The sequence below is a fragment of the Echeneis naucrates genome, chromosome 4 (genome assembly GCF_900963305.1).
Source record: "Echeneis naucrates chromosome 4, fEcheNa1.1, whole genome shotgun sequence".
Lineage (NCBI taxonomy): Eukaryota > Metazoa > Chordata > Actinopteri > Carangiformes > Echeneidae > Echeneis > Echeneis naucrates.
In genome coordinates, this window is record NC_042514.1 from 1,627,989 (window position 1) to 1,772,167 (window position 144,179).

Sequence of the window (144,179 nt, forward strand, 5' to 3'; positions counted from 1 at the left end):
AAAGATGACATCCACACTACCTGAGGGGGAATTTTTCACCGCAGACACAGTGTACATGTGTGAGCACTGGGAGAAAAAAACCTGATTGTTCTCCCCACTTTGGTTCGTCACTAAAATAGTTGAAAAATACATTTTTTACATTGTTCACACATGTCGGGTTCAGCCTCGGCACAGGTCTTGTCGTGGAGGGTTGTCGGTTTTGTGTTAATATTACTTGCATCAAATTGAAATGACTGCCAGTCGTTTTTTATTGTCGTCTATTATTGCTGCAGGACCAAGTCTGGGCAGGACTCAACGCCTGATCCAGCTCTCTCCGCTGGGTTAGTAGGAATAGATGAGTTTTCAGGCACAGTTTTAAATTTCTATTTCCCGTTTCGTTCTTGCTTAATAAAAAACAAAAAACCTAACAAACCTAAACAAAGATCTGTATTTTTACAGCATTTGGACGTTTTCAGTCTCATCGTGATTCCGTCACGCTTACTGGTTCACATTTATTCCAACGTGAAACTAAGTGGCAGTGTCGCATGTACCTTCGCCTTCTTTCTTTTTTTGTCAGACCTGAGCGTATATCACTCCTGATCCTCATTCATCATATGTAACCCAACGCAACACATTACATTCCTTCTATCTGACGTTATCTAGCGGCTCCCCAGTGAGCGCCAGCGCTCCTCCTTTCCCCTCCGCTCCTGAGACGACTGCATGGAACAATGTGTATTCTCCTCCTGCTATGTAGGCCACCTTTTAACCGGCACTGAGCATTGAGATATCAGGCAGGATTACAAGGTGAGCTGACAATGGCGTACACAAAGCGGGAGACACACACCTAGGTGTCTTGTTGCTAAAACATAAAGGGAGACGTGCTGGCCCAGCCGTGACCTCATTAGGTAACCTCTAGTCAAGAGCCAGATGGCAAGATGTGAAAAAGAAGGCGGCTGGTGAAAAAGAGCGGTCATGTGTAATGGAAGAAAGTGTTTGAAGCTCTTTGGCGTTTGGCAAATTAAACTGGATGGAAAGGACATTCTGATTATAACCAAAACGTCCCGCTGTGCAGCTAATCTGGCTTCAATTGGAACTGAATAGGAGATTCAAGGAGGGCGTTCCATCTGCACAGTTTAATAATATTTTAATGGTTAACCCCGGACTTCAGGATTTCACCATGGTAACCTACAACTTAAATCGACCCACAACAACCATTAAAGATTTACTATAAAATGCAATGAAAACTCAGATTTGACCAAATTCAGTCCATCATAAAAACCCATCCAGGTTCACCTGTTGGTGGAATAAATAACGTCATTGGAAATCAGTCAAAAAAAAAAAAAAAAATCTGTGATAAAGTGACACAAACAACCATTCAGCTCGCCACAATAATCCAACAGTGTCAGGTCATCATGAAAACAGTTACACACAGCGTTCGTTTCCACCTCTGACAGTGAATCATACGTTTATGTCAGTGATGTAATATAGACACTTGACAAGGTAGTGGGGGGGGGGGGGGGCTAATGAGTCGACATGGAGAGCTGTTCACCGAGCAGTGGTGAATGATTTATAGCCGCAGTCAAGATAACAGTGACGCCAGTAAGGTTAAGATGTGCAGCAATTCATGTCAGTCCACCAATTTATCGTTTATTTTTTAATTTTATGTTCACCTTCCGTGTTTGTTCCAATTTTCAGCACAGTATTAATGTGAACTGACACTCAGCCCTGAGCTACGGCACAGTGAAGTAAACAGCATTGAAACACGCACATTATGACAGAAGATAATGAAATAATGACGACACTGAAGGGAAAATACACAGCGTGGATGAAAAAGCCGTCCTGTCCCAGAGGAGATTCCCCTGATTGGGAATTAAAACGACATCAATGCACGATGTGAGCAGAGTAGATTTTCCACCTCAGCTTCAGCCCTTTCAGCTCTGGAGTAAATACTTGAATGAAGTCCCAGAGTTGGTCCAACTGATGCTCAGTGATATGCAAAATGGCACAGATCTACTCTGGAGACAAAAAAAGGAGACAAAGCAAATGTCAAACTGTGTTCCCCTGGACTGGGGCTGTGGGTGTGGGTGCGTGTGCAGGGGTGGGGGCATGTTGTGTTGGTGTCATGGGGAGGTAATGCAGAATTTCTGAATTTGTGTGTGCATGTGTGTTGGCAAGGCAGATGTGCGTAAACACACTCTAGTGTTCTTATATGTGTGTTTGTGTATGCAATTATCAGCTTCATCAGACATTATCTTGTCACAGTCCCCCCCCCCCGCCCCCTCCATTGTCACCCCACCATCCCTGCACACACACAGACACCCACAAAAGTCTCGCAAGGCCTGATACTTAGAGCACGGTGGGGGGGCGGAGGGTGTCTGGTGTTACTGTGGGGCCCTAAGCTGGTTAATGACGTCGGGCACCAGAAGCCCCACAGATGGCTAATCTAAGCATTGTCTTCCCCACCCAGGCCCTCAGAGCAGGCTCTCACCCCCCCATGCAGCGTGCTACTGTTTACCCCCATTCGAGCCAATGCTAATCCTGTTTAGCAACATTCTCAGAACTCTGAATGGCCTTTCCCCTCTCTCCTTTCTCCCTCCCCTCTTCTTTTGTTTCTTCAAATGATAAAACGGGGCGGCTGGGTGGTGGAGAAGAGCCACAGTTATCCTCACTTGTGTAAAAGGATAGATGGGGGGGGGTTGTTGGGGGGTAAAAGCAGAAGGGAGGGTGGGAAGACCTTGGAATGTTCAGGGTTTCTTTCAAGACAAGTTCATGCCCCGGCTAATTAACAATTACGCTTCATAGTTGGTGCGTTCACTGAGATGGAGGGGCGAAGGGTGTGTGTCTGAGAGACTCCCTGTGGCTTTCTGAAGTCCACCGTGTTGATTCAGGCCCCAGTCTGGTGGATTGACACCACCAGGATTCCTGGGTGTCGGCCTGAGAGCAGGGCATTGTATGAGCTCCATATGTAAAAAAAAAAAAGGCCTGAGTCTTAAATCCATTACTCCGAGCTGCACATAAAACTACACTACTACGCACACACACACAGGGCCTATCTGTAACCTCCACCAAAGGGAGAATGTCACAAAGCAGCCTAGAGAGGATCAGTGGATTGGGCCAGTGTGTGCACGTTGCCCTCTCTCCGCTCGTCTTTTCACTTTTGTTTCCACACATATCAAAGCATTTTTCAGTTCTTTCGCTCAGCCTGCTAATATGACACATTGCCGTTTATACTGATTTGAATAAGTGGATAAGGGGCACAAAGGCCCACACAGAATGGGGAATGACTTGAAATGCTTTCATCGCCCGCTGAAAAGGACATTGTTACTGTCCGACCTCGCCGTAGAGTTCCAGAGGCGTTTCAGGGAGATTATGGGCAGCGAAAGAATCCCCTTAACATGTTTTGTTTTGTATTTCTATCTTTTCTTCTCCTCCTATTTGCTTAGCGGTGGTTGCATGAAAAGAAGGAATTATACCCAAATGGGATTGCTGTCTCTCAGTTGCAGCCAGGTATTGACACGCTGCGTCTTCAAAGGCCACTGTGGAGCTTTGAAGACGAGCTCGAAGAGAGACACCTGGTTTTTTTCTTGTTGTTGTTGTTGTAATGAATGTACAGCACACTGATACTTAACACCCCCGAATGACAGGCTTGGATTCTGAGAACATGACGGTCAGTCTGGGTCGCAAAATCCTCATATCCCGTGATGTGGCGGAGGAAAGAAGGGCAGCGACACAGCGAGTGATTCCTGACGGCAGCAGCTGCCCATGCTCGGGTCAAAGTGGAAACACAAACCGCAATTTTAAGAAGTTTCATTCACTTGCATCCACAGAGTGTCGATAAAAGCAAACAGCTAAAGAGCCATTAAACTGCATTCCACACCGAACAGGTCCGATCCACCTTCTCCTCCACGTGTGATTTCTTCTGCTTTAAACCGAGGTGGCTGATGGACAAATTACAAACTGGAGGAGTCGAACCAGCAGTTCACAAATGGACGGGTGACATCGGGGGTGGCCATTTGCTTCAGTTATTTAGTGCGCTAAATGTTGCTGTGTCATCATCCACCCTCCAAGCTATCATTTTGCCCTTTAAAAGCCTCGTAACAAGCAGTTGGTGTAATTAAGAAAATGCACTACGAGCGTATGAGGTTGCTGCCCGTGCATGCACCCTGTCTTCGCTCTTAAATATTAAAGACGCAGCCTTTTGGTGAGCTGGTTGAAGATGATGGGTGTGTGCTTGACAGTTTGGAGGGCCCAGTAGACTGTGTCTGCTTCAGTTAATCTGCAGCTGTACCCCCGACTTCTCAACCTCACCTGTGAAGACGAAAATAAAAGGGTATTATGTTTCTGACCTCGAGCCAAGCATATGCACTCTCCACCCCACCCGTCGCACCCAATCTCTCTCAATTGAAAGCTCTCAAAGCTTCTCTCACATGCCTCCTTCTATCACCTTGCCTCATCTTCTTTTCTGAGTCTTTACTTTTATCCCGAGGATTGAGGGGGTGAATACATTTTTAGTATTTGAGGTTCACGTTCAAATTGAAGCCCTGCAGGAATAAAAACTTCTTCTTCTCATCTTTCCTTTTCAACCCTTCCTTTCTTTTACAGCCGCAGACGAGAGACCGGTTAGCTGATTTACTTCAGCTAAGTAAATCAGCTAACCGTATTCTTACTGTGCATTAGCACATTGTGTTTAAAAAAAAAACCAAATCAAATATTTAACATGGAAAATGTGCTTGCAAACTATTTCCTGATCTCACATCCAAAGTGTTATCATTCCATCTGCGTCATGGTCACCTGCTGCGTGCATCCTTTTTAGCCAGAAGTGTCTGTCTCTGCTGCTGAAGCTCCAACAATCTGTAAATATGGAGAAACAGCCAGTTTATCTGATAATCCTCGGCAGCTCCCTCCCACATCAGCCGTCTCCATCCATTCAGCGTTAATGTGACGCGCTGATTAAGGCTGACTGATCATAAAAGCCTGACGACATTGGATTATAAAGTAAAGTGCACATACTGTAACAAGTCCTCGTATATTTACAGTAAGCTCCTTGAATTTTCTAATGTAGTTTATAATATATAGGCCAGTACTTCGCTGATTGTTTTTCACATTTTTATATATGTTTCACTTATTTCTAGCTTTAAACTGGATGCAGTTGTTTGTCTTGTTTTGTGTTACTCAGAATCATCTCCATTTAATTACGTCTCCCAGATGACAGTCTGCAAAAGACGAGAAGTTCCACACAATGCTAACTCTGCAACTCTACAACATGTCCAGGCATCTATCTGAAATAAAGTTTTTAAAACACATTTGATGAAAACGTCAGTAATGTAACTTAAGAGGGAGCCCTGCTGGTATATGTGTGTGGCAGGAGGGAGCCAGTGGACAATAAAACAAAACCTTATTTTTATCTGATCTGGTCACGAGCGAGTGTCGACCTGAGGCTATATTTTGTTCTGATAAAAACAAACTAACTGTCCTTTGCATAAGCTTGAGTTTTTGTAATCAATGCTGAGTACAGGTGTACAAGTTCGTCCTCTGCACATAGTTGTATCATTTAAAAACATGTTCCCATCTTGTGTTGTGATGTTTCTCATTTTGGAATCCAGGACACATAACGCTTCCATTTTAAGACTCTCCGGCCGTCCTGAAATGTCTCATATCTGCCGTTACATGGGGATCCCATCCTGCAAAGTGTAAAAAAAAATAAAAAATAGAGAGGACAGCATCACCAACAGGAATCTACAATGTGGTTTCCAAGCTGAGCAATAGGAAGTTTCCAGCACAAAGAGAAGCTCTGTTCCCCCACTGATGAGGCAGCACAAACTGCCAGCCCCCTCACTGAATCATTCCTCTAGTAAATGTCCTTCAGCATCGGCTTTTATGCAGCGCAGCTCCCTCACCCAGACTTCAGGCACTGTAAACGGCAAGCAGGGTCAGAGTAATTGAAATCATTAATCGTGTTTTATTCCACTTTGGGGCAAAGTAAGCTTGAATTGGAAAAGAGGTATGTAATGGCTTTGGATAATGTACACGTCTCTGAGGGAAGCGAATGAAACAATATGGAGTTGCATAGACGATTGTGTTTCAAAGGTGGGACAGTTGTAGATCATGCGTTATTATGCCGTTATAATAAAATCATTGAATTATCTTTGGGAATTAATCTGATACTGCGTTGATTTATTGATAGTGCAAAGACATAAAAAGGAAGAGCGCAGCCATCCTCCCATCTTGAAATGTCATTTTATGGAGCCCCACCCCTCCCAATTTAAAATGAAAGAAATAGTTTAATATCTACCGGCTGTTGGCTCAATCAATTACAAAGAAATGAAACGATGTTTTAACTTTTTAAAACTAGAATTCTGACCAGTTGCTCAAACACTGAGGACTAATTAGTACGTCATATAAAAGCAAATAGATGAAATGACATGAATCCTGTCATAAATTGGAGCAAATGTAGCTCCATCGTATTCAAATATATAAGTTTACACATGGACGCTTAGAAATAAGTCAGCAGACATCGATACCCTCTAAACATGGAGCCAAAAGTCTGAGACTGTTTTCCCAAAATGGGAAAAAAAGACAAATTGAAGAAATAATGAGTTTAATAAGATAAACAGCTGAACGTTTGGAATTAAAATGAACACAAGATGGAGACACCATGAATCTCTGTTTTACTTGTTTCCTGTTGAAACTTATAAGCTCCATTATGAGCCGGGTCTCCCCAGGATCAACAAATCATTATCATGGTCTCCTCTCATTTAACCCCGCCTGAGGCCCCAGAAACTGCTGCCGGTCTGCTTCAGGTTCAAAGGTGACCGTCTAGTTGATTGCGTGCTCATATCTGGAGCACCCTGCGGTGCAAGGGGGCACGACCTGTCCTGTACCGTAATGATAGATGAACAGCACGCTGACCTGTGGCGCCATGTTCCCAGTTTGTTATGACCTCATGATGCCCACCCCCCCACCAATTCACACAGGCCAAAGATGTCAGTAGTTTCTGACCCATCTCCACTGCAACCGGCTCGAGTTTCAACATCGACGGGTGTTTAAAAAAAAAAAAAAAAAAAGACAATACACGCTCAACTTCTGAACAAAGAGTCTCTTATTACTTTTATTTATGACGGAATCTGTCATGGTAGATAAAGGACCTTTGGTTCCTGAGCTTTCAAAAATAAAAGTGAAATAAAATACTTTAGAACACAATAACCACGACAATGTGACTGAAGAGTGAAATAGCAGCAAATGACTGCAGTTAGCAGGTTAGCATGTTTCACCATGCTCACTAATCTTAACACAGCCTCAGGCCTTAAGTTACATTATGCAAAGAACAGTGTTGTAATGATGGTCAGCTTAACTCCACACTGCCAGCTGGTTGGGATGAATTATAGAGCAGCAGGTAGCTGTGTGTGTGTGTGTGCGTGCGTGCTGTAACACTCTCATTGCTGCCGGCTCTGCTGTTTCAGCTCCGGTTTTACTTCCCTCTCATCTGATGACAACCAAAGAGGAGCGTTTCATCAGCCTCCTCTGCTGTTGTTGTCCACCAGTTTCTTGCTGGGTTGCTGTTTCTGGATTCATTGTCTTGTTGTGAGAACTCAACATGCCCAGTCCCCTTGTCAGTGTGTTTAGCTGCTCACCTTCTGCTCGTTGCCACACTGGAAAGGCCCAAAGCTGCTGTTATCGGCTCCTGTATGTAATGGGCAGCGAGGGAATGCTGTAACGCTGCTGCTACTGCTACTATTATTACTGAAGAGATTGTATTTTGAAGAAGTGAAATGCTTCCATTCATAACCAATCTGTTGTCCGACTGTGGATTGTATTTTAGTCGTACTAGCAATTTATTGTTCCCTTTGTGGAAATTGGGTTGCACCACATCACACATGATGTTTGCAATGTAATTCATCAGAGAATAAATCATCATGTAGATACTTTTGATTCCATACTCTCACTTGATGCTAAAACTAAAATGTCTAAATGTCAAACGGACATTTGTCACAACTTTGATTGACGTTCGCGTCCAACAATATGTGATTTGTTTTTTGTTGTTGATTTTTTTCATTCCTCTTGTATAGTTTGGACAGCATCGAATCTTATTTCTGTAAACAAGGAGTCATTCTACCATTTATGCCCAACAGGCTGTAACAAGAGAGCATTTTGTACTTCTCATTAACTCAAATCGCTTCTGATTGTGTCCGAGTTGGTTTTAATTGCACGAGACAAACGTGGGAACTGTGCACCAAAGAAATATGTTAATAATATCATTTTTTGTTTAAATGGTGAGACAAAGGTTTGCCATAAATCATTTTTGATCTCAACACTTACAGGTCCTATAATCTTTGATTTAAGTTGTTGCCTGATCCTTGTAAAACTTGTATTTAATAGCTCTGCGGTGAGCTTTGGACGGGTTTTGAATCCTGGCTGGGAGCACAGACAGGATGTGGCTCCACCTTCCTTTCCAAAAACAGCTTGATGGCCCCGGGACAGGGCAAAGCATGCCTGCATACTTCCATTGTGTGGCGTGGCTGGGCAAGCCTTAAACACCAACAGGAGATGGAGCGGGGGGGATCGCTTCCCTCCCATCATGCCAGCTGGCGCACCTGCCTTTACCGAGTTAACTGGCCGAGGACGGTTTAGACTCACATTCAGGGGACAAAAACAGAAAAGGGGGCAGAATGACAGTTTCTCTTGGTGTGCTTTAGTCTTTTTCTTGGTTGGTTTCGCGTTGCTCTTTCATTTCTTTTCATCTACTCAAATCAGTGTAACGCGTGTAAGTGACAACAGTGACAAAGACGGAAGAAGAGCACAACGTTCCTGTCTATCCAGTTTATGTCACCCCCCTCCACTTCGAGAAGTTTAATAAAGCAGGTCGATGTAGAAGCTTTGCCTTAATTCCCCTTTTCCTCTAAATGGGACCATTATCTTATTTAAACTCGTTCGGAAAATATTAACTAAATCAGAGGAGAAGGGATATTTTCCCATAGACTTCAATACAATCTGACTGCTTTTTGACAACCAGTGGAGTCCCCTCCTGATGGTCATTATATATCTATATATATTGATGGTGAGAGGTCAAAGGTGAAGCTCACTAATTGTTGATCCTAATTGTGACAGAATTCAGCACAAATGGGAAAAAAACATTTTACATCCAAACAGTGAAAGTTGGATTTGGTTGTGATGTCATGGCGTCACGTGTACATCCTGCCAGTTTGATCAAAGGTTACGCAGATTACTCTAATTAGAAAATGGTGGCGGTGAGTAATAAAGGATAACATTAATGTAATAAAATAAATGATATATCTTGACTTCAGATGGATTCAATTCCACAGATTGATGTTTCCGACATGTTCCCGTTAGTGAATTCTCATTTAGCAAAGTTCTCACTAACCTCGACAACTTTCACAACTCAAACAAATTAAAATTCAATTTTCACTGATCTTCCATTAAAAAATAAATAAATAAATAAGAGCGTTGAAAAAGGTTTTTCCGTTTTTCACAAGGTTAAGTTTTTTAATGTTTAACACAGATGAACTCCAGCAGAATATAATGAATCTCCTACAAACTAATCCGGATAGCCTTTCTGCAGAACAGCAATTATCCAACTAAACTCCTTTGCGGGAGGTGTGTGAACCCATTTTGTGGTCTGATTGAAAGCTATTCATCACAGCTGGCAGTTTCCTCTGCTCTGCGACGAGCACGCATGTGTGCGCGTCCACATCTCAGAGCAGGCTCGTTACTTACTGCTCAGGGCGAACCTTTTGGCTTTCACATGTGGGACGCTCAGTGCTGAGGGGAATCCATACAAACTGCATGAACTTATCATGTGACAGTGCAGCTTTCTCTTTGTGCTAATTTTTGTTTCACTGTTTTTGTTTTTGTATTACCCCGTCATTAAACAATGGTAAAGAAAACGGAAGAAGAATTGGAGCCGTAAATGTTGACAAGTTGGAAAAATGAAGCCAGCGTTGAAGAGCCTCAAAAACCGCATTCAAAGTCAGTCCATCCTCCTCCCTTGTATTGAAGTCTATGGGACAATGTCCCTTCTCCTCAGTAAACATTTTCCTGATGAGGTTACAACATGTTAATTTTTTTTAATGATTCTCCATTTATAGGGAGGGGAGGAGTTAGGGGGGCGGAGCTACTGTGTGATTGACAGACTCCATCAGGAGTCCAGAGCAGGTCAGATCCAGCTTCGCCTCAAAATCTGGTTTCTTCTGGTTGGAAAACCAGCAGGTGACATCAGGGCCGTGTCGTGTTGCATTGAATCTGCGTGTAGGAGAGATTTTCCAGAGCAGATCAGCCAACGTGGGCAGTGAGCTTCCCGTGTTAATTGCACGCACTCTTAATTTCCTCAGTTGTGCGTTTGTTTGCGATCTGGCTGTGTTAATACAGAACGGCGAAGTTCTGTATTAACCTACAGTGCGCCATTATTTCCTGATTTCCTCACACATGACTGCTGTTGACCCCCAGAGCAAAGGGCAGATGGTGATGGGAATTAATATGAAGGGTCTGTGTATGTGTGTGTCTGAGGGGAGGGGCAGATCAAAGGAGGAGGCAGCAGTAGAGAAGCTTTGTGAGAAAAAAACTGGTATCTGTCGGGAGCTTAACAGTGTATTTTTTTATTTTCTCTATGCCATAACAAAGACGTATTACCATAATCACCACTTCTCCACTATCATCGAATCGATTCAATTCCCCTCCGCTCTTCTCGAAGTCCTCTGGAAGAAACATCAGTATCTCTGTGCTCAAGGTGAACCGTGTGTCCTCCTGTGTGTATGTTTGTTCGTGTGTGTACAGGAGCATGTAAGTTCCCTGGCAGAGGCAATAAAGTCGGGCAATAATCACCGGTCCACTGAGGGTGTCCTCAGGAAAAATGGGCCCAGCCGGAAACCACAGTCGCATTATCTCAACAACACACAGCAGCAGGTTAACACCGAGAGGACTGAGCTTTTGACCAGAGGGGTCGGCAGTTCAGACCAATTTGGAAAGTCTAAACAGGAAGGTGATATCTGTTTGCCTCTCAAACTGTCATTACTGTTTGTCTGCCCTTGAACAAGGAGATGCGACCCCTTAAGCGCATCTCCGGGGAGCAATTTTAGCAGCCAGAGGTGCAAAAATAATGCACAAAGGTCAGCTGTTGGCGAAAAGAGAAATTATGCACTTTATCAAAACAGCATTTGTATGCCGTCGGTGGATTTATCGAATATGTAGGTTGAGAAATTTGAATTAGATCTTCAGGTGGTGGTTGAAAGCTCCGGTTCAGCGTGTTACCACTCTCTCAGTTGGAAGAGGTGTGAAATCCAAATTGTTTTGCATTTGTCCTAAATTCAGTTAATTCATCTTCTGCAAACACGGCTCCAAAAATATGCTAAACTCCAATTTAAGGGTTGAAACTAATGTGTCACATTGAACGTATTTGGTTTTTGAACGCGCCTTGTGAGGAACAGGTGCAGCTTCTTTTCAACTCGCTCCGACACAAACACGGTGTTCCAGGATCTGCCCGTGCAGGTATTCCTGCTGTCTGCCTGTGTGATGGTTTTTATCACGTCACACGAGGCCACTGAAGCATGTGTGGTGGGAGGTGTTCTTGGATTGTTGTTGTTGTCAAGCGTGTCGAGTTATTTTATGTATTTATTTTTTTTACCACCAAACCTGCCGCTAATCCTTTTTTCTGCTCCTGTCAGGCAGGAATGGCGCTCATATGTCAACACGGCAAAACTGCCTCCTCTGATGACATGCAAACATTTGCAGCAGAGTATGAAGACATGAAAGTGAGCGTGAACGAGCAGCCACACACCCTTCTGGGTGACTCACAGCCGTATGAACCATGAGGGCAACTGGGGCTGAGACCTCCAAAGGGGGGCGCGGGGCGATAGCGGGACAAGCTATGTGTTTGTTTCGTGTTTCTCTGGTGAAATTTCTTCACCAGGCATCGGAGAAGCTAACGTGGTGGAAGACCAGCTACCAATAATAATACTACCCACTACCATCTACCATCTGGATGGATTTACTACATATTTTACAATCCAAATTAATTTATTGGCCAGGTACGCACGGTCACACAAGGAATTAGATTATTTGTGCATTAATTAACTCAAAATGGGAATTCAGATTGAAAATGAATAATAGTTACAAATTTTACAATATGCACAACGTTTAAACTTTAAATACAGAAATTGAAATAGGAACGTAGAGACATTTAAAACACTAAACAATGTCTGAAATCTAATTTGAAAGAAAAACTTGCTTGTTAAATTCGGTTTCATTCACCGGCAGTAGCGTCTTAATACCGTGGCTGTTAATTGTGATCGAGCACGTCGGCAGACACCTCGAGGCCCTTCTACTCACTCAGTTGTGTGTGTTTTGTCCCCCGGGGGCCGCCATACATCCCAATGATCATGCTGATTGTTGTAAAAGCTACAACAGCTGAAAAATCTGTGTCTTTGTAATTAAAGCTTTCTCAGTAATTGCACACCGATATACTCCAGCCATCAAGTGCAGTATTAAGAGTGTATGGGTAGAGAAGAAGAGCAGAACAAACAGGACATCACTGCTGTTAAAATGCTCTCACAGCTGAACCCCCCCCCCCTCCTCCTCCTGCTCCTCCACCGCCACCACCACCACCACCGCATCCCTCCCATTCAAGTCTCGAGTTTTCTCTCTCCATCCACACGGAGTGGAGAATCGCCGTTTCACAAATTAGCACATTGTAATGTTGTTACAGAAGCCCAGTTTATGGGCAGCCTTTGATGTGTGGAGCAGAGCTTTTATTTCACATTTTCCACGTGTTTAATATGACGGCTCTAACGATGTAGAATGTAATGAGAGGTAATTGCCAGCGCTAACTAGGCTTCTATCGAAAGCCTTTATTGTTCTTTATTGGACACCATTTACACCCTGATAGCACACTCTGCTAAATTAGGCTTGATGCAAATCTTTGTTAATGAGCAATATGTGAGCTCTGTGTGTTTAGACTTGTTTCAACACAGCGATTAAGCTCAGTGCTCGCTGGTGTAGCATGAGGGCAACAACTTAAAGGGTGAATATCTGATTAGTTGATTTAAATCTGTCCAGTTTAACAGAATGATGTTTTCTCTGTTTGCCAGCTGTCCTACTTTTTTTTTTTTTGCTTTCACAACTGCCCTCCTCCTTCGTGGAAAAAAAAAAAAAAAGGAGGGCACGTTTTTACCCATGAAGCTTCACGATCTGGCCTTTCTATGACCCCTTGTCCGCCATTTTGCGGGGAGTGTTTGGCCGCCGGTGGGGTCACATATCGGTCACCTTCGCCCAATCGGCATCCAGAGCTGCTGCTGCTGCCGAGCTCCCATTGGTGCTGAGCCGGCACGCTCTGATGTGATTGGAGCGTAGTCGCAAATCGAATGCAGCAGACATAACGACGCAGCGCCGTCACACATACAAAAAAAAAAAAAAAAAAACTCAAAAAAGCCAGACATAATAAAGCCAGTCTCTTAATCTGAGAGATCGGCCAATGTCCCACTTTTCAGGATTCTTATTATTTTGCTGGGGAGAAGCATTTCGGCGCCCCCGCTGCGTTTGTCTCACACTCAAATGCTGTCTTTTCTTTTTTAACTCTCCGCCTTTGTCTCATGACAACTCTGAGCGAGTCGCACCGTTAACAGGTCAGCGGTGGCGGCGCAAAGAGGTGAAGCCGAGTTGACACAAAAACACCTCGCCGGCCTTCGAACTCACACAGCTGTGAAGGCCACAAGAATGTTAGCGCATTAGCCGCCGTCCCCCGCCGCCTCAGCTTTGTCCGCCTGCCACCTGACATTAGGCCGCTCCACTTTGGCCTTGTTAGGGGTCTTCGGCAGGGTCAGGGGGTAAGACGGGACACCTGACGCAGTCCGAAGTCTGTGAGTGAACAATAAATTCATTTAATTCGTCTTGGTCCAACTTTTCCGAGTACCAACACATAAAGCCAACTTTTCGTGGTTCATGTGTGCTGATTAGTTTCCCCTCCTGCTGGCTACATGACGACAGTATTTTCTATTGTTTTTGGCTGCACATTTCATCCTCTCTGATCAAAAACCATTTAACTTTTAACTGAATGCAGCGGAAAGACCGAATCTGTCATCGGCTTCAACTCAGCTCTGTAGGTGGTCAGTCAGAAGACGTCCCTGAATAACCACAGTCTCAAAATGTGCATAATTTTTATTATCTGGGTTATAATTTACAAAATGTGTGTTTTCAGTTTAATTTGTCGTCATTCTTTTTTACTATCCTTAGTATTTGAATTGTCACAATATTTCCAAACATTTCTCCTGTTACTGTTTTCACTGCCCTGCAGTGGAAGAAAGCATCTTTGTGTTATTCTCCTCTATTCAATGCATATTTAATATAATTTAATATTACAGAATATAAAATGACATAAACACACATTTTCCAAATCACTTGTGTATGTAGACAAAAAAAACAACATAAATATATCTTGTGATGGTTTTACGATGATCCTTATTTATTCTATTCTTTATTCTTATTTATTCAGGTCTAATGTTGCATATTTGAGATGTAATTTAGTTTCAAAGGGGGCAAACGGCTCGTTTGTAATTATCACAATGGTGCATTTTATCTTAGAGGCAGAAGCTGGGAATACACCGGTCCTACCGAACTTCGTCGACCGTGCCCGATTTTTTTTTTTTTCCCTCCCCACCGTAAATCAAGGACAACAGGGAGGACGAGGTGTGATTGCTTTCACACCCAGGAAGTAATCACACCGGACCTGCCACCGCTCTGATTAAGACTGATAAATATCGACGAGCAGTTAATGAGATGTCAGGCAGGGACAAGGCCCTTCCCTTCATGCCTACTGATGACACCAATGGAGAGGAAAAATGACCTCGACTTGGCAATGTCATGACAATCTTCCAAACGCGTAAAAAGCACGAGCTATTAATTATCCTTAGCCGGTGAGTGAAATTACGGACGGTGCACCTGAATTTTTCACATCACATAAGCGTTGGATAGCAGATGCTTGTTGGGATATTATTCTTCATAATTACACCAACTAAACTGAGAGTGATTGTTGTGCGTTTTCATTCAGAACAATGCAGAACGGGTTCAGACAGGCATGTCGCCGACAAAAGGCTCCTGCAGGCGGGTCAATTAGTTGATTAAAAGATTATCCTAAATGTTTGTCTCCCATCGACTGTGCTGCACATACACGTAGAAGCCAATCACTGAGCTTAAACTCTAAAAAGCTATCAATAAAATTCAAATAGATACAGATTAGCATTTCTCTCCAGACTGCTTTTTTTTTTTTTTCCTGGCATTAATATAATGACACAGCAACTGTTTTCCTAATGCACACATGCCTGGAGCCCTTTGCAAACAGTGCAGTGAATAAAACAGCCACAGAGACACAAACACAACCCTGCTAGACATCAGCCGAACTCGGATGAGGGCACGAGCGCAGCGGGAGCTGGAACAAAGTAAATTCATTATCTCACCAGGCATCATGTATGCACTGCTGTATGTGAGCTGTATTCCCCTGAGCAGCCAGCCTATGTCAGCGCAGTTGCACACGAGCATGTGATTTATGTGTCGCCGTAGTTGTATTACGCTCTGTTTACAGTAAATTAAGGTCCTGTCCTGATAACTGCGGCCGGAGGACATCTTATCTCCCCGCGGCGGCATTTTGATGTGCCTGTTCAGTGGCCCCCGCTGCACCTGAAGGCTGCCATACCTCTCACATGTGACAGATTCCCACCAACTGTCCAGCTTTGTCCGTGAACTCCAGGTCACCCCACGGTCCCCAGGCGAAGTCCTGACAAATATTGTTTCCCTGGCAGACGAGCTCAACTCATCAGAGAGAAAGACCATGCAGCTGCACCCAAACACCCAACAATAGGATGGTTGTTCTGGGGCAGAAAAGGCCGGGTCCCCCCCCCCCATACCCTTTTTTTTTTTTTTGTGGGGAAGGGGGCGATGAGAGCGGGTGGTCAAATATTTCAGGGGTTTTGCAATGAGATAATCCCTCCGTGATAAAAGCGATCGTCTTTAAATTTCCCTTCGACTGTAGACACATTTTCGTTCATCTATTTCTGAAAGGGCACGACTGAAGAGAGGAATATGCAGATTAAGGCAGGACATTATTAACGTATTGTTTGAAAAAAAATGTGGGATGCAATGATCAGTTCAGGTCTGATCTACTCTAATCAAACAGGAAGGTAATTAGCATCGTCATGAAGGACAGCCACATTTTCAAAATCGTGTTTTATTTATCTACATCATCTCCACAAAGAAAAGAAGGAACTAAAGGTGCCGACAAGCCCACAAAGACACACATACCCAGGCATGCACACACAGACACACACACTTCTTTGTTGGAAGTATTTGCCAATTAGCAAGTTGTGAAGTTGGAGTGGTAATTAGGCTTTCCAGTCGGTTGGTGTCTGTGCACAGCTTAGCCGAGACAAGTCCGAAGCTAAACGCCTCACTATTTGTCCAGCAATTATGTCAGGTCCCCATGTCACAGTACAGACGCGACCAATTAGCTGTGCCAAGTCTAAGTGAAAGAGAGGGATTATGGCAGAAGAGACGGGACGGGATGAAAAAGTAGACAGGGGGCGCAGAGAGAGTGAGGGATAGTCTGCTGAGAATAAGAGAATAAAGGGAGACAGAGTCTGGCTTTTGGAAATGAGGGGCAGGAGCAGATTTTCCTATGGCGGCGTGATCATGTTCTGCATTGATCCTCGTCCTGACCGACATGTAGCTGAGACATGCTAATGCACTGCGATACTAATGCTAATGCCGCCTCACTGAAGAGCGGGGATAAGCGATTAATCTTTATTGACGTCTCAATAATTCTCCCTCGAATTATATGACATATTTTGATGAAACAAGTCTGTGTACGATCAATATTCTCCAGCTTGGGGTCATTTGACACGATGTCAATAACCGTAGGAAAGCACACGGAGCTCTAGTTGGTCTATATTTACTCCAACCTGACAGATTATACCACATATCAAGCAGTGAAGGAGCACCAACTATCAGCGCGGATTAAAACGACTCAGAACCGATGATGACTCCCCCCAACCTCAGCCTGTCTCAGGGGGTACATCCTGGAGAGATGGTTCATCTCTTTTGTTTCACATGGGGGTTTTTTAAGCTTCAGTGCAGAAGCCAGATGATGCCAGATGACAGGACAGAAGAAATCGTAGATTATGTGTCTGCTGAAATGCTGCTGGACTTTCAACACTTGTCAAGCGAATCCATCAACAGATAACAACAGCAGAGAACAAGGGGGCTGTAAAAAGTTGGGGAGATTTGAGATCTGAAATGAAATTTATTCTGGCTGCTGCAACACAAAGAGAACCCACATAATCCTCTGTTGAAACTTCACTACATCTTGAGGGGGGAGGGAGGCGATGGTGGTGTTTGGAAAATATCTGCTCTACCCAGACACCGAGACCTCACAATCCGAGCCTCTGAATTTAATTGGACAGGGAAAGGGAGAGGAGGAGAGCCAGGGGACGAGGGGTGGATGAGGTAGAATCTATGATCTGAGCATCCTTTCTCCTTTTCGCTGGAAAACAAGACTGCTGGCTTCGTGCCTGCAGAGATGAGTGGAGCTCATATTAATTAGTGAGCTTGAAAGACAATATGAGGAGCTTCGGTGTTGCGAGTTATTGACACGACTCTGCTGTGGTTTGCAAACTTTTTTTGATTTGATTGCGGCGGCGTGCCTTGCAAAGTTGTAACCCTTAGAGCAAAATGACCCAGTTACCACGGCAACTTTAGGAAAACTACATCTTATTTGATTTGCAACTATGCCACAGCATTTTTTTTTTTTTTTTTTTTGAGAGAGAGAGAGAGAGACATGTCTTTTAAGTCGGCTAAATTTGGCAAAACTGCTCAAGGATGGTGGACTTTTAACTCGCAGTAATACGGCCAATATTGGCAGGGAACTTAGCAGCGAAAGGAGCATTAGGAATAGATGAACTGTTGGTAACTTCTTCCAAGGATCAATATCCATTCATCAGATGCCTGTAGCTAGAAAGATGAAATGGAGCATTCCAAAATAAATATTTTTACAGACAGTGTTACACCAAACGTCCTTGGGCTTCTCCAAAGCAAAGGGAATAATGTTGCCTAAATCTGGACACACATCCCCCCCAACAAAAAACACATTGAATCAAAGATTTTAATCAAAAGTGAACAAACGCTTTTACATATCGACAGAAATGTATAGAGTTGCATCCGAGCTCGCGGTGTTTTTATCTAGAGCTAATGTTTATCTGAGTTCAGCCTTTGGTGCCATTTTTATCGATAAAATGTTACTGTGCTAGCTGCTGAAAAACGACACCAGACCCTGGTAATGATTACAGGGATGAGAGACAGCCATAAATGATAAGCAGAGAAATTAAATGTTTGTCTTGGGCGGTTATTCAACTGGGCAACATGTTTGCAATTAAGAGTTGGCACGTTCCCTCTTGCAGTGGAACAGCTTATTTCTAAATACACGATCGATTCAAAAGAAAACACAAAGAGATCAGGTCACATTTCTTAAATAATTTAATTGCAAAAAGGATCTTTTTAAAAATATTTCTACAAGAATGCATCATCATTTTTAGTAATTTGTGGTGTATGTCTGCATCATTAAATACATCTCAATGCTTTTCAAAGAAGAACTAACAATTGCATTACTCTGCACCTCCTCCAGATCTCTGTACATGTTGACCGAGACAGATTACTGTGAGCTTGTTAGAAGGACAAAAGAAAGGACAGGAGTGTATAGTTGTTTAAAACAGACAACTGAAGAAAACAAGAAATTTTGAAAGAGTTTCAGGGTCTGTGTGTGTGTGTGTGTTTGTTTGGGAGTTCAGGATGTAAAATAAGGGGAAGATGGAAGGAATGTTGGGATAGTTTGAATTCTACTGGCATACAAACAGATAACCACATCTGGCAAAGCCCATTCTCTGCTGATCAAAAAATGTTTCTGTATAAATTGTCGACCCTTTTCTTGCACACACATGCACACACACACACACACACACACACACACACACACACACAAACATAACAGTCCGTCTTCATTTCAGCAACTCAGAGTCAAGAAGCTGAACCAAAAAAAAAAAAAAAAACAAAAAAAAAAAACCCACACATGGGAACCAGTTCTCTTTTCCTTACTGTGGATGTAAAATATTAAACGCTCCCAAGAAAGTGTGAAAAATCCACTCAATGATTAATTGTTTGCAGCTGATGTGGTGGCACTTTAATCATTTTCAGACGTGCAACAGTGCCAGTTGAGCTCATCTCTCATGGCTGGTTGACGACTCCGGATCCCTGGCGCTCCATGTGCACCTCATCAATACTTTATGCAAACTCCAAAAGCGCTGCCATTTTTCATGAGTGGGTTTTTCTGCCATCTGATTGTGTTTAGTCCCCCCCTCCCCCCCCCCGCCCCCCATCCGCCCACCAACACCACCTCACACACTCCCCGATCATCTTATCCACTGTGTGTTGTTTGTTGCCACATGTCAGTTTTGCAACAATGGGTCTTCTGCTGATTGAATGATTGAGCTGAGAGGAGGAAGAGGGAGCCAATGTTGTGTATTCCTGAGAGACTTGGCGGGAAAGTGAGATTCTTGATTGCATTAATTCTGCTCCTCTTGCAAACGTCTACAAATGTGTCTTTTTCAGTTCTCTCCTTCGACTGAAATATTGTTTCGCTTCGGAGAAAAGCTAAATCATTCCTTTTGAAATGATAGAAGAAGAAAAAAGACGTTTTGAGCTGCAGCCTCCTAGCCATCGAAATCAGAAGTGACAGCTGAGATCTACTTCCTGTAAAGTGTAGAGTACACAACTGTTGTACAACTTGATTGTGTACTGACGACTGTTTCAAGTTATTTTTTTTTTATTTTATTTTATTTTTTTACGAGTGCACTAAAAACATCTGCATGTGGAATTAGATGAAACAATAGAAAACAGGGAACACGTTGCTGCTTTGCATAATATTCTCGTCTCAAGCGTGGCTGAAAAAAGTTGCATGGCAAGACACACTGCAACGTCAGACAATATCGTTACACACCTAACTAAGAACAGTCACATTACATTGATCAGCTAAAACAACACAATAACTGGAAGTTGCAGCTCCGTCCCTTAAATCTGCTACCTTCAAACTCTAACAGAAAAAGTCTCCATGATGCAGCTGCTATCATTTAGGATGGAAGCTGGGGGGGTGCAGTTTTTGGCTGTTGATCCTGCACTGTACTAATCATGCAGCAGCCTGAGACAGGATGATTGTGAGCCAGACAGGAAATGAAGAGAGATAATGATAGGTCAGCTCGCCGTGTGTCTGCGTGGTTCACGCGCTCGTGTGCTCGTATCCCCTCAACAGCAGATTGGCTGCTGCATTAATCGACCTGACTGACAAAGACCGATAGGTTTCTTCCCCCTCAGACGCCTGATGAGGAGAAACTGCAGGTCTCCTGATGGCGCTCCGCCTCTGGGATGATTGAAATGATTGGCAGGTAGGCTGCATCGTTAACAGTCCTACTTCAGATGAGTTGGGAGGATCTCATCTTCGGAGGCGACAGCGAATATTTAAAATTAAACCTCAGAGGTCCGAGGGAGTATTTCAATTTAAAAAAAAAAAGTGCCTGGAAGACAATCAGCAACAGCCCAGCGTCACAAATGCTTTTTATAACGAGAATGAGAAGATTTGGGGGAAGCTGAACAAACCGACAGAGACACTCATACTGCTGCGGTGGACGGAGATGGACGCCCGTCTCTGAATCAGTTCACAAAGACACTTCCATTTTGTCAAAACACCATTTTTCTTTTGTTATTTATCGTATTTTTGTTACAAAACATGTACAGGCTGTTTAGAACAACAACAAAAATACAATATCCAATTTATATGCAATTTCTTTGTTTAATAGTCATCAATTCCTTAAGTGAATCCTCCCGGAGTTTCTCTTCTTTCTGATTGTTCCAAGTCCTCGGTCCCAAATGGCCTACAGTCCATCTGAGTGTTGGTAGGTGGGAATGGGGTGGGGGTAAAAGGTAGGAGGGGCGGTGGGTACAAATAAATACATAGGGCAAGATGTCAAGAAATTAAAACAAGATTTTGATTATTCCTAAATCCAGATAATAGTAAGTAGAAAGTAAGGTGTCCGTCATGTTTCTCTCTGCTTTGTCTGCATGATGCATATATATATATAAATTTATATATATATATATATATATTTATATATGTGTGTGTGTGTGTGTGTGTGTGTGTGTGTGCGTGTGTGTGTTGGGGGGGTGTCTATCTGTGTGTGTGTGTGTGTGTGTGTCCAGAGTTCATTGTTTTGGATTCAATAAAAAAGAATGTTTAACAGTTGTCCACAGAATATAGCGTAATTTCAGATATATTTGCTCCTTGTCACGGTTCAGTTCATGCGTTAATTCTCCACAGTGGCAAATAGCAGAAGCCAAACTGTACAGTATACTTGTGTTCAACCCGACACATCCACGCATCCGCACACACTTAATCACACACACGCACACACATACAAAAACGCACACAAAAAAAGGCCAAGTGGTCTTTCTATAGTGTCGCCACAGTCCGCGTCTCCCCTCCGTCACAGCGAGTGTCCAAGTTGGGGGGAACTTAGGATTGGCCGGCCATTTTTTTTTTTTTTTCCCAAAACCTCAGATCTTCCCAAAAAATGTGTAAGAAAGCCACAAAAAAAACTATAAAGGAGGGGAAATAAAAACTAAAGGAGCGTGGACAAACGAAAATAAAACGTTGGCATGTGTGAGAACACACTCGGTGAGCAGGTGAATTCAGGTCAAAGCGTGGAGGTCGTCTGGTGACCCCTCAGGGATCCAGCAGCCAAAAACAAGAGTCCAAAAAATGCGGCTGCACTCCTTCGACCTTCGGGACCTTTGCTGTGCTCGTGACCTCTGACCTCAGCCTGTCATGTCCCATCCTCTACCACCTCACCCTCCTTCAGAAACTGCCCTCAGGAATTTTTTTTTTTTTTTTTTTTTTGCATTTTTGTTTTTTTGCTTTTCGCTTCGATAACCCACCTTCAATATGAAGATGGAGAACAACACGCGTGCACAGTCAAACAACTTCTATCAGGGAAAATAATCACCCTCGATCTCCTGAACACCTCGGATTTCTTTTTTTTTCTTCAGTTTTTTAGTCCTGTGAACAACATCTCTGGTTCATGTTTTACTATCATCATCATCATTATTATTGTTATTATTATTATTATTATTCCAGGGTGTTCGTATTTTTCACTACATATTGTGTCCGTCAGAACTGGGCTGAGGCGTCAGAGGGAGGGAGTGTGTGTGAGGACCAGAGTGAGGCAAAGGCCGCCCTCACAACAACACACATGCATGCAAACGTCAACCCACACCAGAGCTGGTGAGGCACGCTTGGGATATGGGGCGGCGCAGGGGGTGTACCTTCAAAAACACACTCATTCGGATTGGATGGAAAAATAAACTACGACAAATAACAGCAACAAAAAAAAAAAAAAAAGCAGGGACAGGAAATGGAAGTGGTAAAGAAATAAAGAAAAAAAATCAGAGGCACCACAAGCCAGTTTCATCGCGTCCAAGTGGCAGAGATGGGTCAGGCAGCAAGGGTTTCCCAATGGCTCTCTCTGGCACAGTTCCTCCCCCCTTCTTCCTGTCTGGCTGTCCTCAGACCGCATCGGTCCGCGTGTCCTCCGTCGCTCACACCTGAACAGGAAGCGTTTGGTTCATCTGTAGTCTCATGTCCTGAATGCTACCGAGAATCTTCTTCTGATGGCCGGCCAACGTCACACCTATCCGCAGCAGGTCCCTGTGGAGGCAAGAGGAGGTGGTAAGAACAGATGGCTCGGCTGTAAAACAAACATCACACGCCTGAAGATGAAGTGCAAATTTTACTTTTCACCCACAAGTGAACAGACACTCAACCGGGTGGGGGTGGGCGGCTGCAAACGCCGGCTTCCTTACGGTCTGTCAACAGAATGGGCGCGCTCATCTCGCAATGGTGAATGCTAACCTTAATGCAACATGCTTCTGTTGCCTGGCAGGTGGGTGAATGAGAAGTGGGGGGGTTCAAAGCCATAATGTGATGGTTAATGATTAAAGAGTGAACTCAACTACTGTTGGACAGCTGGCAGACTTCACAGAGTCCACAGCAGCTTTAGAAACAGAGAAGTGGAAGTTTGTTTTCTTTTTCTCAGAATCAAACGTGTCAGTAAATCAGATTTAACTTGACCTCTGATGTGCAACGTTCTTAAGTCGGTGCTTTAAAATTGAAAACTGCAAAACAAGAGGACCGGATGGAGCAGATCAGCGATTTCACAACTAGAAGAAAAAGGTTGTTAGCGGTGAAAATCTCACAGTGCTGACGTACAGTTGACATTACGGCGCTCTTAGAGAGGGCGGGCGGAAGGCGTGTACCTGCTCTGGCCGCCATTAATCAAACGTAACATAATGTAATCATGGTGGTCATGTTGGTTTAACACAATGATATCACTAGAACCTTCTCTCTTCCGCTCGCTTGTTTGATTTCCCTGGTCGATAGACGAGGACGGCGTCTGGGACGGCGATTAGCTGACTGTTGGGGCTGCGCCACAGTCTGCGTCCTCTCCGTTCAGTCACACACACACACACAGAGGATAATCTAATATTACACGCAGACACCATACACTCTGCTTGTCTCATTGACTTTGTGGCCTTATCTATTTGAATACAAAACCATGCACGGGAACCCGTGCACACGCAGACACACACACACCTCGCTGTTGCCAAATGAGGGTGAATCGCCACAATCTCGCACAAACAAATGGTGTTTTTTATGCACCCCCCCTTTTTTTTCGCCTCAAATTTCACCATCTCCATCAGCACAGCGACGGAGGATGAAATGATAATAAATGGGCGCCATTAGAAGAATTACTGGCCATTAAGGGCAACAGAGATCCACAGTACACCACACCTGTCAGCCCGGGCAAATTGAAACAAATTACCCCCACCTCCATTGCCTATTATGCAGCTAATGAGGATGATTTATTTATCATTAGAATTTTAATTCATTTATTTCATCATCACTGGCCTGCAATTTCCATGACTTCCATTACATCATTTCCTGTTTGTAAATACGCAGGAGGGCGAGTCTCAAGGTCAGCTGGATATCGAAGTAAAAGAAGCGCTCACCGAAAAAACCCTCTACGTTTGTCTGGCTGCCTATCAGATTATCTGTTTGCTTTTGCCACGGCGGATTGATTTTACAAACCCCCCCTCCATCCTAATTACATAATCCCTATTCTGCAGAACACCTATACTTATTATACAATCACGCACCAAATCACAGGAGAAGCATTTGTGTTTCCGTGTTTTGTATTCATGCACAAACTCTCATTCTGATGCCAGGAAATCGTATTGATGCTGAAACTAGTATTACAGTCGCTGAGGAATACATAACATTAACGGCTTAATACTCTGTGTCTGTAAGGCATGATTTATCTAACACAGCATCTCTGAAATGTCTAATTCTAATGTTAAATGCACCAGTCGGGTGAAAATGTACTTTATTTTTCTCAGTTTCATGCTTGAGCCTACTCAGAGCCCACTTTTCACATCTTATCATGTTTAATTTAGCCATGAGACTATTTTTATTCCCTCAAGATCAATCCATCTAACACTAATTTGACTCTCAAACTCAGCCCAGTCAATCATTTTAGGCCTGATTAGCAGGATCCTCTCTCTCTCTCTGCACTCACTCTGCTGTCATCTGGGCCACCAGGTCAAAGGAAGCGAATCCGGCGTTGACGAAGTTGTCACGGTAGCGGCTCATCTTGATGGCGTCCAGCCAGTCCCCCACAGTGGTGAAAGTGGTATAGTCTGGCACACAGCGGTCAAGCAAGGGCTGGGAGACCCTACATGGAGGAGAGGGAGGAGAGGGAGAGAGAGAAACAGAGCGAGAGAGAGGGTTAAGGTCGTCACTCTGGCTGCCTCTACCGGCCAACCTCACGCCAAAAACGCCCCCCGCCGAGCGCCGCCTCCACCTCTCCTCCTCTCCTCTCCCCTCTCATCTCCTCTCCTCCACATTTAGGGAGCTGTGTGCACATGTAAGGAGCTGGATGGGGGGGTGGGCAGGGCTGGGATGGGGGGGTGGAGTGTTTTATGACTCTGGAGAGACTACTGGCTGGAGGCTTGGGTGGTAGATGCTGGCACGCTGCAGCTGGTGAGGCAGGCTGGTGTATGTTAATAGAGCAAATGTGAAATCTTGTTGAACGACGAAAGCACACATCGCAATTTACAAGGAACCAGATTTATGTCAGGACAACTATAATCATTCGCAATTATTACAGCAGCAGTTGTTGTTGTGTTGTTGTGTGGCGACGGAAAAGTGCACCTGGTGAAAACTTCCTGTTTGTCACTTCCTGCTCTTCTTGTTCTTGCGTCGTGTCACCGTGGGGTGACATTTCATGGGGACTAACTGGGCAAGAAAAAATAAACCTGAAATCCAATCCAGTGGTTGCACTTTCAAACTGTGGTTAAAATCTGATCTGGGGAGATTGGATTCCGTGCGGTTTAGCTGGTCACCTCAAATCAGATTCCAGTTGAGGCTACGAGCTTGCTACGCTGCAAAGTGCATCATTATTGTACTCCGTGCACATTCCCCCCCACGGAGACAAAGGGACGCATGCAAGACGGTTCCAACAGCAGTGGAGGGACGTTTTCGGGAAAATGGTTCGTGACAGCAAAGAAATATCAGTGGAATGTAAACACAGATGCAGCTCATGTGAGTGTGGTTGCATTGCGACTGACTCATGAACTTGTGAACACTGACAAAACATGGAAGGAGTGACTCACTAACCTGCATGGCTGACCGTGCAGCTTCATGGGTATGAAAACATTTAGCTATGCGCTCGCTGCTTTGGTCCAAACTGTGCGCGCACACCTGTTGACAATCTAAAAAGGCCCTTCCAGAGAAAAGGCTAACCCGCTGCGCTGATCAATGCTGCAGATAGAGGCCACCTTGGGAGTTTTAATAAAACTTGTGCTTCTCCGACTCGGAGCCGAGCGGAGCGAATAAACAGGAGAGGGGTGTGGAGAGGATGGAGGAGGAGAAACAGAGCGAGGGATCGGGCGGAGAGAAAGAGCACCACTGTCTCCTCCTCTCTGCTCTGCTGATCCCTGTCATCCTTCTTGATGGCATTAGATTCATTAACAATTAAAAGAGGAATGGGAGGGGGGCGGCAGAGAGAAAAGGCATGGAGGGGGAGTTAATAACAGTGATACAGAGGCTCCATTGAGTAGTGTAGATGGAGTGATTTTTAATAAGGCCTGTGCTTCGGAGCCCAAGGCCTCGGGCCGTCGTTAACGCCAGCCTCTACCTCTTCTCTTAATGGGGTATTGTTAGTCCTCCTTCTAATGTTGCCTTCAAAAGGCTCCAGCCACATGTGAGCCACAAGCAGAAACACAGCAGGAGAGCTGGCTAATACCGTGAGAAGGCCACAGGCCACAGCTACACCCGGGCTCAATCGCTGCCACTTCTGATGTGACAAAAGTTGACTTTATTACTCTGCCAAACACACACAGTGGAACACAACCAGAGGGCCGTGATGTCACAGAGTTAGCTCACCTCCAGCCACCCTTCAGCGCCGAGCAGGACGACAGTATCATCTCTCACTCCTCCCTTGCTAGGTTTGTCGGCAGGAGGCCACCTCTCCACTGGCCCGTTTAAAATCTCGTTAGTGGCTAATTAAAAGGCGCTCCCATCTCTTTTTTGCATCGCCTTAATCGAGCTAATTAACCGCAAGCTTAATCTTCTAAGAACGTCACTCCAGCGGCCAACCGAGACCCCGCTTTCCCCCATGAGCCCGTACCAAGGATTGTCTGCAGTCCTCCCTCAAGACAGAAAGACCCTGATGAAGGGACTGATAGGTAGGTCAACCCCTCCCTCCATCCCTCCTCACTGCTGCCTCCTTCTTCTGCACTCCAACTCTGCCACCTTCTCTCCTCCAAATTCTTTCCAGGAAAAAGGTTGTAGGAGAAACGCGGTGCGGCTGAATGTATATGTGACTTCACTGATTGAGCTGTGGGTCAGAGGGGGAGTTGCTTTAAGGGCCCATATTGACCGATGGTAATTTGCATCACAGCTCTGGCTGCGTTTGTGAGAACCTGTGTGGTATACGGGAAGAAATCTGCTCTTTACAGGACTTTAGAGATTGTTAGAGCTGAGTCAGCGTGACTTACACACACTGTATCAACTTGGATAAGGAATATTTGCTCAGTGGAAATCATTATCGCGGTTGTGCTGGCTCAAGTACAAATGAAACGGCTTGGCCAGCACTCTCATGGCTGAAAAGTCAAGTGACTTCATTCAATAAACTAATGACCTTTCACTGTAATCTATCATGAGTCCAGCTGGTCTCCAAAATTCAGCTGAGGAAAACCAGAGACGCACTAATGTCCATTAATCAGTGATCATAATCTGACATTATTTCCCTTTATGAAAATTACTAATCCGCCTAATAAAACTCAACAAGCACTTCGGGAGACAGCAAGAAAAGCACAATCGCAAATTAAAGTCAGTTTCTGTGATAACCACCTGAACTGGGCTCTGACTCACCCGGTGGACTGTGTGCTGTTGGTGACCACCTTGAGGCTGGCGGCGTTGCGGATGAGTTTATCCAGCGTGGCCACGATCTGGGTGAACTTGGGCCGCAGGTTCCTCTCTTTTACCCAGCAGTCCAACATGAGCTGGTGCAGCGCTGTGGGGCAGTCCATGGGTGGGGGCAGTCGATAGTCCTGCTCCACGGCATTTATCACCTGAGGAAGGATGAGAGAGAAATCACAATCACTTCTAATCAGCAAACGTTGCGTTGAAGGAGCACCAAAAACCAAATGAGAGAGAGAGGTCAATGCAAAGAAGGAGCGAGGGAGGACAGAAGAGGATGAATGATCGAGGAGGGAGAGATAAGCAGAAAAAAAGCACCTCAGGTGATACAAAGGAATAACCGAGAAAGCTGAGCGAGAATGGCTCTTAGAAATCTGCCCTTATATCAAATCTGTGACATCATTGTACCAACCAGACCTCAGCTCATCACATGACCTCGGCTTTAAATGGCAAAACAAAGGCTCTGCCCCCATTTACATGTCTGAATTTCTTCCCTTTAAATCACAAAAGTGTTGTTTCAATAAAACTATTCTTATTATGATCACACAGCTGCTTACATCTTGATTGCTCATGTCCCAGTACGGCCGCTCGCCGTACGACATCACTTCCCACATGACGATGCCGTAGCTCCACACGTCGCTGGCCGAGGTGAACTTCCTGTAGGCGATGGCCTCGGGGGCCGTCCAGCGGATGGGGATCTTGCCTCCCTGTGGATATGCGAATGAGTAGGTGAGCATGAAATACTGGAGGGATGGAGCACAAACACACAGAGTCGCACACATACGAGAGGGAGAGAGAGGGTGAGGTAAAAAAACACGTAGTCTGAGGGAAACGTTAATACACAACACGTGGGCGCATGCTGCAGGACCCCAAACACCACGGACACACATGGCCAGCAGCACAGTTCGAGAAAATGATGTGCACAAACACGTGAATGTTTTATGTGCTACAAGCTGTATTTTAACATCAGTATATCACTGTGATTTCAGACCCTTAACTGGCACACAAACTGAATTGGAGCCGAATCGATTCCCTGACTGTTACCGACACTGTTGTTGGTGCTTTTGCTTCTTTCTTTTTTTTTTTTTGTTCTATTTTGTTTTGCCTTTAATCAAAAAGGACCTAAGTGCTGGAAGTGTCTTTTCAATCAGCCTGAATCAGTTGTTTGCTGATCTGTCACTGCAGCACATTCAGAGGGCTTTAGCTGAGCTTCACAGGAATAAAAAATAAAAGAGGAATGCAGAGGCACCTGCATACAGGCTGCCTGTCTTTGTGTCAAGGCTGCTCATTTTCTACGACTATACTGACTCCCAGAAGCCTTCGTGTGCTCTGTCACTTTTACACAGCGTGTTGAGTCAGAATCCATATTTCATTTCAGTAATTTGTTAGCAAATGTTCTTCTTCAAAAGCTTTTGGAAATCTGCAAAAGTATCATCAGAAACACGGAGCAGCACGTGTCCAAATACAAAACCAAACCAAAGACACACAAGTGTCCACAATTTGGCCCTTTTGGAAATGCGTTAGTGAGCGCAGATTCAGCTCAAATCCACTGTTTTAGGCTTTTCCCTGCTGCTGTGAGCAAAAAAAAGTCCTTCTGCTCATAATGGTCATGTCATGTGGGACCAGACTTGACACAGATCTATTTTTTGAATACACTCGCACTTTCCAGTGTTTCATCTCATTCGTGAAAGGGGTCAAAATTTGCAGTAACAGTGATGTGTTGATGTTAAAACATTACACATAGCGTCTTTAAACATCATTTTTGAAACACGAACACGTCCATGCTCCGACTCACCAGCGAGCTGGTGTAGGTGGGGTCCGACGGGTCGTCCTCCAGGAAACGAGACAGGCCGAAGTCAGACACCTTACACACCAGATTACTGTTGACCAGGATATTGCGGGCAGCCAAGTCTCTGTGAACGTAGTTCATGTCTGACAGGTACTTCATGCCTGCTGCGATGCCGCGCAGCATGCCAACCAGCTGGATCACTGTGAACTGCCCATCATTGAGCTGGCAAAGGAAGACACAGAGCGACAAGGATAAATTGGATTGTAGATCAAGGTTGCACCTTCAAAGGAATATATGCTTTTCTCCCTATTATTTTTTTAGTCCTGTGTCTCTCCTACTGTCTGTGCATATGTTTTCTTAGCTGCATAATTCATCTCCCATCACTTCACTCCATGATGCTGTTGTCTTGTCTTCCAACCTATCCTCTCTATATTCCCCCGCAACACTCCCCTCTCTCTGGCAGACAATGTATGATGTGACTTTGAGGCAGGGATTCATCGGAGACTGAGCTCTTTGTAAATGTCATCAATTGCCTGAATGCAGCATTTGTTTGATACCCGTCATGAGCACTGCAGCAGAGCTTAAGAAGACCTTTTATGGCTCCAAGGCAAGATCAAAGAGATTTGGGTGGGCTTATTTGCCACGAATAAGATCCATGTTTGTTAAGGAGTGACTCATCTTGGAGCTCCTCCCGTGTTTGATGTTTTTTTTTTCTGTCTTTCTCACCCTCAGGAAAGAGTCCAGCGCCCCGTTCTCCATGAACTCGGTCACAATCATGACTGGCCGACTCTTGGTGACGACGCCTTCCAGACGGATGATATTGGGGTGGTCGAACTGGCCCATAATGGACGCCTCGGACAGGAAGTCTCGCCTCTGGCGGTCGGTGTAGCCCACCTTGAGGGTCTTGATGGCCACGATGATCTCCCGGCGCCCGGGAAGCTTGAGGCGGCCACGGCACACTTCACCAAACTCTCCTGCCGGAGCCAAGGTGAGACGGCCACAGAAACAAAGAGGAAGAGGAGAGGTGGAAGGAGAGAGAGAGAGAGAGAGAGAGAAATAGGGAGGGGAGAGAGGCATGACGGAAGAGTGGAGGAGAGTGGGGGGAAAGAGGGGAGAGGGTACAGTTAACTGGTTAGAACCAAGGAGCCAGGGAAGGGTAGCGGGAGGGGGTGGGACGGGGGGGCAACTGCAAGAGAAGGCAGGACTCTAGGCCAGTGTGAAGGGATGGAGCATTCAGTGACTTAATGCCGTTAAAGTACGGATTAAAAGAAACAGCATGAGTGCGAGCTGTGGTGATGTGAGATGTAGAGTTGATTAAAAAAAATTGGGGAAATGGTAAGGTGGAGGGGGGGGCAGAAAGAGGAGAGTGAGGGCAAAGGATCGGGGGGAGGGAGGGGGCAGTGCTAAGCTTCGAAGGAGCTGGAGACGTGGGCACAGGAGGAGGAGATCGGTGGAGACAGAAGCTTAGGCGTTCTGGGGGTTCTGGACGCTTTATGTTTAGATTCTACACCAAGCGTGTGCAAGAAAAATTAAGCAATGACAGCGATGTGTGTGGGGATGGGTGCAAATGCATTAGAGTGGGGGTTGGGTTTGTGGGTTGGGGGTGGGGGTCAGGGGGAGAAGGGATGGAGTGATGGAGGAATGGATCGTGGAAGGGGTAGAGGAAAGTAGGGGGACAGGGAAGACAGGGGATGAGGGTTCGTCACTTTTAAGGCGAACGTTGGGAAGCGACGGGTTTCAAGTAGCCTCAGCAGTAGAAGAGCTGTCGTAGTAGTAGTAGTAGTAGTAGTAGTAGTAGCAGTAGTAATGGTAGTAGCAGAAGCAGCAGTAGGGGAGTCCCATCTCTGCCATCACAACGTCCTCCTTTTTGGCTCAGATACAATGCTAAGAAAACTCAAACTCATTTGGCACAGTCCTGCAGCTTTTGAGCAGAGATATTACTAACAAATATATCAAATACATTTAATATTTCACTATCTACGACATCAAACGTAAGGAAGGGGCACACAACCACATGGTGGAGGAGGTGTAAGTGTTCAGGAACAGATACAGTGATCTAGTGGAAGCCCTCTTTAATAAAAAGGTTCCCAAGGCACTAAAATGTGGGCTGGGACAAAGACGGCCAATCCTGGAAGAGAAATTTTACGCCCCATCTGGACAAGATTAATGCTTCAGAGGGATGCATCAAATCAAATGATGATCAGTAACAACAGCATGTCAGCAACCAAGTCATGTGTTTTTATACAACACTCTCACTGAGACCTCCGAACTTTAATGTGGGCAACTGCTGGAGCTGTTGTTCAGACTTCCATCTGGATTCGCTGAGTGTCTATCTGTGAAGGGTGCTTTAAAAACTGGAGGGCCAACAAGTGTGCCAAATAACAAAAGGCTATAATTAATACTGAATGAGATAAGAGAGAAATTACACACATGGGCTCGGACAGGATTACATTTTTCCTCTAGAGAAATGAGTCCCGTCTGTATGGGGCTCAAACATTGTCCAGAATCTGAAGAAGATTTGCTAAATCATTTAGAACTTTATGCCATGTCAAATCAATGTCCTTGCACAGCGTCTCTCTCTCTCTCCAGGATTGGAGTCCATTTTTTTAGGTCACAGGTGAAATAATAGTCCACCAAACAACAAGCTAGTCTAAACGAACACATCATGGTAAATAAGATGAGGGTGCTAGAACTGTGAGTGTCACTAGCTTAAAGAGATAAAGACAAACTGCAGCTAGTGAGTGCTGGAGACATCTGTGAGACTGGAAAGGGGGGTTCCTAAGAGGTGACGAGTGTGGTGGGGGGGAAGGGGAGCAAGGAGAGGGCTAGCGATGAATTGAGTGAAAGTACCGCTTGGTGTGAAGTCCTCTAACGGTATGGCCTGGAGGTGACTAGCAGCCTTCCCCCTGTAGCTCAGGAGCTTTGGTGGGTTACCTGCGCCGATGACCTCCTCGATCTTCACGCAGGAGACATCGATCTCCTTGGCAAACTCGCGCACGGCTTCGTTGGGGTCCTCGTAGGTGAAGGGGTCGATGTAGACTTTCATTCCCGGCGTTACTATTGGGGATTCAGTGGCAAGAACAGGAAAGTGAATCTATGCTGCCAGAAATGAAACATCTCAACAACAAAAATGTGTCAAAATACTGTCACGTGGGGTGGGGTGGGGTGGAAGGGGAGGGGGAGTTAATGCTAAGATAAGAGCATGAGATACTGCTGTTGGAAAGCGGAGTAGCGTAAGAGGGGGCATCTTGGCGAAGAGACTTACTGTACTGCTGCAGTTTCTCTGTGTACTCCGACTCTGAACCGTTTCTCTGCTTTCTGTTGAGAAACATGAAAACACAAACTGAGTCACTCGGACTCTGAACAGCGGGGAGCAAATACTGGAGAGGAACAAAGACATGAGGAGAAAACAGATTCCCGATGGTGTCTGCGGAGATGCAGCCGCAGCACAACGAAGCTCGGTGAAGATGTTTAGTCTATCCGCACTGGAAGCAGAAGTATCCACTGTAGATAAAGATTGTATCAATGCCTGCTGGTAAAATGATCCACACTTTGGGACTGTAAGAGTCTAAACAAAGGATATTGTACCATTGTCTGTATCCTGCAAGCGAAAGACGTTCATTCTCGGTGCTTTCAAAATGAGCAGCCCGAGACAAAAGCAGACCTCAACAGCAAACTCAGCTGTCTTGCCTTTCTCGCCCTGAAGACATCACAGCGTTCATTTCATTTCAGTCTGCCGCTTACTTTCTCCTCATACGTTCGTTCTCTTCATGTTATTCTTACTTCCCTTTTTTCCTCTATGTTTTTCTCTTTTTTCTCATGTCTCAGTTTCTGTATGCACGTCTTCCTGCATGTCTGCACTTGGTGGTGTGGGGGGGGGGGGCGAAGATGGTGACAGAGTGAGGGGGCTGGGTTGTTGAAATTACATGTTAATGTGCTTCCTTTGTTGTCTAACCAGTAACCAGGGCAATAATACCCGATGGTGATTTGCATCTTATTTCAAATTCTAATTTGGTTCCGGAAAATACCGAAGCTCTGTGTTTTGTATTATTACTGTTTTCTCCTTCTTCTTCTTCTCCTTCTGTGGCGGTACAGAGCAGGAGCTAAGCCAAGACCCTGAGAGAGACACAATGTAGTGGTGTGAAAATAGAAGAGAGCAAAGAGGCAGGAGGGAGAAGGGGGGGGACGGGGGGGGGGCGCGGGGAGATTATTATTCAGTCTAGCGTGACCGATGCCCACGCTTGTCAGACGTTGCCTGCACTGGCTTTCGGAGGAACCCAGTCAGCAGTTGGTGCCAACCTTTCACACACACACACACATCTATATGTGCATACATACAGACATACCTACATACACAGGCTGAATTTGAAGCTTGACAAATGATTGGAATCAGGATAAGTGAGCACAGTTTGACCCAGCTGTTGCAGAGTCAGACTGAAAGGTGCAAGCAGCCGCTCAAGTTTTGCCGGTCAATTGGGCCCAGCAGACAGGGCCACATCTGGGGCCTGTGTGCTCGGGCAGCCTCACAGTTGACTCTGAGTGCTGGGCCATGAGGGCAGGCCTATCAGGCCCGACAGCTGCTCCGCCATGCTGTGTCCAGTGAGCAAAGTCGCATTTTGGCCGGAGCTGTTTACTCTTCACAGATTCAGAAGGCTAATCTGGCATTCAAAAGTCTCACAAGGTGGCACAGAAATCTGCTGAGACTGTACTGAGTTCTGGAGGACGTGCAAACAAACTTGACATTTGAAGCTATCTCATTTTTTTCTTTTGTTCCAACTTGAAACAAAAATCTTTCCACAAATGTTTCTTTAAGTCCTCGTTGTTTGAACACACTGTGCTGGCTAAATAAAAGTAAATGAGTCATAGAGGAAGTGCTCTGCCACATCAAGGTCTGCCACTGCTTCATAAGTAGCTCACGCCCATTTTCTTTTTTTTTTTTTTTTTTTTTTTTTAGCCCTGCTTTGGGAATTTCTGGATCGCTGTTGTGTTCACGAGTTGTGTTCTGACCTGAGACAGACGATTGCAATGACCACAACAGCAATGATGAAGACCAAGGTGGCGGTGGCTGATCCCACGATGAGCGGCAGCTGCTCCTGCCATGACTTCGGAGGGTCGGCTTTAGTGGTCAGAGAGAGAGAGTGGTTACTATTGTCACACTCGCTGTGATCCAGTTTAATAACCAAACTGCCAGTCATGAAGCTCACTACAGGACGACTAGATCTGGATGCTTATGAACCCTTCAGACTACATTTAGCACACAAGAGAGCTAACAAATTCACTCATGAGGACAGAAAGACAAACTTCGCAATGCTTCTACTTTTTGTGCAGCAGTGAAGTTGATACCTCCAGTGAAAGCTAGAAAATTGTGGCTTTTTACCAAATTGAGTCAGTTTCTCCAAAAATGATTCCAGTTATATTTGTGTGAAAAATTGGCATAGTGGCTTCTGGCTGTGTGAGCTTTTGAGCCCCCATTATGTTCATAGGCTTATGCGCGGCACTATTATAGAGGTATTTCTACTAAGCCATAAATATTCCAGCACATCTCTGGGTAATGAAGTGCGTATGGAAATATCATACTTTGCAGGTTGGTGCTGAAGTCGGCTGGGCTGCTGTAACGGCCGTAGCCGGCCACCGTTCGGGCGCGGACCTGCACCACGTAAGGAGTACCGGCCTTGAGGCCTTCGATGCGTGCGTTGCTCCGCTGCGCAGTCATGGTATGGGCGATGGCCTCTCCCTGATCCTGCAGATGCAAAGACAGCCGCCGTTAACAATTATACCAAAACAGCAGCTTCGGTTGCCGCCTCATTCATCATCAGACCGGCTGATGTTCTACTTTCCCCGACAGGGCTGACCAATCTAAGTTGACGTGCGGGTGAAATAAATATGAAGACGAAAGCAGGAGAGAAATGTAGATGGACCAGCGCAGACAGCGTGTTAATCGAATGGGAGAAGGACAAGACAACAAACAGCAGACAGACACTGAGAGCCTTTGTTCTCCACTCGCAACTCTAATGCAATTCTAATGCATGTATTGAGAGAGGACGGGGGGTAAGAGGGAGGGCAAGAGGGAGCGATGGAATTAGGGGTACAGAAAAGGGCAGAGCATAATGGAAATATGGGGAAAGGATTGGGAGAAGAGAATGAGAGAAGGGAAGGAGGGATAGAAGGCTGCTAAGAAGGGAGTAAGTAGGCAAGGATGATCAAGCAAGCTGTGATTGGAAATGGTGACTTTCCTCTCTGCAGCCATGTGTTTATCAGCAGAGGCATTGTTTTCCACATTAACAGAGACACAGACGACAGAGAGCATGCAACTCATTGAAATTGGATTGAATTAGAGGCGTTGACTTACATTGCTGCTTACCTTCTCATGGTACTTAATCTCATAATCCAGAATGATTCCGTTGGGTTTCTCCGGAGGCAGCCAGGACAGGCTCATGGTGCTCGCCGTGGCCGCCATCAGGTGAACTGTGGGCACTGCAGAAGGAGCTGCATAGGAGGGGGGGGGGGTATAGATGAAAATCCGTTTTATTTATCGTTTTCTGTGTTATGCCTTTTCAAGCCCTATGCCCTTTTGTGTGTTCACATAGCCCTAGCACAAAGTCTTGGGCCGTGGGCTTTGTGAAAAGCTTTGGCCAATAGTTAGTATGCAGAACCATTCCCCACTAATGCTCGAATTCTCCCTCCCAGAGTCTTTGGGGAGGGAGAGGGGATGTCTAATTCTCCTGTGACAGGAGAATCAAACTGAAAACTGATAAGTGTCTGGTACACACAGTTCTCTCTGCCGTGCACCAAGAGTGGGCGAGCATGGGACCCAGCTCGTACATTCAGATCGACACATTTCACGCATAAAGCGAATTTCTTGTTGAACTTCTGCTGCACTTTTGCTCTATTGCCTTGAAAAAGAATTGGATATTCCGAAGAAATGCTGTGCATTGTGTAGTGAACATATGTGTACTGCTGCTGCACACGCTGTGTTTTTTTTTTTTTTTTGAATGCCGTCCACACAAAGACACAAACATAAAGGTGCATTGGTTTATGGCTGTACACGCACTTACAGAGGACCATAAAACGCACTTGTGCTCCACCCACCTGAGCTTTACAAGCTTTGTTCACATGTGCCTATTGATGGCCGAGTGCTGTCTGCCTCCCCGTCTTTCTCTTCCTCTTTCCTAAGTTCAGGCTTGTTCTGTAGCTGTGACTCACTCCCTCCTCTCAGTCGACTCCGTCGCTTTTGTTTCATAACTTTAACTGTCTATCTCCAGCGGCACTTTTTCTTCAAAGCTGCTAAAGTTGAATTTCCTCCCTTTTTTTTCCCACTCACACAATCACCTTGGTAATTTTTCCCCATTTCACTCTGCAGCTCCTCACTTTTCATTTCCCTCTCACTGCTGCACACACACACACACTCACTCACTCTCTCCTCATTTTTCTTAAAAGGTTTTTAATCCCCAGTTTTTAGTTCTTTGATCCAACCCCTTTGCATTTCCTTTCCTCCCCCTGCTGCCTGTGTTTGTGGCCAGACATCCTTCTGTTTCTCTCTCCGAACCTTCCCTCCCCTGCCAGACTCATCCACCCCAGCCCTCCACATCTCTCTTTCTCCCCCTGATGACAATACTTCCAAGGCAGATCCCCTGGTTACTCCAGCCAGGGGATTAGGGGCCCTCCTCTGGGAGAAGACGTTGCAGTAACCATGGAGGTGGCCTCTGGGGCTTATCGCCGCCGTACTATTTATTTTGGTTCTTAAAAGGTGAACGCACATGCAGGAATGGTCTTGGGACTACAGCAGGGGATAATCTGATCACAGTTGATGCTCTCTTGCCCTCCCTTTCCCTTCACCTCTCTCTCTCTCTCTCTGCACCCATCTGACCCCAAGCACCCAAGGATAGACAGTTGGTTCCTGTCAGCCCAGAGCTGGACCCTTCGAGAAAATAATGAGAACCTCTTATGGGGCCCCATGGGGCCTTTTGGTCCTGGACTCACAAGCAGGAGGCATTCGTAAAGCATTTCTACGAGCAGGAACGGGAGGTTAAAGGTGACGAGAGCAAGGCAGCGGAGAGAAGGAAGAGATGATGGGTGACGGGGTAAGGGATAATCCCTGGTGTTGTCTGAGACAGCAGAAAGAGCAAATTTAACACAGCAACTAAAATCCAAAGCACAACTTAAGAGCCCTTGGAGAGCCTGAACAAAACCACGCTGCAGGAACAAAAAGGCCAGCGTGGGCTCAACAGCACTGAAACTCACCCAGGTTGTTTAAGGTGAAACCGGCAAAGCCAAATTACCAAATTTTAAAAGTTCGCGCTTTTAAACTTACCTAACTGTCCACAGGCCGGCCCACCTTCCCATTTATCAAGTTAGCAGTTTTAATTCAAAACCAATGACCCAATTTCCACCCTAATTTACATCGTAAATCTCGGTGCTGTAAGGAGAATGAGCAGTGGCTCGTGATTACGACTTTGCGTTATTGTGTATATACATCAGCTGGGGTTAATTCTCACTTTCACTCAGCACCGATTGCTACACTGGCCTAGTTACCGTTGTTGCTGTGGGCTGCTGGGTAGGAAGCAGTGGGCAGCTCGCACACCGAAGGTTCACTTTGAATAGACGCTGCCTCGCTATTACTATTTGCAGCAGTGCTGGTGCAGAGCATTCTGTGGGCGTGTGAAAAAGGTCCCCTTCTAAGCTCATTCAGAAGAATGTCTTTCCTCTCAATCCCCGTTCAAAGGGAAAATATGTAACACACTCCTACATGCACACAAGACATTGATCTCTTCTTCTTAAGCATAGAACATAGTCTTTGACATTCTCTTGTATCTTTTCGAGCTTTTGAAAGGCGGCAGTGCCTACAAGTTGGATACTGATCTTTGACAAGCCGCCACAAGCCTGCAGCTTCACCTACCGGCCTGATTCGTGGTGATGTTCACTGCCGAGAACTGAGGCGTATAAGGGCTCTTGTTGGAAACGCCGTTGACCGCCTGGATCTCGAAGCTGTACTGCGTGTGGGCCTGCAGGTTACGGACGGTCACGCGGCGCTGGTTCAGGCCCAGGTGGCGCGGCGAGATGTCTACGTTGTCGTCGCACCGCGAGCACATTCCCCGCTCGGGCAGGCACTTTTTACAGATGACGTTGTAGAAGATGTCGTCGCGGCCGCCCAGGTCACGGGGCTCGCTCCACTCCAGCACCAGCGAGGTTTCGTTCACGATGGAGATGACGCTGCGTGGCGCAGAGGGAACGGCTACAAAAAGGGAGGTTAAAAAGTTGAAACGGATTCAATTCGGTGCACAATAACTGGAAAGAAATGTGTCTTGGTGACAGCAACTGACAATAGAGACACAGTTTACAAATCATTATACTCACATGCATTCATAATTCTATAGTTGCTAATGACACAATTCATGGCCCATAGTTTCCTTTTTGCTCTGGTATTAAAACATCTTTAATGCAGCAGAAAGCTTTTTTTCTCCACATAACACTGTTCCAGTAATGTTGCAGAAAGGAAAGAGGACAGGAGTTCAAATTTGAATTGCATACTCATTTCTAGTGTGTGTGTATGTGTGAAGAGTAAGTGATGGGGGGGTGTTCAGATGAGCGGGACAAACTATTGGCAGAGCCTTTGCAATTCTTATCCAATTACCAGAGCCTTATCTCTCACTGCACTGTGAAAGAATCAGCCTCCCACCCCAGCAACAGAAAGAAAAGGATCATCTGCTCTCTCCAGCAGTGAATGAATTAGCTCCTACGTGTGTGTGAGGCGGGCGGGGATTGGCAAGGGGGGGTCGCATGATAAAGTTTTGGATAACGCTGGGAAAGCAAGCAGGCTTGTTTGTCGTCTGCATGGTGGGAACGAACTCCTGAGAGCTTTTATCAGCCATTGAGGGTCACAATTCAAAGCGGGAAGCCCTGGGTGAACATTTACCACACAGGCGGCGGCTACCAACACATTTCACTACCATCCGAATGGATCAGCAGAATATGATGACAATTGCAATCATCACCGGTTTGTTTGTTTTAATGTGATGCTACACAGTCAATTGAGAGCGGCGTTGACTTACTGGTACAGGCTGAGTCGGCAGAGTCGGTGTCTGAGCGGTAGTAACCGTTACGACAGGAGCAAACGCTGGCTGCTCCTGAGCTGGCACGGCTGTTGGCAGGACAGGGCAGGCAGAAGCTGTCTCCCTGTTTGGACTTGAAGGTGCCAGGACTGCAAGCTGATGGCAGAGAGAAAGAGAGACAGAAGTGTGAATTATAAAAAAAAAAAAATCAATTGTTGTTGAGTAAGATTTCATTTTTCTAAATTTGTATGAGTCAAATGGTGCAGGAGGGAAATCTCATTGTGGTATGAAATGACTAAATAATAGTCTCCAATTGAGCCTTAGCTTTAGCATGGAATCATTAGCAGCATGATGTAACGTCTTAGTGAAAAGCACCAAAATGACGGGCGCATCACATTTGACATTTGTTTATAAGTGTATCTGAGCGTGCACACGAGCTGCCTCTGTCTCCTCAAACATCACGTAGAGCCCATCTTCACCACAGAGGAGCTTCTGAGCAGCATGTTGCTGTTTGCATAAACCTCTGCTCACAGGAAGAAACTGTCAGCCCAAATTACACTCATGACCTTCAGAGCCAGAAACGCTGGCACGGTGCTTTTAGCTGAATTCAGTCTTCTATGAAATATGTATAAACAAATGCGGACAGTCAGAGAGACACACACACATCGATGTGTACACAAACACACGTCTGTGGACTATGGTGCCAAAACACAACAACGTGGCCTCAACTCACTTGTAAATTAAACACACTTTCAGCTAACTACCTTAAACAGTTTTCCAAACCTGGCTCTTCATTAGGTGAAGTTGCTCAGATGAAACACTGGTGGCCTTTGTAATTGTCCCGGCTCCATTTATAGCAGCTGTTTGGAAGTTTATAACTCAGGTGATAAGTTGCAGACACGCCAGGAATCACTGACAGCGGCACTGTGATCCAGGACACTTTGGCAGGCTCCATATCTTTGATAAACTGTCTCGTTAAAAGATGAATGAGTTTGCTGCGCTGCTTAATAAAAAAAAGGAGCAGAGAAGGAGAGACAGGCGGAGTTTACAGAGGCCGGTTGATTAGCTGACCCAAGAGTGCATTTGTTAGCTTGTCAATGTCAAGGACGTGCTGCTATGTTTGTACCTGCCCCCCCCCCTTTGAAAACCACTGAGGGTTGGAGTTCAGATCACTTCCTCCTTCTTCGCCTGTTTTCCCATTTTTCAAAGTTCAATATTAGCACAAAACCATCAGTTGGCTGCACCGTGTACATTAGCACTGAGTGTATTTGTCCTTCCGCCATTAATCAGAGTTATCACACCGCCGGCTAACAGGAAGCACCGCTTGATAAACAGAAGAAGAAATGACGCCCAGTTTTAACAGGCAGGAGCACAGAACCTCCAATTTGGCTTCCAGACTGCGCGATCTCTTTGTGAGTTCACCCAACAGCTGATTTGAGGATGAAGATTCTGGTTTTGAACATGTTCAACCAACAAAAGTCGTCATGGATGAATTCTCATTAAAAGAGGCAGTTTTTTTTTCCGGGGAAGTGGTTAAACATGCTGATCAATCACTTCCAGCCAGTAAAGAGGTCATCCTCTCCCTTTCATCCATTTTCTCCAAAGAGGAAGAACGAGGAAGTGAGAAAGAGATGGAGGCACGGGCGGGGGGGAGCAAGAGGTGGAAGAAGTGGAGGCATAGAAAATGCTAATCCTGCCCCCCCGTCACTCCCTTCCTCTTCCCCTCTCCCCTGTGTCTTATCCTCTCATGCAGAACATAGAGCTTAAGGAACTGATTAGAATGAATGCTGAAATTGGAAAGTGCGGAGCATGAAGAAAAAAAAAGTTAAGAATATTGGGGGTGAAAAATGTGAAGCAAACGAGTGGGAAGGCAAAAAAATAAAAAAGAAAGAGAAGAGAGCTCATTGATTAATATTAATGCAGGCATCCTTACTGTAACTCTGCTGGTGTATTAACGAGACCAACAGCCTTCAGATTAGGAAGAGAGCGGGAGAGGTAAAAAAAAAAAAATAATAGAGGGAGAGAGAGTGACAATGGCGGAGCTGGAGGACACACAGTGAACGTTAGAATGAGGACAGAAAAAAAAACAGGGGAAAGAAGAGTCGCAGCCAAAGGATGATGAGAAATGAGTATGGAGTGAAATAGTGGGTGAGGAGGGAGAAGAAGAGAGGCGAGGGACGGAGGGAGATTTATCCCTGGCAGTTTGGAGTGAAGCTTAATTAGAGAACTTTTTATCAGCGGCCCCGTCGACACGGCTTTCACCTTGAACTGCCAGGAACAAACAAATGAGTTGGCCACATATGCTACACTTAAATTCACTCTCCCTTTCACACAACAACCCACCCACAAACATTAAAAGTGGTCTCTGAGGCTGAGGATGAATCCAGAATCAGACAGATCTGACTCTGCAGAAGAATCTGTCAGTTTCATCTTCTTTTACTTTTACTGTTTCTATTTTCTCAGCTGCTGTAACATGAAGGATGATTGATCCTTCTGAATCCTTTTTTTTTTTAAGGAAGGGATGAACATGCTGATCAATCACACCACACATTTAACCCCGCTGATCAATAAGCCCCTCGCCGTCTCTCTCATTCTGCTGCCTCCATTTGACCTATGCTTAATTTCACGGCCCTTCCTTCAGCACACACACACACACACACACACACTTTCCATTTATCCTTCCCTCTCCCGCTGCTGTCACCTGCACTCCGTTTCAGATGAGACCTGGTGTTTAAATTCACCTTGCTCTCCACCTCTGTGAACCCGTTATGTTTTCCATCAGCCCTGAAAGCATCACGGGGCCTCCCAACTCTCATAAAAAGACAGCAGCCCCCCCAACTCCCCCTGCATTTCCATTTATTTAGCAGCCAGCTGCCAGGCAAAACTGGGGGGTCAGAGGCACGAACAGCCCGCTTGCTGATGGTGTCATTTAGTGTGTATTATTCTACCTTGTTGTCATTGGATTAATGTGTCAAAGTATACAAGGCAAATAAATGGCTCATAATAACGTGGCAGCTGGGCAATCTAGTGATAGAGACTGTAACCTGTGGCCAAAACAAAGCAGAGTCAATGTCAGCACGTCCACGATGGCTGTGTGTCCGGATGAAGCATCCTTCAGCGAGACTTTGACCTCCTACCGCAGGCTCATTTTCTTTCAGTCTGCACGCGCACGTCAGATACTCGGTGCCGAAAATGCAAATGTAACTTTTCTCTGCACTAATAATATATGATATTGATACATTATTGATCGCCATCGGGAAACACTTTCTCTACAGTCGTCCGATCATCCTATCATCTTCCAGGAATGTAAGACTGTTGGGATGAACTACAAAATAATACATGGGATGTGCATTGATTCGCTGACCTACTCTGGGCTGCAGCTGAATTCTGTGTCTTCGATCCTGAGACGAATCTACATCTAGAAACCCTAGAATTCATGGAAGCGCCACGAAAAAACACTCACCTTGACATTGGGTTTCCTTCATTGCCGGTTCGAAACCAGCCGAGCAGGTGCAGGCTCCGACGGGAACCATCCACTCCCCGTCTCCGTTGCAATAAAGCTTCAGTGGCACGGACACCTCCAGGGCATTGGGGACGCAAGTTCCCGGCGCGATGACCAGGGAAGTGGCCTCAGCCCCGGTAGCTGTCTCCGGGAAAACAGCAAAGTTGGCGATGGTGGTGGAGCACTTCTTATAAAACACCCTCACTGAGATGAGGGACATGCAAGCACCGAGGTCCTGGAAGGCCAGGTAGAACCCGGCTTTGGACAAAGGCCCAAAACTTCGGACTTTAGTGTTTACCCGCCCAGACTCGAGCATGGAGAAGCTCTCATCTGGGGCAATAGTGTCCACCTTTACGTAAGGGTTCTCCATCCAGAAAGGACTGGTGGCTGTGGCCGAGTCCGAGTCAGACTCGTAGTAGAAGAGGTTGAAAGTCTCTTTGCAGGAACCCGGGATGTTGGGAATGCTGTTACAATCACGCACCGTGAATTTCATCTCCACATAAACACGCAGCACGTCCTTCCGTGGGATGAAGTCACTACGCAGCCAGTTGTTCTGGTTGAGCTCACGTACGTTGCAGACTTGGTATGTCCGGATGGGATTCATGGCGTCGTCGTAGCCACTCACTTCCTCCCACTGCAAAGAGAGTAGGAGTCAGTCATGGCACAAAAAGTTACAAAACGGAAATAAAACATCAGGGAATAAAACAGAAAGAGGGATTTGATTACTGTGAGTTATCTCCTCTCTTTTTACCGTGCTGTACATTTCATCTCTGGTCAGTGTAGCGAAGAGCCAGGGACAAGGACTGCAAATTCATCACAATTACAGCAACCTGTCACCGCCTCACCACAAAGCCACCACAGCATGTTTACCTCATATCTGTTTGGAAGTAGCAGCCACACTGTTTCACAACCAATTACGCTTCAATTACAGAGCAATGATCGCAACGTCCTCTAATAAAGAGGGGAAAAAAGGCGTCAGTTAACCTTCATGCTTTTCTGTTTTTTACACTCCTACGTCTTTCAATGCTACTACAGCACCCAGGGGGTGAATTACTCAGGATAAAATGGGATTAAATTTTCTAAACTTTGATTACCAGCTTCATTAAACTAGCGCAAGCAAACTAGACTGTAAAGGCTTTGCTACGAGACGCTGTGATCTAATGCATTTTTCAATCTCAAATGAGGACAGCATGATTAAATCTTTTCTCTTCAAATAGCGATCCCTGTGTGTATAATGCACATGTGTGCGTGTGCATCACTGCTGGGGGATCTGCCCTCCTCTCCGGTCTTTTTTTTTTTTTTATAGCTAAGCCAAAGCCTGGCAAGCTTATTTGCATAGCACCTTTCAAATACAAAGCGAACTCAGGGTGTTTTGCATATGGCATGGTCATGCATTAAAGCATTTAAAAGACAATACTGAGGAAAATGGAGCAAGGTGGAGGATTAAAAAGTTTTTGCTTTTAGCTAAAACTGTTGATCTGTGAGGCTTGTAAACTTGTGACCTTCTGATTACAGGGCATCGCTCAGAACCACCAACCCAAAAGACTAACATAGTAAAATTCTGGAATACCAAGACAAGTGTATCACTAAAGTGTCTGCGGCTCGGCCCGTGGGACCAAAGTTTGCTTCAGATCTGACTCTCTCGATAACTCCTGACATAAAAGCACCAATTTGTTCTCCAGAGTCGGTTGTTTCCATCTGAGCTCAGAGCATCTTAATTAAGGCTGTGATATGGATGTGGTGGAGACAAGGCTATTAATCCAAGACCCTGCGGGCCACGAGGGAGAGAGGCAGAAAGGGGCGTAGCTCGGCCGTGGCATTAACAAAGACGGTCCCGACGAGACTGCGAGAAGGAGGAAGCGACCAGAGGGAATCGATAATCACTAGCCAGGTCAATGGGATGGCTGAAAGCATGAAGTGTCAATGGGTATTTAGTTCAGTGTAATAAATCACCTTGTGCACAAAAAGCGATTGGGCCGAGTGTTTGTGTGTGTGCGTGCGTGCGAGGCTGCGTTTGTTTGTTTAAATGTGCTTGTTTGCGTCTGTGCGCAGGAGCATGTTCCTGCTCTGCCCGTTTGTTTGTGTGTGTTTAGGGAAAAATCATCCCCGCAAGACACACAGACACACACACACACCAGTGGGTGAACACTGCTGACCAAGCCTGAATGAATTAAGTAGGTCGTGTGAAAAAGGGTCAAGTTTCTTGGCACTCCCAACAAGATGAATCGTTGCGCAAGATTGGCGATCCACTCCATTTTTTCTTTTGTCCTTCCCAATCAAAGCTTTACATTTTACTTCCAGCTGACAGCAAACGGTGTTCTGTCTCACCCCTCCGAGGTCCAAAGCTCTGATTATAATACGCATTTTCCAACATGAGGCAGGTTGGAACGATCTCCGGTTACGAACAGGTTACGCTGGCTTTTGCTCCAGCGGTTTGTTTTCGTACCCTTCTGTTTCATTCTGAGAAGAACTTAACTAGAAAACTAGAAACTTTGATGGGAAACCAAGCTGGAAATATTAGCTTTAGACATTAGCTGAAATGCCAGAGCTCCAAGAAGCAATTAGCGTGCTTTTATTTTTTCCGTTGTTGTTTTCTTCTCTTTTTTTGTAGCATGAATGAGCTGTCTTGGGCTAATTTTAAGGATGTTTTAGCTTTGTTCATAACATGTTTTAGCATGTTGGGGGTCTGTGAGGCAGACGGCGATACACTAACAATAGTTATTATCTCCACCAGCTAACTCATTTGGTGTAGTATATTCTTATCAGCGTGCGGTTATGGAAAACCCTGTAGGGGTGTCATTCCAGATCTGAGCCCTGCCATAAAGTGGAATTCCCCCCTAATATTCCATCTGTTTTATAAAAGAAATTATACTGTAGATGAACAGGCACACACACAATGCATGGAAATGGCCAGCTTTACATCGGTGTCCTACACAGAGAAGGGTGATTCACATATGCAGCCAGTGAGGGAGAGAAGGTCACATAGCTAAGAGGAGACAGAGGTGAATGTGCACGGACAGATACGTGCACACACATGCAAAGACACCAGGAGGTGGTGTGGTGGGCGAAGATGCTGCCGTACAATTATCAGAACATAAATATGCATCGACTCGCGCACAAACGGCTTCAGCTGTGAGCTCTTGGACCGGGCCTGCTGCTAAAAAAAGCAACACATATGTGGCATCCGCCGTCTGTGGAGTCGCTGTCACAAATAAACATCTTCTGTTCTCTCCGCTCTGATTTATGTCTGCTGCTGAATCTGTATGTGTTGTGCAACACAGAGAGACAAGACGGAGACGCAGTGACTCAGCCCTGGCTGGACAGCATCCCTGAGGGGCCGATTTTCTAAGAGTTTCTCCTTAGAAATTGATTTATTTTATTTTTTTATGCTGTCTCCCTCTCTGTTCAGACATTTTCTGGATTTTAATCTCGCCCCCCCCCTCCCCTCCTCCAGCTCCCCTTCCTTGGTATGTTACTTTGTTTGTCCTCTCTGCCACTGTACCTGTTATTCTTAAACACTTGTCACCCGTAACAAAAACAAGCTGCAGAGACGGTCCCGTTACGTGACGGGAAAAGCATACAAATAAAAGGCATGCACAACTGTGCTGTGCAGAAAGTCAGACAGAGGGGAGATAACTCGGGAACGTGCAGCGTCTGTGGCACATTCCGCTGCAAGACAACAAAAAGACCACAGCAAAAGGCCTCTCCACTGTACGCACACGTCTTGAAAAGGAGCATCTGCCGCGCGTTTGGTCGGAAAAGAAACTGGGTGGAGTTTTTTGGAGTTTTTATGTCGCTCTGTGGGAGCGTTGCTGCTGCATCATGTGGGAGGGAGAAGATGACTAGATAAGAGGAGGGGAAGGGGGCACAAGGGGGGTTGTTCTGCTGATTGTTGCAGCTGATGAGGCCTGTGTGTCTGGCTTCATTAGTGCTTAGTTACTTGGAAGTAAAGGAAGAGGAAAATAAAGAGGCGGCTGACTTCGAACAGCTGGGGTGGAATCGCTCCGCTAAAACAAAATCTAAAAAATGGGGGCCCACCTTTCAAAGCACAAGGGCCAAGTCAGGAGGGATGGGGGGGCGGGGCGCACAAAGGCGAGGGGAGGGGTGCTGGCCGTCTTTGAAGTATAGCTGAGGAGGGGTCAAGACTCTTTTTGCTCCTCTTTGGGCTTTTGTGGAGACCACATGGGAAAGCAAGATCTGGCTGTCACCAGCACTTTGTGTGCAGTAGATTTGGATGCCTGGATGTGCAGCGGGTCAACGCCGGGAAATATTTCTGCCTTTAAAAAGGCTACTTCATGAGGCAAACTGAGGCTTTTCACATGTTTTAAGTGCACCGAGGCAAAAGCGGAGGAACATCGGTGGCTGTGTGGGTCAACGAAATGGGACTGCACTGTGGAGCTTTTTTTTTTTTATTCACTGAAAAGCACATCTTGTTGAACACTAACACACATCCTGTTGAGGAAGATGCACAGGACCGTTGATCTTCAGAGAGGCCAGCAGGCGTACTGAGCTAATGTGCACACACACACACACACACACACACACACATCAATGGATGCAAACAAGGTGTAGACTAGAGACACCACCAGCTGTCCATCCATCAGTTTTCTTTTTCACCATCTTGTGTTCTGTACTCACCCCGGTCTCAGGGTGCGCAGTCCAGGCTAATTCTGTCGTAGCCCACTTTGTGTCCATCAGCGTCTCTGTAAGCACAAGCAGAAGAAACACAACCAGGTTAGACAAACAGCAAGAGCCTGATGTTTACAACAACGCCATAAAAGAGATTTTAACAAAATTCGATCGCACAAAGCACAGTGGTGGAGCAGCGAGACACAAAGAAGTGTTGTCTGTGTGTGTGAGGTCTTTGAGGTCTTGTGTGACATTTTTTTCTTTTTTCAGCTCCTCTTCTGGATAATTAGTCTCTATTAGACTTTTTCTCTTATACGGCGAAGGAAAAAGGAAACAACAGCATATCTTGGTGAGAAGCAGTTCCACTTCCCACAGGGTACAGACACACACACACGGACACACACATACACTGTGAGTAACAGGTTGTAAAACTCCTAAAGATATACAACCCAACAGAAGGCTTTAATAGAGTGGGGGGGTAATAAAGTTAGGTGTCACAAAACGACGGAGGGCAACACACTTGAACTGGATTCACTTTCTGTCAATGCTTGATAACGTTCATTTGTACACCTGCACAGGTCTCAGCACGCACAACTCACGTACACAATACACAGAAAATGGGGGACGGGGAAGAGTTTGGTCTGGACCCGCTCTTTGTGTAAAGGGCCTTGATGTACCTTTGTTATGATTTGGTGCTTTATAAATAAGTTTGATTTGATTTGATCTCCTGTAAATCCCTTCTCTCCTTTCCACGTTCCGGTTTCTACTGGCAAAGACGGCGGCTTTGTGAGAGCAGAGAGGGAAGACTGTAAATGTCGAGTCTTTTACTACCTGGCGCTCAAGGCGCAGTGTGCAGCCACCGTTATTATCTCAACCGCTGTGCTGTTCTACAAGATAGTAAAAGATGATGAAACGGCGCTGCCAGACAGTGAGCTTATGCCGGCCCTGGTCACGGAGGGAAGTGTGAGATCTTCCACCTCGACGGCCTCGCTTTCAGGGGATGAACCAACAGAAGTCTTTCAGCTCACTTTTCCACTCTACCCACATCCCTCAGTTTTCTGTGCCTTACCCCTTATTTCATCTTCCTTGGTAGTTTTTTTGCGGGTAAGCTGACAGGAAATAGCACTTGGGAGCAAAATAAAAGCGTAAAAGCTCCACACGCCTGCTGCTGCCACTTCTGCATTCAGGAGCACCAGTGACAAACGCAAACACCCTCAAATTTAAAAAAAAAAGGAACTCAGCGGAGACGACATGCTCCTTCATCTGAGAATTCCCATTGAATTCCACCCCCACACGCTTTCAGACAGTGTCTCTGACATGTGTAACAGCCTATTACACTGGTAAAAACTCTGGGCCTCCAATAGAGCCAAAGGGAGGTATCTTCCCTTCAGGACAAAAAAACTAAAAACACTCATACAGTCAGATTTCATATGGAGCTTGGGCTTGTTCCCTGCGGGCAAAATGGTCTGGAAGCTTCACACAGAAAGATCTGTCTGTCTGGGAGTGGCTCTGGGAACTGAAGAGAATTTCATGCACTCACAGGACAAGGTCAAATCTGGCTCACAACCTTTGTCACAAATGATCCTCTCTGTGTCTTTTCACAAAGTCTCCAGTATTTTGTCTGTGCTGACGGCAAAAATATCTCCGATTACAAGTTGCACCTTTTGCCGAGAGCATACGCGACGAGCCGCGTTCCTCACCTGTGCAAATAAGGATCTTACTGGTGTTTTCATCTCAGAAACTGTGTCAGTGCATATTAGCGGCAGGATTTCCCCTGACTCACACAGTGACAGTGTGTGATTTCGAGACCTGTTACTGTCAGCCGAACAGGTAGCTAAGCCGGTGTTGGTGGAAATGATACACCTCTGCTGCCTGGTGTTTATTATTATGACTGTGCCTTTGTGTGCGGCGCGCCAGCTTGTCATTAGCACTGACCTTGCTGAAAACGGCAACATGGTCAAACACAATGGGGGAAAAGAAACAAAAAAATGGGGGGGGGGGGGGGGGAGTGAAAGAGAGAGAGAGAGAAAAGGGGGTTGGGAGAGACACAAGTGAGAGAGAAAGAACGAGAGTTGGAAAAAAGAGAGGAGGGAGATACACAAAACGCACACACACACACACACACACACACACACACACCTGTGAAATCTGACTTCAGCGGTCTGGACTGTGGATCATTCGGGAGTGCGTGTGCAGCAGTAACCCTTCCCTCCCCAATGAATCTGCATTGTTTAACCTTGCCAGGTCTGTACTTGTGTAGGTTTGAATGTGTGTGTGTCTGTGTGAATGTGTAAGAGTGTGTCTGTATTTGGTGCAAAGCCCTGTATTGTTCCCAAAGTGGAGCACCAATCCTGAGTCAATGGGCCAAAGCAAAAGCACTGAATGACCCCGACCTTATACGGCCACTCCTTCTCTATCATTGTGTGTGTGTGTGTGTGTGTGTGAATAACACATTAGGCAATGGAAGCGCACTGCAATATTCATGACTGTACAATAAATTCAGACACCTGCCCGGTCACAGAAAACACAGAATAACAAGCCAGGGCAATAAAGTGAGATAAAGCAACATGCTGCGGCTGCGTGAATGATTAAGACAGTTTTATTTTTCCCCCTGATAGGAAACAACCTCCGAAAAGGCCTCAAACCAACCAAACCTGGTTTAAGCAAGAAAAAAGAGAGAACGGGTGGAAAAGAAAACCAGATGAACGAGTTGTGGGAGAACCAACTGGTGTGTAAACTACCCAATATTTCCCCCGTACACAGAGTGCTCGTGTTTGCCTTTCAGCCCTTCAGGTTTCATTTCATTCACTGAATTTTTTAAAAACCTGGAAGTGAAAAAATGAGACAATAAAAGGGGGAGGGCGGCAAGCAAACAGAGTAAATCAGACAAATGAACATGCAAATTTGCTGCCGTGCAACACACACTGCTGCACGATCCTGTTAAATCCATCTTCTTCACCACATTCTCACTTTTTTTTTCTCCCATTCATTTTTCCATCTTGTTCTCATCCTTCCTGTGAAACGATGGATCCCATTCCCCGCTGTTTCTCTCTCTCTCGCTCTGGTTTTTCTCCGACTACCTTGCTCTGCCAGGAGGTGAGAGGTCTGACCTCTTTCCATCCGTCTTTCCCTCCCTCTCGCTCCTTTTTCTTGCCAATCTCTATATCTGTGCTTGTGCTTTCGTGCTGCAGTGTGATGGATGTGACGTGCCGTGTAGAGGGGAGTGTTTTTCAGCCTCCTACTGCTTAAGAAGACTATTCAATTAGCGAGTCCCTGTTTGAATAACCTGGGGACTGCTTTAGTAAAGTGTTATTTATGATGGAGGTCAAATGCACCTGGGATTAGTCAGACAAACATGGAGGGGGAAAGATGGCAGCGACATTTGTTTTCTCAGTGTGCCCTGATTGTGTGAGAAAAATTGCAGAAATACAAACAGGCTTGGAGAGATCATATGCAGGCAAGCACACGAGCGCACACACAAGCACGCACACAGACCCACACACACACACACACATATGCATGCAAGAACCAACCCCAACACTCTAATCCCATAATGACAGGGCAGACCTAATAACAGGGGAGGGCACTGAAGCATTCGTCCCCATGGCCGCATCCAATGCACAAACACACACAAACACACACAAACACACACACACTCACACAGCACCCAGAGTTACAAGCCTCCTAAAATATTTCTTTGTTCAAACAAGCAGGCTTCTTAAAAGACAGAAAGAAGAGAAGGAGGGAGGCAGAAGAAAGGCTGGAGTTGTTCCACAGGCCTAAGTCTTCGGGTCGCAGGGAGCAGACAGGTGAGGGATTTACCTCAGATGTCGCCTTCACTTCTTTGAGCTTTTGAGCGTGCTCGTCTTTGTTAGCGTGACCCCGTCAGATGACAACTGAAAGATAATTGAACCGAAACCCCCGGCGGGAAGAGGGCGGGGCAGAGAGATACATCTGCACAACCATGACACAAGATGCACAACAAATATCTGTTTTGTTTTTTTTGGCAACATAATCTTTCCTTCCTGTGTTGATGCCGCTTCCTGTCAGAGGTGCAAAGGAAAATGGCTGCCTTATTAATAAAATATGATGACAGCAGGATTTTAGTATTCACCCACAAAAGGTAATGAGGAAAAAGAAAAATATTCAACCCCCCCTCGCTCTCTCTAATGACGCCTTACTTGAAAATCCTTCCCTTCGGGCTTCTCCGCTAGTTAATTATCTTCTCCCCACTTCTTCTCCGAGAAGCTTTTGTTGTGTTCTCCTGCAGTCAAACAGACCAAGCACATGGCAACCTGGCATGGGGTAGCCACTCCATTAAAATACTATGTCGTCCGGTTGCCAAACACTTGAGCCTCTGTTTAGCCACAGAAACAGTGAAATGTGTCAACATTGAGAGCGCGGACCCCACGCTCGAGTTATTAGCGCTATTAGCCTGATTGCTTTGTGCGCTATCTTTGTTGGCTCGGCTTTTGTTGTCCAGTGTGAAGCAGAGAGGGAGGAAGAGGAGCACACAGGCCCAGAGAGAGCAGGAGGAGAGATGCTATTCAAATTCAAATTGTCCGAGCAGCCTTTTTGCCTTTGTGCGACGGGCCAGAGTGCGATGATTAGGAGAAGCCCCCTCCATTTTACGGGCGAGACCTCCCCTCCAGCACCCACACACACAAACACTCACAGTCACGGTAATTGGTTGCTGTGACATGGACGGGCCAAGGAGGTGATTCCTCTGTGGAATTCCTGAACCCTTCATCAGCACACACACATACTTTAACCCGCTAACACTCACTGTCAGTCATCGCACAATGGTTGTCGCACAAGAGGTTTGTCCTGTGTGTGTGCTAATGGGGTTACCATGTCGATACCTAGCAAATAAGTCTACCTTCCTCTCTCCGTCTCTCATTTTCTTCCCTCTTGCTGACTCTTCTGTCATCTCTCCCTCTGGGGGGGGTGTCTAATGAATGCCAGTCTCTGCCCTCTGCGTTTGCCTTATTTTTTTCCCCAATGGAGCCGAGTACGATTTGGGTTGGGGGTGTTTTTTGTCAATGTGCTCGGCCCGAGAGGCAATTTGTGACAAGCAGCTCTTTCCCAGTGATGCTGGGACTTTGTGATAAACAAACAAAAACCAACACAACGCTGTTCTCTTCTGTCAGCGGCTTTGAGGGAGCAGAGCGGAGGAGATGGAAAAAGGAGCTTTGATCGTGGCGAGGCATTGAGAACTGCAGTGAGTGTTAAAGTACACATGCACGTGTGAAATGTGTGCGTGTCTGCTGCAACCAAGTCAAGGTGGCTACTGGCTTTCTCCAGGCCTCATGAAGTCTAGTCTGGTTCCTGTAATGCCTGATGGAATGGGCCTCTTTGTTTTTGCCCCCCCCCCCCTTTCCCTTCTCTCACTAACCCTCCTAATTACAAAGCACAGGGGATCTGACGAACAGGTAGCCCCGAGGGCAGCTGTCTACAAAACCAGGTGTGCCTCCATGTGTGCACAAACACATGTGTGTCAGCACGAGCGTGCACGTTCAGAGGCCAGAGCCTGGCTTTAATAACTGACTCATAGCACGTGTGTGTGTGTCGATGGATGAACCTGAAGCTTCTACCTGTTTTCCTGCAGCATCACCGCCAATTTAAAGCGTTCATCACTTGCTGTTTCGCTTCAGGTCAGCAGCTGTGGATTAAACGTGACCAACTTCACGTTAAATGCAAAAATATCAACTTTCTTTTTCCCGCTTCCCCTTTTTCTTTTTTTTTTTGTACCCCCCCCGCCCCACCGTTGTGTGGATCATCCCGTGGGTTCAACCAGCAGCTCTGTTTGTTCACTGCTGAATAAGTATCAGCCTCTTTATCAACAGTACTGACAACACAACTCATACACACCCAAACACACACACTCGCTGTGGGGGGGGGTGGGGTGAGCGATTTATCAGTATCAGAGAAATCCAGCCCCACGTCAGTTGGTGCCATCTTTAGTCCTGTTACTGTTCCTCACACTTCAACCTGCAGCTGTTTTACAACCAAATCTCTCCAGCCGGCTTTGAACCTGCAGCCTTTTTAGTCAGGAATGTGAACGCTTTCGTTCACCATCTGCAACATTCCACGCTTATCTGTACGTCCCTGCCTGCTCCCTTACCGGCACGCACATAGTTATCTGCAGATGAGTGTGCAGCTACCGCAGGACTCCTGATTCTGACTGTCATGGCTTAATTACGGTGTTTGGCGTTTTTCCTCCCTTTGTGACGTTCACTTGGTTTCATTCCTCCAAGCCGAGTTTTTTTTTTAAGGTAAGGCTCTGTGTCACGTTAACCACTTACATCTCCTTTCAGAAAGGTATGTTCTTCATTTGCAGGTGATTACGTTGAGGGCATCGGGCCTGTGTGCGTTTAACCACCAGGAAATGGGCACGGCACCAGATTTCTGTAGGGACGGAGTGTTTACACCACCCAACATGGAAACTATTGCCTCAAGTTTAACCATAAATGAAGCCATTTCTCACCTGCAACCTTTCCTGGACATTCTCCACACCTCTCTCTCTGTCTGTGTTTTACAACGTTTCATAATTCAGTCTGGGTTTAGTTTTTTTCTGAGTCCCTCCAGAGAAATTCAACATCAAACAGCGACAGTAAACACTGTTTAAGCAGAGCGCTGCAGTCATTGCTGAATCTGAGCACGGGGCCGACCTGTGCAGCGTGTGCCTTCACGTCAGACGCCTTGGTGCCATCATCTGATTTCCTGGCGAATTACTCAGCCAAGTGCGACTGAAAAATGCAAACAAGCAAGCGAAGAGCAGGTTCGCCTTCACCCCGAGGATCAGCATATGGAAATACACATCTCCTAGCCGAATTTTGTGTGTGAGGGGGGGTTGTGTGTGTTTGTTTGTATTAGCCAAGATTGAGAAAGGAAGCGAGACAGAGTAATTTGGCTGTCTGTTTGTGTACGTCTGATAAAATGTTTGTGTGTGTGTGTCACTACAGCTGCTGATTTCATTCCCCACGCTCCCCAGGGAACAGCGATACCTCGACTACGACGCACATTAAAAAACACAATTTAGTGTAACTGCAACTTCATTGAGCTCTGATTGATTCAGGATCTGCCACGCGGATGAAAGGCTAACAAATATACCCGACACGCTAAATACACTCGAAGACGTACATTTCACATTTCTATAAAAAGACATCTTTGGCAGATACCGAAATAACAAGCAGGCATAACAAGCATGTCCCAACATCTGCTCCACAACTTTCAACCTCACCTATTTATAACATGTACAGTAAAAACTGAACCAGTCAGTTTTCCCCAAAGCATTATTTTCCAACATGGGGGTGTTCAAAGCTTTCAAGGGCACGTCAGGAGGAAGACGTGAGAAAATGCAGGTGGTTATACAAGGGAAGACTATACAAGGGAAAAATTTAAGCTTTAAGCACGATGAAAAGCTCCTTTAAAATTAAGAACACGGTGCTCTATCTGTTCATCTCATCCCATGTAGCTTGGCATTTATTTAAAGCTTCTTCCTCATGTTCAACAATTGCAATTACAAAGAGAGGGACTTAAAAGGGGGGCGGCGGAGTAATTTACTCGATTAGATGAGGCAGCAGCGATATTCTTTGATTTGCTGCTTTGTTTGGTCAAAACCTGCAGATTCCTCTGATGACTCCACAGCAGATGAACGGGCGGCGTTCTGCACCCCCGATAGGAATCAGACGAGGCAGCAAAGATGCTCAATAATCATCAAATGCCCTCAAAGGTCAAATGAGAAGAGGCAAAGATAGATAAGGATTTAATTAATCTTTAAATTATCCTTACTTTTTTATTTAAATGGGAAAAAAAACAACAAAAAAGTCAAAGTTAGGTGAGAAGGTGCGGGAGGGAAAGATACCAGATCTGCATCTGTCTTCACCGAAGAAAGGCGGCGCCTCAGCGTGAGGGAAGTCTGCGTCTCCGCTCTGAGGGCAGAAACTCACCTGGCGCCGCTGCCTCTCTGAGGGATTTGGGGTATTAGCGGCGCAGGCTAACATTGTGACAGCTGAGTGTCAGGACTCACTAACACATTTAACACATCTGCCCTCATCATTTACCATCATCGACCAGCGGACACTCTGATAGCCTCTGTCCTTCTGCCGAGAGCAAGGACGGTCTCAGAGAGACCAAATCGGGGAACTTTGAGTTAGCGGGTTTGATCTCCAGAGTCAGTGTTTGTCTTTGCCTCAGTGCAGTTGTGAATGAAGTGAGGTTGGATTTGGATCAGTCGTCAGACGCTCCTATTGGCTCCAGTCAGAGCCAATCAGGGCCTCGTTCAGAGGTCAGCTGTTTGTACAGTGTGTTGTAGCTTTCTAAAATAAAATGTGTTTATTTTCTTCTTTTCTGAGACATGATTTCTGATTACAGTGACACATATGATCGGCTGAGGTTCAGCTGATTGTAAATAGATTTTTTTAGAACTATAAAAAAAAAAAAGCCGCGGCGGAAAGCGGAACAAACACATGAGACACAAAAGGTGGTGAATGAGGAGAACAGCGTTTTCAAACAATAACAGACTTTGTGCCAACGGTCTCTTCAGCTGCTCTTCAGCTTGATACAGCCACGGCACAACAGAAACAACAAATGAATGCAGGTTTATTTACTGAGATAAGGGAGAAGGGGAGGCCACCGGAGGGGGGGGGGGCGATTCCCAACTTTGGGTGTGGCAGTCATTTATACCAACGCTGGCTGTTAAACCTCCACACACTTCAGTGAAAGTGGAAAGAGAGAGAGAGGGGGAAAAGGGGGAAGAGAAAAAGTGGGGGGGGGGGTTCAGTGCAGAAGACAAGAAGAGATATTCAAACTAAAGACAAAGAGAGGGGGGAGCAAACAAAGCAGAGAAAGAGATGGGATTGAAAGGCAAAGGGGGCCAGGAAGGTAACAAAGGGGGGAGAGGATGGGACGGAGAGCTGGTGGACGCTCTCTTGTATTCCCCACAGCCTGCACTTCTTTCACTGGATTTTTGGCATGGCAGCAGCACCCCTGAGAGAGTGTGTGTCTGCGTGTAGACGTCTACGACACCCTGTGTGTGTTTGACACGCAGCCTGATGGGAGCCGTTGCTGCTCGTCGCTTTAGTGAGTGCGATGAGAGCCAGAGAGCCACCGTCTACTTCGCTGCTGTCCTTTTCTACCTCCTCTCCTCCTTTTGCCCCTCTGCCAACCAGAGGGCTTCCATTCATAACAGCCCCAGAGCTGGGGGGGGCAACAGCCTGAGAAGAAGATAGCACCAAACCAAAAAAACGTCCTCAGAGACGTTTGATTGGTGCGTGCGTGGACACACTCACCTGTGTGAATGAATGACTATTTGCTTGTGCGGGTGGAAGCCTGCGATTATCTGAGTGTCTCAGAGGTACTGGAAGCAGAGATATGCACACAAACACACGCACGTACGCACGTGCACACGCTTTTGTTCAACGGGAGGTGGGCCATTGTGCAGCCAGATTGTGCGTGAGCAGTTACTTCACAGCTCTAATAGCAGGTTTCAGACGATTTTGTGTGTCAGCAGTGGCTGACTCAACAAACAGAACTCAATTACATGGGAACACAAACCCATACTGTACACTTACATAATACCAATGCACACACATTATGCATAATACATTATTTAAACAATAATAACACCAACACATATACAAATAGAAAATGAGACATATTATTAAGACTGGAACGCACACACACACACACACACACAGAACTCCTGTTTGTTCACTGGGGGGGTGCAGCCTAGAAAGAGCTGGAACTGGGCACTGAATAAAAGCCGTGGCTTTTTGAATGGCTGCGCTCCACAAGAAAAGTGCTTAGCACCCGGCTTTGCCATTCTGTTTCAATAGCCACTGAGTCTCCCTCACAAACACACACTGCCCCCCCCCGCCTCTCTCTCTCTGCCATTGTTTCTCTTCCACTCGCCCCTAATAGTCATCTGCCAACATATCAGATCACCTCACGATGCTCTTCCAGCGCAGCATGTAATGATCGCGTTGAATCTAATTAAAGATGTCCACTTCCTGTTCCGCCCGGAACAGCTGCCTGTGTGTCTGCAGCGAGGGGCAAAGCCCCAACGCACTCCGCATTTTCCACATGCCAGTGGCTTCGAATTACTTTACTACAGTTTAAAAACTACCGCAGTGGTACAGACCAAAAGTCTTTGAGGCTTGCTTGTTTCTCTTCTGTTTCTCCACGGAAACACGCACAAACAGAATAAACAAAACAAAGAGGAAGAAGAAGAAGGAAAAAAAACAGCAGAGCAGACGCTTGGGACCATCCTATTAGCGTGGACGTCAGCAAGAGTGGCACGGATCTTTGAGCTCATCGAGCAACCGCCAATGATTTATGAAGATGTTGCATGGTAATTATCCAGTCAATTATCACCGCCAGTCATGTTAATTTCCCAGGTATGCCCTCGTTTACCTGTGAGGAAGAGGGGAAAGGAGGGGGGGGCGTGGCAGATGGGGAATTTTAGGAGACTAATAATTACACCATGACATCATATATACACCTCCGCTCCCCTGTCCTGTCTCTTCTAAAGGAGGTGACGTGGACCCCCCCGGGCGGTTGCCTCGCACATCAGCTCATTAAGCTGACGGAGGACTCCTCGCTCTTTACCTGCCTGCCCAGTCATTAGCCATTCAGGTCAAAGACACTGGGAACAAAAAGGGAGGTTAGGGCAGTTGGAGTTAGGAATGCAACCCGCCGGGTCAGGGCTCTGCGGGCTTATGTGACTAAGATGATCTCACAGACACACTCACTATCAGCCACGCAAATCCACATGTGCACACAAAGCTCACAGAAAAGCACAGACATCTGCGCACAGTCGCACACAATGAGGTTGGGGAGTGGCGCTTCATGTAAAACAATTAAAATCCTAATGTGGCATGAGTCGTTACAAATACTATCAGGAAGCGCAACAATGGCTCAGATGCCAGATGCTGTTTATACTAAACAGCAAAGTAAACCTGGCAGGTCATCTTTTATCGCTCTCTCTCTCACACACAAATCCTTACTTAATTTTTTTTTATTCTTCCTTTTATTATTTTCTCTCCGTGACACATATGGCTGCCACTCCCTTTCCTCCGGATCTTCTACTACTACTTAGGTGTCGTGTTTTGTTGCCTTTGAAAAACTAACCGACTTTGACGCTTCGAGGTGAAGTAGCTGGTGAAAATTCTTCCCTTTGCACGAGACAGCTGGGAGCAACCTCATTTCTGTCTGCCTTCTTTCATTCACTGCACCAAGAGCAACTGTTAATGATCTGTGATGACAAACAGCTGCTGATTGATGAGCAAGAAGGTTTCATGCTTTTTGGTTTTGGGGACCGGTCTTCTGTTTCATCTCTGAAGTGGGTGGTGCAGACAAATGTGTTTATTTGTTATTTGGCATCATTAATTTGCTGTAAGAGGTGAGAGTGTTGTGTTTAATTTATGGCTATTTTGTTCTTCTGTGTCACATACCCACAAATGGCTGTGTGAGATTAATCATGTCGATCTGTTTTGGAGTCTGACTCGCTCTCTCTTGCATATCTGCATGTTGTTGCTCTGTCACCACCACACTGCTTCTACAGAGATTCTAGTCAGAGCAGCAATCTTAATCGCCACCAAGTTAATTAATCTCACACTTGGCTGCGGTAATAACTTGACTTGTTAGACCTCCTCTGCGTAAATGGACTTCACCTCTTACGCTGCTAAAAGTGTCAGTAATGAACCAGCCGTGAGGCGTCAGGACCATCCATAAAAAAAGCTTAAACGCTGCTAATATCTGCTTGACCTCACGTGCACGATGCATTTGCGTATTGGCCGTACAGCCTATATTTCCTTCAGGGTGGCCTTCTGTATGTTTAGTGCGACTTCATTTCTTCAACCGCCAACATGCCAAAATGCAAACATCAGCTCCAACGTTCTTACAAGAGATGGAACAAAAAACTTTATGTGACTTTAGGGGGATGATGCAACATGAAGGGAATACATAGGAGCTGAGACTTTCTGGCTGTTTGAGGTACTAGTTGTTATACCGCTTCAATAAATTATTACCACATTTTATTTTAGTATAATTGGCGTAATAAACAAAATAACTGCAGTGTTGATTGGTGAACTCTAACCACCAAAATATTCAACGTACCACATAGATTCCAGGAACCTGGACTCGTAATTTTACAGTGAGCAGGCAGATAGACTGTATAACACAAAACAATGGCTACATTGATACCGCTAACAATACAAAACTGTTCTCGACTCAATAAAAAGTTTGCTCTCTGTTGGTTGGTTCACAGATTTTTGGATTTATTGTCTCCTATAAACAAGTAAAGTAAACAAAAGGTGACGTAGGAGCATCTAGCAGCACAACAACGACAGGAAGAAGGAAAGCTACAGCTAGATTAGAGCCGTTTGACATCCACACTCCACCTGTTTTCATCCCAGCTCAGCATTTTCTGGTCAATCTCACGGTCAGGGATCGTCCAATTCCCAAAACCTATTACATATTAATGTATTTAACCTATGGAGAATCCACTCGATAGATGGTCAGGGCACAGAATCCTGGCTCTGGGCAATTAAAGGAAATTGACGGATGGACAGACAGGCGATCTGAGGCTGGTGGGGTCCATATGGTGCGGGGTTTTCAGAAGCCCACTTCAATTACATAAAGACCTCTGCGCATTGGCATGACACGCAGAAGGTCCCAGACAGCAACAGCAGAGAAAGAAGGAATGAATCATACAGCGGTTAGAAACACACACAAGGACACAGATGTATGCACACACACATAGACTGCTCCCTGCTGTCCCTAAATACAGAAGAAAAGAGTGTCTCTGCCTGCAACACACATCCACAAACAGAAGCTCATCCCGTCAGCGTCACCGTAAGATGGATGCTGAAATAATCGCACCATGATCACAGAACCACTTGCATCAGTGGTCCAACGCTCAAGGACCCTCACACACTTCAGCAAGTCAGCGAAACTGCAGGCCAGCTGACTGGCCTGGAGTTTATGCCTCGACTCTTCTTTCATCTGAAGGTGCTGCGTTGTCCTCAAAGCTCCAAACAGCAGCATAAATCTCACCAGAGTGAAGTCGGCTGTGCATCAGGCCAAGAAGGAAGGAGGGGCACTATCTAAACAGAAAATGAGGGAGGTTTGGCTGAGTGATGGGGTTACTTCTGAGCTCTCTTTTTGCTCATCTAGCTTGTTTTTTTTTTCTCTCCACTGTAGAAGATATATAGTGTGGATAATTTTCATTTTGTCGTCTGTCTACTTCTCCATCCCTCTCGGTCTCTTGGGAGACGAAGGAGGAATGTGGGCTATCCTGGCTAATGTATTATTCACCATTCATTGATGTGTAACTAAAGCTGGCAGTGTGGAAGGAGCGCTGTGTCACCAATTACCTCCATACCACCACTACCTACACACACACACACACACACACACACACACACAAACAGACACACACACACACACAAACACACACACACACACACACACACAGTAGCTGTAGCCACAAGGCCGCCAGGCATCCATTGATTTATGTTCTCACACACACACACACACACATATTTTCTAAAACATAGATTTCCATTTGGGAATGGCTGTGCATTTGTATGTATATGTGTGTGTGTGTGTGTGTGTGTGTGTGTGTGTTTGTGGAAACACAAAGTCATCTGGGAGTTTAAGTAGGACCACACAAGTATTTTAAAGGTGCCACATTTTCACACGAGGAAGGTCAGTAGATCAAAAGGACAAAGATTTTGTACGTCTGCAGGGGTCAGTGGTTAAAAGGGTCAAGTTGACCAACCAGAGTTAGTTTATATATTAACCTTTCCTGCCCGTTCCATCGTGAGATTCTAATATCTGGAAAAACTTTGGACTGTAGAGCCTGAAGGGGCTGACTCTGTTTCTGGAGGCAAAGTTATTCTGCAGAGCGCGACGGATACATTTCTCACTCCACTTCTCTCTTTGCCTTTTCAAACAATGTGTACATTGAAGTAAACATGAATGAGAGGAAGCTTGTTTTGCACCAGAGCCCTCCGAGAAATGTGATTTTTAACTGTTTCATAGCTCACCCAGAAGTGCCCCCCCCCCCTCCCACCCCACCCAAACTGCCTCACTGCCATGCTCATAATGCAACCAGTTAAAAAATAACAATCCCTGTGTTTATGCCTAAACTCGTCCTTTAGCACATGTGTTCAGCTGGGTTCAGTTGTGTTGTGGCCTGTGGCGATCTGAAAATCTGAAGGGAATAAACAACAAAGAGGTGCCAGTTTGTTTCTCTCCCCCCCAGATCGGAGACACGGGAAATGAGATGCACCAAAAATATCGGTATGTTTCCATCCAGCTCATATGTCTTCCATCTACCTTCAACACGCACAAAAACACAAGCCAGATCTCGTGGTGGTCCGAGTCCAGCTTAGGTGGGGTTGGTTACACTCCGACCGCAGGGTGTGGATCAGCAGTGACCTGATTAGTCATCGGCTCTAACCCTGAAACAGCCAAGTGGGTAGAATGCAAATGAATCCCCAGGGCTGCTGGCCAGTAAATCTGACTCTGGACCAGTGTTTATGGGATTCAAACCGCACCACACAAGGCCACAGCGGATGGGCTTACTGACCCTGAACAGTGACTTCATTGAGAGGAAAAGGGAAAAAGGCATTTGGGCTGAGTGTTTGCAGGACTGATTGGTAGTTACAGTAATTACAAGATGGGGGCTGTAGGAATGATGTCACACCACTGGCGCGCTTCATTCAACAAAAGGTGTCGTGAAATCAACATGTGTTATATTTACACGCTGGCAACGAGCCGCCGCGTTAACATGCACGTATCAATAAATCATAAGCAAATCTGCAAAGCCATCTCAAGCTGCGGGTGAGTGTTAATATTTCACCAGCGTTCTGCTCCTTCAGGTTCTCTTACATATCTAATGACGGCGAAGGTGCAACACATCCGGCCTGCTCCACTCTCGGGTTAATGAACAGGTGAGGAATTACTCCGACAGACGGAGATGGAAATTGATTTTTTTAAGTGTTGCCTCATTATCCCATGTGGAGCACTTTATGCAGTGCCACATACACACAACGCCATACAGCACGAGCTCTGTAATGTCAAGGTCAAATGGGCGTTATAGTTGCGTGTGTGTGTGTGTGTGCGTAGACAGAATGGGGGTCGGGGGTCTGGATTGAGATTGTATGGATCGTCTGGAAGCAGGGCCATTAGCGAGGGACTAATTATGGGACTAATAAGTGGTCCTCAGTACGGGTCGAAGCCAAGATTCATAAATAAGTAAGTGTGGGGGCAGCTTGGTCGCTTAATTAACAAGGTGTGAAAAAAAGGGCGTGAATCCCAAGCGGCGCAAAACCCAATCTGGTTGCAAGGATGGGATATCAGCAACAATCCTGTCCATCTTGGTGGCATTGATTGATGGAGAGCCAAATTGAATCTCTAATCATCACCACCCTTTTAGTTCCGGAGGCCCGGGGGACTCACTGGGGCCAAAAGTGGCACCGGGGGTAATGCCTTTGTATCCCTTTCCTGACACTAGTGGCACAAACACAGCGATCCCACCGACAGCCCCTCCACTCTGTTCACTTGACCGCCCCCATCTGGACCGGGGTTATCCGACCCCTCACGCTTTCATGTCCCTGCTGGTTGTTTTCACACTGAACCGTTTGGCTGAGGTATTTAAAACCCCAACACCTCCCTCAGTCTTAGGCACCCTCTGCCAGCTACAGCTACATATTGCCTTACAGCCTACCGAGGCACTCTTGCAGTTCTTTTATGTAGCCGCTCCCTTTGCTCTAATCTTTTTATTGTACGAGCTGACAGGCGAGGAACATGTTTTGTGCAAAAAAAAAAAAAAGAGACTGACAATGATGTGCTGAAAGGAAAGTGCGTGTCAGGCCTGTCAGTCTTTTCAACCCGATTGATTTATGATTATTTTTTCTGCCTTCTGTGTAGTGAACGCACAGTTTGGCCTTCGTGAGACCCAGAAAACAACTCGGGTCAGTGGAATGAGTGCAGATGGCGTCTGCTGCTGTGTCTTCCAGCTAAAGACCTTCTCCTCCACACACAATACGGGAAGTCATCATGACAAGTCAAGACGTTATCAAGTGTTAGACAACAACAAAGAGTCTCTGAGCAGTAAATAGCATCTGTCTCCCAGCTGTTTGCTGCCGCTGTTGGGATCTTGATACCGCAAGGGCGTGAGATAACAGGGAAAAGGAAAATAATACGGCAATTAGGACCTGCTGTATCCGTGATAAGCTGCAGCCACAGAGACGGGCCTGAACGGGGGCAGAGGGCAGAAGGATGAGATGAAAGAACAAAAGGCTAGAATGACAGTTATGGAGAAGGGACGGAGAGATCATGGGCTAAGAGCAAGGCTGAGAAAAGGACGAGGCCAAAAAGAGGGGCCGGGGGAAGAAAGGAACAAGGGAGGTAAACACCACATAAAAGAGAGCTTTGTCTCTGCAGGATTTTTCTGCTTAATGTCCACCTTTTTCTGTTGGAACGCCTTGAACCTTTTGGTGCTTCCTCTTTGGCAGGCCGGAGCACCGAGCTGTCTGGCTGGCACAGCGAACGCAGGGACCTTGAAGCCGGCGCTGCCTGCCACCGGAGTTACACACCCTCCGTTCTCTTCTTATCAGAAGTCAATAAAATATACTTGTTCTTTGAAATCAGTGACAACAAAACCAAATGTTGAAAATTGATACCATGCTTTCTTCCCACTGACATTTAACTGTGACCAGATAACAAAACCACAATGCTCCACTACTGGTGCGCTTGCAATCTAAAGTCGTTTGAGCTTTGTGGTGACTCACTCGCTCCCTCTGCCTTCTGCTGAACCACAATTATTTCATTCCATCTACCACTGACTCACCTTCTCTGACACTGTCAAAGATTACATCTTTAAATTGTTGCACGAAGGATCCATTGATTGACACTTGCTTTTCTTGTCCAACTCATTAAAAACCTGCCTGCAGATTCTTTCCTGGCTGGATCGAAGCCCGGCTGTTTCTTCTGGGACCAATACTTTGTGTTTGCAGGAGCATGAGACTGGGGGCCAGAGATACCCAAAGGTACCGGTGGAAAGGTAAAGCACAGCCACCTATCAGGAAGAAAGTTGCATGAAAGGTGGTGGAAGGTGTGAAAGTGGAGACGCTACATCTGTGGCAAATTTCCAAATCAGGAGATTACAGTTTCTCCTCTCACATGGATCTCCAAATCCCAGAACCTCGTGCTGCTCTGCCCCTCACAGTCCTTTCCCTCCTTTTCTACCCCCCAAACCCCAACAAGGTTTGACCTTGGCTCTTTGTAACCTCTGGCCTACATAGTTGTTTCTCTCAACGCCTTTTAAAATGAACTCACCAGCTAATAAGCGATGGCTTTTTGTGGGAATGAGCACCTTCCTCTTCTTGCCTTTCTCTCTAACTCTGCATGGCTTCACACACACACACACACACACAGCTTTAATAACTGATAACCTTTCTGACTTTGACTCTGTGGGTGGGGGAAGCGCGGCGAGAGTTGGACCCACCATACACTCGGCTCACCCGGCCAAGCTCAAACGCCAGGACGGGGCAGTTTATTCATCATACCCAAAGAAGGGGCAACTACGGAAATGAATGAGCCCGTGCCTGGCTGAAATCCGCCGCCCGCTATCTCCGGCTTTGCCTTGATGTTGGAATCCGCGGGTGCAGACACACCAAGCTAGCAAAGGTAACAGGAAGGTCAGACGTCGTGCACAAACTCCCGTAGAAGACGCCGCGCATTTCTCAGTCTTCTCTCTCTTTTTTTTTTTTTTTAATCCTTTCTCTCTCTTTCATTTCACACGCAGGCATTCACACTGTGACGTGACATCAAAATGCCATATTTCTGGGGAAGCGAAGCGAAGAGGAAATTAAGAGTCTTTAACCTGTCAAGACGTTTCAAGCCCCCTTCTCCTCCTCTGGATCTGTGAGCCCCCCCGCCGCTGTGTTGGGACGGTGCTGATCGATGGGCTCTGACAGCAATGAAATGAATGGAACCAGCTGATTGATTCATTAGCAGAGGAGCTGAGGAGCTGAGTGGACGTGGGCTCTGACCCTAAGAAAGGGGGTGAGTGCATGGGTGGGGGGGGGCTCCTGTGCATGTGGATTGGGCAGAGGTGATGTGTGCGATCAGGCAACTGTCACCATTCCTGTGTGTTCAGTGTGTGCGTGTTGAGAGGTCAGGAGGGATTTCCATAGGGTGTGAGAGGGGAAAGGGAAGCTGTTTTTGTCCACAGCCTTCATCCAACTCATTAAAATTAGTCTTTCACAGCATGCACACCAATCCAGTCATGGCTAACAAGTCACACAGGCCCACACATACAGAAATATATGACTGAGATCACATGATGTGTGTGTCAGTTCAGTTGGTGAAATAAACTCAGAGGAAGAACAGACATTGTTTTGTCAAAAGAAAGTCTGCGACAAAACAGACTTTCTTTTAAAAAAGTAGAGCAGCTCTGTGAACTGACTGAAGCTGATGGCAAACCCACAGGGTGGCCTCCCTTCCCATCCTCCGTCTGCCGCTGAAAACACACACCATGAGCGAATCTGTGTCAGCCTCACACACACACACCAATTTATAGCTAGCTGTCATCCACAGCTCCACCAAATGGACGGGCGTTAAGACCATCTGAAAAGCCAACACCTCCACATCTGCTACGCTGCCCCCAGGAAATACTTGGCCCCCCTCGTAAAGGCTTTTTAACCTGCCTGTCATTGTCCTCTAAATATTAGACTCACTTTAATGTTAAAGTCGCGATGTCACTGAGACTCCATTTTAAATTGAGCGGAGGTTAAATAAACGCTCCTCACAGCTGGCGGCGCTTCCAGCAGACTGCGGCGTGGAACCGCGGGGATTATGTAAATACCTTGACAAAAGGTCACATGTGATTGGTGCCGTTTTGCCACCGATTCAAACCCGGACTTGCCGCGTGCTCGCACGGGAGCGGCCGCCTTTGAGATTGAATTTGGTGCAGCGGCCTGGTTGAGCCTGCTGCTGTTCTCCAGAAGACAAAAACATAAAGGAAGAAATATTTAATGGAAGCGGGGAGTCCTCAGCTCGCCTGCGGGCCTTTTGAAGTGTAGATGAAGTGCAGGTGGCGAGTGTTTTTGACACCAAGGATGAGAATGTGGGGGAGGATAAGGTGTAATAGTGGCCTCCGTGTGAACAGACCCCTTACCAAGTAAAATATACACCTTTCACACACTCGTTCTCGCTCGGGCATTACGGTTAATTACTGCAGACATTTGAGCCCATCGCATCAGCCGTGACTGCAGCATTTCCCTTGAAGCCGTTCCTATCATCACACCCAAACTAACCCAGGCAGGCTGTGTGAAAATTAGCAAAAGCTGTTTTCCTGTTCTTGAAGGGAGCGAAGCCGGGGGCTAGGTCGTCCGCCTCAAAAAGTCCCGCCATCAAGCACCAAGCTACGGTTAAACCCCCCGCCCATCTCCCTTTTCTTCTTATATTTAATGAGGCTGGCAGAGCTGAAAACAGGTGATGTGGCCTTTCTTCCCCCCCAAGGCACGGCGTTTTACAGCAGCGTTGGCTCTCCAGACAGATGTAACTGGCCATTTTTTAAAGTCAAATATCAAAGATCTTTTTCTGCTCCATCGGCAAAAATTTCTTACAAGAGTCTGAAGCTCGTAAAGAGATTGTGGGAGGAGACCCTGGAGGTGGATCAGACTGCAGCTATGGAGAAGTCAGCCACCCCCAACCCCCAACCCCCTCCCTTTTCTAACTCCACCCTTCGAACCTCCAGTGCCTGCCAACAGATGAGCAGCCATAATGGCCATCGCATGTCTCTGTGCTGTCTCTCGGTTATCTCTCAGTACGAGGAGCTCCGCGTCCTGCGAGCACAATTGACCTCATCTGCTGACCAAAAGAGGACAAGCACGTACTGCTTTTGACCTGGTGTGTGTGTGTGTGTGTGAGTGTGTGTCAACGAGCCGTGGACAGTTGCGCAGTTGTGGGTCTCTCTAAATATACACATCCTCTGTCAGAGTATTTTTATTCGCCGCTGGAAAAGGATAACCCCCTGGAGCTTGATTGTGTTAGGACAGCTATTGTTGTGAAGCAACAAGACCAACTCACCCTGCACACACACACACCCAATCATCCATACCGACCCCCCACTGTGACCTCTATTCGAGGTCAGAGGACGTAGACTGAATGGAGGTCCTAACTCATGTATTATCTGCTAAATGTTCATTTGGGCGGCAATTTCTGGGCATTTATGTGACATTAAAATGTCAAACATTTCATCTGTAGCTTAGAGAGCCATTAATGGAGCAAAGAAGGAGAAGATTCCTGAACCACGGGAAAAACCCATGATCCAAACACACACAAATGCAGTAAAACATCCCACGGACACACAGAGGCAGGTTTGTGAATGCATTTCAATAAAAAACAGCAGGAAATGCTTCACAAGGGTAAAAATGTGAACCTGAGTTCTTATTAAACCCTTAAACAGCAGATGGCACCTCTCTGCTGCCGTGATGTTCCATTCTTAGAGGGAGGCAGCACACTGACTTACTTTCTCTCCCTGTTAGGTCAAAATCTCCTTCTCTTCCTTTTTCATTCGCTCCCTATATCTGTATGTGTGTGTTTTTGTGTGTTTCTGTGTGTGGGTGTGTGTGTGTGTCGAGCTCTCCCTCGTTCTGCACGACTGCCTGCAGACAGCAGCGGTGTCTGTGCGTCGGGCAGGCCCAGACACATTCGCCCTCTCCTGCTTGCTCTCGACGGTTGGGTGTCAAAGACCTGCCATCCCACAAGCCCCTCTGTCGGACGCCGGGATAGACGCACACCCTCACACACAAACGGCAACATACAAAACTAACGCACAAGCAGCTCACAACTCACACACGGGCCTACAGCCTGCTCGTGCGAGTTCGGCCGCCAGAAAAGATCCTCAGAAGTTAACGCTGCTCGCTACAGCTTGTTTCGAGACCACTAATGTATAACCTTAAAGCAATTACAACAACAGTGTGAGAAAGGAAAGGGCCAATTTCAGCGACGCACACACGTCCACATTAGTGCGATTATGTTTGTAAAGGCGAATCGTGAATGTGGTAAAATATAGTGAGAGCTGTACTATTTTACTCGGAGTAGCAGAAACCAGTTATAGCACCAGTTAATCACATTTCTCTGCAGTACTTATGTCACAGTTAATGTATGTCATATTCTCTTTGTAGCTTCGTTTCAATGGCTGAAAACAGAAGCTCTTCGGGGTTGTTGCTATTGTGCACATATGACTTCAAACACTGATAATGTCCAAGTTGAAAAAAGCCGAAAACTAACATCCACAACCCACAAAGTCAACTGTTGTGATGACAATATTCTTTACTGCCGTTTTTCTGACGCTGGTTTTGAATTTCAGCCCGTCTGATCCGATTTCTTCCAAAAGCTAAACCAGGGAGGGCCTTTCTGATGCAAAGCCCTAAACAAATACAGTGAAACAGATTTGACTGCATGACGTTTTCAGCAGAGACTCCACAGCGTAGTCCCACAGAATCAGATCTGCATGGACCGCATCCACATTTTCATTGGTCACCCCACTTCCTGGTGTGTGAAGGGCCCCCGCCCGGCTTCTTGGGAAAGATTCCGGCTCGGTGAATCTTTCTCCACCGCCATTTGAGCTATGACCCATCAGGCCCGGCGCACACAAGCGCTCCCGCAGGCATCTGAGAAGTCTGTCAGCTCTTCTCCTCTCGAGGTCCCTGATCCAAATCCACCCCATATCCCTACCACACACAAGCACAACACCCAACATGCCGTCATCCGCTCCCCCCTTCGTCCTGAGCGCTTTACGCCAATCTGAACCTTAGTCAGTGTACATCTGTTCAACATGGCGGCTGCCGAGCACATGACCTCGTGAGCGGCTTGGATCCATGTCGAGGTCAAGATACTGAGATCCACGGGAGGCTGACGGACTGGAACTGCTGCTGTCTCTCACTTTACGGGCTCTTTCCGTCGTTTATTCCTTCAAACAAAACGCGTGAGCGTCAAGATGAGTTTGCATTGATCAAGTTCAGTCAAGCGAGCCTGAGAAATTTAAAGGCACCAATGAAAATGTGAAGCATGAAAGCCGAAGTAACTCTAAACTAAAATCTTTTTACTGCAACATTAATAATAGTCATAGTAAAAATAAAGTGAAGCATTTAATAAAAAAAATCATTGCATTATGTTTTATTATAGATTTCAGTATGATGATTATTTTTTTGTAACATTTTATTTTCAACAACATATTTTTTGAATAATTAAACTGCAATATATGGAATTAAAATATATGTGATAAAGCTGGTTTTCCATATATAATTATATAATATATAAAGTAACTTATTTCTTTGTTGTATAAATTATATATTTGACATTAATTTAATTTTGTTTTATTAGTAGTTTTTTATATTTTTTTATTTTTAAATAAATAAATACATAGTTTGTTGATATTATTATTATTATCATTATTATTGTTAGTATTGTTATAGCCTTTCTGCCCAGTGGGCTGTTGCTGCTGTTGCACAAGCGGCAGAGTCATCCTCCACCGTGCAAATTGATTGGGGAGGCATTGATAAATGTCCTTATGAATTGGTAATTGCCTCAAGTCTTCAATCTGCCGCATCAAACCAGATTCTGCGCTTTTATTGGCGCTAATTCACCCGATCAATAAAAAAAAAACTGAAAAAGAAAAAAGAGCTCATCTGCTGCACTCTGGCTTCTGTCTGGGTGTTTCTTATTACAGCACTCCTGTTTATTATTTATTATAATCAAAAATCTACCGGCCTCATATTTCATCCTTAGTTAAATGAAAAACCGCAAATGATGAATTAATTAGATAGATAGATAGATAGATAGATAGATAGATAAATAGATAGATAGATAAATAGATAGATAGATAGATAGATGGATAGATGGATGAATGCTGACCTCCACTTTGCCCTCCATAATGATTCATTAGCAGAATGACTGAAGTGACTGTGCTTTTATTTTGCTAATTTCCCTGAATGCCTGATTTCCACTCGGCCCTTCAGACTAATAGTTTCCTTTGTCCCGTCAATTGTGGCCCTAAAACGCATTTGTTTGGTGATTTGCTTGTGAATGTGATGCAGTAAAGTTGTCTGTAGAGTCCGAAGGCTCGGGCCACACAGGCTGCCCCCCCCCCCCCCCCCTGATCAGGATCAGGATCTGGACCTTTCAGACTCAGAGTGGAAAACAAAATGGCCCCGTTTGGCCCCTCTTCAGTTTTCTCTTAGCACGGATCGGCCCTGCCCGAGTCAGTGTGGGAACCAAAAACTGAAGCTGTGCTTTTTTATTAAGAAATATTATTATTAATATTAATATCGGATTAGTCCAATGAATCAACTCGCTACAGGCCAGTTCTTCAGCGCTTTGGCTTTTATTAGAGGTGAAAAACACACAAGAGTTCCCTTTAAATCGGGTTAAACAAGCTCAGATAAATTACGAGACTTGCTTTATATTGCTGAGAATGGATATAATAAAAGAGAGGATACATTATTCTTCCGCACTTTTCCTCTCGACGTGAGTTCTTTTCGGGAGGGTGGTGCCTGTCTGCTGAGAAGCAACTGGAAATAATAATTTACAAACCCTCCCTTCCTCCTCCGCTTATAATTTGCCACTGCTGAGCAAAGTCTTTTCTTCTGTTGATAGTAAAATAATGATGATGGCGATGATGATGATGATGATGGTGATGGTGATGAAGGCGAGGGGAGCCTCCTTAGCTGCAGTCAGAGCGGGACAGAGAGAATAATTCATGGGAGCTCGATGAGAAGTGGGCCAAACTGCAAACAGGCAGAGGAGCGCTCCCGTGGAGGTGTGATCTCACCCACAGAAAAACACCAACATGTGCGTCTCAACGGCCCCGACTGTGTGTAGTCATCCCACCAAACAACACGCAGCCGTAAACAGGGACGGGGGGGGGGCACCCGGAGCTGCTGCGGCCGTAAAAGCCCATTTGTCTTAGTTTAGACAGAGAATTATTCCAGGTGAGAGTCATTCCTGAGAGGGCTGGAGCTTAAAGTGAAAGCAGGAGATTCTGTCATAGTAAATACACACTCGACTTCTTTACTGAACACAAATGTGTGTGTGTGAGCTGAATCTTTATAAGGTGATACTTCATCTTTACGCACTTGAATCGCCATTACGCACAACTCAGACAATAAACTGGAGACAAACAGGCTTCGACGGCCTGAAATCCTGAAGTCCACAGCCCCAGTTTCCTCCATCACAAGTAATTTACACCGTGGGGGGGGGCAAACCGCCTACTACTGGTCGCTACACGGGAATGTCAGCAGCGCAATTTGTCTCCCCGGCGCAGAGAGAGCAGCTGCGGGTCCGAACACAGCCGAGGCCTCGGTGGCGCTCACCAGGGCCGCAGAGCCCCCTGACCCCGCGGCCTCTATCTGAATTTCAGTCAGTAAAAAGAAAAAACAAAACATCTGAGGCAGATTTAAGGTTCATGATCCAGACTTTTAAATATTCAAACTAAACCAAAAGAAGGAATCAATTTGATGAAAATAAATAAATATACAGTTTGCACAGAACCACTAAAGCACTAACCCTAACCCACTCACTTCAGCCCTGAATAAGTCCAATGAGCTGACCTGTTTAAGGGCAGATTCTACTGCTTGTACAGCATTTTATGTTTGCAGCCACCGTGACACTGAGTTCAACAGGCCCCGGAGAGATTCATCTAAATGTAAAGGACACAACACATTGAGTTGGGTTGAACGACTGTGTCCATTTAAGAGGTGGATTTGGGGGGAAAAAGAAAACATTGTGTAATTAGGAGCCCTTTCCCCGGGCTACATGACCCCGGGACCCGGAGACATGCACCGTGGGGCCGGGCAGACTTCCCCCAGCCAGGCCGCTCCTTTCTCCCTCACTTGCCATAAACCCGGAGATCCCAGAAAGAAGCCCCCATAAATCAGGCAGCTGTATTAAAAGCTTAGGTAAACCCCCTGCCTGGTCAGTCGGGTACAATTTATGACATCACTTATGTAGGGAAGAGATCGTTCGGAGGAAATACATCAACTTCAGGCCTGCGAGCGACCAAGCCACTGCCAGGAAAACACCAAACTCTCTCTGCAAATATTCCTTCTGTGTCTCTTCCTCTGAAGGCCGTAACAACAGGAATCCACTCATCCATTCAAACCATGTGTTTTAAGTCAACTGGGGTCCGCTGACCTGCAGGGGTCACTTAGAGGGGGGGGGGGTTACAATTCCATAATAATTTTCTGAAAAGAAATCCAGCATTTGGGGAAATACTTTTATATGTGTAATGCAAAGCATGGCCACAATTAATTCAGCAGTTAATCAGAGTCAAAGTAGTTTGAGTGGTGATGACCCCTGTTGACATCAGATAAAACCGACCCCCCCCTCCCCCCCAAAGTCTTCACAGGAGGGACCATTGGTGAGGAAAGCCATTTAGGTGATTTAAAAAAAAAAAAATAAGAGAGAGAGAGCAGGAAGCAGCTCGGTCTGCAGCTCTCAGCACTGAAACAGGCCCACGGATGTTTTCTCACATCAGGGTCAGCACTCTGGAGAGACTTAAGTCAAATGTCCTTCACCAAACTGCAAAATAGATGAAAAAAAAATCTAATCTTAAACCCCCCCCACCATCTAACCCCCCCCCTCAACTAATTTCATTTAGCCATGGAAGTGTTTTAATTGAACCTACTGAGAGAACTATAGCGAACATTCTTCGTGATTCTGCTTCAAGATGTCCAAATTCAAGCTAAGCTGAAAAATAATTCAACTATTTTTATTTTTTTAAGGACATTAACACCCCCCCTCCTCTCACCCCCCCTCCTCCCACAGGGCTCGGACAGGTCCACAGATCCACAGCGGAGGAGCAGAACCCGTCCTGACTGCAGGAGCCCAGCCGACAGCTCCAGCACTCAGGGTTCAAGCTTTAGGCCCCTTTTCAGCCTGATCTCCACCGCTGCTGCTTCTCCTGCAGCCAAACTGAGCAGAAGGAGACGGAAAAATACAGGAAAGAAAAAAGGCCAAAGCGTTTCACTCCGTGTGGAGCAAAAACAGGCAGAATTTCAGCGGATTTTACGCATGCAGGACGAACAGCGAGCCCGAGCTGGGACACACGGCTTCTTCAGAGAAACAAACAGCTGTTAGCGCGTCAAGAAAACAAAAAAACACAAATCATTAACAGAACTACAATCTAAACAAATTAATAAAAACAGATAAATGAGAGGTGGTTGATTTGAATTCATCTCCTAAATATTTTCACGCAGAAATTGCTTTTACGTAAAATGTTTAATTTTAATTTCCATCTAAATCTTTTTCTAAATTCACTGAACTGACTTTCAAATAATAAACTCCCTTTTGGATTATTTTTTTTTTTTAGTTTTTTTTTTTTTGAGAGTTTACTTTGGACTTTAACTGATAGTCTTCATGTCAGGAGGCCACAGCTCACACAGCCGACCTGGAGAAAGTGTGAGGCAGAGGAGGTGGTGGTGAGAATTGGGGGGGTGGGGGGGATCTGAGCTCCGAGGCTCCCTGATGAGATACAGTGTGCAGCCAGTTTCCTCAAAGTGCCGAAGAAAGAGGCAGCAAATGGCAAAAGCTGACGTTACAAAGAAAGAATACACAACCAGCATTGAAATGGATGAGCTCCCGTTGACGCGCACAACAATAGTGCATTGAAACCTGCGTAAAGACAGCAAAGGCTCCAAAATCTACCAGATGGACACTTTGAGGATGAAAACGTTTCTTTCAGCTCGTTGCTGACAGAGAAGGGATTTTTTTTTTTTGTAAAGGGGGGCGCCCACTGCGGCGCCCACCCCCCCCCCCCCCTCCCACACCTCACCCCAACCCGGGAAGGGAGCCTTTGGGTGCTGGCTCGCTCGGTGTGTGGAGGAATAATACGCGACAGCCATCCTGTACTGCAACACAACACAACAACAACAACAACAACAGCAACAGTTCGGGGCTCTTACCTTCAACGGCGGACACCGCGGGCAGCAAGAGGCTGCATAAAAGCAGAAAGTAATCCATTGTCATAAAGCAGTCAGGTCGGACATGAACATAGACCCGCGGGAGAGAGACAGAGCAATACAATCCTGGGTGATCCGACGCTCCACGCACCCAGTCCCAGTCCTGGTCCCAGTCCCAGCTGCCTCAAGCCCTCAGGACCGGACTTAACCCCATTCACCACAAAAACAAAAAGAAAAAGCCAACAAGGTGCAGGTGAGAGCTGGGAGGAGGAACAAGCTCGGATCAATCAGAGATCTCCAACCGAACCAGAGAGGAGGTTATCGGGCGCTTCCAGTCCCTTCCCCTGAAAACAGGTAGTCCAGCCCGGGGCCACCATCCGGAGGATATTCCCACCGAGATTTCACTGAGTCAATGAGGAGAAAAATAAAAAATAAAATGTAAAATAAAGCAGCAGCCTTCTCAGACTTTTTTTTTTCTCTTTTAATTTCTGTGCTCAGAGGAGAAAGAGCCGCACTTCTGTCCGCACCATGGTGGACCGTCCCGGCTGTCGCTCACACGCGTCCGCGATCGGGCGCTTATTCCCGGATAGAAAAGGCAAGAAAGCGACCTGCTGCTGGATGTTTATTCCCTGAGAGCGAAATGTGTGAAGCCTTTCTGCTGCTGCTGCTGCTGCTGCGTCTGTCGCTCCGCTTGTGCACTGGAATGAAGCTCTGAGACTGTAGAGGAATAAGGAGAGGGAGAGAGAGAGAGAGAGAGAGGGGTAGAGGGAAAGAGAGAGAGAGAGTGAGTGAAGGAGGGGGGGGGCAGAGGGAGGGGTTACGGCTGAGGCAGCTGCACACAAAAAAAGTCCAGTACCTTGACAGTCATTTAGTCTCCCAGTTATTCCCCAAACCGAAGCCAGGCTGCATCTTTACAGTCTTTGTTTGCTCTATCTGCACCAGACCCCCCCTCTCTTCCACCCCCCCTCTTCATTTTTAAAACTAATCCTTTTTTAATGGACATATTTTTCCCTTTTTTATTATTGAGCTTCATTTTTATATTTGATATCGTTTAAGGATTTCAAACTTTTGATGAATAGCTGAGGTGTTTTTATCTTTGTTTATTTTTGTTATTCTCCGCTCCTTCCTTACTTCCTTCCTTCCTTCCTTCCTTCCTTCCTTCCTCGGGACTCCCGGATGGTGCACAGCCGTGGACTCACAGCGCCCCCCCGCGGGGCGACCTGCTCCCATATGGAGCTCAATGTAAAGGAGAAAGGATGACTTTTTGTTTTTGCTTTTATTTACTGAAAGCGTTTTGTTTTGCAAAGCTTAGAATTCCTGCGGACAGAGCACAGGTGGACCCCCCCCCCTTCTACCTCCATGGGTCGGTCAAACTGAGATTTTTCTGTAAGTATTTAAAAAAAAAAAAAAGTGACATCATCGCTTTAAGCCGAGATGACACTTTAACTGAACTTTTTTTTGTGAGTGAGTTAAAGTGTATTTTGCAGGAAACTGCTTTTTAGATGGTGATAATAAAATGGATGAAAACGATCGATGATTCCTTTTTCACTTCTCTGCTGAATGAAAAGGGAAAAGTTTCGGTCTGAGGCGGGACGTCGAGCTGCCGCAGTTTGAACCGAGCAGCGCTCATTTTATTCTAATAATAATAATTATAACAATAATTTAGTGTTTGTTTGGTCCGCCGCGCTAAAGGAGAGCACTTTTCTTTTCCTTGGATAAAGTTGAAGTTGTTGGGGGGGGGGGGGCATCTATCACGACTCCCCCCTTAGTCTCTCTGCCTTTATTGTTTTATTGTGTCATTGAGTTCTTCAGTCAAAATTTAAGAATCTGCTAAAACAGCCACTTTATTTTAAACTTCAACATTTGCATTTATTTGTTTGGTTTTTTTTTTCATTTACAGAAAAATTATATTTGTCTCTCCAGACACATTTGTCACTTCTAAGTGGCCAAATGAAGGGAAATAAGCATTTAGAGTCCACTTTAAACTCCTGGGGGGGGGCAAACAGTAACTCAGCACACAATGTTGACTGACTTACTTTAAAGCTGAGTCATGTTGTGTGCATTTCTTTTAATCTAGCTGTAGTCTAGTGAAGCGTTTAATGAAGTCAGATGTTGGATGTCTCAGTCAGCACTGAGCTGCTGCTGAAGTCCACCTCATTATTAATCATGTTGAATACTGATGTGTTCTCTGCTCTATTTGGAGATGAGACAGAAAAATAGACAAACAGGAGGAGAGATGAATGCTGCTCTTAAAAATAAAGTTATTATTATCAAAGTTAGCTGGAACTTTGTCACATGTAAAGAATATCACTCATGTTTTTGGTTCATTTCTGGAGTGAAGAAATAAGATCTGTGAAATGCCCCCCCCCAAAAAAAAAATAAAAAAGTTTAACAGCTGGTCTGTGAACTTCCTGAAGCTTTCCGTTGTGTTTCTCTTTTGTGAGTCTGTTTTGTCACCGTCACAGAGGTGGCTAGTCATAAAACTGAAAAATATTTAAAATTTGATTCCAATTCTCCAAATTACTTTTAGTTTTTGTTTTAAATTTAGTAGAAAAATATTGGATGATGGGGGGGGGCGTGAGTATTAAATATATGTAATCACTTTTAATGTGGCGAAAAAGACAATAACTTTACTCACCAGAGCATTAAAGTTTTCCAGATAATTTCGATTTTTTAAAACGAGCTTGTAAAGTTCATTAATAATTTGAATTTGTAATAAGTGCCTTATTGTAATTTAAGTTAAATGTGAAATTAATCTTTGGAAAAGTTGCTGACATTTAATTACGTAGTTCAGCTTTCGAGTGTTGCATGAAGCTCGTACAGTAAAAAAAAAGACTGAATTCTTGGCTTACCTTTTTTTTTTCAGGATTGTCGAGCTGCTGCTGTCGGACCGACACCTGAGAGAAAATGTGAAGAACAATCTGGACTGGACTCAAAAAAGGTTGAATCTAATACAGGAAAAAAACTTCTATGTGTGTGAAGACAAAAACATAAAACCAAATTAAACTAAAATACTTCTTAAAAATAGAATGAAACAAAGTTTGAAGACAGAAGGCTTTAAATAAATATATGAACTATGTCAGTTAAACGTATCTTATCTTATTTCACCCCCACAAAAAAAAAACTTTAAAACTTTTATTTTCTCCACCATTTACAGACAAAAGTGTAAATGTTTCATACAAACTTCAGTCCACATTTTGCTTTTCTCTGATTAAAAAAATTCAGCTGAAGCTTCATCACAAAATGAAAACTTTTTTTTTTTTGCTGTCATATTTAAACTTATGTCATCGTTGACATAAATTTTGGTCCTGGTGAGTGAAAATACTTAAAAGGTGTAAAGTGTTGTTCCAAACGCTAGATTTTATAATTTTATTTATTTTATTTTATTTTCTTTTTTTTGGGGGGGGGTTCTCACTGACACCAAATATATCACATATGAATTCCTGTGTACGCCACAACGACATAGTCGGTTTGAAAGGAAAATCATTTAATAAGTGAAGCAACGTGGGTAAAAAGGATCTGTGGCCAGCTTCAAAGCAGACTGTCTCATTTGTTGCCAAAACCACCAAAGGGCCCCGGGCGCTCCTGCCTGGTCGCCATTAAGGGGGCGAGTTCACGACTAACACTTCTGTTCCTTCTACACGCTTCAGAGGGCTCCCAAAAAGGAAACGAGGTAGAAGGACTCGTGTGAAACTTTGCTAAGAAAACAAAGTTTTAGTTTGTATTCGGGGGGAGATCACAGGGCAAAGATTTTGGTGTATAATAAATAAAAGATTACCCGAGCTAAGTCTCCTGAACCCCCCCACCACGTATTCCAATGTAAAAAATAAGTGTGTCAAACCATAAATGTGGCCTTGGAATAAACCAACACACTGAGGGGGGGGGGCTTTGGCTTTTTCCAAAGACTGGATGATCTATATTAATACAATTGGTAAAAAATTGTTGTTTTATTTAACAGCCGTGGTTGTGTTTTTACAAAAGTCACGGACTGGGTTTACTTTTTCACATTTTATCGTGTGTGTCATTTGACAACAGTAAAATGTGTTACAGAGTCCCGCAGCGCCTCATACCACTTTAGAGCCGCATTACCGTTCTCCGTACCTTCATTGTTTTTGTTTTTGTTTAATGTCTCCAAGTTTCCACATATCCAGAATCAGCTCAACCTCAGCTAATTATATATGTGACTCAATGAAGAGTCTGTTCACTGTAATAAGGAAGACGCCGTTATTTCCCCGATGAAAAACTTTTTAACCCAGAACACAGAAAGTTCCTCTCTCTGTGTTTGGGTCGTTTTAGAGCTGATCTGAAGTTTCTGTCTTTATCTGATCGGGAGTTCTGCTCATTCTTTGGAGCAGTAATGAGGAAAAATCAGCAGAATAAACTCAGAAACATACAGGACTGATCCACAGACTCTCTGATTGGCTGTGACATCACCCACCAGAGCCAATAGGAGCGTCCGATGTGGAGACGTGACTCTTGATGTCACTGTCAAAGATGGAGGATGAGGATGGACGGATAAATGCACAGAAGGAGTCAGAGAGTCGGACTGATCAGAGACAGTTTATTCGTGGACACGTTGGATAATTTTTTCTCCCAGCTGGTTTACAGTAACCATTACCCAGAACCAAAAAACCCATCAGTCTTACCTTCACCCTGTAATATAATCTCAGCGAGGACAGGAAGACATTTTGAATCCAACGTCTCTGAAACCAAATCGCCAATTTTGTCCTGGAGCATTTGTCTGATCTGGTTTTGAGGTCCACAATTTGTTCCAAATGCAACCTGAAACAAATACATATAAACACATTCTGTCCACAGACACGGAGACATCGTCCACCGTGTCTCCTGAGAAGCACCTGGGACACATTAGGAGCTCAATAAGTGAAGTGGCAGACATTTTACTGCCATATGGAAATTTCTCAAGCTTACACCTACTGCGCCCTCGACAGACCCGCGCTAACCTCATCCATCCGTCCTCACGCAGTGTCTCTACGTTCACACGGACGCACAAAAACACACACAAACATAGAGCCAGGACACTTTTAAACACACACTGTGAGCTTCTCTTTCCCTTCCTCCTTCACAAATCACAGAGCCGGACACAAACACACACACACACACGCACACATTTCAGCCCCTCTAGCATGCATAAAACTCTTGCAGACTTCAAACATACACGCACACACACACATACACACAAATGCACGTGCACACCATGTAGCTCTCATGTCTGGGTCTGGTCTAATAGCAGCACTAATGTGATGTGAGTGTGAGAGGATCGCTTTACTCCGGCAACACTGGGGGAACGGGGAGCTGCTGGTTATGTTCGAGTGTCTTCTGACATGTGTGTCTGTGTGTGTATGTAAGAATACATATCCTCTGTGTGTGTGTGTGTGTGTGTGTGTGTGTAAACAGGCAAAGAGTACTGGTTGTACTGGTGGAGGAGGAGCTGGTGGTGGGCAGCTCTGGAGAATCTCACAACGGCTCAAAGCTGGAATCCAGGCAGAAAGAGGTGTGTGTGTGGGACCGAGAGGGGGGTCTGGTCAGAAGAGTTTTTGGGGGTGGGGAGGTGTGTGTGGGGGGGTCTAATCCTCCAAGCCTTCACCACTGACCGAGCACTTAACTCAGGATCACAAATGCAGACCACCATCATCCACACACACTGTTTAGGCCTGCAGCCCCAGCCTTGCTGCTGTAAATCACCCCCCCCCCCCCCCAGCCTCACCACACTCTCCTCTTACCTTCCCACCACCTTCTGCCACCAGCAGCTACTGTGCATCCATCACCTTTCAGCACCTTCTCCACCCAACCGAGAGGAGACACCCTTCACTGTCTCAGATTTATGACTCACCCCCCAACACCCGACCCCGCTGCCTTTGTGGCGACACACAGACAGACAGGCCGTCGCAGATAGACGCCGTCATACAGGAGGATGATGAGGATCGCGCACACGGCTGACAAACTGCCTGAGGATCACGCGCTGCGTGGACGAAAAGCAGGAGAAATAACTTTTCAGCGCCATCTCAGGATGACGTAGAGCGGGAACAGGAAGCAGCGTGATGGGACGTGCTCATCACGGATCTGGCACCTGAGGTGATACGAGTCTGTAGATGAAGGTTTTCAACGTCTTCAGAAACTCAAAGTTTCAGCCGCTGATCAATATTTTCCCATGACTTGAAATCAACTCGTCTGATTTGTGACATGTTGCCAACTTTATCTTAACACAGCCTCCTCTTCCAAATCCTCCAAATCTCTCGCTGTTACCTTCTGTGAGCCAGTTTATTTTCTTTTCTTTTTTATATTGAGCTCACAGTACAGCTGAAATTCATTAAGGCTGAATCAGAGTTCTTACAAGTAAAACAGAGAGCAGAAAAAAAACAAAGATGATGTAAAATGAAAAAAAAAAATCTGTCAACTTCTTTACAAAATCAATCTGGTCTTAGTTAAGAAATAGCTGCACAAAGTCATCCATCTATCCATCCATCCATCATGGAGGGGGGGGGTGAGCCAATCTCACCAGTCTATTGCAGCACACTGACAGAAAAACAACCACACAAGATATGAAGATATTTAAAATGTGCACAGTAAAAAAGATAGAAATTTCATATACTACATGTAATACAAAGCTTTTTAATATACGTAGATATTACAAACACTAAAATGAATAAAGAATAAAAGTATCTATGTTGTATATATGGATTGTGTGTGTTCATATGTTGTGATTGTGTGTTTGTGAGCTGTGGGAGGGAGTCGGTGTCCTCAGAGGGAACCCTGCCTTTAAAAACACACCCAAAGTTGGTCTTTTTTTCTTCTTCTTCTGTCCTTTTCAGAGTTTTGGCCTGCACTGTGCTTCGGAGCTTTTCCCACCGACACGCTCCAAAATTCCCACGTGCTGTCACTGCAGATGTGTGGTTTCCCCGATGCGCGACCCGCTCCGTCCGTCTGCCTGCCTGTATGCACATCACAGATTTATTGTGCCGTCTCCTCACATCCACAACCCGGCCTGAAATATCTGGAGTCCAACTCCTGCCAGCGCAATCGCTGTAGATGCATAAATATTCCAGACCTTTCCATCTGAGTCGTGGATTACATTTGTGCTGGACTGAGAAAAGACGCTGTTTAGTTCAAGCACTACATGTTTTCGAGAAAATACGGCCGTGACAAAGTCCCGAGGATGAGGCGAAGCTCCCTGCGGGATCCGTTTGATGTTGGCCGATATCAAAGGTCCAGGATGAGTAATCACCGGAGCTGGTCCAATAACAGAATGATTGATTGGCCCGAAGCCCCACGCTGTCTGAGATAACAATGTTTAAAGCATCCAAACACAATGTCAACACCGCGCCTCCCTCACCGCCCCAGTTCTTCCTCCATAACCAGAAACTCTCTGTCGACCTCTGACCTTTCAAAATGTCCAAGCAGCAGAATGCAATCTCCCGTGCTGCCTGTAACCCCGGGGGTGGGCAACAGTGGCAAATGGTGGCAGATGCTTTCTACTGTAGGTTACTGGAGGTCGCTATCAACATCCCTCAAACACGCAACTCAGGAAATTAACTTATTAAACAGGCCTGGGGGGGCGGAGCACATCAAAGTCTGTAACGGTGCAGTTACTGCGACACACAGAAGACTGACCGACTGAAGTGGAAGGTCAGTCGCTGCGGTTTCTCCCTTTTTTCAGCATCAAATCGCAACAAATCGGTCCTGTCTAGTTCCTGTCAGTCAGGTGAAAAGGGAATTTCTTCCCCCCTCAGTGTCCAGCTGCACTGCGGCTCTCCCAGAGGTAGTTAGTCATGACAAAGTTTCTAACCACAGAAGCACATGGTTTCAGTTTAGCCCTCGCTACCATTCAACATGGCTCCCATCCGGCCGCTCTCTCGCTCTCTCTTTCTTTTTCCCTCGGCATGATCGCGCCGCTCGTACACGGCGTATCATGACCCAAAAGCTGTGTAATGGGAAGCAGAGAACCTTAACCGCCGCCACCACCCAAAAATCTGGGCACCCGAAAGGAAATGTCAGCCACATCCCCGGGCGAACGCCTGCAATATTTCTAACGATTCTTACTGTAAGAGCGCTCTGCTGAAAGACGGAAAGGTCGATCCAGATCTAATTGTTTCGCTGGTCGGGCGGTGGTGGGGCGGGTAGCTGGTCGTTCGTTCAGCCTGCTGGGCACGTGGTGAGAGAGAGCAGGCACCTGGAGTCATTCAGTGTGTGAGCTCAGTGTGGGTGGGTGTAATGCGGTCTGTGTGTGTTCAGTTCAGTCCTTATTACCTTAGCGGATGTGTGATGTAAGCCTTTCCCTGGATGGCATCGCGTGTTTCCTCCTGAACTGCGGCAGATGATTCTCCATGAACAATAAGGACTGTCATGTCGTTCCTAACAAACATTTGACTTTTTATCTTCACAGTCTGATAAAACTAAGAATGGATTTTGCTCGCTGCGTTCTTTGGCTGTTTTATGACTGTATTTGTCTCGATCCCAACACTGGAGATGCATGAGATTTATTTTATGGCTTCAAAGCTCAAAGTAAAAATGAAAAAGAAAGAGAGAGAAAGAAAAAAATCACATTTAACATTCAACGTCTTTCCTGTCATTTACTGTCTGTGATCTGAAACTCCTTTCTGCACAAGAAGAAAGCAGCTTTGAATATTGTAGAAAGTGCACAGCAGAGAGCGGAAAAAAAAAGTGCTGTTACACAACTTTAAACTAATATTTTTATACCGAGCCCCACAAACATACTTCCATTAATCCACATTGTAGTGAGGAAATTACTGGAGAAACTTACTCATAGCTAAATAACACTGAAGGTATGTGATGCTGTTTTTTCCACCAGCTCTGCACGAAGGTCAGATGAGTCTGCAGTAAACGCACCCATCGAAGTGTGCCACACGGAGAAACCAACGAGGAGCAACAACTTGGCATAATAATAAATAAATATTTTGAGAGATGTGACATGAAACAAGAAACTTTAAGGTATTTATTCTAAATGCTGCACTCATGTAATGTTCTTCTAATCAAAGTGATTTGAAATGGAAGCCACCTTCACCTGTTCGTGCTAACACACACTCACACACTGATGGAACAGCCATCGGAGGCAGTTTGGGGTTGGGGGACATGTGGACTGGAGGGACTCACCAGAACGGCAGTAAAACAGTAATTTAGCTTATTGTGAGACGATGTAAATATCAGTATGTACACAGAAACAGAGAGTCGGCTGGACTGAATGAAAAGACAGAGGGTGTTTTTTTTTTAAGGTTGTGCAGTTGGAAACAGCTGCAGCAGTTAAAATTCCATCTTTCATGTTGGTCCAAAAGCAGTAGAGTTCATGTTCATATGTAACTGACTTCACTGCGTTTCTTTCTCTCTGCTTTTCAGTAAAAATATTGTTCTGGTTGATGAGCAGCGCAGCAGTCACGCTGCAGTTTCGCTCTGGTCTTGGCCTCCATCAGAGCGAAGCACAACAACATCACTTTCTCTGACTCGTCCGTGGACTTACTCATGATTACAACATCAACAGGCTGCCAGACTGCAGCTCGTAATATTTCACCTACTTATGAGTCACAGCAAATTACGCAGCGTTAGATACAGGTGGGTTGTTCTACCCGTAATTACTGTTTTGTTTCGTCTGGTATCGGAGGAAGAAGCCGCTGTAATCGATAATGATAGACTGAAGCGCGTGCTGTCGACGTCACCCAATGGTTTGCTTCTGTCATCTTATAATTTGATGTTCACGTTGACTTTTTTTTAATCTGTAGAAATCATGTTTCTGCCTGTCAATCACACAGAAGCCCCACCCCCTAACCCCTCCCCTTTCCCTCTATATGAACATCATGTTGTATTTCAGACTGAGACCATAAACTCATCAGGGAGGAGGAGGGACATTTTCCCATAGACTTCAATATAAAGGAGGAGGAGGAACATTTTCCCATGGACTTTGACACAAACTGACTTCTGACATGCTTTCATAGATTTTCGGTTTTGTTGGACTTGAGCTCTTTTGTATTGGGAATGAAAATTATTATTTTGAGAGGACCTGCTGCTGTTCACATTGTTTACACTCTGTCACACAAATATCTCATCCTATCCGGTCCAAACGCAACACAAAATCAAAGCTTGTTGTTGAATTTGGCTTCAAACATGAAGTTTGGAATAAAACACGTTGCTCTCACTTTCTTCACTCATGCATGATCTGACAATTGACTGGCAGACTGAGAGAAAGGCGAGATCCCTGCCGCAGAAGGTAATTTAGTAAAGCGGATATGTAATTCAAGAATGTGCGCCCATGCACAGACAAGACTGTGCAGCATGCACATGGCAGCAGCGACGAATGTGTGCGGTTGGGACACAGACACGCACACACAAACACAAACACATGACTGTACCCGAGTGTTTGACAGACAGCAACACACAAGTTCAACCACTTTCCGATCCCCTGTGACATTTACATGGCATGCAGGTTGATGTTAAACCAAACAACACACATTTTTTCACAACATGATTGTGTAACTCTCCACGACACACATTAAACCAACAACAGGCAACACAAACGGAAAACTATTGCTATTGCTTCTATATTTAAACAGGTGCAGTCCCTCGTATAAAAATATATTCAATGTTCAAATGTTCACTGAGCGTGCACACTTGCACACATGCACACATGCACAGGGGAGAGTTATGAATGTGCAGACTCTTTTTCCCCCTCTGTAGCTGCCCCACCCATCTTTATGGCACAGATATGTACACACAAGGAAACAGTCCGGCTGCCATCCTGTGCGTGCAGCTGATACAGACAGACAACCTGAAACGCCAAGCCAAGAAGCGATCAGTCAGAAAAAGTGCCTGAGTGATTTGTTATGAGCAGGTGCTGCAAAGGAAAATTGACGAGCGATGTTTTATCAAGACAGGATGAATTTACAGCCAGGAAATTGATAGTAGGCATAATGAAACAATAAAAACATCTGCAGAACCAGTCGGGACAAGGCGCTCTGTGGCTGCATACATGAGAGAGTGTGTGTGTGTGTTTGAAGAAATCCACTAAACCCCCATTGCTCCCATTCATGCCCTATTGTTTTCTTAACTGATAAGGAAGTACTTGAGCTGTTTGTAAACCGTGAGCCAACAATGGGAGAGGACAAAGGAGGTATTGAAACAGGCAAGAGGGCAGGAGAGTGGGGCAGTAACAGTGGAGGGGTGTGTGTGTGTGTGAGAGACATTCAGCAGTGTCATATTGTTTTTATGGTCATTATGTTGTACAGTGAAATTATAAAAGGCCTATTAACTAATAAACGTAGAAAAAAGTGTAATAATAAAATAAAAACGAAAACGATGGTCACGATATAAACAAAGACATCTGTAATGTAAGTAGTTTACTTCTTGTGGGTCATCACGGGGTGTTTGGTGACTTTGCCCAGCACTCTGCGTTCTGCCCCCCCAGGTCCGTCACCCACGGCGATGTGAGTGATCTCTGTGTGGACGCTGCTGAGCAGCTTGGGGTGGGGGGGGGCATCTGGTCTTTTTCCCCTCTCAGTTGCTGAAATGTAAACACCCCGGTTGCCTGGATTTGCCAAATGAGCACCTGGTATTTCAAAGTGGCCTCCTGGCTGTGACTTTTTTTTCCTGCAGTTTCTGTGTGTGTGTGTGTGTGTGTGTGTGTGTGTGTGTGTGTGTGTGTGTGTGTGGTGGTGGTGGGGAGGGCGGCTGGTCTGCATTATGGAGACATATACACACACATGCACACTGAATATATGGAGACGCAAGATGAGACAGACCAGCAGGCCCACACACACACACACACACAAGTACACACAACAACTAAAAAAAGATGCATGCTGAGGTGTACACACACACACACACACACACACACACACACTCCGTCATCCTCTCACCTGGCCCTGTGTTTAGTCTATACATGCTGTAATGGTATACGGTAGGATTACTGCGGCCCACTGAGGTGCTGCAGCGCGGCGTCGTGGTGTTTGTCAAAACGCTGCTGCAGTTCGTCAACACAACATTTAGGCAGATCTGAACTCTCACAGTGTTAATGTGAGAAGAGACCGAGCTCATCGTGCTGAATGTGGACCAAAAAACATACAATCATCTTTGCAGTTACCACAAAAAAAAGGGACATTCTTCATCCAATTAAGAGAGTTTTTCTCACACAAAATGAAAAATGGAGCCCGAACTTGAAAGCAGTCGGTTGCACTCTGGAGGATGAGGTATCTGATCATTCAGTGTGTGTGTGTGTGAGACCGACTATCCTCCTTTAAATTGCAGCATTAAATCAAAACATATTGTTCAGGAGAAAATGGACCAAACACATTTTGGCATCATGGCGGAGAAACGGTGACACAGAGACGACAGAAATCAGATTATCCGATGAGCACGGCTGGTTTCGTTTGGTGCTGGTGATTAAATCTGCAACACGTTAAAATACTGACACAGAGTTTATTTTCCCAAAGCACGCTGAAAGTAATCGTTTCTCAAGGAACGTTATTTCTGAGCGTTAATCAGTTATTGTCTGTGCAGTTTGCAGTTAATAGGACACTTCCTGTTCTCCCCCAGCTTCCTCTCTACTTGCTGTGACGTGACATTTGATCGAGCCCCCCCAGGACAGACCACCAGTCCATCACAGGGCCGACATACAGAGTCCATTCAGGCCTTTGGGAACTTTACAGTCACCAATTAACCCTGCAGGTCTTTGGACCGCGGGGGGTCCGGCCTGGGGGTTCAAACTCTAAACCTTCCTGCTGTGAGGCAATTGCTAACCACTGCACCACCGGCCCGCCCACTGCAGTTTTTTTTTTTAACTCTCATTAATCTTAAATTTGTCTATCTTTGCATTTTGTGGAACGCGGTGTACGTGATCTGAACACACACTGACAGGCTTCCCGATGATGCCTTTTAAATTTAGAAATAAATCACTGTGTTGTTCTTGTGTTTTGACTGACAAAAGTTCAATGTAAACGGCCGTAAAACAGACAGTGTTGTATAAAGAACACGCCCGCGATCACTCATTCCAAAAAAAAAAAAAAAAAAAAAAAAACTAACAAAAAAACAGACAACATCTCCGTTTGGCCTCCGGAGCCTTTTCCTCACCCCCACTCCCCCCGAAGCCGCTTCCTAAAATGGAAACTGTTGTGTTGTGGATGTGATTTGTCGTCTGTTGCTTTTGGGACTGATTCACATTCATGCGATAACAGATAATGTCATGTCACTGCATGCCTCAGCGCTGACGGCGGCGGGCCAACACCGCCTGTCTGTCATCGCCGCAAGCTGACACACCAACACCGCCCACGCCCGCTCCGATCTGAGTGAGGCATCCTGGGTAATGAGGTGTCTCCCTCCAGCCCCCAAAAACATTCCAACAGAGCTTATTCACCACAATCACCAGTCTGGAAGAAGAGTTGTGTTTATCATTTACGTGTTTGTGTTTACGTGATTGAATGAATTAGTGCAGAATTTGGGCCTGAGCATGTGTTTCTGTTTTGTGGTACATGTGTGTACATTGAAGTGTGTGTTTTCGAGCCTCGCTCAGTGCGTGTAGATCTCATTTCTCCTTTTCATGCTTTCAGGAAAGTTCTCACAGGGGACTGCGAAACCTTCCTTCACCCGCTCCAGCACCAAAGTGCACTTCTGGCTTTGTAGCGAATCCCTCGTTTCCTCGACTTGGCTGCATCCACCTGGTGTAACACAACACATCCTGCAGATGAGCACGACAAAACAAACCACAAGCACAGAAGTGCTGATAACGTCTCTCCTTCAGGTACAATCTGTCACTGTTTGTCATTTTGTCTTGGGCCTTTTCTGCTGCTCTGTGTGAATGTTCAGAAAGCTCCCGAGGGTGCAGATGGGGATTAAAACAACAACAACAACAACAACAACAACAACAACAAAAACAGGGCGGCATCCTAGAGAGACTCAAGGTTGCAGGACTTTGAGTCTCTTCTCGCTCACCTTTGCCTTTCATTACCTCTGCCTTCTCCTCTTTGCCCTTCCCCTTTCCTTCTTTTTCATCAAAACTTCCACAAAAACCAGAGCTCTGCGCTCTCCTCCTATGCGCTGGGGGCAAAGGTGCTCTAGATTAAAAAGAACATCGCAAATTGAATTCACACTTGATGAAACAAACAGATTTGCATGTGTCTATTCGCCTGAGACGGGGTGGCCAGCTTCAGGCAAAGAACTGTCCCACCTCTGATCAGTGCGGTGCGCTCAACTAATTAATGGGCTGTTATTGGAGCGAACTGTGTCACCGACTTTGAGGTGAGGAGGTGTAGAGCGGTGCGACCCCAGGCCAATAAAGGTCGAGGTCCTCGCTAATAGGATAGAACCGGGTCAAAGCTGAACCTCATCAAAGTTGCCAACCTAAATTTTTGGAAACGGCTCTCAGATTCTGAGAGCCGTTTCCTCTTCGTTTCCATCCAGCGCTCTCTCAGAAACCAAAGTCTGACCTCGACCCCGTCAGGCCTGCTCACATTATCATTTCTTCATATCATCAGGGCAACATGTAAAATATTCAGACGGCTTTGAAGCTGTATTGTGTTGACAGCTGAGTCCATTTCGTCTTTTTTTTTTTTTTTTTTCATCAAAGGATGTGTTTCCTGAAATTACATCAACTTACAAATTACACTGACAGCGTGTTGGAATTCTTGATTCTGCTTCAGTCCGGAGGCGCTTTTAGGACTGTGAGGTTGTGTGTGTGAGCTCAGAGTGAGGTGGTCACATTTACATCATCTTCCTGTCTTTATTTGATTTATTGAACATGTTAAACTCTACAAATTGGTTATTATTTTTGGCGTTCTCACGTAGAAAAACACATAGTAGGTTCACACAACAAACAAGGAACAAGATGCTGCTCTAAAATATCAGGATGTCCTGTTTTTAAAATATTTAAAATATTTTCCGATTCTGAAATCACGCGAATGTGATGTTTATTTCAAATCCTCTGGTCTCTCTTTGGTCAGCTCATCTTCCACATTATCGTGCCGAGTAGATCAGAAGTTCACAAACTGTGACATCAAGCGTCCATAAAAACACGGAAAATAAATCACTGAGCTTTTAACACGTCTCACCAGCATTCAAATGCTTCATAAGAAAGAGGGATTATTTCTACAGACAGGGCCAAAACAGAAATGTTATTTTAAAGTAATAAAAAATGAGAACAGCTGCTGCAGAGTAAGTCCAGGGACAGGAATAAAATGGCATTCTGGTCACCAGACATGTCTTTTTCTCCAAACAGAAAAACCCTGAAATGTCAGTCTCAGTTTGAGGTTAAACACTGACAATGAAAGTAAGTTTTCTTTAGTCCATTTCTGAGTAATTTCTATAGATCAGCGCAGACGCCATTCAGGGACAAGACTTTCACCTCCAAATAATATCAACGCATTTGACTGATGGGCAGCTTCTGATGATGGAGGCTGATGGCGGCACAAAAGGGCACAACAGGGGCCGACTTGTGAAGAATACTTGATGCTCACAAAGAGACCGAGACCTGAATCAGGGTTAGGGTCGTGCTGTTCCCTCTGACGTCCTGACTCACCGGCTGCAGCAGCCACAGGTGAGTCTTCATCCTCCTTCATCGCTCTCAGTCGTTCTCTAAATGTTAGATTTGTTGCTTAAAAGACAGAGCAGCCTGGACCTCCTTCAGTTTTCTAACGATATCCTGAGCCGGAGGGCTTTATGACTGAAGGACTTTGTTTTCATATTCCTGCAAACAAACAAATACATCTCAGAGATCCGGAGCTTTTCATAAAACATCCGGGACTCTGAGGGCGAAAACTATTCCTGTAGCCGCTCAGGCCGGAAGTCTTCACCGAGCTTGGCTTTGTTGGCGGGGAAGAATCCCCGCTGCCAACAGGGGTCAGCGGGAAGACCCGTTGGGCATCAGCGACCACTCCCCCACCACCCGTCTCCATCTCTTTGCTGAGCAGGATGGGAAGCGCCATGAGAAGACCGGTGTGGTCACACAGCCTGACTGCCCCCCCCCCTTCCTATCCAAGCAGGAATTTCACACCCTATTGAAGATGCAGCTTCTGTCAGCTGTTGCTCCACCAGCCATTAACAGTGGCTCATCCCTCCTTCTGTCTCGGCCTTGTTTCTCCTTCCGTCGCTCCGGTCCCTCAGTTAATCCTTCAGGCTGGGGGGGTGAAAAGGAAAGGCAGGATCCGGAATGAAAAAAAAAAAAAAAATCAGGTTTGTGTGGCTAAGGTGTGGCTCTGTTTTGAAAGGTGCTGGTGGGGGTGGGGGGGATGGGGGGAGGTGTTGAGAGTCAAAAGTGTTGAAAACAAACATAATGAGAAGTTGTGTGACCTTCAGGAGAAGAAAATAAACTTCGGAGGCCACGTGACTAATTTGCTTGGAAAATATTCGGACTCTTTATTTATTGAGCGCTCGTGAACCAGGTTTCATCTTTAACACCCACTTTCTGATCCAGATGGGGGGGGGGTTGGTTTATAGTCAGGTTATTCACAGCTAACCGACATACCATGAATGTGTTAACTACTCAGCTTCAACTTCCTCCCGTTTTGGGCCTTTGAAACTGCCGAAAATCTTCCAACGAGGGAGATTCACAGGGTTCAGTACGATCCACTGAGGTTCAATCATAACAAAGAGAGAGAAGTCTTGCTTCACAGCGCCCCCCCACACAGCTTGTGTGTATGTGGGGGGGTACTTTTTAGAAATAGCAAATGCAGAAATGAAATAAAAAAGTGTCTGTGAAATGTAACGGGTTGTAGATGTAGCTGCTGATAACGGATCATCCTCCTGGAGAAGGCCTTCACCCCCCCACCACACACACAGACACACACACACACACACACACAGACACACACACACACACACACACACGTTATAGAGGAGGACAAACTGGCTTCCTGACCTGGACCGTCATAAAAACGTCTCTCATCACACATAAGTGTTCCTTCCTGAGAGGGAAAGGTCACATCCTCTCCTGCACGTGCCCCCCCCCTCCGTCGGCGTAAACACCAAAACTAACCATAGCCCACTCCTGCTGTGTTTTTCTTTTTGTCTTTGTGCGTCTTCTTTTCTTTCATATTTCTGATGAGAGTATGACAAGGTTTTCAAAACAATACAAAGAAAAGTGTGGAAATAATCCGCCACCGCGACTCGGAGGCCGAACTGTCTTACAGATACAGATATTGATAACGTATCTGTATTACTAAATAGCTCCTAAGTGGCCAAAACAGTATAAAAAATAAAATGAACCAAACTTTCATTTCCCTGCCTGAAGGAACAAAGTCAGTACAATCAGTAGCTTCCTTTTAAATCACTTCTGATGTTGTCTTTGTCAGTTAATCATCTCTATCGCCCTTTTTTATGGCTTTCACCGTCTCTCAGTGAGTGTGTGTGTGTGTGTGTGTCTGTGGCATCTGCTCCCTGTAATTACACTGAAGTACATTGTTTGCCTTCGCTGTTTAACTCTGCCCTATTTCTGTCCTGCCCCTCGACTATCGTTCCTTTTGATTTATGTGTCACAGCTCTTTGTAAATGCTGTTTTTAAAGGTGCTAAACCAATGAAGTCATCAATCATCATTAACTGTATAATTTATTTAGGTTTTTGTCTGCTGTGGCCTCTCCAGCACCCCCTCCACATAAACACAGTAATTATCATTACTCTCTCATATAATATTTATTTTTTTACTTTTTATTATTATTATCAGTTAAGTTAAGTTTTATTTTATTTCCATAATATTATCACTATTATACGGTAGAAACCTGTCTGTGTACACACATGTGCTTCTGCTTTCTTTCATCATCATTATTATTCATCTCTCATCGTTGTCAATATTATTATTACCTCCATTATTAATGTCGACTGCTGCCAGACACACACGCACACACAGTAAAATCTCACCTAGTCGATCGTCTTACGGTCACAACGTCCTGCTTTGTTGTATTTGTCATTAAAAAAACATTTTCTGATTTATCCTACTGGTCATTTCTCACTTTGGGGCATAAACAAGGATTAAATGGCGAAGTGAAATTTAATTATTCCCCCATTTGAACACAAAGAGCAGCTAGAAAAAGAAAAAGAAAACCATCTTCTAGGTTTAAAATATATATATATAAAATCAGAGTACATTCAGCCTTTAGTATCTTCTGCTGCCTGCATTGCTTGAGAAAAAGTTAAACCTCTAAAACACTCATATGGTATGCTACTTGAAGCTTGACTAAGACCACATTGCCATGGAAACAGAATATTTTTTTGGTCTCCTGGAGGCTTCTCTTTTTCTCTTTGCCTTTTCAGGAGAGACCGTTTGAACGAACACACTCACGACGGTGAGCTCATCTGTGCCGCTCGCAGCTCACACGTTGCCCGAGACCAAAGGTTCTGGTAGCGGTGCATTAACTTCACCTTAAACGTGATTAAAGATGGAGTTTGGGACGGCAGAGGCAGCTAAATGAGATGGAATGAAATTGGTCCAGGGAGGGAGGAAGAGGATGTGGGGGGGGGGAGGTTAATTAGCTTAATAAGATTGGAGAGAGACTGGGAGTGGTCGGACCAAAGGAGGTGAGGAGCTTGAGTAGCACTGATGTTATTTTGGAGGGGGGGGGGGGTGCGTTGGTGTGCCGTTGTGTGTCCCTGGAACATGCCAGAGGTACAATAGGGGTGCTAATCTGGCAAATTGAAAGGTGCTGGCAGGGAGGGGTGTGGGCACGGGAGTGGCACTTGGGCTCCCATCCCTGGAATGAGAAAAACAAATTAAATTTTTGTAGCCTCAGAATAGCCCCCCCCCCACCAACCCCTTCCACCCAACACTCGTTTCCCTGATTGAATTTGTGCCTGGTGCACCAGCCTGGCTGTAATTTTATGAGGGAGATGGAACCGCGAAGGTAAAATTATGCCTGACATTTTATAAGGTGCATTATATCCACCTTGGTTTTCCTTATTTAAACAAAACCACAGCCCCCCCAAACACACACACCAGCCCGGTTATTCCAGCCAATCAAATATGAAATTGGGCCGCGAGGTGTTTCTCTTTGCCGCCACGGTCGCCCTCATCGCGGCTGCTCACACTCAGACTCTCGCTTTGTTTCTCCTCCACGAAGTGTGAAACGTCTGTTCACACATGAAGTTTGACATCTGCTGCTGCTAATTTGAAGGACAGAAACACGCCGACATGGAGCTGATCAACGGACCGCAGTGACGGACACCACAGACGCAGGGAAGGTCCTGATGTTCCAACACAGGAGCTACTGTCGACGGTCAAAGCGCAAAACAGGCTGAATTATTTCCAGCCGGCTGGAAAGGATTCTTAGATTGGAATTAATTATCACAATAGAAGAAAAAAAAAACAGGTGTAGCAAAACTTTTTAACACTTCTAACACTTTTTTATGCCTTTCTTATTTTAAAAATGTGATGAAGTGCCAGCACAACTTCAGCTAATCGTATATATATCATTCAACGTCGCCTTCTGTTCACTGTAACGTGTTCGGGTCGTTCTACAGCTGATCTGAAGTTTCTGTCGTCATCTGATCAGGAGTTCTGCTCATTCTTTGGAGCAGTAATGATGAAAAATCAACAGAATAAACTCAGAAACATACAGGACTGATCCACAGACTCTCTGATTGGCTGTGACATCACCCACCGGAGCCAATAAGAGCGGTGCCGGTGTAAGGAATTTTAGAAAATACAGAACATGATCAATTGCAATCAACTGGAAGAATGAGTCGCCTTGTTGTTCTTTCTGTGGCTTTGATGGAGAAAACATAGTTCATCCAGAAAGCCGTGAAAATGTGATCTGCACATCCTCACGCTAATCAATACTCATCCAGCTGGCCCAACTCTCTTCTATTAAACCTGCCTGTCATTTTTTGTTTAAAAATCAGCTCTTAATTTGTGATGCACCTGATAAAAAACACAATATCCCCAGAGGAGAGTTTACGCTGCCAAATCCCACACCTTTAAGAAAGGAGACAGCTTAATCTTCGCCTGTGGCCAGTGTCAAATTACTTACAATCATCCCCTTCTTGTCAGAATTAGACATATTTTGTTAACCAACTCATCGGCACATAAATGAGGGGGGTGGATGACAAATTGACTCTACGGGTTTAACTGCAGGGTCCTTGATGGATGAGGGTCCACTCAAATGGGCGGATAATGAAGGAGCGGCGTTCGTGATTCACCACAGGAGGACGGCTTTCCTCGCTGCCCTGAGGAGAGCTTTGATGGGAGGAATTTGTTTGTCAGTTCGACTGCCAGGACGAGTTGAGGTGAGTTGGCGTGATGTCAAATATGTGCCGCTGTCAGAGAGCTGAAAGTCTAAAGGCCGCCGATCACGCAGTGCGGTTTGCTGCCGACATGGTGACAGTTTGGAAGTTGTTGTTGTTGTTTTATAGTTTTATTTTATTGTTTGCATGTTTATTGAAAAAATCGTTGTTATTGAAAATACGTCAACAAAGCCGACATCAACACTTTTACCACGTAGAGCCTGAAGCTCCGATATAATAAGTCTCAGTCAGAGCAACACAAAAAAACAACAATAGACACGCGAAAGTCTTTTGCAAAATTAAACAGACGGCACTTTGTTTGAAAGATGTTTCAGGTCAGGGAAAGGTCTGATGAGAACACTGGTGATGTCAAACTGAATTACAACGTTGTGTATCGTTTGACAAAACCGCCATGTGTGGAGTTGCCAGTGGCTACCGCACAAACAAGGCGGAGCGGCTCTCCTGCCAAAACCTTATGGCAGACGTCCTCTGCGGTCCCCGTCCGTCCGTCTGTCTCCGTCTGTCCGTCCCTCACTGCCTCTCATTGTCTCCACAACACGCTGCCCCGGAAAAATGTGAGTAAATAATGCACGGCGTGATTAAATTACAATTACCATTGCAAATGCACTGATGTAAATATGAAAAGTAAGTTGCTGGCATCAAATTAGAGAGCGGGTTCATTTCATTATGTAAAGTTGAGCTCTCAGCGGTTTTGGGGGGGGGGGGGGGGTGTATAACAGACAAGATGGATTCTCTTCCATATTTCACTGAAACATTAGTTGGACTGAGACATGACAAGAGGACACTATCGCTGGGTTTGATCTCTCTCTCCAATGTGTTTTTGATGTAAACAACTTTTGGGTGGGGTCGCCGTCTCGCTCCCCCCCCCACACACACACACACACACTCAGCAGCAGCTTCTTAGCCCTGTAATGTGTTTCCTCTGAGATCTTTCGAGCGCCATTCGCTCTCTGCCATGTTGAAAACACAGTTGTCAGTAAAATGCACATCCACCCCATGAAGTAAACCGCAGAGAGTAAGACGGGGTGTCAGTCAGACAGACAGGGTGGTTTGGGGTTTTTTTTTTTTCTTTTGGGGGGGCAGGGTGAAATAAGAGTTCTTCAATTGAAATTCCAATTTTGGATTTAAATGTCTGAGTGGAGGCTCAGTGTGGATTTGTCATTGAAATGCAAACCGTTTTGCTCACAGTGGTGTATACTGAGGGATGAAAATTAACATACATTTTGATTTTCAACACAAAACCGGCACATTTTCAACCAACACGCCAGCATTGTAAATGCATTTATTCAGCCTGCAGACATTCATTATTCATATTAGTATGTATGCACCTCACCATGGCTTTATTCAGAGTCAGCTCTTGTTTCGGCACGGGGCCTTTTGATGGCCCGCAGATTAACTCCTTGAAATTTGGCGGCTCTGGACGTAATGACCGTCTGATGGACACCTGCACTCAGTCTGCCAGTCCAGGCCAGCCATCCAAAAACAGTTTGGCCCGAAGTGGCTCACACTTCCTGCTTCATCTGTCACCTCAGGTTTTAGGGCCCAGGCCGCTTCACAGCACAAAAGCCACCTCGGACCATTTGTGCCTATTTGTCTCCACAAGACCAGACACACTATGTACGCAGTCTCTGCAAGCGACAAGAGGTGAGGCATTTCCTCAAATGGCTGCTGCCATCTTTGCTGTAACCACTCTGCCAAAAGTGACCTGGTTCACATGTAATTAACGGGAAAAATTGGCCCAGGCTTGAGTGGGGTAGAGGATTATTCCACTCTATCCCCCCGTGTTCTTTTATTCATTCTTTTTTTTCTGGATGGCTACATTCCTTTAATATGATGAATGGGAATGCAACAGCTCAGTAATTTCATTCTCCAGCTATGGCCATTTTATTATTTCTCAGGGCTTAAAGAAATGCTACTGAATTTTTTTTGGAACAAAAACCACTTCAAAGTCACACCAAGACCTCAGGGCTATCGAGACTAAGAACAAACAGTCTCCAGAATTGAGTTGATACATAGGAAAGCAATGAATTTAATCCTTGACGAAATTCAGACCAACATTCACATGGAGAGGAGAAGAAGGAGAAGAAAAAAAAAATACACATCATGGTTATTACCTCCCATTTATGTTCACTTTGCATTTCAAAGGCGCAGGCTCCCCGGCTTGTCACACCCCGGTTAACAGTTTAATCCTGACACAGATGAAGCACACGGCCTCCCTTTGTGAGACGACTCCTAAAAGTCCGACGGCCGGACAGTAAGGAAGTGATGAAATCAGAGGGAAGGGGCGATGGGAGGTCTGAGGGCTGCGGCTGCCATGGATGAGGCGAGGAGATTAGCGAGCGGACGGAGACGAGCTGGAAGTCCGAGGACTCGGGGTGCGTCCTGTCTGGTCCCACCACACTTGACCTCCGTGAATTTTTCATAAACGAGCCTCATTATCATCCATCTGTCACCTCCGACTCACTGAGTTCCAAAAGTGAGCGCTTTCCTTTTTATCCAAAGTAAGATAAATGTGAAAAACGAGACTATCCCATAATAAGTCACAGCGGCTGCACTTCACCTGAGCTGTATATGATCATTTAATCTGAGACATATAAAGACGTGTCTTCATCCGTATGAGCCACATTATGACTGATTTCTTTTTTCCTTTCTGTATTTTGTTTCAATATCCTCAGAGAAATTCAGATTTCACATCCAAGGCCTTCTTGTTTTCCATCTAATCATCTCTGAGTCTTTTTTTAAAGCGAGTTCTGGACATCAGATAAGCGTTAGCATTAGAGCTGATCTGTTATTTGTTGTGTGTTCGCTGTCTCAGTTAATGCAGGAACAGGACGCTTTCTAGCTGGAGGTCTCAGATTAACAACTATGAGCTGCCTCGCATGGTTTCAGTGAGTCTGGTCACATTAGATCGATATGTGTTGCATATTTCAAGGAAAACCATTTAAAAAAAGTTACATACTGAAGTTTTAAAGCTTAAGCAACAATCAGAGCTAAAATCAAAAACTGTGGGACCGTGCTGGTACGATTTTATCAGATATGATCGACGAAACACAAAAATGCTAAAAGGTAAATGAGGTTTATACAAATTTCAGCAGGCTGGAAATAGTTTGTTTGACATTCACTAAGTTTTTGGTGCGGTCAAAGGCTACATGGGCAGAAACACTTCTTAATGTTAACCTTCTAATAACGCACAGTTTGGATTTTCTTTTTTCTTCCCAATCATAATTTTGTCTTCACTGCTGGTTTCACACCGGAGGTCCAAGGTGAGAGGCGTTATTAGCTCTTCAAACGTGATGACTACAGCCTTAAAGAAACGTTGACTTGCATAACATTTCCATGAGCGATGCTCCTTCCTGGCTGCTGACACGTTGAACAACTGGCTTTATCTTTCAGCTGCAGCGTGAACATCTTGGAAGGCGTCCAGTCAAAGTCCAAACCCCAACGATGTTGACAAAGCAGCTACAGTTACTCTGCTAAGACTCAGAGGAAGGAAAACATGTTTTCATGCTGGTGAAGTGATTTTGCCTTTTTGTCACAAACTCAGAGGGCAGCAGGAGGACACAGGAGTCGCTTCACTACGTGAACACAACCACCTGCTGCTCACTGAACAGGAAGTCTTGTGTCACATGTTAGTGTTAAAACCTGCAGTCTGGAATTTGACTGTGGCCATCTTGGATTTTATGAAACCAGAAGAAACTATATTTGGAGTTTCCCTAAAAATGGAGCTTCATTTAAAAAATTAACATCATGTAGTGTTGAAGACTGTAAACTAGAGACTGAGACTGAGAAGCAGGGACATTTTCCTGTAGACTTCAACACAGTCTGACTTCTGACGACAACCAGTAGAGTCGCCCCCTGATGGTCAGTAGAAAGAATGAAGCTTTAAGGCTGCTTTAGCTTTGGCTTTAATGTCACAGACAGGCGAGAGTCCTGGTCCGTTTGTCTATTCAGAATTCTGGTTTGTGGACAAACAAATAAAAAAAGCAGGTAAAAAATACAACACAGGTAAGGCTGTAAATATGTAACTACCACATAACAGAGCTGCATACGTGCAGTGACATTATATAACATCTGAAACTTCAGAAAATTCCTCAGACCTGCACTTTCCAAAGTCATCTGCTCATTTCTGATGCTTTTGAACGTCTGATAAGTATCTGAGGAGGACGGAGACGTATAATTATTTTAATAGGACACATGAGGAAATAAAACCATCAGCCAGGTGTTTGTGTGTCTGTGTGTATGTGTCAAGGAGGAAAAGGTTGATCTCAGAGGATTCAGGCATGCGGCTCAACACCGTTGCGAGTCCTTGTGTCATTTGTGCACGTGTGTGCCCAAGTGATTGTCTTTGAAGTCAGAGGAAAAGAGAACGGTATTTCCGTGCCCATGCTTTATTCAGCAGGACACACACATCCATAATGAAGCTGCACGCTGCTGGGCAGACCGACAGAGAGACAGAAGTTTTATTTATCAGTTTATTCTGGAAAGTACACAACAAAACACAAAGTAACATCCACTGTTTGTGGAGCCACACAGCTGTTCTCACTGCTGCCTCTGAATTCTGCCCTCTCTGGAAGTGGACTTGATCTTTTGACCTCCCGCGGTCACATGGTTAACTAAGCTGCGACCCCTCTCGACCTCATTGGTTAAAGGGGGAGGCAGCTGTGCGGGGGGGGGGGTGAAGGCAGAGCTACTGCCAAATACACTTTACACACCTGTAATACTCCGAGCTTCAACTCATCCACCACAAAAGACCCGAAGCCCAAAGAAAGGAAGATGCTTTTTCTATAGATTTTAATTCAGCGCTCTTTTACTCCAAACTAATTAACGAATGTTTTCCGCTTTGCTTCGGTGGAATGGAATTAAACTAACTCATATTTACATTTAGATTTTCTTCAGAAGTAGCAACGAGCTTATTGTGAGATACAATCGCACAGCATCTCATTTCCTTTCTGGTACGTGTGTGGTCCTGATGTTGACTTGGTCTTCGGTCCCTTTGACTGGGATCGGAGACTTTTCCAAACATTAGTTCTATAGCACATTTTTCTGCCTTTGCCTTTTCTTTTGACTGGAGAGCGAACAAATACACAGAAAAAAAAAGTTGTCTCCTCTTGGATGTAAAGTTTTGATAACCAGATGAGTGAATGTGACGGTTTATATGAATCAGTTAAACAGGAAACAGCGATGACCACGATGAAACTTTGATAGATGAGACTCAGAGGCTTTTGGGACAAACTGCTGTCAGACGGTTTGTTTAGTTTTTATTAAAGTCTCACAGCCTTATTACGGATATTTGGAAACTGTCCCACACTCAGAAACGACTCTGATGGTCCATGAGTTCATGCTTTGCTCCTCACGTTCACGCTAACATTAACTTTCATACTTAAAATGTAACCTGCAGCTTTTCAGAGCCAGGCTGTAACTTGGAGGGAAGCATCACAGCGTGAGCAGCAACCGAAGACGCGTCAGAAAAAAGATCTCAGTCCAGACTGGACTGGTCTTTGGTTCTGTGATGGTGGAGCCGGATTCTGAAGTCCACCAGAGCAGGAACGTCACTCTTCATCCTCAAGACGCTCCTGAAAACTCACTCAGCTTCTTTAATAGATGTCGTTTTAAAGACTTCAAAAATGCCTTTTACTGCACTGAAGCTTTCCTCGTTCATTCTTTCATTCTTTTGTCTCTTTGGTTAAAACATCTGCAGGATGAGTGAATGTCAATAAAAGTCAATTTAAAGGAAATCATATTTAATCCTAGACTTCGATAAAGGTCCTTCTGTTGATGTTTTTATAGAGTTTAACACGATCCAGACAACAGTAGCAATCACATCTGTTGGTTTTTTGTCTGATCGATACTCAGCGTTGGCAGACAGACAGATTGTGGTATAATCAGGACTCAGAGGGAAATAACAGCATGAGAAGTAGTCTTTTTTTGTGTTGCTGTGATGTTTTTTGCGTGTTTCTGTGTTTGTGCAGTGAGAGCTGTGGAGCTGATGTAACAGCCAGCGTGAAGAAAGACATTAGACCGGGTGTCGTACTTACTCCGGTTTTGGCCCTGGCGATGGACCACACAGTTCAGAGCACGAACCAGACGTGCGTGCAGTATTGTTGTTTTTGTGAGTTGCTTTAATCTACACACGCGCACAGACGCTCAGACACACATAAACACGTTGCTACACTCGGGGTCTGCCAATTTTTGAACCCTGCGTTACGGAGCGGACCCAAACAGATCCAGAGCTCGGAGCGTTTGAAGAAGCGAACCTGACATTTATTGAATCAATTTGAAATGAAAATAGAGAAATATGAGCCAAAAACTTTATAACCTCCTCTTAGTGTTCTCACAAATATTTCAGCTGTTAGCCGGGTGTTCAGTTTTTCCACTGACACACACACACACACACACACGGTTCATACACAACTGCACTTACATGGATACGTTTTACCAGCGTGTGCTGTTCGGTACAAATTGTTACATATCACTGCAGTTACTAGATACAGCAGAAAAGGATTTCATAGAGCACTTATAGAAAATCCTGTCTTATTCCCCGTAATCCATGATAGACCTGACGTTGAAGGGTCTTTGTCGTATTTTCACCTCAGGGCAAGTTCACTTTACAGCCAGATCAGGTTCAGACCGGGACTAAACGCTGCTTTATATGGAAGTCTTGTGAACCGGCTCACCTGTGTCCAATCATGATGACAGTCCAGCTCTTGAAGAGTGAAGAAGTGTTTGTTTCGACTTTTGGGTTTGACTTGGCTGGAGTTGAAAAACAAAAAATAAAAAATAAAGTAAGAATAACCCCAGTGGCAGAAAATCAGCAGCAGAGGAGAATATGTACGTGTGATGTTGGGGTCAGCGCCACCAGCTGTCTGCGTCGGGCCTCACGTTCAGAAAAACGCCGCTGTTTTCGTTTCTCTGCGTACGTTTTCGGAGCTCTGTAATTAGTCCTGTCATCTCTATCGCACAGCCACGGCAGCGCAGCCAACACAAATGTACAACAGCAAATTGCAAGGAAGAAAAAAAAGAAAAAGAAAAAGAAATATCTTGGCTCATGAAATTCGGCTCAGAGGTGCAGGAGCCTTGCGGGGGGGTGGGGGGGGTCAGTCTGCATTCTTTGTTCAAAGCGTTATGCAGCAGAAAACGGTGGATTGCCTCCAGGGTTTAACTCTCTCTGTGGCTGTCAGTGGAAGGGTTGGGGGGGGGGGGGGGGTGATGGGAGGATGGTGGGTGGCCCGGGAAATGCCGCACAAATAACACACATGTTTATGCTGATGGATGCAAATGATCGACTGAGGTCACAAACTTGGTAAAGAGGCCCAGACAAAAGGCGTCTCACAATGCAAGCCGCGCTTTTGAGGACTGGATTGGAGGTTTTGCTCACTTCATGGGGTATTCATCGTTTATTCCCCTGGTTGGGGGGGGGGGGTTGATCTGGCCCCTCCCCCTGTCGGCCTGATGCTCGCCGCTCTGCCGCGGCTGCATCTTCTCGGCCTCAGTCGCTATCGTTACAAATTCTGATTCTCAAAGTTCAAACAAGCTGTCCCCGAGGAGGACGACTGATTCTACAAATAGAGAAGAGAGAGAAAGATGGGAGGGGGGCTGAGACTTTCCCTGCTTCTCTGAAGACTGGGGGAAGACGAGGTTGAAGGTGGGGAGGAGGAGATGGTTTGTGGGGGGGGGACTAGAGAGAGACAGAAAGGGAGGAATGTTTGAGCCGTTGATCATCCTCCCATCTTCTCAACAGCTGTGGTCGTTCCTGAGTTCACAAGCTTGAAATGTACGTCTGCGTCGCTCGCCTGGCGTCAAACACATGGAGGATATATAGAGGTTTGGGAAGAATGCGGGGCTGATCTCCCAGCACGCCGTTTTGAAGCACGGCCGGGCCTTGTACATTTTCTTTCAGTTCGACAGCAGCACACATGGCAACAAATAATAATGACAAATATGTGAGAGAAGTGCAAAGAAAGTAAAAACAACTGAAGTGCAGAAAAAAAAATATATAACATACAGGCCGAAAAATAAAACCAAACACCCACATGGCAAACAGACCGGACCTCCGTGTTAAGTGCTTTGATTTTTGAAGTTGGAGAGATGATGGAGGGACCTCCGTTCCAAGTGCATTATTTGCAGGATTTGAAAAAATGACAGCGAGTGTGAAGGATGGAAGGAGAGAAACAAAGTCCTGACGACAGGACGGGCGTCCATGTTGGGAGGGTCAGCGGCAGGAAGTGAAGTTTTCAATGACAGGTGGAGAAGGGGTCGGCGTTACTGCGCTTTTGTTGTTATTTCTAAAACTTGGAGGAGAGTGAGCAGGAAATTGATTTCCTGTACAGAAAAGACACGAGCACACGCCTTCCGGACAAGTTCCTGTCCTTTAAACGAAAGCCATTTCAAAATGACAACCAATTGAAAGTTTTGTGTGCTTCATCGTGTCAGCCTGAGTGACATGAAGACATTCAGGAACGGATAATGAGCTCATCAATGCTCCATTGTCCTCAAACTTTGGTGTCCCTCGAGAGAAAAAAGCAAATTACAACAATGTCTCAGTAAAGTGAGACTAAACTAAATAAATTTGTCTGCTGAAGGATCTGTCGTATGTGTGCGACATGCCATTGTTGTTGGCTGTTTGTAAATTTGAGGAGGGGGGTAAAAAAAAATGGGAAAAGAAGAGAGAAATCAGGGAGAGTGGGTGGGATTTTGGTAGAGGGGGGGGTCCAGTCCTCTGGAGAGCCTTGCCAGGCATTAATCTTCTCCCTTTGACAGCTCCCTGAAAGTTTCTCAAGAAGGGCCATTTCCTTGAGCTATTATAATGCTTCACTCAAGCACAACCCCAATGCTGAGTGTTGTGCAGGGGGGGTGGATAGAAGCGGAGAAAGAGGGGAGAGGTTTTGTGGGACAGAATATAAAGGCTCATTTAGAGGATCAGCAAATCTGCCACATGGGAAGGTGGGGGGGGGGGGTACGGAAACTATTGCTCATGATGTCATGATGCTGAAATTCTCCATTTTTAACCAAAACAAATAAATAACAAAACAAAAAAAAAGAACCCACTGATCAAAGCTCAATTAGCAATAATCACACAAAACAACACAAGGGAGCTGGATTCAATTGGAACAAATGAAGAACACACAGCCGTGGTGAAGGTGAAGGTTTGGAAGAATTTATAAGATTCATGCATCCGGATTTTGCTCCCCGGTTGCCACGACAACGGCTCCGTTCCCCTCATTTTTCTCTCCCTAAAGTGAGCCGAGCCGGCGTTAATACGCCAGGAGGAATCTCTCCGCAATCTTTGAACCAAACCCCACTTTCAGCAGTTTTGTGAACGCAATATCCAAAACAGCACAGTTCCACCTTCAAATTACATCCAGGATTTGACATGCCTTCTGCCCTGCCGGGCTTCGAGAAGTGGTCCGTTTCTTCCAGGGATTGGGCGGGGGGGTGTAGAAAAAAGCCCAAAACTCAGCAGCCAAACTATTCACACAGATCATTTTACGTCTGGAATGTGATTTTTCATGTTATTGATGATGAAATCTTTTTCTCCTCCAACTTATGAAGCGCTCCGTGGTCAGGCAAAGAAAACCAAATAATTCACTTCCCATGAACCTGTCTGAGCTCCGGTAATTTGAACTGTATTGAGTTTCAAAATACAGTGATGCAAACACAATAGCCGGGAGGAGCATAATCCCAACATGTTGCATTCTGGGTAATGTAGGCTCAGATTTTAAGTTTAGAGAAAGGATTCAGCTTTCAATCAGCGGCGTATCCATCCATCTGTCCGTCTTCCTAAAATGTTCCCAGGCCAGATGGGGTATTTAGTCCCTACCAGCAATTTCTCTCAACATCTCTCTCAGTTGGAGATGTCAAAACCTTCGAACAAGCAATGAAAGTATAAAGTACAGTCACCAAGATGTCTAAAAAGATGCGTCTTTAGCTGCTTTTTAAATGAAGGAACACAAGTTGCAGCTCTCAAATCAGATCCTAATCAGAAACCCGAACGGCATCTCTCCATTTAAGCTCTTTGTGCCCGCCATCCCGTTTTTCAGTCAAAGCTCAGGGCTGCAGCTGAAGGTTGGAAAAACTGTTTTCAGCACGGGGAACTAATCTATCAAACTTTACAGTTGGCTGTCTTTCCATTTTTCTCTTTTCCTTCACAGTCATTCACCGTCCCGCCGCCTGTTGGCTATAATCCTTTCTGGGTGAATGATGTTTGAGAATACGGAAAGACAGAGAGAGTAAATAAAATGCCATCGATTCGCAATCTGCTGCTTGGCCAATATCCATAAACCTGTGTGTGTCTGCAAACACAAAAATGATGTTGCCCCCCCGCCCTCACCAATACCATCATCGGTATTGTTGTTGCACGGCGGGTCATTGTGCATTGTGAGTCTCTGTATGCTGCAAATGTGTCTCTGCCCTGTAGCGGCCGAAACGCGTGGCCTTTTCCGATCCATCACCTTCTCTCACACCTCCAGGAGCTGCTCTGCAGGCAGTGAGCGTCCTTCAGGTTTGGACAATCCTGCCAATACAATCCTGCTATTTCTCCAACTCCAACTTCACAATTCAGACTCACCTCAGCTGGCTGAGGCCAGTGCAGTAGCTTTGAAATCAGACAAAACAAATTCAGTTTTGACCCCCCCAGCCATGGCCTCTCCTGGAAGAAGGAATGCTGTCCTCTTGATCAAAAGGACACAATATGTGAGAGGGAGGCAAAGGAAGCAGACAAATGTGACCATATCAGTATCGGAAGGAGATGAATGAAGAAGGAGAGAAATGGATGAAAGGAGTGAGGAACAAAGTTCGGTCAGGTGAGAGGAAAGAGAAAAGTATAATCGTAGAATGATGCTGCAGGATCCCGTAATTACTCGGTGAGCCCGAGCCTCCGACTGCCTCTGCCTGCCAGATGCTCCTAAAAAGCAGACATGGCATATTGCTGGCATAATCAAATGAGTGAATGCAGGAAAGTGTGATGAATCACCTTGGAACAGGTGAAAATTAGATGCTCTGTTGAATTATGATGCGGGAGGAGACTAAAATATTCAGCCGCTGACAGAACAGAGGCGTACGCAGTCCTGTGCCGCTTCCAGAACGGCAGTAAATTTAAGTTTAAGGTTCAGTTTTTAATTACACTTTGGCCAATCTATGAGACTATTCCCATAATTTACTTTATTAATGGGGATGTTCCAAAGCATAGCATAGTTTTCTATAATGCTCTTCTTCTACGGCGGTCAGTTATTTCTATTCATTTTGTTTTTGGTACAAAAACGAACGTATGACAGAAATTATGAAACTGTCACAAGGAAATGAAATGACGATAAAAAAAAAAAAAAAAAAAAAAGACCTATGGGGAACTTTTTCTTTCTCTCAGAACTTTTTTGCTGTTCTGAGGAAACTGCTTGCTTTTGATTTTGTTTCTGAAGATCTCCTGACTCATCCCAGGAAACTATTTACAAGTATTGTGTGTGTTTCTGTGGGTATCCAGGCAGCAGGTAGAGTCTCCGCATTACCAATGTCATGCTTGTTTGAATCATCTCTTAATCGGCGCTATGACTCTTTCATAAGATGATTTTTATTGGTTTTTAACTCCCAGCAACCTTTTTCCGTGTGTGCGCAGCGATTTGTTCAGCGCTCCATCGAGCAGTCGGTGTTCAGGCCCCGCTGCGTACTCATTCAAGCCTTTTGTGGACATGTTTTGTGGACCTCAGTCAACAAAGGATGTGTACCAGAACATGTCCTGAGAAGGAGGGGGCTTTTTCACCAGCAGAGAAAGTGTTTCTTTTATCGCTGCCTTTAATTATGTCGAAATTGGGATGCAGCTGAGGCCTGCCATCGGGCACTTCTCCTCTCCCACCGGGGCCCCACACATTTACGCTCAAGGCCACACAGAAGGACAATGGGACTTTTCTTCATTCATAGATGTATAAATATATGTATTTATGCATATGTGCACCCATCTATTATCCATACTGCATGAGGCAAGGTACACTGTGGACACCCGGGCTGTCACTGGGCTCACATATGGAGATAAACCACAAACACGGACTTGGCCTGCAGGTTTCTGAGGCGCTCAGAGTGTGCTGCTCAGTTGTTTCTGTCTTGGCAGTGTCAGTTTGTGGCAACCATACGTTCATCCATCTGCCACTCAAAGAAGCCAGAACTTTAATCCACAATAAAACCGAAACGGGAGACTTTTTGTTTTTCTCCTAACAGAAAGCACAAAGACCGGGTTTTCAACCGCTGCACTTCCTTCAGGTGTAAAATAACACACTTTACACAAGGTCTGAATGAAGCCCAAAAACATAATGCGTGCAACAGCCAGTCAAGCAGTTAAAAGTCAGCTGGTTCCACCCTGACAGCAGTGCATAAGTCTGAATGAGAGGAAGGAGTCAAACAAGGGAACTGTGACCGACATCAAATGTCCAGCTGGCTGCGTCTTAATGAGTCCGGACAGAAAGCGTAAGAAAATGACGAGGGCTGGGCTTTTACAAAAACAAGTTAGAAAATAAATAAAGAAACAAAGACAAAACTTAAATTTTACAAACAGACCTGTGATATGTATCTGTCTGGAGGAAATAGAACCCAAAGAACAATGGATAACCTGTCGGTGTCAGGAAATTGATATTGAAGTATCAGACCTAACTCTACAATTTCCATTCCATCATTCAACAAGGAGAATCGGGGGTGGGGGGGGCAGGACACAGATTCCAGCCTGGAGAACATATACGATTTTCTACCGTCATGGTGGTGGGGCAAAGGAGGTATCTTCTCTGACCCTGGAGTGTTCTGCTCATCAATCTTCAGCAGGTCAGCGAATGGGCAGGGACAGAGAAGGCCAAGGCAATTGGATTCGCCTAACGTGATGGATCCGCTGCGCCGAGGCGACAGGATCAACGGCACACAGCTCCGAGTCTGCCATGTGTTTGAAAACGTGTTTTGACTAAAAAAAAAGAAGAAGGAAGGACTAAGTTTCATTTTTCCTGGAGTTAAAAGAAGTATTTAGCTGTTTTAACAACAAGTAACTGACACACACACACACACTTGGCCCTAAAACAAGGTCGAGCCTGTAGACGAGAAACAATCGTAACTCATTAACATCTGGAAAGATCCATTGCCCTGGATATTGAATAGGACAGTCCCTCTGAAGCCGATTGTCTTTGGACATTTCAGGCCTGTCAGTTCCGTCCTCCTTGGCCCCCACAGCTGAGAGACATCTGCAGCCCAGAGAGACGACTCCGTCTTCTCTGTCTATTCCCACGTCTGCCCTTCGCTGCTCCGAACTAAGGCTCTATTACACTTCCACATCAAGAGGCGGAGGCAGCTGTTCTACGTCCGACGTGGACTGGAGGGTTCCAGCGTTTTACAAGCCCAATAACTGCCCTTAAATTCCTTTACATTCACTTTACACTAACAAGGAGGAGGCTGGTGACGGACGAAGAACGGTTGTTTGTCTCTTTTCGTCTCTACATGTTGTCCCTGTGAGAGAATGGAGACTTGCCCCCCCCCCCCCCTTTGCCCTCCCTCCCTGTGACCCCGTAGGAATAATACAGATAATGATGGACGGACAGACGAGCTAATTGGTGATGGATGAAGAAGAGGGTACACACCTCTCTCCTCCTCCTCCCACCTGCCCTTTGTGTTTGATCTCAGCTTTGATTTTTACCCCCCCTCCACCAGGGAGACCTGATAGCTGATGTCATGTTCGACTGCTGAGGCAGTTTCATTCCTGCGTGTCGTTTTTATTCGCCGTCTGTTTTTCTATTTCGGATAGTAAAGGCACAGAAAAGCATTCTAGGATCTTTCTAACACTGTATTGGCAGACCCCTTGTTCAGCGTCCCTAACTGGCACCACCTGAGGCTATTTATCTCATTTCCTGTGATTAGTTCAGACCAACTATAAACACACAATTTGCAACATGATCTGTAGAAAACACGGACTATAACAGGCCCAACATTCAGCTACTCCCACCAATCCTTCCGCCCGTCCACCTTTAAAAAGTGCAGCAGCACAAACCCTCAGAAGCTTCTGTTAAATTTCCAGCTCTAATTATAATTGTTTTGTTCTGCATACGAATGAACGTGGATGTCAGGGCGCATGTTCGGGCTGCTCTTCAATATGAGGCCTAATGAGGCTGCTTTTTCTTTTTGAACATTCAACAACCTGCTGGTATGTTGGGCCCCCGGGGCACGACTACCAACCACACTCCAGTGCGTAAGTATAAATCAGCATGAACAAAGCTGGATGTTTACAGAACCTCGGCTCATGTCCTCCCCTCCTGACCGTCGCTTTAAGCAGATGAGGAGAAAATGAAGACTAAATTGTAAAGAAAGAGGATACGATGAGGGGTTAACGGGGTCATAATATGTCAGCATAGCGAAACGGTATGGACAGGCACTGTCGCAGGCAGCCGTGAGCCGGCGGGGGAGGGGTGGAGGGATTGACTGCTGTGAGTAATGGCTCCTGTCTGACAGGGCCTTGGGAAATGGAGTCAAAGCGATCGATACGTTATAATGTTAACAACGATCCCTTCTCCCATTGTGCAGCCTGAGACAAATCTATTACAAGATCCATCCCATCCCGTCGTCACCATCCACTGCCAACGGCACACGGAGAGAAAGAAGGGAAGTAAGAGGGGATGAATACCAAAACACACAGCAATTTTCAGAGGTGCTCTGCAGAATGGAGCTTCGCATTGTGTCAGAAAATGTTCATTCGCCATTTAATGAGAAGTGGTTTCTTTCTTTTGGGGCGGGGGGGGGGGGTTACTTGTTGGTTATTTGCTTTGGTCGATTTGCAGCTCAGTGAAATACGTCTCACAGTGAAGTGAGCCCCTTCCCGCTGCATTGATTACCCATTAACGAAGGAATATCGACAAACACATTTTTACCGCTCAAAAATTGTTTCTCAAAAAGCATTTTGTTGATGATTCTCACAAACACACAAGTTTCTGGCATCCTTAAAAAAAAATGTTCGTGTAGAATGGCTGCATTTTACTTCCTGGGGACAATAGCTTAAAATATGTTTGGATGAGCTTGCTGGTGGAGGGAGAGGAGCGCTATGAAAAGCAGCCATTGTGTCAGATTTGAAAGTGCTGGCTTAAACAGTTCAGCCTGTCACTGCATCTCTCCAGAGAATGGCGACTGGAGAAACATTTGTCGTTTTGTCCCCACGGGGGGGTTTCTGTGTACGCGTGTGTGTGTGTTTGTGTGAACGGTCTGAGAGGGACGAGCAGCAAGGACAGCCAACGTCAACCGTGTCTGATGTGCCACATGTGGAATTTTCATTACAGACGAAAGTCAAACAGTCACACAAGCAAGCAACGCCGTCCACATGACAAGGGTGAACGGGGAAGATGCGGTCAGCTGAGGCTGGGCCAAAGACTCAGCTGTCCCAGGAGCTCCAGCTCTCCACCACCACCCACACACACACACACACACAGTAATGTTTACACAAATTCCCACAGCTGAAAAATGACAACAATTTTCTCCAAAGAGCAAAAACAGAAAGCATGAAAGGCTCCATCAGAGGAGCTCAATCATCTGCAGGCCAACGCTTTCAGAAAACAAGCTGCGACACATACAGTAAAAGCACGCACAGAAAGACTGAGACCTGTCGACACACCACGCACAAATACCCCCCCCACCACCCCACCCCCATGCAATCAGGGGCCCCCGCAGATTCCCTTCAACCCTGTACATTCTGAGGTTTTACGATCTTGACCTCATATGTAAGTGCCACAAGGTTGCATGGAAGGGATCAGCTTAAGTGAAAGGGCCTCTACTCGTCCTTCCTGCTTCGGCCCCCCAGGCTGTGGACACAGATCAAATTGCCCCTTCTCCAGATGTGAGTGTGGGGCGTTGGGGGGCATGTGTGCATTTTGAGACGATGTAATGTGTGTATGTGTGTGTGTTGGGCACACTCCCGTGTCTGCAATGTCACCCCCCCAGCTCTTGACGCCACTGACCTGTCAATGAGATGGATAGGCCTGCGATGCCGATGTAATGTTAGTGTGTTGGGGGGGGGGGGGGCATACGTGTGGATCTTCTTGCTCTCTCAGATGCCCTTTGCTTTCCTGTAACAAGCAGCTCTTTGGTAGGCAGCGACTCCCCCACCCTTTTGCTCCTGGAGTGAGGGATGGAGGGGCGGGGGGGGGGCAGCAGCGTCCCTTGACTCCTCTCCTGCAACTCAACCTCGACGCTCCTTCACCTCTGAGGTCTTTATTAACAGCTTTATTTTAAGCCCGAGCATCCAGACTGCGCCGTTTGTGTCAGCATCCTAGTGCATGCACAAGAGCTGCCCATAACTGTGACGACCCCCCCACCCCTCCCTACCCAACCAGCCTCTCCCACCTCCCACTGCTATTCCCCAACGGTCATCGCTCCATCGGGTGGAGATCAAACGAAGTTTGGCTGTGTACAGTACATACAGGCGGCCATGTTGTCTATGACTTGATTCACACATCTGTTTGCTGTATTGATCGCCCTGCTCACATTTTAATGGGGGGGCGTTGGGGGGGGTATTTCTTTACTGAGTGGCTATCTCAGTATTTTTCCAACAAGTTTGAGCCCGGCGCAGGACAGAAGTGAATATCAGGAGCAGAGTATTGACACTTCTACACCGAAGCTTCCTGTTGTTGTTGGACTTTTTGTTTTTATTTTAGCCAGAAAGTGTCCCATCAGTGCTTTTGCCCACTTTTTCCAGAACACTTAGAATCTTCGATATGCGGCAATTCACAGTATGTCGACAGAACGTATTTATGGCTAACAACGAAAGAATGGATTTGCCGGCTTCCAGCAACAACACAAGTGGAATTACCGTAATGGCCCGATATTGGCTGTGAAGCACAACTTCTCAGCTTTCAGAAAACCTCTGGCATTTCTCCGATGGATCAAACATTTGTGGATTTACGGTAATTTGAAGTGAGGTCAGCGACCACGTTCAATTTAAACATTTAATACTTCTGGTGTCTGGTGTTTTGAATCTAAAGATGGCTGCTGACGGCCCATCATTTCTTAGCATGTGCCGAGAGCCTCCCCAAAGCCGGATTGGGTTTACACGGCAGCGGGTGCTAATTTATGTTCCAAGGCACGGAGTCAATCAATAAAGTATCACCAAGAGGTTGGAAGATTGACCCGGCCCAGGAATCAATTTCATTATCCATTGCCACTTAAGAAGGTTTTGCGCCTGTTTCCCAGCCTGGATCCCCTGTGAGCTTTTCGTTATGTATTCACATTTTAAATTTCTATCGACTCTGAAACGGTTCTTTCATTATTTGTGGGAACCGTGAAAGTGCAGAGTAACATATTGGTAATCTTTTTTGAGCAGCATTAGATGTGACTCTGGGTATCGCTGAGATCTGAGCGTGGTCTGACTGAGTTGGTTTACGTCTCCTGCTTCACAAACCGAGCAGTTCAAGACCACATGTTGTTTTTAATATTAATTCCACTCATATGAAAATATTCAGATTAAAATTTTTACCATCAGCTTTTTTGTGACATTTTCTCTTCACTGGTCTACAATTTCTATTTTACATCAGAGATAAACAGATGGAATCGCTGACCGGAGGCTGAAGACCTGGTCAGCTGGAATATCTGTGTGTTTCCTGTTTCATCACAGACTGAAGTAAAAACACCAAAATGAAAAAAATAGCTCACCACAATGTGAGCCAGTCGGCGTGTTGTTCTCGGCTGCTTGGGGACAAAGAGGCCCGAGTCTGAACCCAAATTTAGAGATTTGGTCTGAAGGAATTTTTAAAGCTATTTACTGATAATCATTTTACTGTGACAACATTTGAGCCTGCACTCCCCCTGACGGAGTCGAATCCCCCTCGACACACACCAACATCACACACAGCGAGGAGATACATCAGTCCGACAAATGCTGTCAGCCAGATAGATTTTCACACAGAGCCAACAACATTCTCTGCAAATCCCAACACACAAACAGCCCGACTCACACAGCCTCTCAGTAGACATAACCTAACCCCCACCCGGTTACAGCGCTCCCACATAGCAGCGACAGTCTAATGAGCGTACGCTGTGTACAAATTAATGCCTATGTGCTGCTGAGGTCGGTGGGAAGCTTTGGAAAGCATGCAAATCTCTGTGAATACACAAATACACACAGTTAGAATACTCACCCACTCAGACAAACGGGACCGTGGACAAATGTACCAACACATTACTATATATAAACACACACTCTCTCTGAGAGTGAATCTGCTGAGTGAGATACACATACATCAGCAGATGCTCTCTGGGTGTCACACTCAGAAGTCACAGGATGCTTTTGGCATATTTCTAAGCAACACGGCAAGCTGGAAAAAAAAAAAAAAAATGTGGCGATGACGTGTCATAAGTTGACAGGTGTGGCCCGCCTGGACAACTGAGCCCGGAATAACCGATGTTCAACTCGACATAGAGAATGGTTTCCAATCAGCCACTGATTATCTGTGTTTGGTTTGAGGAAAGGTGGACAGCCGGCTGGGAACAGAACACAGGAAATATCAGCACACACACGTACAAGCACGAACACAAACACAAACAGATACACTTGCCCAGGTCAGCTGGATGCATCTCTGTAAACAAGGCCTCATGCACTCAGCCAGATACTGTTATATGTGTATTGAAATTAAATTAGCCAACGCTATCTCATTTCTCCCAAGAGCAGGGCCCTTCTGCAAACATCAGACAGCCTCACTACAAAAGACCTGTTGGTTGTCATTGTTTAAGCCCCCCAACTCAATAAGCACTCCTTCTTTATGTAGAAAACATTTTCATTAACTGTAGCAGATTCCATTTTAATCCATGGCGCCCATTTCATTGAAGAAATTGTTTGACTGATCTTAAATTGGCACCGAGTTTCTGCCATGCACAAAGCAACAACAACAACAACAAAAACTGTGAGAGATGATGAAAGCTGGTGTTTGTTGTTGTTGGGTTGTTTTTTTTTTTTCACTTTTCTCTGTCATGCTGATGGAAATTAGCAGAGATACAGGAATCTCAATGACAGCTTGGAGCAGTTGAAATCCTCTGCTGACTTGATTCAGTCCAACCCTTTTCTCCTTTTAATCTCTCATCTTTGACAAGTTGAAAGATTGAGATATCCCCCGGCTGAGCCGCACTATACTTTGCATTAATACAAAAAACTGTGTGCGTGTGTGCACAACATCTTATAGAATAACGAGTAAGTTGCAGCGCCATGCTCAAGTGATTAAACGGCATCAAACCCATTTTAAGACAATCGTCTCTTTGTTTGGCTGCGAAGAAGTGGAGAACAATATGATGTGTTTTCATTGGTCAGGTTCCTATTAGGCCAGACTGTTGCTTAACTCTCCAGAGTGGCTTCTTCTTCAGTGGACTGCTTTGATCTCTCTGCTGTTTGAATGCCTTAATTGCCTCTTAATTTGTGTGACCAGCAGACCCTGATGTTAGGAGGGCGATAAAAAGGAAAAGCTCAGTTGGGTGAAAACAGTGACCCACTATGTGACATGGGTAGTATGCTCCATTGCCCCACACAGATCTTCAGTAGCCCCCTGACGCCTGATGCCCACTGAGCCTGGGGGCGTTGCGGTAGATCGGAGAGGCGCTAGCGCTGCGGCAGACAGCAAAGGCTTCTGGCCTTTAATTAGCAATGTTGGTCTTGCAACTGAAAGCTGGAGCAGATCTCCAGAGCAGAAATCCTCTCTCTCTGGTGGGTTGTTCTGCTTGGAGAGCTGGTGCTGAAGGAGCACTCTTTCTGGAGTCGGAAAGCCAAAAACAAACTGAACTTCACACTCGGACAAAGGTCTGAGTGTTACCGGAAGCATGTGCACCCTGCAGAAGATTGCACATCCTCACCTCAAGACATTGGTACCAGAAATGTGTGCTGATGCGTGAGAAGGCCTGGCATGCTGCAGAAAAAAAAAAAAAAAAAAAGCCCCCCGTTAATCAATGCCACCACTTCCTTTACATGTAAACAATGCATGCATTATTAGGCCACATCTGTTTGCAAACCATTAATGCAGCTGCACAAAAGCGAGACGGTGCATCAAATGGGGGTCGAGTTTGCAAAAGACAACGCGTGCATCAAATTTAGACTAAAAACCCTTCTGAGAAATGTTTCAGATGGTACAAGGAGGAAGTGGATTTTTGTCTGGGAATCCCCCTTTTCATCATCGTAGCAGTCAGCCTCAGTTGGTCCGATGAGTTCACTCAGACGACTTGGTGAACGTTTACTGTGAATCTACAGGATGAGGATAATAATGACTCAGCCGTAACACAACAGAATTTATGAAAGAGAAGGCAGAAGCAACAAGCAGTGTGCAAAAACAAATCGCAAAAAGTTGTTTTTAATATTTATATAGTTTAATTCTGTTAAAGGAGCTTTATGCTAGCATTTAAAAATGTTCATCAAACTCTTGTGTTGTGTTGCACAAATATCCACCAAAGTCAGCTTGTTTTCCAACCAGCCCGACTAATTTAACATAAATATATGAAAAACACATGAGTCGATAAGAACTGTCATCATCAGGTGAATTATTTCTCATGTTTCTTTTTTGTTTTAAAGAATAAAGTTCAAATGGCAACCAACAGTCAAAAACAAAAGAGATGACGATTGTTTTTTATTATACACAGCAATCTTGTGATACTTTGATTTTTTTTTTTTTTCCCTGAGCCAACATCACTGGGAGGTCAGTGTGACTGCACCACAAAAAAAATGTAATACAAAATGACAACTGGTAACCGCTTCTTTTGTACTGAATACAGCTGTAAACCAGCTATTACATTTATTTTTTCGACATCTTTTCAAGGGAGCCTGTTACTGTTCTGTCCACTGAAGCAAGGACAAGTGAAAACCATGTTCCAAGCTGCTGACAGTCACTGTTGAGAGATCATGCCATTAAAGTGGAAAATAATATGCCTTCTCGTCCAAAAAGCAAAATAGAAAGTGACAGGTAATGGGAGAGGGGAACGGTATTTCAGAATGGAAACAATTCAACCTGATGTTGGAGAACGCAAGACTGTAGATGTAGCAAAATTCACACCGTTTTTCCTCTTACTTTGAGGTTGGGAAATAAGAGCAAAAGATTGTAAACTGCTGACAGTAAATTGTTGGATTGCTCCCTCGTCGGCATGCATATTTGTGGCTGACCCTGAATCGGACCCGAAGGCAGAGTCTCAGGGACGAGCTGAGGAGTGAACACACGAGGTTAAGAGGACTCGAGTTCAAGTGCTGAGAAGCCATAATATCTGTGACCTAATTATTCTGGACCGTCTTCCCAGAGGGGTCATCTCAGACCCCCAGAGACCGCCACATGCCTCGACGATGATGTAATAAGAGGAAAGTTGTCCTCTTGCCACATCATCATTTGGTCCCCCAGCTCGCTAAGCCCCGAGCAGAAACCGAGCTGGAGAAAATCCCTTACTAATATCTGTTTATGGCCGGCTGAGTCACCTTCATAAATGCCAACTTCCAGCTGACGACAAGCAACAGCCCAGCAAGAGAATGTCCAGGTGGAACTGAGAAACAACAAGAAAAGTCCTGCTGCTCCTCCCCATCCTCAGGCCTTCGCCCCGCCCCTCCCAGAAGAGGTGCAGATGTAGCAGCGTGATGAGGGAGGGACAGTGTAGGAAAACTGAGCAGAGCGGCCCCGTTGGACTCAGATGCTGTAAGTCACACTTAGCCTGAAATATGTGACGGTATAAACAAAGCTCTCTGCTCTGCAGCAGGTTCATCTCTGCAATAATTTCTGCATGATCTCCACAAAACTGGCCACAAATGTTAGTTTCAAGCACAAATATACACAAAAATATGCACGAGTACGATGTCTGCCGTTGACGACTTGTGCTGAGCGGGAAACAGACACTTTTATCTGCAGGCTTGCGGTTGGACAACAAATAACTTTGCATGTGCAACATTATTACGGAGCAAATAACTTTTACAACCTATCGTCGGCATCCGTCAGAGTCTCGCTGACCCCTCGTCATCTGCTCACAGGCCTATAAATGCCATCGACCGCCACGTCTTGTTTACCGTCGCTCCTCTGAATGCAAGATGCCGCAGCTGTTGTCTCCCTCTCGCTCAATAAATGCCATTTAATACAACGTCATTAACTTTGATTGGGGTTATGCTTATTATTCCCAAACACTTGTTTATTTTTGTCTCTGCTATAATATCGTCAGCCGGGCTCGCCGTGTTATGGTCCTGTCCCGTGCTCCATCAGCCATTTCTGCAGCGGCCCGGCCGCTTGGATCCGCTCATACGTCTCAATGTCAAGGCCCATTATCCTGACGCAGAAACGGTCTTTGTGAATGACCAGCTCTGCCATAATTAATGCTTTGATCCCTTTATTTCACGTGAGAATAAAAGAAAATGTGAGCGTAGATGACAGCACCCGTTCAGCCGCTGCAGGTACGGTCCTATTGTTACGGCCTGATTGTCTGCAGAGGCGGAAAGCTGCAGGTGCTTCGGGCAAAACATTTGAATTTGAAGCAGAAAACCTCCATAGCATGCCTCATGTGAATCAGGATCAATGCTGCAGAGAAATCCAATCAAATGCAGAGCTTTGCTCAAAGTCAACCTCGGTCACAGAAGATACAGTCAATACTATATTTCCCAGGGAGGGAGAGTTTAGATGCTGAATCGCTGCCGTCAACTTCATATCCAGGAGGCCAAACTCAGTGGAACAATCTGGACGTCGTACTCCTCAGTCACGGCTGACCAGGGAGTACCACTTGAAAAGAAAAGGGCTTGGAGTTTAGAATCATCTGCCTGAGACTCATTAGGACTTCTAATGACTTTACACTGGAAACAATCGCCTTGAGTTTCTCTGGTGGCCGTCCCAACATGCCTTTTTAATGGGCAGGATATGGGAGATTATCCAGAGGTATGTTTTTAATAGGACATGAAACACAGAGGAGGAACTCGCTGATTTGTTTTATGGTTTCTTTCTGTGATTTCGACTATTTCCTTTCGATGAGTGTCCCCTGCTGTATTACTCGCTATCTCCTCCCTTTTTTTCCATCTCCTCTTTCGTTGCTATTGTAGAGATAAAAAATGAGACCCAATAATTAGACTAAAAACACCATGTTAGTCTATTTAATGGTCTGGATCAGTGAAACAAGAACCGACTCGGGTCCAATAACAACCTTGCTTTTGTTTCATGGAGATAAATGGTGCAATGAGATGCTCCAGTTTGGGAATTGTGTCAGAACATCTGGTTGACTGACCATGGGAATGAGCTGAGGCTTCACGTCACCATTCAAAGCATCCACTTACTGACGTTGGGAAGTTGTTCTGTTGGTGTTTCCCTTTAAAATCATTCAGGGTGGAATATGAATCTCCTTGAATCCCGTTCAATTGTTCCATCTTTATTAAATAAAGAAAAATTAAGTCAGGAGCATGGGAGAAGTCAGACCACACAACATAACCCCCCCCCCCACACACACACACACACACAGACACACACCCTCCCCCTGTCTGGTTCCTGTTCCACATTGGGAAAGCAATTGCAAGCATCCAGTGTAAACAGATAGGGCTGATAATGATTGAATTGAACTGAACTGACAGGGACGAGTTTCCTCGTGGTGGCAGCGAGCCTGATGTTCCTTCAACGCTCTGCAGCTGCAGTTGCAGGCCAATAAGAGTTGCGGCTGTAGGCGACGAAGATGTGAAGCTAGAAACAAGATGGCGGCCGCCAAATTACCAAACGTCACCTCTTTTAGATATTAGGGAGCACAACAAATGCTGGATTTTCACAGCTGTTGTGTAACGAGTGAATATAACCGCTATGATGTCAGACACAGAACCTCATCACTCTGCGACTGACGGGTAACAGAAGCAGAAAGAAAACGTTAAAAACTTCAGCTAAAATAAGACAGCAGCGTTAACGAAAGGGAAGATAGATGAACGGGAAAAAACAGAAGCGATGAAATGTGCAGCGTGGGAAGGCAGCCAAGAGGAACTACTTCTTTGCATTGATAAATGAAATATTGTGTCACTTCAGTCCGTGATGTGTGCTTATTATTTCACAATGCTCATTATCTGTGATATAATAAGCAAGTGAATTATTCTTTTGGGGGGTAAATCACACCTGCATTCATGCCCCTTTTATCAAAGTCAGCGTCGCTCCGTTCACCTCAGAATTCTGTGATAACGGTGTCATGCTGAGCAGCTTAACAGCTCCAATGTTTGCACGTGACGATCGAACGAGTTTGAGAGAAATGAAGCTCGGAAAGCAAAACGGGACTCTTTCACTGTCAGTTCACGTTGGTATCAGATGTGGATTCAGTCCCGGCGCATATGATCTGAAATGACAATGATGTGAGCAGAAATCCAGAGATGGGGCGTGAAGCTCGGAGCAATAGAGACAGAACGAGAGAGACAAAGATAAATGGGAGAAGTCGAGTGTCAGGGTTGGAGAAAGATGTGCGAAATGAGAGATGGAGATAGATGGGAAGAAGGAGAGAGGGAATTTGCTGGAGAGTGAAGAGAGGCAGGAAAAGAGGGGGTGAAACGGGGGCGAGGAAGAGAGAGAGAGAGTTGGGGTGGGGGGGGGAGTTGTGAGGCTGCGTAGCACTTTCCTCTGCAAGCTGACAGGGCTTGACGCTCAGCTAACAGGGCTGTTTTGACAGGTGTCAGATGGTCCATATTACTTTTTCACTGCCGGGCCCTCGGGACCCGGCATCACGGGCCACAACAGGACCGGCCAGGCTGGAAAAAAAAATAAAGAAAAGTGGCATGGCAGGAGAGTAAAAAACACTTGACTTCCTCCCTCTGCAGCTCGCTGGCTCTGCACTCTCCCACACAGCCCGGGCATCTGCTGCATGTTAGCTACAAGCCTCACTGATGTGTGTGTGTGTGTGTGTGTCTGTTCATGTTAAAGGTGAGTGAACACGTGAAAGTGTCAGAAACACAGGATAAGATGCATACCAGTCATTTCTCATGATTCTTTCCGCTTGGTTTAAGGTGAGCCAGTCAGATGTAGAAAACCGAATCCATCTTCGTCTAACAGCAATTTATCAACGTGACTCCCGGCACGAAGCAGACGAACAAATGTGACAGTTACCACGATGCGATTGTTTGCAGGGAGAACAAATCACATCATCACCACGAGGGGTTAAGTTGTGACACCAGAGGGTTTCTTTAATGTGGTTAGAAACATCTCAACAGGCAATAAAATATATCGATCTCATGCTTTTCATGCTGGAATCCATTATGTACGCATGAAGGAGCGGCCAGAAAACCCGGTGAGTGAGCGAAAGGTTACCTGATTTGATTACTCCCTGTGACTTTACGCGCTCTGCGTTTGGCAACAAAGCTCAAAGTTTACAGAGAAGAGTTTCAAGACAGCACAGAGAATCTTTTTATTAATATGTCCGCGCTGTGGAGCTGGCGCCGCCCTCTGACACTGATCTTCGCATTCCTGGCCGCTGCCGCCCAGAAAAATAACTATATTTCACAAGCCTTTCAGCTTTGGAGGACTTTGAAAACCACTCGAGCCGTCGGATGGCTCCCAAATGCACACGGCCATAATTTGCAACAAGTTTGTAATTGTCCCTTGTGAAGTGTTTCAGGGGGAATACTGCGACTGCGGCTTACAGCTGAATTGTTGCAAGTACTTGGAGCGTGTTTTATAGTCACCACTTGAAACGAGAGCGTCCCCGTTCGCCGGACGCTCTGGGACTCAGATGGTGGATCTGATGCTGAAGCTGAATACCCAGCACGACCAAAGGAATGGTATGGTTTTAAAAAAACAGATGCAAATGCAGAAACAGGGTGAGCGTCTGCGCTCGACCACAGAAGCTTCCAAGACCCAAGAGAGTCTCTTTAATTGGTGATTTCTTTTGAAATACGCGTCAAACAAATGTTGACCTTGAATGTTTACATTTGTTTTCTTGTTTCAGCATCTGAAAAAACTGATGTGCTTAACAGCTGAGGATATTTAGAGGGCTGTATTTATATACATCATCATATATAATCCTCCAATATGACACCGATGTGTTTTTCTAACTGATACAGAGAAGCACAGCAGACGGAGGCTGTATGTTTGATATTAGATCAAAGGATGCAGAAACGTTTTCACCAAATTTCTTGAAACTTGAGTCAACATTATTGCACAAAACCTAAAATGGCACCCATGAACACAGGATGTGCGTTTCAAGGCCTGGGTAAATATGATACCCCTTTTTCCAAAATGAAAAAGAAAACAGCAGCTATAAATACAAGCAGGGAGAAAACTTGTGTTTCTGGTTTAAAGTCTGATTCTGCTCTTTTACATCGCAGACTAAAGTCCCGTGTTAGTTCTTAATGTCTTTCTTCATGTTTTGTTTTTTTTTTATGTATCCTTCACAAATGACCACCTGATCTCTGAGCCCATGTCGGAGGAAGCTGCAGCCTTTGGGTATTTGCGTGAAATCCCATAAATATGAAATGATAAAGTAATCTGCACTTTACAAGATTGTCTTACTGAGCGGACGTCCTTCAACCCCCATGACGTCATATTGTCCTTCCTAATATGCTTTCATTTTTCTTTGTCTCTTTCTCCGCCTCACCTGCTCCTCCTCTTTGCTGCCTCTGATCACCAATAACAAGATGAGGAGGGCGAAGGCCGGCCCATCTGTCAATCAACGAAATGAAAGATTTTATAAGCCCCCGTTTTTCCAACTCATCCCACCGGAGTTCGGCCGTACTGTGTCATATCCTGAAATAACAGGTCACTACTCAGGAGTGTTTTGTCTCAAGACACAATTACATGTACGTGTATATGACCCCCCCCCCCCACTCTGTTCGTGAGTCAAAGTGTCTGACTGAACTGAAAAAAGGCAGAAAAGGACAATAAAAAAATCCTGAACTTTGCCTGGGCCATTTCATTGTCCTTCAATCCGGCACAAGTGCCTTTTTCACAAAGAGTCCGATTCAGCAACCCCCCCACAAGTACGTTAAAACAGGAGGCCTTTTTCAGGGTTTTATGGGGTGTCCTGTTTTTCCAACCAACCTCCAGTGATTTAGGTAATATGCCTGAAATAAAGAGTTCTGAGGGCTAAGAGGCAACTCAGGTTTTACTGTGGCCTCAGTTAAAGGAAAATAAAAATAATGTGAAATAGACGAACGGCAGACTTGAAAATGAGCTCTCGGGACGGACTTTATGGTCGCAGCACTGAGAGGGCCCTGCTCTCTGCCGGCCCTTTCTTTTCTGTGCTGCTTTTCCGGTGTCTCGTGCTGCGCTTTGACATCACACTCCCAGAGGTTTTCCATTAAAGCCCGGCTTCGTACCAACAACCTTGTCTCCGCTCAAATGTGGAAAACGGATGAGGCGTCGCAGCATGCGAGGGAGCGATGAGGGTGAGAATTTATGAGAGTCCGGGCGAGGGGAGCCGGTTCTCCGAGAGCTCTGGCGGTCTCGTAGCACCTCGGCCTTCCAAGCTAAATATTCTGGTGAAGTTTCCTGAGCGCTCAGATCTGTCCGCACTCCAATCACATCAGCTAAAAGCGCACACAGAGACTCTATTCCTGTCCACGAAAAACAGCATTTTGTCCACGCTGTCTTCATCCAGTCAGCACTTGAAACCCAGATTCATTAAATTGTAAGTCTATCAAAGGGACTTTTTGGAGTTTTGTGTAGGTTATTGTCACCTTCACTGCACAGAAACATCCACATGTTTGAATAATTTGGGCTGATTTCCATTTTTGGAGTAGAGCAGAGAGATGAGGAGAGCTATAAAACCCTACAGCCGCAAGCTGAGTGTCTCTTCTTTTATTCATGTTTTTGTGTGAAATCTGTTTAACATTCACGGCTCAGTGCGAGAGAGGACTGGCTTTAACTCACTGTCCTAATATTTAACTTTAATCAGCTTTACTGTATTTTCAACTGATTGTTGCTTGTTTATTGGCTTTAATACTTAAGTTTCCATCTAATCAGCGTCCTATCGATCCGTTCATTTACTTTTAATGCCACGTTTTTATCTACATCCTCGCCGTGCGGTGGGCTGATAACACCAGAGAGCAGAATTACTAATCTGGCAGGCGTTATTCCCAACAAGTCTCATAGATCTCAGTACAGACCAAGCTACTATGTTCGGCGGACATTTTACGCTCTGTACACACTTAACGTCGGTGTCTTTTACAAATTAGACCTGTAGCACGGGTGATTTGTTGCAGGAGCTCACACCAGCGGCTGGAGGAATTAAATAGGTTCTCTGGCTCTCGTCCAGCCCCTTTACAGGCCTCTTTTGCCGATCCAAATGTACAGTTTACAGTGTTTAATGATGCTCTGTATTTTTACTGAATTCTCATTTCCCAGTGTCGGCTAATGAGAAGGATGGAGTGGAAAGCTGAAGCCACTGGAGGCGGTGATAAAAGAGAGTTTGTGGCTGTGTTACACGTGTTGTAAAAGAAGCAGGAAAGGAAGAAGGAAAGAGCGGCCGTGCGCATGTGTGTCTACGTGCGTGTGCTGGGATTAAGCCAATATATCTAACATGTCAGACTGACGTTGGCCTTTCAATAAAAGCTGAAAAATGGCCGGTCAGTATTGACGCTGATAGTAAAATGAGTCTAACCAGCAACTTCAGGGGTCAAACTCTGTAAAACCTCCTCCGTTTAGTTTCACGACCATCTAGGCCACCTGGAAAAAAAGTCCTGCACATACAAATTATAGCAGTAAATCAGACAGGAAATGTTTACGATGCCATGACGGTGGCCAAACTGCATCCAAACTAAAAAATTACATTTTCATCATAAAATGAGCCCTTTTTGTCTTCATGTGAAGATATTTGAGTTTGAGCGGACAGTCGGCTGACTCTAAGTGGGACCGTTCTCTCCTGCACCAATCAGGATGATTGGAATGTAAAGGTTTTGAATGTGAGACCGTTGTGTTGATTTTTGTTGGTTTCAGTTGTGGGGGGGGGGTGAATTTGTGTGTTCATCATTTTTATTCTGGTCATATAGAGCAGCATCGACTTTATGTCACGCTTGTGGACCTTTAAACTCTCAGTGGTTGATATCTGCAGTCTGACTCAGATGACTCAAACTTTAATGACTTAAATCGTACGTTGTGATTAATTCAAAGAGTTGATATCAATTAAAAACTGCTGGAATCTTTTAAATATGGTGTGAGGGGCACTGTCCAAATATTACAGCCGAGCTGCATGTGTTTCAGCAAAGCTGCTTGCACAACAACGCCGGCGGCTCCACAGACTTCAAACATTTAACTGGAACAATTAGGAGGCAGATCTGGACCGGGTTTCAAGCTGTCAGAGGCTGTCACTGTGTTCAGAGGCTCTGGACTGGAGGCCACGGCGGCATCCTGCAAAAGGAGCGTCCACACTGAGACGTGTCACCTGATTAGCGGCTGAAGACCAGCAGGGGGGACCTTGGGGACCGAGCGAATTTACAGTCAAAAGCACACGAGTGATAATGAGGACTGGCTCTCTGTTTACTGTGACTTCATTGGGCGCTGTCATCGTGTGGTTGCAGAAATGCAGGCCGGCGCTGACGCTCGTCTACAAACACTCACCACAAGCACACAGACGCGCACGCACAAATCCACACATATGTAGAAGAGAAAAATGTACAGACACTGTGCTGCAGATCACTGCATTCATTCAAAGTCCAAACCCAACATGAAAGGGGCGGGCATGAAAAATGAGCTGTTTCCCACAAAAAAAAAAAAAATAGCTGACGGCCTTTGGCTCCCTGAAGTTTGTTTTAATTTCCTGAGCATGTAATAGGCCGTGCACGGAATTAAACAACTATACGGACAGAGTCTCTCTTTCTCCTACGCATTAAAGAGACGGCAGTAAATGACCCCAAACACATCAATAAATAAAGTCAGTATCAACGCATAACGTTTACTGTCAGTTCCATTTTAATAATTGAGTTTACTCCCGTTAAACACCTGCACCATCACAGCCAGCGCCGTTTCCTTGTCATATTACTTGTCATACTCAGAAGGTCACGAGCATTTTCCCGATATCCGATCAGAGAGCCAGCTGAAACGATTCAAGGTGACTGCAGAAAGAAATAAAAAGGTCTCCGCCGAAGGACGCGGAGAATCCTGCTGCAGAACACCCATCCCTTCTCATTTGGTTCGCCCCCCATGATCTGAGGCATCGAGATATTATCCGTCTTTTTATCTAAAATACTGGCTGTTATGGTTTCCAGCTGGCCCAAAGGAGCATTTGACCTTCTCCACCCCCCGTCTCATTGCCACTGTTGGTACGGCCCTTTGTTCTGACTAATGTACGTTAATATTCTGGGCTGACCCGCACCAGCAGCGCTCGGGGAGCACGCTCCTTGTTAATGTAACCAAATCTCCTCAGGTGACCCTGTCTCCTTCCATAATGTCCCGTTCATTCTAACAGAGGCCCCGCCAGACTACATATATATATATATATTTTTTTTTTTCTGAAAGCACACCTTCAAAAATAAACCAGAACAGACCAGATTCAGATCATATCTTCATATTTGGATTCTTGGATCTTTAAATATTTTAATCTCTGCTAAAGGGAAATGAAACAGTGAAAACAGGCATGTGTTAGAAACATCATCGTCAACGTTTTTCTTTTTCAGTGTTGTCACGGGTCAAAACTGCACTTCTGGACTCCAGTCCGGGGCAAAAATTAAATTCCTAGTTCTATGTTATGAAGACATTTTGGCCTCGACATGGACAAAGACCCCCCCTGCCTCATACTAGTCTGGTAGTATCATCAGACGCACAAAAACACATTAATTGACCCATTACTCAGCTCAAGCCCTTGTGTGTAAAGTCAATGTTACCCACAAGCTTTGTTAGTATTGGACGCTGATCAAAAGAGTCTCATCCAGGGAAAACATGATATATCACCTCTCTCTCACTCTGCATATTGTAAGAAAAGAAAAATCTGATCTTCCTGACAAAAAACTGCACGCTCATTATTTCTCCTCATAGCTGCAGCAGCGAGAGACGGGAGATGGCCCTGAGCGACTCCGAGCCATTAGCTTCACATGAACGAGCCAGAGAAGGATTCTCCAGGAAAATATTTTTATGCTGATGTGAAGAGAAAGTCTTTGATTGCGACGGATGTGGTTTTACATCTTAAAAAGGTTCCTCCGCTTTTCAGTGTAATAAATCCTGTTCTCGTTTAAAAAAAAATAAGAATAATAATTGGGAGATGTGGAAACATTCAACTAAGTGTGTGCGACCATTCACAGATTCTGGATTTGGAGCTTCACACCTGAAGGAACCGTACAAAAAAAAAGGAGGCGAGTCATCATCATCATCATCATTAAACATCTTCGGCAACAAAACAAGCATCAAACGGCTCCAAACCACAAAGCGATGAGAGACTGTAAAATGAGACAGTTCGACTTCAACACAAGCTCTGGATCATGAAATGATTAATAAAAGAAAAAGTTGATGTCAATTAATGCCGGTTTCATGGCTCACTAAAACATTTATCTTTTATTTCTTTGGTGAAAAGAACAAAAACTAATTTAGAGAAAAGTGGATGCATAAACAAGTAAAACAACACAACCTCCACAAATTAAAAACACAAATCTGTTGTGCAAATCTGGAATGACGTTAGTAACACCAAAAAAAAACAACACACAAAGCAAAGCTGCAACAAGCTCTGGACTCCAAAACTGATCTGTGGACTAGAGATGATGCAAAGGTTGTGTGCATGTTGTGAGTCTACAGGTGTGTATGTGTTGTTACTAGGACAACTGTTCGACTGCTGGGTGGACACACAACAACCCCCCAACACAAGCCCAGGGCGATAAATCACATGCAGTGATAACAATCTCAACCCTCCGAGCACAAATGCCTTTTTAATCACTTCCTACACAACCAATACTCACAGGAAAGGCCCACGCTTTTTTTTTGGAGGGGGGGGGGGGGTTCTTCAGTTTTCCAGCACATTAACAAAAGCCCTGAAGCCGGAGAGACCAGGGGAATAAAAAAATTAAATAAGGGAGTGACTGCAGTTGTTTATAAACCAACACGGTGTGAAGTTCAGCAGATGAAACGACCTTCCTGCTTTTTCCTTCACCTGTATGAAAGTGATTTAACACTCCTGCTTTGGGAACGATGATCACTTCAACCTCACAGCACTTTCCCTTATTTGGTTAAATGCAGTTTTGTGTTTTTGAATCTGAGGTGTGTTATTTATATATATTTATCTTTGTACGTCTCTTTTCTGACCACTCGGAGCGTTTTACGATGGAAGCCATATTTTCCGTTCATGATTTCTACTACAACTCACGCACACTCACACTCGGAGGTAATTTGGGGTTCAGGATCCTGCCCAAGGCCGGGGAACCGCCGACCCCCCTGAGCCGCAGCCTCCCCCGACCTCAGGCCGCTGATTTGTTGTGACGATGCTGAGGCTCAACATCTCTCCATCGTATCACCTTCTTCAGTTACGATGTTTAAGGTTCCGTCTTTAAGGAAACTGCGCTTTGAGGTAAAACATAAAACTCCAGTTTCCTTTTGGATTTACGTCCTTAATCTGGGAAGGAAATTCACACTCCATCACTGCAACATGATGACTTTATATTGTCTCTGTGGTCTTGTACCTCAGTGACTTTCTGCATGACTGTGGTGCTGACAGAGGGAGACGACCGCACTGGGAGGAAATGATGAATTCTGAGACCCGGATTTTTTCAAGGGAAACGACATCCATTATCCAGCTCAAGTGTATTCCTTTAAGTTGTCGCTGCTGCTGTCTTTCATTAGCTCTCCGTTCATTTGGCCTCGCCGAACGTGTGACTCCACTGATGCAGTTTTCAACTTAACAACAGCGCATGTCAGGCAGGCTCAGCAACATGTCCAAGTAAAATATACAGAGCGGTTACTTCACTGTTTTAGAGCTTCAACCTGAAAAGGTTTTTATTTTTATTTTTTTCTGCAGGAAAAATAGATCTTTCAAAGGCATCGCTCCCCACTTCTGCTTCCTTTTAACATCTTCGAACTGTGCTGAGACTTTTCAAATATTCATGACCAATGCAAACTACCCTCTAATTACCAGAAGTTTGGAAATATCAGATCGACGTGAACATAAAATTGGATACAAAATAAATGAATTTGATGCAGGCCGACAGGAATTCATCTCCAAGGCTGAGGACTTGGATCGATGTCACCAAGAACGCTGATCCTGAGTCAGAGAATTAAATATTTTTCCATTGGGAAACGGGTTCACTGCCTCTTTCTTTGGTGGTCAATCACAGAGTCACTCCGCCCCCTAAGCCCTTCCTGCTCTGTTTCCCTCTGAATGGAGCATCATGTTGTATTAAACTCATCAGGGAGGAGGAGGGACATTTTCCCATAGACTTCAGCACAGTCTGATTTTTAACACCAAACAATATTAAAATTAATTGATAGTTAAAAAATAAACAAAAGAGATGTAAATATGTATGAGGCAAGAAACGGGACAAACACAAACGTTCACTTCAGTAACACTACTGGTGTTTGTTTCGTCTCTTCTCAGACATGTTTTTAATGGGAAACAGTCAAATTAGCTCTTCAGTAGGTTGAATACACATCAATACGATTCAAACTTTTTAGAGAAAGAAAAGATTAAAAACTAAAAGTAGAAATGTACGAATTCCCCGTTTTGGGTCTGAATTCTCAGTTGCACTCACTCTTTGGCCTTGTTGTTCAGGACGATGTGTTTTGCACACGTACACTGGAGTGGAACCAGGTTTAATTGCTGTGCACGCAGCCAGAAGACACAGCGAGTCAGCAAATTGTTCCTCCTTTAAGAAAAAAAAGAAAGACTAAGACGTGATGGCCTTTGGTTACAATTATGTGATGATGTTCCCGTCCACAGCACCTCGGCGGTGGATGGGGGGTTATCTGTCTACTCCAGCCTGAATCCCCTGATAAAAATGATCCACCTGGAAATACTAAGTGGGGCTCCGCTTCAGTATTTCTACATAAAATAATAAGAGTCACGAGGACCGACACCATTTATGGAGTTAAAAATACTTTTCGTATCGGAGTATTGAGATCAACAACTGTCAACCAACCCGACAGTTTGAGAAGCCTTGAATTTGGATGAGAGGGTGGCACTGACCTCTTCTGTACTTGCTCCTGATTGGGTGGTACAGCTGGTCAATCACACAATAGCCCCGCCCCCTAAGCCATCCCCATCTTTATGGCCTATTTACCTCTAATCACTTATCATTTAAAAATGAACATCATGTTGTACTGAAGGCTGTAAACTAGAGACTGAGACCGTAAAGTCATCAGGAAAAGGTTTACTGAGGAGGAGGGCCATTTTCCCATAGACTTCAATACAATCTGACTGCTGTGACACCCAGTGCAGCTGCCTCCTGATGGTCGTCAGACAGAATGAGGTTTGGACCGTTCAGCATTAGATTAGCTTTTTAAATGTGGCGTTAACATCCATTTTTATGGACAGTCTGAGATAATACGGACTTCCACCTGAGCAAAGTTTTAAGACACACGGCAACAAAAGCGAGTCGATGGAAACGAACTCAACACGCCGGCTTCTGGTTCGACCGCCGCTCCAACAACACAGCAAGGCTTCCACGAGCGTCTCGCAGGCAGGCATGTGGCTTAAATCGATGGAGGCCGAACGCTCTCACCTCCGCAGCATCCTGGAGTGATTTATGGCTCCTGTACTTATCAGTGACCTCTAATTTCCAAATTAACTATTTAAAAGGTGAAGAATGCAGGTTAATGTGCTGGTTATTCAGACTTAACATCGATTCTAGGAGGATAATCTCCCATAATTATATCTCAGGCTCTTAACTACAGGAGTTCTTTCTCTACTTGTCCAGTGGATATAAATAATTCTGTGCTGTGTTGGTGCGTGAACCTGCAGGAAGATTAAATTGTGGTATTGACCTACAAAATTTCTTGAAGCCTAAAAAGAGAAAAAGCCTGAAAACCAGTCGCTCAAATGAGGGATGGCAGCGCTATCATTTCCCTGCTGCTCCCTCTCGCCCCATTTTTTTTTTTTTTCCGTCTGCCCTCTTCTTGCCTTGAATTAGATCAGAATTCACAATCAGCCCCGTCCCATCCCACAGAGTCAACCCTAATGGTCCTCTCCAGAGCTTCAGATTAAATTACAGATCTTCACGCTCCCAGAACCCCCCCCAACACCATCTCTAACCCCCCTCCCCAATTTCCAGCTACACTGTGCCTCTCCCATGCAGATGTGACACTTTCCAGAGACTGCATTTTCTCATAACACATTGACACCGGTTGGGGGACGGAGGGTGGAGGGGACGCTGCCAATAGTTTAGTTTCGGGGACAGAAAATGAAACAAAATGCCTCCCCGGCTCTTTCCACTCCGCTCCTTCCCCCCATTCCACGCTCAGAGAGACACAGTGCAAACATCTCAGGCGTCTGTGATCTTTGCCAGCTCATCTTATTTGTATTAGAGAAAAGCTCTTGAGGATTTTTTTCTTTTTTTTCTTCGCAGGATTTCACACTGTAAATCAGGCGAAACTCAGTAACGGGATCTCTGACAGTTCGCAGACACTCTGAGAGGGAGCGTCACCGCCGAGGAGGCTTAGCCAACGAGGTTAAGTTCATCATCATCTTGCTGTAATCTCCGATTTCCTTCAAGTGGGTTTTCAGTCTGGGTTTTCAAAAAGGGAAACAAAAACAAAGCTCACATCCTGAGTTACTTTAGTGGGTTTTCAGCAGGACCAGTTCCAAAGACACACAAAAGATGACGCAAGAGTCTCCTCCTGTAGAGATGATGTACGGTCGAGGGCGTGGCCAACAAATAAGGAAGCGAATACTGGAGAGCCTTAAACCTTCATTCCATCAGGAAAAAAAAAAAAAACAAACTCAGACTGTATTGAAGTCTATGTGAAATTGTCCTCCAAAAATCCTCCAAATCCGTTTCTTTTTTTCAGGTTTTGAAAAAACCCAAAATGGCCAACAGACACATTAGAAGCTGGAGGCTTTACAATGACAGCTCAGAGACTGATAGAAGGGCGGAAACAGGTCGGCTCTGTGTTTGGTTTTTATTAGTTCGCTGACAAAGAGAGTTCAAACTGTACGTAGGAAGATGGAGGTTTCATCCATTTTTTCAGGAAGGATGATCCAGAGGAGGCCGAATCAGGGGATTGATGGATTACGTGACGTGGTATTCATCTGCTCTCACTAATACTGTTTCTTACAGAGTTAAATATCCACACTCTCTACTTTGCTCCCACTCTTTTTTTTTTCTTTTTTTTTTTTAAGAAAGGATGATGCGATACGCAAAAGTTCATCTGAAGGAAAGAAAGGGGATTTAGGAGAGCAAGAGGAGGTAAATCTTCCTTGGCAAACAGAGTTCTTAGGCCTATAAATACTGAATCCACCTTCAGCTTCACCGAGCACACGTCCATTCGACACACTCCATTTATATGGTTTCATCCACCGCAACCAGTCTGCGATCCTGAATCATAAACTCTGGGGAGACAAAGTTCCTGAAACATCTTACCTCGGCCACAGTGATGAATGTGTGGGTTTGCACTGACTTCCCTGCAGATCTTTCCTTTCCTTCATACATATTCATACAGTGTATAATGAAATATATATCTGCCTTGCATACACAATTGTCCCGCTTGGAAGCTGCTTGTTATTATCAGTGTAAGCCCAAAGGTGATGTTCCTGAAATAAAAATTAAAAGGAGTTTTGTCTCTTGCTGGATGACTGAGCTGAGCTTTGAATATGTATATGTCATTTTTAATACATGGAAATGCCATTAGGAGGACAACGTATTGGGAAAAGATGATAAAAAATGATTTATATTCACTCGTACAGCTCAGAGAGCCTTTACATCAACAGAGCTCTGTCAAACAGCAGGATGAGAGAATGGGATCTTCGGATTTCTTACGCTGTCATACAATAAACAGTGTGGTCTCGCGTGTAATGCCTGTGTAGATATACAGAGATTATGGTGCTTGAAGACGTCCATGCTTACAGGCGAATACAGCCGGGGTGGGGGGGTCCAGTTGAGCCAGAGCTGAACCGGGGAGATTTTATTTCAAGTCTGTTTATTATAGAACGTCTATATATCTACACTGGCAGCCTTGTCAGCCTGAACCAAATACGCCTGTCAGCTAAGAGGCTCACTGGGACGATGTTAAGGTGCCGGCGTGAAGCCGCAATGGTGATGCTAACATTTATACAGCTGAGGCTCACGGGAAGGACATTATTTTACCAATAAATCACAACCTTATCTCAGCATCGGGGCATTACTGGTTATACTTTGGTAGGAAGTGAGTCTAATACAAACTCAACACTTCCTGTTATCGTTTCAAATACAAAGCCTCCTTTAAGGAAACCCTTCATTTCTTAGCAGGACTTTTATTGTGAAACATCTGCAGGCCTCGTGTGAAACAACAGCCAGAGGGACGACAACAGAAAGCAGACACGCAGACACACGCTATGACACTATGACAAAAACAAATCCAATCATTATGTTGTTGAAAACATTCAATGTACTTTATGGTTGATCGGTGTAGAAGACAATGACATCAGCTGGTGGCTGGTTAACGTCCATCCAGTCATTTCTGTCCCCCCTTCGTAGGGCTGGCCTTTTTCTGTTTGCCATGCCCCCTAATTTTAATTGACTCCAAACTTTTATTATAGGAAAGAGTTGTTGAGATATTTCCTGTCGGACCAGGAAGCCAAAAGCCGCAGAGCTAATAAAGTTCTGTCAGTCATCGCCATCATAAACTTTAAAATAGGTGCAAATTCCTTCAACTCACCTAAAAAGCTACAGTCACATCTGACTTCTGCCTTTTTGTGTTAAAGTGAAACTTAACGCCGCTCACAGCTCAGCAGGCTGCAAGGTTTTTCTTCTCAGATATTTCCAGCAATTTCATCAAGGTCCTTTGGATAAAGGCCGACATTCCTGATGCTACTTTCAACATTTTTGGCATTGATTAAAGCTCAGGTATACACAATTAAACCACCTCTGTTGGCACAGGGGAAACTTAATCCCAGAGCCAATGGCCCGTCTACGCTGCAGTAACACCTATTAAAATAGCTCAGGCCTCCAGCGGGAGAAGCTGGACCCAAACACTCTCTAACCGTTCTCAGGCCGGCTCCAAGGACATTGACGGGAACGCTGTATGGCAACCATAAACAAACATATACATGACACCAGGCGGACTAACCTTGTGACCATTTGCAGAAAGTTCTGAGTGTTCTGGGCTGCGAGCTGAAGCTGCTTCTCCGACAGCACACAGCTGTATTTTTAGGGTAAAATTTGGAAATTGAGACATCAGAGTTTTATCCCCTGAAGTGGCTCGGGTGGGTTTCGCCCTCAGAGATACGATATAATTTGATTTGCCATGAAAACAGACGGCCTGTGTTTAGGGGTGGTGTTGGGGAGGGGGCAGCCATCTGTGCTATGAAATCAATAATGACGTTCTTAAGTGTAACTGGAGTAAAGCTGGATCTACTGAATCTACCTGCTGTGTAACCACCTCACAAAACATCGACTTCACAATGTGTTCACCTCAAATGTGTTGGTGTTGCTTGTGGAGGGAAAAGTCGTCCAAACCGTTCTCCGCCTAACCGCAGTCAGTCTGTTTTCCTCTGCTCTCCGTCTATCTGCCGTTCGTCAGGCTGACTTCAAAAGACCGAGAATATTTGGAAGCTGGAAATATGTGATTTGAGTGTAGCGCACTAAATCAGCTTTTCTGCCCGAGGAAGAAGAGCCACACTGAAGACTTGATGTTAAAACTGTACTTTGATTCTCTTAAGTGTGTATGAATTCTATCATTATGATCATTTTCCTGTTTACATGTAACTGCAGTTTTTGTTTTTTTTTTTTACTCTCATTGGTAAGTTTAATGTTTTCGTTTTAAATTGACAAATTCAACACATAACGTTTCCTGTTGAGTGACGCAGTGGACCAGCGGTTAGCGCTGTTGCTTCACAGGGGCCTTTTTGTCCGGAGGCCAGCTGGTGACTCTGAGTCGTCTCTTTGTCTCTAAAGGACGGTCCTGTTATTTTTGTATCTAATTGATGTGCTGAGGCGCTCAGAAGACAATCGATAAGATCTGAATGCACAAAATCAAAATGAACCAAAAGCATTTTCTTTACCGGAAGCCATCATTCTCCTTTCTAATCCTACTCTGAAGCCTCTTCGTCAGCCTTTTTTAGCAGATCAGAGTTGCACATTTAGTTTTAAATTCAGATCAAACTACTTCAGCACAGTAGCCTCCTCTCTGTCATTACCACGCCACAATCTGGATTCATTAGCTGCTCCTTCGGGGTCGCGACCCCTGAGCTCAGCATTTCTCCACCGCTCAAACGCTGCACGCTCAACAGAATCAGTTCTCAAACTGCTAGTGTTGCTTTGCAGCAGAAAAAAAAAAAAAAATAAATAAAATCCTGTCTCAAACACAAATCATCAATGCGCACCTTCGACTCACAAAGAAGAGCGATACTTCTCCAGCTGAGGATCCATAGTTTCAAACACTCGTGCTTGATTGAGCAGAGGTTGGGCGAGTTGTTTGTGTTGTTGGTTGCCCCCCCCGCTGAGCCAGCTCCACTTCCTCCCTGTTTCCTTCATTATGTCAAACAACTCTGTCTCGCTCACTACAAATGCCTCCCAGTACTCGGCAGATATCGGATTTTGACTCACGCCTGTTATCCTGCAGAGTGAGAAGCGAGTTTATCTGACTTGCCTCGGGGGGCGAACGGAGCTCGATGCCATGTTGAAGTTTTGGAGGAGTTCGCCGTGGGGTCACCGAGGCGGCTGGTTCTCATTCTGCCCCACATCCTTACACGGTCAATTAGCGTTGCTGCTGACGGGATCGTCTTACTGCGCGTATTCCGAGTTCGGACTTGTTCCTGATGGGTAAAGTTCCTGACACAGCACGGTCACAGCAAAAGCCACGAAAACAGGATCCCCCTGCGCTCCAGTTGTGAAGTTCGAATTAACAGAAAAATGGAAACAAAATTGGAACTGAATAAATAGCAGTCTAGTTTTTGACACAAATTACTGGAAATTAGTGTCAGTGGAGCTGTAACCCAATAACCAGCAGCACTTCTGAAACTGTCATTTTGCCTGGCTCTTGTTATATCAGGTCAACAACAATTTTCACCCCCTCCCCCTTGCCCAGCAACAGAAGTAGGAAATTCCTCCTCTGCTTGCTCATCCAGGATTTATTGGACTCTTCTTGGGATGCGGATCTCAGCAGGTTCACATTCAGGAGGTGCAGCTGGCCGGTAATGACTCCTGTCAGAAACGTGGCGGTTACTCATTCCCTTATATGCACTTTGTTACATCTCAGACACACTGTGCTGCCATTGACCTTTGACCCCATGCACACAGGGGCATTATGGGTAGACACACTACATTAAGTCTGCTCTTTCCCACACAGTAGAAAAAAAATAAATAAAAAAATAAAGCACCAAATATTTACTGCTGCTGAGAAGTAGAGGAGCTCTGAGTCAGTCGGATGGATTTCTATTCAGACATGTTTGCCATGAGTGCAGAGCAGAGTCTTATTTATTCTAATTGATACATGAAAACAGTCAATTAATCTGATCCACTTTCATGATCTGTCATTAGTAAGGGTGTCATTTGCAGCTGCTAAATGTGTATCGCGAGTGCCTTTAATTGAATTGACTAATTAAACCAGAGTCTTGTGGAATAAGACCTCTCATGCTAATGAGTAAGCCTGAAATAGCTCAATTAAATTATATTGACAGTGTTGGTCTCTCCTTGGCATTTACCTACGTCTCTAGACGTGGACAAATCTCCCAAAACTTTCATGTTCATGTGCTTATTTATACAGTCAAGAGACAAGTTTGCCCCGTTTACGCTGAGCATGCAGACCAAAGAGATTTTCAAAGCCAGCTTGAAAGCATTTGCATTCAAGATGTTCCAATGTGGAGACGTGAATCTGAGCTTATTGGGGCCACATTAGCTGAGCTGACACAGGCCAGCCCATGTGGTAACAGCTACGGCTAATTTACTTGTGGGTCCCTCACTTCAGAGCGCTCGGTAGGACTTCTGACCCCCCCCCCGCCGCCGCCATCGTGCACAAAGCCTTCACATCGGCGCTGCAGACAAGCCACAGCGGCGTAAACAAACAGGGGAGCCGCCGGCACTAAAGAGCAGCACTTCACACCGTCGGATCACGGGATAACTTATTGGTACAACACAAAGTTACTGAAAACAATATGAAAATGTTTAAAAATCTGAATTTAGTCATCAATTTATGTATTTATGTTGAGTGGTGAGTCTGTGTTTCCTGTAAACAGCCACACTGGTCCACATTCTCACAACTTCATGTGATTTAAAAATGTTGCCCACTGGACCAGCGTGTGTTGCGTTATTTTTTCCTGATAATAAAAGAAATGCACATGCAACGCCGTCTTGGCTGCCCTTTACACATCTCATTTTCCGTCCTCTTCTTCTTCTCTTTCTGGTGAAAGGTTGTGTTTGCTTATTTGGGGCTCTTTCTCCCACCTCTTCTTTAACCTTTAATGTTACGGCCTCCACCTGAACTCACTCGTCAATAAAACAATGCTGCTTTTCGCTGAAGTATTTAAGGTGCCACTCGCTGCACGCTGGGTTAAACACGGCCACCGTGTTCGTTTGTGTGTGGGGCTAGAACTCAAATAGTTGGAGTGTAAACATTGCTTCAGGCAATTTTTCAAAAGCAGAATGTACTGAAGGCATTCAGGGCCTGTCATCGAAGCCTCGGTGGCTGCGGTGCAGCAGAGGGGATGTTTTTCTGCACTAACCATAACCCGACAGTATCCCATGTACAGACAGAAACTTTCCTTCTTATTGCTAATATGAATATTTTTGCCCCTTGGCTTCTCTTCCTGCACCTAATGCTGACTGATACATAAATTTTGGCCAACATTTTCCGTATTCCTTTGACTTTGCAGAAGACAGAGTCTGCTCTTTTCCTGCCCATCCTTTTCACAAGGTCAGTAAACATGGAAAATATCTGCAGCACCTTGCTGTCTGTGTTTGGAGGCACCGTGCCTTTTCAGCGGTTCAGTAAAAAAGCCTCTCCACATGTTTTCCTGCTTCTTGGTAAATCTATTCTTAAAATCGCTCAGAACATACTGAGTTAATAAGGAAGTGGAAATGTTACATTTTAGTCCGATGACGTCCAAATGGAGCAGTGTTACTTAAGAAGAAAGAGTAATTTATGAACAACAACATAATTGCTGCTTATTTGATCTAATGACATTAATATTAGTGTTGTTTGTTTGTTTGTATGGAAGCAACGTGCTGACCACCCCGAGTCTTGTGCTTGTTCTCTATCTCATCATATTAAACGTAATGACTTGCCCCGAGGCAGCAGGCAGAGCAGCATCCAAAGTATGCACTGGGAGCCAGATAATGGCACCAACATTAAAACCAGCCAGCATCTGGCCTCTTCAGCACGGCCACATATGTCTGAGCTTCTCTGCAGCCAAAGCAGCCGAGCTCCGGCTCCCTGGACGGACCCTGATGGACCACGTTTACGCTGATAACACGAGGCTTCTCATCTGCTTTGGCCAGCGGTGTGAACGATTAACAGCTCAGACCAAGAATAAGAAGTCTGATGGATCGATCCTCTCCAGCAAAATGTTAAAATATCCTCAAGCATCAGAACCGTCTGAGACTAAACCCACAGCGTGCCGCTGTGTTGTTTCTGAACTATGACGACTCAGACAGCCTGATCATCTTCATAATAAAACTCTGAACTTTGTGTTTCCCTGTAAAAACAAGCTTTATGTTGGACAGGTTTTATTTTCCATGTCCACAAACCGTCCAGGGTGAAACCCTCCCTGCACAGCTTACTGTTCTATAAAAGGATAAAGGATGAAGGATGGAGGACTGAGAATTTGAATTTACATCAGTTTTATGATGTTTGTGTTTCTTCTGTTTGTAATCCATCTTAATAAGACTTCAAAATTAAGTTTATTATCATATTGTTATTTTGACAAATTTTTTTTCCAAAGTTCCAAACTAAATAAGTTTACATTGTTAGATTGTTGTCGGTTAAAAGTTGATGGTCAGTTGATGAGTTTCAGCTGAAATATCCTAAATGAAGTCTGTTTTTCCCACGCTGGGTCATCCAGAATGCTGCAGAGGTCATCAAGATGTGAGTGTTTTTGTGTAGCTTTGTTTTATGAAGGGCTGTAATCTCCTTCTGTAAATGTACTGCCATTGTGTTTACTTGTTGGAACATAAAGATTTAATGAGTCACTTTCGTATCTGTGTGTGTGTGTGTTTGAACGGAGTGTCGCACAAAACCACGTGAATAAACAGCACAGTAAATCTCCACTTTTCGATTCCTTCGTTTAACTGGGCTGCTTTTCCACAGCTGTAACATCCGCACCGATTCATGTCTGCACAGTGTTGGAGACACTTGTTTACAATCCCCAAGAAAGTCTCTGCAAGTCTGTGAACAAGCTTTTCCAGAACAGGGTGGTGAGAAAAAGACATACGCTGCAAACGGAGGAAAAAATAAGAGAAAAGCTGATGAGAAGGAGCAGATGGCGTATCAGAAACAGAGAGGAAGAAGCAACAAACAGAAATAAAATATAAAAAGCTGAGACATGAGCGATGCTGAGTCAGGATGAGGCGAAAGGTACAAAAACATAAAAATGTAAGTGCCAGACAAGGAGGACAGAGAATAAACTGCTAACAGTCAGAAAATGAGGCAGAAAAAGGACTGTGGCCGACTGCAGGCAGTTCCAAATGTCTCACCAGATGTTCCCAGATGCAAACCGCTCCAAGATGACTCCACATTAACCTGACTTTATTGTTACAGATGTGGATCTGTCGGCCACACTCCTGATTTACACCCAGGCAGGAAGAAACGCCGGCCTCACCTCCCAGGACCCCGTCAAACCAAACGCCACGGCAGGCAGGCAGGCAGGCGGGCGGGCAGGGAGGGAGGGAGCGGCGGTCGAGGTAGCAAACTGGGCGTAGTGGAGAAAGATTGGGAGGGAAAGAGGCACCACGCTGTGCCGTAACATGACCCTGAAGCTGCGTTTCCCTGAGCGGCCGGAGTGTGCCGGAATCAGCCGCCACCTTTTCCTTCTTCTCTCTGTGCCAGTTTCCTTCTCAGCTCACAACGCGCTGTGGAAAAAAGCTGGCGAGAGACAAAAAGACACGGCTTTAATCAATACCAACACGAGGCCTTGGCTGCAGAGCACAGGCAGCGAGAGAGAAGGAGGGAGATGAAGACTCCACTGAGCCGCTTTCGCCTTGAGCACAAATTGCCTTTGGAAGTGAACGCCTGTACGAAGGCAACAGGGAGGCAAGAGTACACATGGCTCAAGGAGAAACAGAGCTGAATCCAAGTGAAGGTTGTCCCCACACACACACACACACACACCCGTCGTGTGAGGAGCGGCTGCGGGGGGTGACAGAGTCTGGATAATGAAACCATAAAACAATGGCTGCAGCCACAACCAGCCATGTCCAACGTGAAGGATAATTCATGTTCATTCCTTCATCTGAAACTTTTATCATCATCATCTGAGCGTCTCACGAAAGACAATGTTGCGCAAGCAGAAATGGGCCTTTGAAGCTCGGCCCGCTTCTGCATGTGTACAGTATTTATTATGTTTTTTTTAGGGATTCGACTCACTGCTGATTTTACAGTATCAGTCAGTGTCATCCCTGAGACGGAGGGTGGGAACCGTCCGACCTGCGGAAGAAAGAAGGGAAAAACCTGCAGCTCTCTCCCGTTTACTTTGGATCAACCTTTTTCAGGGAACTGCCAACAGACCAAGTGAATCATGTCTCGGCTCTTAATCACCTTTTGCAAACAAGTAGGAACTTGAAACAGAAACACCTGCACACCAGGACGAGTCACCTCCTCCTGCTCAGACGCTCCGAGGAATCAGGGCCTTGATGACATGTCAGTTCCTCTTTCACGGAACGTGGTTTCTGGAGTTTTAGGACTGGGAAGGAGGGATCCTGAGGACGGAACTGTGAACGCAGAGACAGACTTTAAACCTAAAAAACTGAATTTGACGTGGCATGATGTGCTTCCTGTTCACATTTCCAAGCAAATGTCCAAATGTCAAAGGCAAACGGACATCATGATGGACGTCCTGACCGGCCTGCAGCTACAGAGCCCCAAAAGAAGCAAACACTCACCTTCCCTAGAGAAAATGTTTAAAATTCCCGTTTTGTCTTGATTATAATTATTATTTCCAAATAAATAGACCCACACAGATGCAGTGACTCCCGATTTAATAGATGTTGGCTGGGGGGGAAATTTAAACTGACGTCTTACTTTGAAATCCAACAGCCATTTTGACTTGTGACCCAAAAAGTTAATTTCAATCCCTGATCACACTGGCGGCGCTCAACAGTTGACACTGCTGATCATTCACAGGTGATGTTTTGTTGGGACTCGGTGAAAAAGTAGCCGGCTGCAGAAATCAAAGCCAAATGTGGCTCTTTGGTGCAGCCGCAGATTCTTTGTCGTCGCAGCGCCGAGGTGCGAACGTGGAATCAGGCGCTTGTGGAAAAGAACAAGTCCAGTCAATTTGTTTTCACTGGATTAAAACAGTGAAAAGAGGAAAATTGTTTAAAAATGTGGTTGGAACCACGAGTGTGTACTCCCCGATCAGCCTCATGATGTTTTTTCCAAATGTTATAATGGAGCCCAAATGTTTTAGTGGAGCATGTCTATAAAAATATATCATGTGTTAAATTATAAATTTATCACTTCTCCTTTTTCACTTTTCCTTTTTGATTTTTGCCTGAAACCAAACAAATTTGATGCAGTGACCTAAAGGGATTTAGCTTTTTGATAAATTTTGAGGTCTAACATCACAGCATTAGTTACTGAAGTACAATAAATTCAGGCACGAAACGAAACAAAACAAAAACACCAATTATGAACATGTCTCCCCGTCATTGACCCACACTATGACAAAGTGCTAACACATGTTGGTTCTTTTAGCTTTCCTGTTTATCTCATTTCAACTTGCCCTGTCAGGATCACAGGGGAAGGATTGTGTATGTCCCTGCTCATCCCTTTCTCATTCATTTCACCCTTCCTTCCTCTGTCTCCTGCTCCGTCTTACCTCCATCGCAGCCCGGGGCTCCTTCTAATCGTCCTCTGCTGCGCTGATTGGACTTTTCATTAGTCAACTCCCCGAGGCTCAGTGTGACCTCCTCTGGGTCACTGGCTGCTGATTATACCCTTTCGTTTTTTTCCCTAATGCTTCTCCTTCATCATCATCAGCTCCTTGAAGAAGCGATGGTATGACACTGACGCTATGTATCCCGTCAGATTCCTGAAAGGCTCTCGTCTGACAGGCGGAGAGAGTCGGCTTTAAAAAAAAAATTAAAAAAAATAAAAATACAAGAATACTTTTGAGAACGATCTGTCTACTTTTACCTTCGCCGCGGCTAACCCTAGGCCACGGAGCGTCAGTGTATACCTGTGCAAACATGCCCCCCCCCCCCCCCCCCACACACACACACACACCACCAATGGAGCTGCAGCTGTTAAACTTTCATTTAACAGGGAAGGAAAAGAGTCAAATTGGCTTCTGCCATGTCGGCTGTTACTTTGGATGGTTAGAGCTGTCTCTGCATATTTGTTGCTTGACGCAAAAACCTTATTGGCTCCTAAGAATTACCTTCTGCCCATGACACGTCCTTGGAAGTCAACAAACCACCTATAACTCAGTCTCTGAAGGGATTTTAATGATGCGGCTGTGCCACGGGCTGCCAGCGCTGCTTACCCATCCGAAGGGTTGTGTCTAAGATGCGTACTGGAATCAGAGACATGGGTGTGTGTCCGTGTGAGTACTGGGGGTAGACATGTTTTTGCCACATGAGTAACCATGACCTTGTCCAAATGAAGCCATAAGCCCCCCCCCCCCTCGTGTGTATAAACAGAGTCTCATCCTTGCCCGCCCCCCCCTCCAAACTCTGGCAGGCTCCAAAAGCTGGAACAGATTACTCCCCCGTGTGCTTCTCCTGACTCTGATTGCTGTTACATCCAGATAGACTTTCAAGTGGCCTCCTGTGTGTGCAGTGCCCCATGGGATACAGCCCAGCCACTACACATGGGGGCTATTACCCGAGCCGTCGGAGGCCCGCATGCAGCGCGTCGCCTCCTCCAGATTAGGCCGCCGCGGCCCTCATTCTCTCCACAGCGCTCTAAACGCCCATTTCCAGCCCGCAGTCATTACGGTTAATCACAGTGATAGTCGTGTCCGCGGCCTCTCTCTCCGCAGTGGAGTGGTCATTCTGCTCTATCAGCCCGGCGCCGCTCGGCGAATGCTGACAAACATCACCGGCTGAGCTCTGGAGTGCAGTCAGCGGGTTCAGCTCCAACTGGAGCACATCAACACACACACGCACGTCCATTTGCAGAAATTTTGCTGCAAATGCAACCGCACCAAAAAGCTGGGGAGCCGGCGGCGAGCACGCCTGAACTACACCTAAAGTAAAAAAATAAAGATTAAACACCAAGCACAGAAAGTGGAGTCAGGGCTGAGAGAGAAATCTGTCTGTGCTTTGTAAACTCCACAGCAACGCCTTTATTGTCAGCACAACCTGTTTCAACAAAGGCTCTTCTCCACCGAGTGTAAGCCAGATTTATTAAAGGAGGAACTGCAAGACTGTGAGGCAGAGATAACCCACACTGCTATTCTTCATTGTACTTTGCACTGGCATGTGAGTGTGGATTGTGCATTTGTGTGATTTAGAAAGTGAAAATCCTGTGTAGGAGGTGTGTTTAGAGGCAAGGAGAGGGTGGATGTACTTGTTACTAGGTTTCCTGTTTTGCAAACACAATCTCAATCAACCACTTGAGAGGGAAGAAGGACAAAGGCGAGAGTGAAGCGCCGCGTCCTCGAGCGCTCTCCTAAGTAACTGAGCTTTTATGTTTCAACAGCTGCTGTGAAGAGAACAAGCAGAGTAAAATGGAGGAGAGAGAGAGAGAGAAAAAAGAAGAAGCTGGCGTTCCCTGACAGGATACAGCAGGTGATTGATAGAAGACTTCACCGCAGACTAACTCAGAAACAGCGTCTCATGACTGAGCAGGAAGAAATATGTTGAACTTGCATGGAGGTAGACCACAGCAGAAAATTTACGACAAGTAAACACACAATTAATGCTGCTCACAGGGAGCTAAGCTGCCGATTTAAAATAGACAGTGACAGACCGAGAGGGGAGTTGTTTTCAGTCACAATTTGGGTTTCAGCTACGAGTCAAGGGACAGCCAGCTGAGACGATCAAATAAATCTTAAATCGCACTCAGTGGAAAATTGATCCAGCGCGTCAGTAATCGCCAAGCGGCCACGTTTTGCGTTCATCAGTGTTGAAACGAGGGGGGGGGGGCGGCGCTGTAGAGGAAGAAACCGATCACACACGCAGAAGCCGTGTCAAGTTTGATAAAGTGACTGGAGCAAATGAAAAAACAGAAAAAGTTAATTAATGTTTTCCAATCGCCTCAAATCCGCCACAATTTATTTCCACTGTATCACAACCAATTACCTCCACCATTACGTTAAATATTACTCATTACTATAATGCCCTGCATTGTACACTTTCTCCCTCTCTGCTCCTGCATTGTTTGGTTTTATTTATTATCTTCATGCGTCAGTGTTGGAGCGCTGTCACAGGTTGTTATTTGCAGCTGCCGCGCTGTCACCTCGGAGAGTGTTCACTTGGCAGATCTTACTGGTATGTGAGCTGGGAGAAGCTGTTAAAATCCAGGGGAGGCCAGCAGTGCATTAGTCAGAATGATAACGGAAAATATTTTACACGCTGGAATACATTCTGTTTTTCAGCAAGCACGCCCTGCTGAATAAACAAATTCCTCTGATTTTCAAAACTCACACATCAACAGATAATAGAATTTAAATATGAAAATGGAGTTCAGTGAATATATGTTGATGTCTGACAGAGGCGGTGTGTCCATGTGCTAACCACCGAACCGCCAGAGCGCCCCTTCGCATTTTTTTTTATTTGACAAAACTTCCTTTCAGTTTCTTTATCTGTGCAGATAAAACCCTCACAGACGGTCCAGGGACGGCCCTCTCCATCTTCAATAAGCTCTTTAAAACTCATCTCTTCTTCAACCACTTCCTCTCCAAAAAAATCTACAAGGTCCAGCCGTCCGACCAACCTCCTGTCTTTATGGAAGAGACACACTTAAACATAGACCAAGGCTTCCTGCGGCCCTGAAGGAGTAACTGTAAAGACAGATTTTATTTTCTCTGATGTGAGTGTGATTTGCTCAGGGTTCAGTTAAGACCTAAAACAGACATAAGTGCTGTTATGGATCCCGAACTCGTCCTGTCTGGTCATATTTGAAAACGCACTGGGCTGTTGGCGTTTGGTTATTCAACCCTAACCCTAATCATTTTCACAGTCATCGCCAAACAGCTGCTGTCTACCATCAAAGAGTGTAAATGATGGAGGTGGAATATTCAATC

At 45.3% G+C, this 144,179-nt stretch overlaps 1 protein-coding gene across 5 annotated transcripts; it reads right to left on the bottom strand.

The window, feature by feature from the left end:
• Window positions 1-21,933: 21,933 nt before the first annotated feature.
• On the bottom strand, window positions 21,934-75,288 carry ephb3b (eph receptor B3b). 5 transcript variants are annotated; one of them, XM_029499874.1, is made up of 16 exons: window positions 74,567-75,287; window positions 47,589-47,653; window positions 42,912-43,584; window positions 39,449-39,604; window positions 38,296-38,631; window positions 35,761-35,885; window positions 34,977-35,139; window positions 34,407-34,515; window positions 32,665-32,717; window positions 32,250-32,468; window positions 30,126-30,373; window positions 29,406-29,621; window positions 28,168-28,317; window positions 27,563-27,762; window positions 24,705-24,860; window positions 21,934-22,777 (listed from the first exon to the last, which is right to left on the bottom strand). In XM_029499874.1, exons 1-16 carry the CDS (start codon window positions 74,628-74,630, stop codon window positions 22,669-22,671), a joined length of 3,042 nt encoding a protein of 1,013 aa, XP_029355734.1. In that variant the 5' UTR covers window positions 74,631-75,287; the 3' UTR covers window positions 21,934-22,668. The 5 variants fall into 5 exon arrangements, with proteins under 5 accessions (XP_029355734.1, XP_029355736.1, XP_029355733.1 ...); XM_029499876.1 differs by having other exon boundaries at window positions 32,334-32,456; window positions 35,749-35,885; XM_029499873.1 differs by having other exon boundaries at window positions 35,749-35,885.
• Window positions 75,289-144,179: the final 68,891 nt, after the last annotated feature.

What these genes read in the sequence shown, in the direction of transcription:
- ephb3b (XM_029499873.1), bottom strand. Translation starts at nt 74,630, where the DNA reads ATGACAATGGATTACTTTCTGCTTTTATGCAGCCTCTTGCTGCCCGCG. An exon ending in CCACCTACACCAGCTCGCTG is followed by an intron (nt 28,318 to 29,405) that starts GTGAGTCGGAGC and finishes GCATATCCACAG; the next exon opens with GGAGGCAAGATCCCCATCCG. An exon ending in GGGACATGAGCAATCAAGAT is followed by an intron (nt 27,763 to 28,167) that starts GTAAGCAGCTGT and finishes ATCCTTCCTCAG; the next exon opens with GTGATAAATGCCGTGGAGCA.